At 39.0% G+C, this 144179-nt stretch overlaps 7 protein-coding genes across 8 annotated transcripts in view; 5 read left to right on the top strand and 2 right to left on the bottom strand.

Moving 5' to 3' along the window:
* The first annotated feature begins 4806 nt into the window (after window positions 1–4806).
* Window positions 4807–5799, top strand: LOC139122194 (histamine H2 receptor-like). The gene has a single exon (XM_070687614.1). It carries the CDS (start codon window positions 4807–4809, stop codon window positions 5797–5799), a length of 993 nt encoding a protein of 330 aa, XP_070543715.1.
* Window positions 5800–33084: 27285 nt separating this feature from the next.
* On the top strand, window positions 33085–39700 carry LOC139121321 (fatty acid-binding protein, brain-like). Its single transcript, XM_070686113.1, has 4 exons — window positions 33085–33500; window positions 36358–36530; window positions 37070–37186; window positions 38972–39700. The coding sequence occupies exons 1-4, from the start codon at window positions 33224–33226 to the stop codon at window positions 39020–39022; spliced, it is 618 nt and encodes a 205-aa protein (XP_070542214.1). The 5' UTR covers window positions 33085–33223; the 3' UTR covers window positions 39023–39700.
* A 20128-nt stretch (window positions 39701–59828) lies between these two features.
* Window positions 59829–61158, bottom strand: LOC139121322 (silk gland factor 1-like). Its single transcript, XM_070686115.1, has one exon. The coding sequence runs from the start codon at window positions 60983–60985 to the stop codon at window positions 60005–60007; it is 981 nt and encodes a 326-aa protein (XP_070542216.1). The 5' UTR covers window positions 60986–61158; the 3' UTR covers window positions 59829–60004.
* An 11297-nt stretch (window positions 61159–72455) lies between these two features.
* Window positions 72456–86728, bottom strand: LOC139121323 (uncharacterized). The gene is made up of 6 exons (XM_070686116.1): window positions 86617–86728; window positions 84786–84894; window positions 76596–76685; window positions 76052–76104; window positions 75147–75219; window positions 72456–74056 (listed from the first exon to the last, which is right to left on the bottom strand). The coding sequence occupies exons 1-6, from the start codon at window positions 86712–86714 to the stop codon at window positions 74030–74032; spliced, it is 450 nt and encodes a 149-aa protein (XP_070542217.1). The 5' UTR covers window positions 86715–86728; the 3' UTR covers window positions 72456–74029.
* A 6601-nt stretch (window positions 86729–93329) lies between these two features.
* Window positions 93330–125093, top strand: LOC139121324 (peptidyl-glycine alpha-amidating monooxygenase B-like). The gene is made up of 12 exons (XM_070686117.1): window positions 93330–93872; window positions 102507–102561; window positions 111852–111942; window positions 113871–114034; window positions 114823–114874; window positions 115251–115583; window positions 115874–115987; window positions 116907–117125; window positions 118750–118823; window positions 119488–119685; window positions 121935–122038; window positions 123174–125093. The coding sequence occupies exons 1-12, from the start codon at window positions 93657–93659 to the stop codon at window positions 123315–123317; spliced, it is 1764 nt and encodes a 587-aa protein (XP_070542218.1). The 5' UTR covers window positions 93330–93656; the 3' UTR covers window positions 123318–125093.
* Window positions 125094–126893: 1800 nt separating this feature from the next.
* On the top strand, window positions 126894–132977 carry LOC139121325 (uncharacterized). Its single transcript, XM_070686118.1, has 6 exons — window positions 126894–127485; window positions 129250–129344; window positions 129903–130078; window positions 130712–130786; window positions 131126–131254; window positions 131505–132977. The coding sequence occupies exons 3-6, from the start codon at window positions 129911–129913 to the stop codon at window positions 131697–131699; spliced, it is 567 nt and encodes a 188-aa protein (XP_070542219.1). The 5' UTR covers window positions 126894–127485; window positions 129250–129344; window positions 129903–129910; the 3' UTR covers window positions 131700–132977.
* Window positions 132978–143853: 10876 nt separating this feature from the next.
* The window catches only part of LOC139121326 (kelch-like protein 36), a 17116-nt gene continuing 16790 nt past the window's right edge, over window positions 143854–144179 (top strand). Inside the window, exon 1 of one of the 2 annotated variants that reach the window (XM_070686120.1) lies at window positions 143854–144093. The gene's annotated coding sequence lies outside the window, so the exon portion shown is untranslated. Of the gene's footprint in view, window positions 144094–144124 lie in introns of those variants that run through there. The other variant, XM_070686119.1, reaches the window with a different exon arrangement.

The following is a 144179-nucleotide window of genomic DNA, read 5'->3' on the forward strand; positions in this document are numbered from 1 at the left end:
AAAATACAGATAACAATATCGGTTTTACAAAACTCCACATTCTTCAAAGTTTCCTTTTATTCATGATGCTGACTTTCTTCGCACGTATAAAATTAACATCATTTTCATCGAAATGCATAAAAGCTAATCATATTTCTAAACTCGTCTTTTGCGATTATGCAATTATTGTCGTCTTCAAGTTAAAATTACTTGATTCATAGGGTCTGAGGTAATGATGCACACGTGAACATCCCAGGACGATGGTGGCGCTCTTCATGGGGGCTGTGCCACTGCCAGAGATCACGGTTACTCTGTTGGGTAGCGTAATTAACTGTGCATATAGATTGACTCAATATATCAAAGGCGCATCAATATTTCTGCCTCATGTCACAACAGACTTCAACTGTATCATGATCTACACATCAACCTCAAAAAAGCACATTCTCTGGCATTATTTTGTGATTTTTGAAATATACACTTATATTGGACGTGAAACTATCTTACCGTCTCAATCTGATTTTGTTTGAAGAAACCATGTTAACCCGCCTCATTTTGGCAATTTGTGATCTGGCAACGGTGTAAAGGCACCATCTAGAACGCCTATGCTCGGTGTGCAGTGCACTGGTCGACGAAGAGTAGTGACAATGAATCCAGAAGATCAAAGAGCAAGTAAGAATAAAAGAATAAGTCGCTTGGAAAGGTCTACTCTTAGGAGAACGACTGACGGAGCTGAAAGGCAACAGTTTGTATAGGTATTTAAGATAAACAACTGGTTGCAGCATTGTTGTTAATTGCCTTTCCTTGACGAGAAAATACTCTTTTTACACTTTTTCTTTCTCTTTGTTACTTTTGAGTGTTTTGTTTGTCCGTTCTTGGGTGTCTGTGATAACACAGTGAAACGTTTCCAATGGAATTTCCCAATGTTTACATCATAGACATAATATCTTTCACAAGTACAATGACACAAAAAGCCTACGTAACAACCAGCGCACGGCTCCGTCTGGTTGTTTTTGCAGCCCTATTACCAGTGAACCTCGATAAACCTCTCCTCCAATCCCACATTTCAAAAACACTTTCATAAGAAAGACTGAGGAGATTGTCCGAAATAAACTTCTTCCAGAACGAAGTAGTTCGCAGTTATTGTTTTCAAATCTTGACGAAGAATAAACTGATAGGCGTATACATGTAACGATATCAGAAGAGGAACATAGCGCACTTTTTTACCATAAGTCTAGAGGGCGCCCTTTAAAGTACAGAAACATTGTCAATTCAAATACTGTCGTGACTAGCACATTTCGATTCCTTTGACATTTTCAAATCGTTCGAAGAAAGCGTTCAGAAAATATTCTCCAAGTGTTCTGCAACGACGTTGCCGACTGTCTGCGAATATAATATACCGCCCTTGGGAGAAAAAGGAATATGTAGGCCTACACAGCGTCTTCTGACTTCAATCCGTGTCGGTCAGTCACTTAGTATCCCAGATGATCAACAGGTGGTTTAGCGTCGATATCACGTGTTGCTCATGGGAAAACGTATTCTGCGATTGGAATGGCGGGAGGATATTAATTCAGACATACATAGACACCTTAATGTTAGATATTTTATGCTAAAGAATAGCAATCTTCATAATGAAATTACAAAAGATATAATTATTGGTTTGAATAACCTATAAGGAGAGAGAGCTGCTCCAAATACTTATATTGTAACAAATTGGACCTTCGATAATAGTTCATTGGCCTTCCAATCAGAGTTTTGACAAATCACGATAACGAATACCAAAAGATATTATGATGATGTGACTGCTTGTGCGTGGTTTCATCCGGTCATAGAGGGCGTCGCTGCCTGGGCCATCAAACGGTCGCTATGAAAAATGGCGCGCATCAAGTTACACGACACTGCGTAGCGACGGCGTTCAGCTATTTCATTTCAAGTTGTGTAAAAAGTAAATCGAGCTTTTCAAGTATTTTTCACTATGAAAATGTCACAGAGTAAATAACAATATAATTTAGTGTCGTCAATTATTTATTTCTCACCCAGACTGCAACTTCGCTGTAACTTGTAGTCAACGCTTAATGTTTTTCCACGAAAAAGGTCGGTGTCATTACTCTCGGCCATTAATCATATTTCCGTCAATAGTGTACGGATGTTGAACAAGGTCACCGATCGTGATTCATTCCCGTATCACTTGTGACATTAATGGTACACCCGTGACGTCATACGAACGAGACGGAAGCAAGTACATCAGCAACGGATAGTAGAGTCGACGGGCGGGCATCGAGAAAAGGTGTTCGCAACCTATATGAATCTGAAAGAGGGCGCAGTCAAAAGTATATTTTATTTTAACGTGATGGAATACTGAAATCAGTCTAATTGAAATTCGATATAGAGATGGGTCGGTCTTTCACGCAGTCTATTTTGATCTTTATTTCCGAGGTCCTTCCCTGAAATGGACATGATAAAACTGATCGCCCTGGACCGTGCCCTGGCGAAATCAAGCGATGATCATGTATTACAATTATCACGCCTAAGTATATGACGAACACATACAAATTAAAAATAGCCAAGAACAAATTGCATCTAGCCGTGTTCCTAGGGTGCACAATGCAGCGACCTTGAAAGCAAGGTCTTTGGTCAAGTTCAACTGAAAGCGTATTATTCCGATAGTATTGGAAACGAAGTTAGAGCTACTAGGCTAGAGACGGAAGTAAACTCACACGGATGATTTTGGTGTTTTTTTCTGTTTTTGTTTGTTTGTTTGTTTGTTTTTTGAGGATGGGTTGCTTCGTTTTGGTTTGGCTGTTGTTTTTGTTTTTGGGATGTTTTGTTTGGTTTAGGTTGTTATTACTCCTTTTTAGTGCATCTCTCTCTCTCTCTCTCTCTCTCTCTCTCTCTCTCTCTCTCTCTCTCTCTCTCTCTCTCTCTCTCTCTCTCTTAGTATGTAATCTCCAACAGTTAGAATTTCAAATCCTTTCTTCAGACTGACGAGGTGTCTGAGATTTCAAGGAAAGACAAAGCAGGTCAGGCTCAGGGTGCATTTTTCTCCCTCAACCTACTTGTACTTCATAGTCTTAAAATCATGTCTATCACAACGGTACTGGAAATTTGTTATCGTAGAGATCAAAAGGGAATAAATTTCTTGCTTCCTTCTACACAGTCCATTTCAGTTTTTCTGTGTGTGTTTATTAGAAAAAAGGCGCCATCATCATTGCCCGCATCCTCGCATCCCCTCACCATGCCAACAAAGGTCTTCCGCGGTCCGTCTGTTCCAATTTCTTACATATTTTTGCGCTATCTGTCACCGGTATGCTCGGTGCAGATTTGTTGACTTGGCAGTTAAAAATGCCGCTGAAAAGATTCCAGAAGTTGTCTATTGTAAAAGCATTAATTATTCACTGGCATTTAATTTCGCTATTTTCTCTGAAACATAAAATCCGCCAAATTAAATCACATTGGAAATGTTAATTAGCAATAGAAACTATTGTTTTACTGGCAAAAAACAGTGAACTTGAATCCTAGTGAAATGCATCAAACATCATAATAATACAATTCCCGTGAACATTAATGTTTTACTAGTATCGTTATGAGGTTTGGTCAATCCTGAAGAATTAAAGCAAGCCATCTTTTTGTATTCGTTATAGAATGATGACGTCACAATGTGCCATGTGCTGTTCATCAGCTAGGCAAGAGAAGAACACAGACTGACGTCACCGATGGTAATCCGTTAAAGGTAATTTATAACAGATAGAACAACATTAATCAAGCAAAACCACAAACCTTCCTGCAAAGATGGCCACTTTCTATGGGCCAACGTTAATGGAATCAAAACATTGTCAGAAGTGGACAGATCACGTGATGTTGATGTATGCTCTTAAAACAAATTACATGGAAATTTTATCGACTGAAAAATTTATTAAGTCGTCCCCGAGATGCAACATTGGTTGTCACCTCCCGTTGCATGTGTCTTCTCAAAATCCATTAAATTATCGTAAGTGATTAGCCTTCGCTAACCCAGAACTACCTGGTTTTAATCAATTATTTGTGTCTACAATACACGACTGCATTATTGTGGAGGCAATATTGAGCGAGATTTAATATTTAATGTGTCCATCATTGGGTTCTGCAATTCATTTCACGTATAACATATACACCAAAATAAAAAACGGTTGCGTTTAGCAGGTTTTTTCGTTGAAAGCAAAATACAATTTGGTAGCCTCTTGAGCACGTACAGCAAAGGCGACCTTTTCACGGATGCGCGGAAAAAGTAAGACCCATATAACAAAATGATGATGAATTAACACTGCATGTAAACGTTCCTGGTTTGTTTTTGTCATATCGGTTGTTGGATATTTGTGAGCAAAACACCCCAAAATAACAAAACTGCGTGCCGCGTTCACTATCTCAGGGACCTTCGACGACATTGTGATTATATTGTCTGTCCGATTCTGTTTTTGCGGACGAACATGTCATATAAGTGGCATTTCAGCATAAGATCACGATTTTGCTACTCTAACAACTCAACGCTTTCTCCATCTCTCCGTCGTTCGACGTTGTTAAGGTAGATGGTTGCTGAGAGGGGCGCTGTCCAATCAGATCCCGTTGCTAGGCAATTACGCGCAATTTCTTTGATTCCTGCCTGGCATTTTATAGTGTTCGGCTAACAAGATTGGTAATAGCGTTCCTGTTTGGGCTATTTGCGGTACCACTCTTTTCTCCACTGAATTCACTAAACGTTCCGCCGTTTATTATATCTGCCTTTATGGCCGTGTTCAGTGGGATGGTTTGACTTGACCCTGAATGTTTTCCAACGGCAGCGAGGATTTCTCCGCGATGGAGCCTGCCCACCCGGTGCAAACGCTGTTTATCACCTGTTTGATGGTAGTCATCACCACCGGTAACTTACTGAACATCGTCGTCATCCAGAAAATGCGAAGGGTACCCACGATACCGCGATATTTCATGACGTCCCTGGCGGCGACGGACCTCGGCGTCGGTCTCCTGTGCATTCCCTTCGCCATCCATCCTTCTGTCGTCGGGATCTGGACTTACGGCGATGTGTGGTGTCAGCTTGTCGGATGCCTGTCGTGCACCTTTGCCGCCATTTCGACCTACACGCTGTTCTTCGTCGGGATAGAGCGGTACGTTGCCGTGAAGTGGCCGCTGCGTTCACCGATGATCGTCACCCAGAAACGGGCGATCGCCCTCATCAGTGCAATCTGGATCGCGGTGATCATTTTCTGCTTTGCTCTCATCGATTTTTACTCAGATATGCCAGTTTACATATACCTGGAGAGCGCTTTCATATGCGGGGCCAATCTCTACAACCCGGAGAAAAAGGGCTTCATAATGACAACGATAGCCGTGGTGGTGATCATACCATCCGTTGTAATGGTCTACATCTACCTTACGCTGGCCAAAGTGGCGTGGCAACACTCCAAGAAAATCCACCACCCGTCAAACAACGACAACCCGAACCAAGACAAGAGCAGGACCTCGGCGGACAACTGGAAAGCGGCTAGGATGTTCATTGCCGTCGCCTGCGCTTTTATGATAGCATGGTTTCCCTACTCGGTGTCCGTACTCTACCGCGTGTTCACCGGGCACGTCATCTCCCCGACCGTCGGTTTCTGCGTCTTCTGGCTCGTCCCACTGAACAGCTTCTGGAACTTCTTGGTCTACGGTGTCATGAACCGCAGCTACCGGGAGACGGCCAAAGCCATGCTGGCGAAAATGTTCGAGTGCCGGTGGCAAGAGAGATTCACCAACAAAACAAAAGTTCAAGTTTTTGAAATATCTGATACACTGGCTCAAAGAACGACCTGACAGTACTTTAGTCAACCCTGTTTGGGTATGAAGACTCAACCTACATCTAAATATACTATCTCGAACCCGTCAAAGAAGAATTCTAGAAGCAGTGCAGACAGTCGAAAGAATCATTCTAGTTTGTAATTCCGAGTTAATACCTCAGAGACAACAAGAAAAAGACAGCATTTTCAAAAAACATGGTCGTTACTTTTACTTTCCATGAACTTTTTCCTAATGCTGCTAAACTGTAAAAATAAGAGCAGCATATAATACTCCTCTGTATGACGACAATCATCTCAGTAAGTGTTTCTAAAAATGTCACTTTTAATCGGACATGGGATAGTGAAATACGGCCCCGGAAAAGGCCACTCCGCGCTTTCTCCTGTACGGTACTTAGAATGGAAAATAAATCTTGCATTTACCTAGATAATATATTGTTGTAGCAAATGACAATTTGCTTGTGCTATGTTAGCTGTGGAAAATTGTTTTGTTGCCTATAAACAAAATTGTTTGATATCTTTGAAGTCTGCTTCCTTCTTACATGGACTTGCTAGAATTTTCCACTTTCTTTCGCAGAAAACGGGGAAATTTGTGACGAAGTGCAAACGTTTCCTTGTGTGCTGAACTCATCCATTGCCATGGTGACGACGTCTAGAATGTTTTCTCGCCTCTCCAAAGATTCGTACCAGGAAATGAACATCTAGGTTTTTTTTGGAAGGATAAAGTAGCTCGTTTGGAATGTGCAACTTCAAGGCGCAATTAGACCTCAGTCGAATGTCAAAACCAGAACAGGGAACGGAGTGCCCGGAAGTTTGTTAACGTTGTTTTCAAGCTTGCAGGTAGCGTACATGATTCAGACTGATTCAAGCGAGCTCTCTCAGAACGCGCATCCCCCCCCCCCCCTTTGCACTGCAAGTGTAAAGATATCGCGCCAGCTCAACAGGTAACCCGCAAAATATCGCGGCAATACCTGAGAAATCTCCATCAATACTTTCATTAGTGCAGTAGACTCAGCTGAAGAACCTCGTCGATGACATTGTACATTTTCAAGCAGCTCTCGAATTCGCTGTTTGTCGATGTAAACATTGGTCATTCTCGGTTGAACGCCGATCCATTGCCTCGTCTGACTAAACACACCTGGAAACCCTTTGACCGGTGCCTCTTGAATTGAACAATATATTAGTACATTTTATTGTAGAAATTCCTCTTCCAAGGCGTATTTCTGTATCCATTTTTCATGTAAAGTGTATTTTACGTCAGTTAAAAGTCTGCCTATTATGTTTTTCACACCATATATCATTCTTCATTGTTTTCGAAAAATGAGCTTGATTCTCTGAAATGGTAGGTCGTACCACAGTTGCGAGTGGAGTGATACGTACCGGCCGCCGCGTACTATGCATAGAATAACTTATTCTATGCATAGTACGCGGCGGCCGGTACGTATCACTCCACTCGCAACTGTGGGTCGTACCACGGAGAAATTTTGCCTTTCGCCGAATGGTCGTGCGTGCACAATTTTAAGTTGACCTAAATTCGAGGAAATACATTTTGCTCCGTTAAGTTCCAGCTGTTTGCAAACCCACGGAACTCCTGTGACAGCTTACAAAATGATTAATTGTATATTCAAATAGCCACAACACACTATCAAACATCTGCAACTTGAACGCTGACGCGTAAAGGGACTGAAAAGCTTGCATGCGACGCAATTAAACACGGCCCGAGGCATTTTCCGCCGGGCTTGCGCAGTAAGGATCTGCGAGGCAATTTGCATTCGTTTATGACGTGTGCTTCGGTCGATTTTTAGGTGAACATAATACTTGAACTAACCCCTGCTTCGAATTCCGCGAAATGCCCTCGATACTACTTAATGTCAGAAATGTTTTCCTACGTTGCTACGGACACGGCAAAAGCCGCAAAAAACGTGCATTTATTATTGACGCGAAATATAGCGCAGTGCTTCTGGACACAGAAGAAGTTACAAAGACTGTGCCCTTTTCACAAAAGACGGATTAATAAAATCATACATGCAGGTATTCAAGCAAAGTATAATATCACGAATGCCTTCCAGGGTTTTTTTTCTTTCCCATTGATGCCGACAGTCTGCATAATAATTAGCTGATGGAACAAGTGCTATAGTAGCTGTGCAAAACCGGAGGGTTTATTTTCCTCCGTGCCACCATAAACTGATCCATTTCGGGCACTGATAACGTAGAATTGAAGTTTTTGAGTTTTGCGTGCATCAAGACCCATAACAAGATCGCCGCTCATTATCCATATACAGATGTCAGGTTGCGGTAACTGGCACTAATGCAGACCGTTCTGTTTCAACGGGCTTCGATAACTTCAAATTTTTGTCAGGTTAAAGAAGCTGGGAGTCAATAACCCTTTCAATTGAACAAATAAGAAATGCATTGTACCGAAAGATATCGCAGAAGACCGTCCCACCTTCGGGGTCAACGACATCGGAACTCTACCCGAAAGACGATATCGAGAAGGTCATGGTGATACGGAAAAGCCCTTTTCCTTATAGTTAAGGGAGAAGAGAAATTACTGTAATATTAAGAGCATATTCTTCAAAATCCAGCTACCTTTTGTGAGTATAATCAATATAAGGCTTTAGATGGATATCGTTTATTGCACGAGCTATCCTGAGGAAGTCTGTCTTGTATTATTCAAAACCTATGTATCACCTAATGTTTTAGGGCTGTTAATGAATGACGGAAGTCCGAAAACAAAAAAATGTGGGAGTTTTTATTCGAGGAGTATTTTTGTACAACGTCTACTTTTCCACCTCGAGATTTTTTCCTCGCTTGTTGCTTTGCTATTCAGCATTTTTATGAAAGCTTAAAATTTAGACACTGATCAGTTTAGTGTCGAAAAAGTTGAATGTATCTTGGATAATAGCATGATGACATAAAGTCAAAGAAATGTGCAATTTAACTTTCTTTTTACTCATTTTTATTAGATCTGGCCTTTTCTTCATTTGCTCTGAAAACGACAATTGGGCGTCCATTGCAACATTTTTTTTCCCCCGGCTAATCTCAACAAATAAGCTGTAATTTAATCGTTTTCATTTAATGGAATTTTCGCAAAATTGTTTCACTAGAATGTAGGTAAACTTTCGTTGACTAGTGGCTGACCCTTACAGCATCTGTCAATTTTCTTACAACGTCGCGTGTCGTGCGTGTTGCGTGCAATTGTTGGAAGTGGGGCGAGGAGTTTGTTTCCAGCTGTCTTTCAGCCGGCGGTGTCATTCATCGTAACACCGGTCACGTAAACGACTCCTAATCGTAGCGGCAGAGAGATCGACAACGTCACGATGCAAGGGAATGAAAGCACTCTGAAAATATTTACAGCGCTCGGGCGGAAATTCTTGTTTAATCTTCCGACGACAGTTGAATGCCGACGCACGTCACGCGTATTTAGAGGCATGACACAACCCTGCTGTCGTGAATTGGAAGGGGAAAACGCGGCTCTCGGAAGAAAGGGCCAATCAATATGCGGCGATGTCGCTGTACGCTATCAAAAGCGGTATTCTTGCAATCGTTATTCTCAAAATCATAAACATCAGTATCCCCCCGCCATTGCAATCAACCTTGCCGCTAAAGTCACAATCATCTAAAGTCATTTAATCGTGAAGGGAATCCTGAACTTCACTTCAAGTGTGTCGACTGCAAGGCCAATGTCGAGCAGATAATAAGCTACTATTACTTATTTAATATACAATATACCGCCTAAATGTATAGACACGCATAGACAGTGAGCGAGTGCCAGGGTCTATGATACGATAAGCAAAATAAGTGCATCTCAGAATGCGATTGCATACTATTATACGGAGCGATCTATTAATTTTGTCAGCCACAGAATTAAAAATTTCCATAGCTTAGTTGCATGCGATCCCGGTTCTTTATGGAATGAAATATATAAATTTTGATAAATTAGGAATAACATTATGTTCTTCGATTGATATAGAGGATAAAAATTTCAAGAGGCATATAAATTGTAAGTGTTATGTGGTGGAATTTTACTTCTTAGCACCTGGTAAAATGGACAATTCAGACAAAATCATCTTCAATAACGTTTGAAAGAAAATTCTGTTGTCTGCGCAGCTTTATTATTAGAAGGTTGAAAAAGCGACGCAAATCGTCTATAGTTCATCATTTGAACGTCATATTAATCTTTTGTTCTAATTAATCAGGTGAATTACTGATCTCACCCACTACCTTTAATTAAGGTGATGCATCGTTTATTTCATGGTTCAGTTCACAGCCGTTTTTCTATTTTTTTTTTTTTTTTAATTTTAGATAAAGACGAAAACAACATAGAGTGAGGTCAAGGTACCGTTATTGTACGGTAGATTTGTCTACGATGAAATGGGCGAAACGATGACTGTAGTCGGCAAAAAATATACGGGTCATAATACGTTCAAAATTTCTATTTAAAGATCATTAAAATTTCTTTCCTGTCATTTCGCTTCATAAATAAAATTCTCAATACGCATATTGCTTTTCAGTTTTGAAATAAAGAGGAACGATAGAAGGTTTTGTTTGTTCGTTTCTTTTCGGTCCTTGAATAAATAAACAATTTTGGTTGAACATTACAACACTTTAATGATATTGTTTTAGTTATTGTGTCAGGCATCATATCTCTGATAGAAACATCACATGAACAAAAGCAATGTTCTTCTTTGTCGACTTGCTGGAGTTACTATTTTATGAGGAACGCGTTGTTTTCGACGTTTTGTATATTTTTTTCTTTTGCTGGTTTCTTCTTTTTTGTTGTTGTTGCTATCTTAACTTTTGTGTTTTTTCTTACTTTCATCCGTTGTTTTTACCCACAAAAAATCTATTTTGGATATTTTACTTTGGATAATGCGCCAGTGAAACAGTGAACATTGTAAACTCTAAACGCCACCTTCTTCTACTTATTCGCTTGAATTTGCTTAAAGGGGCACAGTCGTCGGAACTGCGCTCAAAGGGCGTATGGGACCCACACGACCAATGTAAACACTGTATCCAAGGTACGATGGTGATTGATGAAAGTTAAAACATGTCTGTCATAATCTACATCGTATAATTCAAATATTGCGGCTATGATGATGAGGTTCATCTAGATATTGTGCACGAAATACATTTTTTGTAAACAAGAAACTCGCACAGGCGCAGTTCTGACGACTAGTTCCCTTTAATGTGTATGCGGTTTGTTTACGTATGCATATGCATCATGAAGTGCCCATACTGAAGAAAGACCTCTTGAGCGACTGTACAATATTTGTAGTCTTTCATTTTGAGGGTCTATCCGTCCATTTGAAGGATATTAATCACTCTTTTTTGTAGCTTAAAATTGTACTTAACACATTTTAAACAGTTAATAGCTCCGTTCAAGAGATTTAAATGCATCCAACGAGCAAGCCTATTCGCTGAATGTGTTTGTCATTTATTTTGAATTAACCTCGGAACAACTGAACCTAGGGTCTATATACAGAGGACCCTAGTATTCGTTGTTAAGTAAAAAGCTTTTATTTTTACGCGCGTTTAGACCTTTCGTAAATGTAGTCACAAGCATTGGAATTTTAGCGGCGGCCTCAATTTTAAAATATGCCCATTTCATACCATTCCTTATATCGACCAAACGTCCATAACATGTTCTTCTGTGAAAAGTCCCCCATAAAATAAAAAATTCTTGGTTCCGGCTCACATGTTCTAGATTTTATGGGCGCTCTTCATACGCTGCCAACAGAAAAGATTACCGGACTGCCGGGGCTACAGAAAGGAACGCTCTTGTCGTAAGTGCGCATGAAAAATTCAGTGCATGTTCTGTGATTTTCCAACTAATTCAAAACCTTAAGGTAATTTTCAGCTTAATGGAGAAATATCTCGATAATTTCATAGTCCATTGGATTATTTCACAGAGGGCAGGCTTTTGCATATCGTTTTCCTCCACAAAAAATGTAACATGTAACATGTCAGTACCTGCAACAATGGTATGTAGCTCAATTCATCAGCACACTGAAGGCAGCTCACGTCTCTAAATTGAAATACGTAAACTTTCTATCAAACTTTCTATAAAAAAGACTTTAAATCATTCCCTTTTGAAATCAAGAATAAAAGTCAGGGGTCACCGTGCAAAATTTGGTATTAGAGAAACAAATGTACCCAATATTTACCGACACTCGAAAATAAATTCAAAATGGCCGCCAGCCCTGTGTTAACTGTATGGAGAAAAAAATTAAATATTACCTTCAACAAAAATAAGCCTGTGAAAGTTTTAGTTACTCCATGAGCTTCAAAATGAATCCCCACAAGTGGAAGACCAAAACAGATGTGTGAAAGTTTGAGAGTCCGAATATCTGTCCCCGAGGCGCATTCTACCTTAAACGTTGAAGGTGAGTCTGGTGAAAAATATTTGTAATGCGAGAAATGTCACATTTTCGATATTTTTCTGAACGGGAAATCGTTTTACAGTGATTCTTTTATCAATGTTAATTACAAGTCTTGCATTACAGAGGGACGATGATGTTCTGGTGGTTTTGATTTTTTTCGCGCTGACGAATTTTCCGTATGACAATCAAACGAAATAACCCGATGGCTACTATATAAATTGAACAAACGCTGTATCATGTAAAGGCATGTAACGATCTGCACTAGTTACCGATATAATCTGTTCTCTGACATATGTTTGCCTTCAGCGAACCTACAATACACATCTGTGATGATGCTATTCAACTTTTGGTAAATTTTCCAGTATTTCGGTTAGCAAGATTGTATCTTCGTTTGCTCCATGACATGTCAAATTGCAAAGTTTTAAATTGTCAACATTGCCTTTGTGTGTGCAATGCGCAATGCTATTGTCGACAAGTGAATTTTACTAGAAACCAGAATTCATCGGTCAACAATAACACATAGCATATCAACAATAAATGCAGTGTGTGCAAGGCTGTATTTTGTATTTCAACGTAATGTAAGAATGACATAGAAAACCAGACATGAACTGTAAATGCTCACGTGTTTCATTATATATTGCACTTATGTGTAAATTTGAACCTTTGCCACATGTTTGCAACTTCATTGAAATAATTAGGATCAACATAATGAACAATATTCACCACAGATTAACTCTATAGGTCATTAAGTATTCAACTATGTAATTAGCTGAAATAAAAATAATTGATTTCTTTGACTGCTATCATTGTATCACCACTTTATATAGCAAGTGTAATTAATCGCCTTTGGTCAAGTCCTTCAAACTATATATTCCAAACTTTGAAAGCTCATTAGATATGCAAACTATAAATTAGCTGACATGAAAACTTAAGTGCGAAACGATTCCAATATTGGTATAACCAGGTGTAATCATCAATGTACATAGCATGTTATGCCAACTTTGATCAAATAAATCCAAGTATATATCCCTAATTAGGAAAGTTCATTAAATACACAAATTAGGAAATGGCTGAAGCAAAAATGCTTAATGCCTTTCAATGAAGTTAGCCTACATATTAGTATCTTTAATGTACATAGCAAGTTTCATCAATTTTGGTCATGTAAATTAAAATATATATCCCTAATTTCAAAAATTCATTAAATATGCAAATTAGGAGCTGGATAAAGTAAAAATGCTTAATGACTTTCAATAATGTCGTATCGTAGCATCTTTAATGTACATAGCAAGTTTTGTCGACTTTGGTTTAGGTCAATACAGATAAATATCCCTGATTATGAAAGTTCATTAAATATGCAAATAAGGAATTGGCTGAAGTTTAAATGCTTAGTGACTTTCAATAATGTTCTATCATAGTATCTTTAATGTGCATAGCCAGTTTCATCAACTTTGGTCTCGTCAAATCAGATAAATACCCCTAATTAGGAAAGTTCATAAAATATGCAAATTAGGAATTGGCTGATGTAAAAATGCTGAATTACATTTAATAATGTTCTATCATAGTATCTTCAATGCACATAGCAAGTTTCATCAATTTTGGTCATGTAACTTCAAATATATATCCTTAATTTCAAAAATTCATTAAATATGCAAATTGGGATTTGGATGTAGTAAAAATGCTTAATGACTTTCAATAAGGTTAAATCATAGTATCTTCAATATGCATACCAAGTTTCGTCAATTTTGATCGAGTAAATTCAGATATATACTCCTAATTAGGAAATTTCATTAAACATGCAAATTAGTAATTATCTTTCACGTCACCCCTTAATATCTTTCAAAGCTGATATATCTTGGTGTGATCAACATTTGTAGCGAATCTCATCAAATTGTGTGTGGTCGTTGTCAATATATATCAGGTTTTTTTTAAATCATTAATTATGCAAATGAGCAAAAAGTAAGCAAGCTACACCCACCAAAAACTAATCAGTTCTTGCCATTTGCAAAATAAATATATGTACCAGATTTGATTCTGATCTGACGAGCCGTTTTTGAGATATTGAGTACACAGACAGACAGACAGACAGACAGACACACAGACACACAGACAAACAGACAGACATACATCGCTGCGACATATGCCCACGTGTGTCAACACGTGAGCAAATAATATACATGTATTATAGGACAAAAATGATGGAAATACTGTCAAAATGGCCAGCTGTTTTCGCTTGTAAGATAAATTTTATCGTCTGTTCAAAGGTCAGATATAACATGCACTCCCAATACGTGAGAATGGAGCTACCATTCTTTTGCCGTAGCACGTTGTCAATGTCATGGCCACAACCTTGAGTTTAAACTCTAATCTTCTATCGTAACCTTGGTGATACTTTCGAGGAATTTGACGTCACGGCTGTATAAAGGTGTGCAGGTGGGCTATGCTCTGCATGTGACTCACCACATATCTAAGATGCCCCACTGAGCACACCGATAGAACAAGGTGCGGCGATAAGTGCGGCTAGGCCGAGTCACTCACCATGAAACGATTGGCGCTTCCGACAGCTCTCAATTTATTGTGATCCTGTTGAAAATGTTACTATTTCTTCAAGGTCCATTTCTCCAGCTTCGAAATTTTAGTGAAAACTGACCTGGTCGATAAGAAAATTTCATAAAAACAAATTCGGTCTCATATTTCATCACAATCACCACATTTATCTCTCTAGTCCTACATAATGACAGTCACCGTCTATATATGTATAATATGTTGAATTCTCGTGAGCTGATAAATTATACGCTGTTTCGTGTTATTTTTAAGCGAGGTTACTAAGATACATAGCACCTGGCCGTTTAGGTTGATACTCCTAAACCGTCCAATGTGATACCGTCCTGTGGTTGCAAGGTTTATGAGGACAATTGTTAGGTTCATCCACTCTCAGCACTCTGAAAGTAGATCGCCTTCTTTGCACCAGAAAACAAAGACTTGTGAAATATTACCTGGAAATCTACATATGGCAAGCAATAGCAGACCAATGGTAGAGGGCGCTATGCTCCGGATACACATTCTTTCTGGCATCTCCAACCAATCAAAGTCACAGACACTTCTATACCTTCCCGCCAAAACCGGCTATATCACAGCCTGAATTAATCTCTTTTCTTCAGTGTACGTATTTATCACGGAGTATGCGTATAATCAGAGCGCATCGCTCGCTACTAGAACTGGTTGTACTTCCATTCGGGACTAAGGTTTTCCAGTGATACCAAAAGAGTATTTAAATCCTGAAATAGAAGTACGCTCTATCATCGAATTTCTCAACATCTTCGGCGAAGTTGAAAGAAATGAAAGAAAATTGGGCTTATCTGGATGAAACCATGGCCAAGATATCAACTTTGGAGATAGTCAAACTTCGTCAAACAAGAACCCTGAAGTTCAAGTCTAAAGTTCGGGCAACGAGAGACAAGGTATTCGAAATGGTGAGAAAGAAGTGTAAGAAGAGAATGCAGGTGGCTCTACCAACGGTTCGTTACATTGAAAACTATCAAAACTGAAATGGTCATTGTTGGATAATGGAAAAATAGCTGACACCGGAGATAAGCTCTATCCGGATGATCTTAATGCTGACACAAAAAGGGAACGTTGAAAAACCTATACCCTGAAGTGGAAATACGCCCTATCATCGAACTTCTAAACATTTTCGGTAAAGTGGAAAGAAATGAAACCAACCCTTATGAAAACTGCGTTCACAAATAACGATTAGGGGGGGCTGGAGGAATTTCGATTGAAATCTTATTTTTTTTAAGATCCCCCCCCTAAGTACCCCAAAAAAATTTCAAATGCCCCCCCTCTATATGGTCAAAATTTTTCAAGTCCCCCCCCCCCAACTATCACAGGCCCGCATATTTGTAAAGGATGTGAGCGCAGAAAAAATAAACATATTGCGCCGTTCCGCTCACAGGTGTTCAACACTACCTGTATTAGCACTTTCTATAGTCATATTCTCAAGGCAAGTTCTTTAAATGTATCAGTGATTTTTTTTAGATTTATTGGTCTAAAAGCCAATTTGAGTTAATCCAACTCTGGCCAGGTCAATTGCTCCTGCTGAGGAGCACACAAAATGACAATCATGAGAGAGTAGGCAAATTGTGAATTCTGGCTAATGCCATATTGCACTGTGACCTACCAAACATTTTTCCAAAACTACAAGACATCTATGAATTAGATGCTACTCTAAATTGACAATACTGGAAGGTTAAAATGTTCCACCAAATAAATGTTTTAATCTCTGAAATTTGGGTGTAATAATTTCAAATTTGGTTAAAAAATAAATAATTCCATTTGGTCAAATATTTTACTTTTAGTCTTTACTGTTCAAAGTTTTACATCTGTATCATTTATAACAAGAATATGAAAATTTAGAAAACCAAGCATGGTAACCCTATCTTTTTTCTGTAATATTTGATTATTCTTATATGCTAGAATTCAAACATTACTATGTGTTCTTGCATGTGTTGCTCTCTGGCCTGATCTTGTGTACAATTATGTTTCACTGTCATGAGCATCATTTGACCCAAATTCTTCTTCAACTACCATGTACATCAGAGTCAGAGCTATCTCTGTCACTGATCAGGTATGCAGTGACAGTGAAACTGCAGGAGCAGAGCTTTAATGATAGTGACACTATCTGTAGGCAGTAGCTGTATTAACTTTGATAATTTTTGCAATATTTTTGTTCAGTTTTACAAATTTGTTCTAGTTTTACTCCCTACAGCCTGTTGAAATGTCTAGTATTCAGCTTGCTATCACAGCCTATTTATGTGTACCATGCATTTGTATCACTGACAACTGACTGTCAGTCTGGACTCCAATTAAATATCACTAAATACATATTTATATTTATATATACAGGCTTTGTCGACAAACTAAATATTGAATGTTTGAGCATGCTGTAGGGAGATAGCAAGAAACTGTAGTTGTTATATTGCATAGGAATATTGCAGAAACCATTAACAGTTGCAACTTCTGCCCTGTTACGAGGCTCAAGTTTGTTTTTTTAACACAAATCACACATTTAGATTTTTTCGAGATAAAAGTCATGAAATGTGACAAAATGGTTCTAAATTTTGTTAAATTATTTCTAACATTAAAACATTTTGATGACATTAAAAATGGTATTCATTTTTCATTGAATTATCTACAAAAGCTTGGAATTGGCAAATGTAAAACACAAAAGGGAACAAAAAATTTTCAAGTCCCCCCCTATAGGTAGAGCAAAATTTTCAAGTCCCCCCCTCTACTACCCCAAAAATTTTCGAATCCCCCCCCTGAATTCCTCCAGCCCCCCCCCCCCTAACCGTTTTTTGTGAACGCACCCTTATGAAAAATGTGTTGACGGAAAAGTTGTGATAAGGATAAAGATAAATAAAGATACCCACAAGTAAGTAAGATCTTAACAGCTTAGATGTTCAACTATAAATATCAGTTACCAAGATCGACCTGCAAAGGTGAGTTCTCCTATTATATGCTAAATATGTCACATATTCGGTCATAGTGGACAAACCTGTCAAAAGCGAAGAAATGCTTAGCATGTGGGGAGAAATGGCATATAAGTCAGGACTGTGGACAATCAATCATTACTCAACTACAACCACAATTACATCGACAGCGAAAATCACTCCGGTCAATACTACAAAACAGTTATAAACACCAGAATGTTGAGCATTATAGTGTCAACAAACGAGACGTTGTCACTGTGGACGGAAATTCAACTGACAAAACCAATCCGACGAAAGGAAATAACAAGACGGGAGAAGCAAGAGAAGCAAATCCCTGAAAACTAGAAGGAAAAACGGGGAAAATGGCGCTGAGTCAACAAACAACACGGTTGATTCGAACGCTAATCACAGTACACTGATGGAGAAATCTGATAACACGCAGGGCGATCACAAAGAAAGAGATTGCATCTATGGTAAAAAGACTTCATGAAAATACAGAAAATACAACATTTAGATCACCACGGCCAAAGGAGAAGGTGTGAGCCTCAAAAAGTAATGGAAGGAAAACCAGGTGAAGGAGGATTTAGGGTAGCGACATTTAATCTGACTATGCACTCTCAACATGCGATGAGAATGTGTGGGTGGTAGTCCTTTCCATATCACCATAGCTTTAATCTTCTTCACTACTATCATTACACAATCTAGCCGAGGACATCTTATCTTTGTCAGTATCTGAAGCACAGCTGAAATCACCATCACAAATTGATGGTCCAGTGCAAGACGGGCGTATTGCCTGTGTTAAAGCATAGGGATACGCCCCTCTTGCAGTGGGTCATCGAAATTATGGAATCTGTTGTCTTGAGGCTGACAACTACTTCTTTGGCGTGTGTTCTAAATGTTGTAATTTCTGTATTTTATGAGGTCTTTTTTACCTTCAGATGTATTCTATTTATTTGTTATTGCCTGCATATTATAACTTTCTTCATCAGCGTACTGTGATCAGCGGTAGAGTCGATAGTATTTGACTGTGTTGTTTGTAGACTCGGCCTCATTTCCCCCATATTTGCTTCTGGCTTCAGGTTTGGCTTTGTCAGTTGAATTTCCGTTCACAGTGATAACTTCTTGCTTGGTGAGACTATAAAATGCCCAAAATTCGTCTGTTAAGATTATTTTACAGCATTGACCGAAGTGGCCGTTCGCTGTTGCTGTAAATGTGGTTGTGGTCGAGTAATGACCCATTGTCCACAGTCCCTGTACGTAGAAGTCCTTTTTCCTGCATGCTGAGCATGTTTTCGCTTTTGGACAGGTTTATCCACCATGACAGAATAAGTGACATATATAGCATAAAATCGGAGACTTTACCTTTGCTGGTTGATCTTGGTAATTGATATTTATAGTTGAACATCCAAGTCGTTCGAATCTCACTTACTTCTGGATATCTCTATTTATCTTCATTCGTATCACCACTTTTCCGTTAAGACATTTTTCAGAGGGGTTGGCTTCATTTCTTTCTACTTTACCGAAAATGTTTAGAAGTTCGATGATAGGGGGCAGTATCTAAAACCTGGAATGGACTCGTGGACTTTACTGGACTGCACTGGAGCGGACATCCTCCATTTTCACATTTTAAAGCAGAGACAAGCTTCAATGAATGTTCAACAAAGAAACTTAAGATAGGTGAAGTGATGTTGATTGGAAAAAAAGCATGGATATCTGTCACTGACCAAGACATTTGACTGTAACTATTTGTATGAGCTTACCCAGGACGAACCACTAAATCATAAGGATTGTACACCATGCAAAATTTATTGCAAAATATTTCCATCCTGACTGTATGCAGTAGCAGAAATATGATGATGAGATGAGTCCATGTTACTGACATTTTATTATAATCAACGACATTTAACCTGCTTACACTGTCACATTCATACATCTCAATAGATCAACATGCTGTTTAGATAAATGTGGTTTTAAATCCTCTGGTACAATATCAAAGACAAAATGAACAATCCATTTTTTGTTCTGATGCAAGATTCATTCCAATGAAAGTACACGTTTGAAGCATTAGCCTTTTGTTTTTGGCCATGATGCATGTATTCCCTTTGCGCCTGTGTTGTAACAATTACATTACTTAGTGGCAATGGGTCTATCCCATTTTCCTTGAAAAGCCCGTTACAACCATAGCATTTTGATACTTTTGGGTGAGCAAATTTAAGGAGCGTCAAAATGTAAGACCCCACCGTGGGTCTACGTCTTGTAAGAGTTGGGGCTTCAAGTGTACCCCTCGTGTTTTCATTGCTCCTCTACTCATTTCCCAGCACATCAACAACCGTTTCTAAAACGGAGGGATTGTGCTAGATTTGCCCTTTCGTCGTTGGGTAGCTTTGTTCGCTTTCTTTCCCCTTCCCTTAGGCATCTCAACAGTACATAGTTTATCTAACCTTGACTGCCTATCTTTGCGTGTATAGTAATCGATAAAGGTTTGAAGATTTGACATGTGTTCAGCAACAGCAACTGTGTGTGGACAGAGTTTGTAAGTACTGTATCGTGTACACTGTCCATCACAGAAAAACTGATCTGTATTTGTTACACTTTGTCTAACAAGATGTGGATAAAGTACACCTCGACTACTGTAAAGTAAAATTCAAATGAGTCAATAACAAGATGATAAAAAGAGATAATAAATTGTAAATCGACAGCATAAAGAAGTTGAATTAGTCATGATTGGGAAAGCCCACGGGGAATACATTGTACTTCGTGAATACAACTCTCTCTCTCTGTCTGAATGTGATTGTTGTAATATGTCTGCATTGCAACGAAAAAGAGTAATGGTTAAATTTAACAAAGCTCCGCTAAAAGACAGTAACAGAGGGGGCAGAATCTCCATAAGAGAGCTAACTGTTAAAGCTCATCAGTGTAATGTAGCATATATACCGCAGCCCAGTTTTTTGATAAGGCGGTCACATAACATACTGTTGGACGATACAAATATTTCCAATGCTGCCGGCACATCTAAGTCACCAAATGCATGGTTCTTTAGAAGTCGAGGTGTACTTTATCCACATCTTGTTAGAGAAAGTGTAACAAATGCAGATCAGTTTTTCTGTGATGGACAGTGTACACGATACAATACTTACAGAATCTGTCCACACACAGTTGCTGCTGTTGAACACTTGTCAATGCTCCAAACCTTTATTGATTACTGTACACGCGAGGATAAGTAGTCAAGGTTAGATAAACTATGTGCTGTTTTGATGTCCAATGCAGGGGAAAGAAAGCAAACAAAGCTACCCAACGACGAAAGGGCAAATCTAACACAATCTTTCCGTTTTAGAAACGGTTGTTGATGTGCTGGGAAATGAGTAGAGGAGCGATGAAAACACGAGGGGTACACTTGAAGCCCCAACTCTTACAAGACGTAGACCCACGGTGGGGTCTTACATTTTGACGCTCCTTAAATTTGCTCATCCAAAAGTATCAAAATGCTATGGTTGTAACGGGCTTTTCAAGGAAAATTGGAAAGACCCATTGCCACCAAGTTATGTAATCGTTACAACACAGGCGCAAAGGGAATACATGCATCATGGCCAAAAACAAAAAGCTAGCGCTTCAAACGTGTACTTTCATTGGAATGAATCTTGCATCAGAACAAAAAATGGATTGTTCATTTTGTCTTTGATATTGTACCAGAGGATCTGAAACCACATTTATCTAAACAGCATGTTGATCTATTGAGATGTATGAATGTGACAGTGTGAGCAGGTTAAATGTCGTTGATTATAATAAAATGTCAGTAACATGGACTCATCTCATCATCTTATTTCTGCTACTGCATACAGTCAGGATGGAAATATTTTGCAATAAATTTTGCATGGTGTACAATCCTTATGATTTAGTGGTTCGTCCTGGGTAAGCTCATACAAATAGTTGCAGTCAATTGTCTTTGTCAATGACAGATATCCATGATTTTTTTCAAGGCAAAATCACTTCACCTATCTTAAGTTCCTTTGTTGAACATTCATTGAAACTTTTTCTCATTTATTATGAGAAAATGGAGGATGTTTGCTCTATGGTTCTTTAGTTTTAAATTTCCAACGATAAAATTGGCAACTTGTTGAGCTCTGGCGTTGTATCTCTTGAACTTTGAACTTTGAACTTTACTTTAAATTGCTATCTTTTCATTTAATATGTTATTTTTCTTCAACAATAAAACATGAAATCCTACAATTTTTTCTGTAATCAAGGGAAGACCAAACAGCCCTAATTAGAGAGAGAGTTTACAAAAACAGCAATATGAATTAACATTATTGCTAAACTGCTTGAGTCAAGTCCAGGGTCAAGTACATGAGTCAAGTCCGCGAGACCAGTCCAGGTTTGAGACACTTCCGTGATAGGGCGTATTTCCATTTCAGAATACAGGTTTTGCTGCGTGATTTCTTAGATATCAGCATTAAACAGATCATCCGGATAAACCTATCACTGTTGTCATCCATTGTTCCGTTAATCCGACAATGATTCCTTCGGTTGGACAGTTTTCAATGTAATGAATCACATTCAGGGTTCACCAATTACACCTTGATGGAGACCATCTATATTTTTTTCTGACACTTTTTTCTTCACCATTTCCAATCCTCGTCTCGCGATCGCGTTGCCCAAGCTTTAGTCTTGAATTTCGCCGTTCTTTTTGGATGAAACTTGACTACTTTCAAAGTTTATGTGTTAGCCATAATTTCACCCAGATTAGCCTGCAGGGCTACTTTGCCATCAGTTCAACTTTCATGCTCTCCAAATGCGTAGATTCGTAAATCTCTATCGAATCGGTTTGTCTATTGTTTTGGAAGGTCTCCTCATTCACATTCCCAATCAAGAGCACGTCAGTATGACTTGGCTTCTCGATGTTTCCCTAGCATACTCATAAAAGCTCTTTTTTTCCAAAGGAATTAGCAAAATTTATTCACAAATAGTTACTTTGATAGTACATGTAGATACGCCTTCCATTAACATGAAGTGCCATGTGTATATAACTGTAAATAATGAAAAATGTGCAACCAATATTTTGAATAAGAACGTGAGACTTCAATGCATCCTATAAATTCAGTTGCATCATGGTATTAATCTCCCCTTACTCCCAGGCTGATTACGCAACTTTGCTGGGGATGTCTTATCTGTTACGTAGGTGTTACAAGCTTTTGAACTGAAATAATCTGTTTCAGCTTATCCAATGACTGTACCATCCGGTTCTGTCGAGCAATCATCATCAACTTCATCTTTTGAAAACACTTGACATGAGCTGGAAAAACTCCCTCCCTTAATGACCTTCAAACAGCGCCGTCCTTGTTATTGAACATATTGCCTTTTGTTTTCTGAGACAGTACATGATGATCAACAGGTTGTCAAGTAATTGAAATGTATGATATGATATGATTGAAATGGTATGATAGTTTTCATTACTGCCGACTATTCCATTGAACAGAGAACGGCTTTGAGGTGAAATTTAATATCATTTCCAGAGGATAAATCGTCACTTGATATTATGGTTTTTCCATCTACTGACCATTGATACATTTAATGATATCTGGAAACTGGGAATCATGAACTCGGATTTTCATCAGCCTAGGCCAGTGATACAACTGTCTAGGATGGTTACATTGGTGCGAACAACTCGACGATATTAATGTTGTTCGTCTGAGCGTCTGCCTATCCCTCTGAGGTGGCAAAAGGGGCGGGGAAGACGGAGAGACAGGCAGTACAGGGACAGAGAAATAGATGCATATACGTATATAGACTTGGTTCAACGTCTGTGATTTGTGAATGTTTGAGTGGGGTGAACGCGATGATTTATGTTCTGTTTTCATGTGAAACGCGATGAGTGGAGGACACGCTATACGGGGCCGGGGGCGTTTCTCCCAGAATCAAACTAACTCAGACTGCGCAGACTCAAAGGTAACGCGTTCAATCGCTAGGAAAACCACAGGCGACCCAATAGGTTCTGAGTTTTTCACACTGTTTTCTCTATCATTTTCTCTTCTTTCTTCATGCTCTGAATGATCGGAATAAATAAAATAAATGGTTTATATAACCTAACTAGCCTCTGTGACTCTTTATTTATTTTACACTCCATTACAAGGACGTATATCTCTCATACACACATGCTGTAATTAATTAGTCAACACAACTAATTATGTTAATCCGTGGACTTATCAGGGATTTTACGGGTTGGTCAACATCGCGAAAGATAGGAATGGTTACTCCTTTTCATTAACATCACTATCTTTCCGATGTTGACCAACCCCTGATAAGTCCACGGATTAGCATAATTAGTTGTGTTGACTAATTAATTACAGCATGTGTGTATGAGAGATATACGTCCTTGTAATGGAGTGTAAAATAAATAAAGAGTCACAGAGGCTAGTTAGGTTATATAAACCATTTATTTTTTATTCCGATCATTCAGAGCATGAAGAAAGAAGAGAAAATGATAGAGAAAACAGTGTGAAAAACTCAGAACCTATTGGGTCGCCTGTGGTCAAACCAGGCCTGGGCTGCCAAATTCCAAATACAAGTAGTCTTGTATGAAATACGAGAGACAGAAGAAAAACAATTACAAATGATTTTACTTTATAAAAATTCACCGACTTGAACCTAGACTGAAAGATTCGGTTGTAAAGGGTCGTAGGCCGGTCGCAGTGCGCCGGAGCGCCTACACACGACTGAATCTTTCGGTCTAACTTGAACCGAGTTTTTTACATACAGAAAATAGACAAAAAGGTCGGTTGAACGAAAACGCTCCCTTAACCTCATCCTCCATACAGCTACATAACATACACGTGTATACGAGGCAAAATCGATGGGAAATCAAATATTTTGCAGTAAACTTTCACTGAACAAGTACCCTAATGTAGTTCTAAAGAATATGAAATGAAAGCAAATCGGAGGTGTTCTCGTGTCATATCGCCCGCAAAAGGGCTTGAAGGACGTTGTGTCACTGATTTTGGCGGTGTTTATATAAAGTTTAGACGCGCGACCCAACGCGATATTTGTCACCGAACGATCGAGTGTAGTATCTCAGGAGTATGTTTTGGCGCGATAGTTTAGTTTAATCATTGACAACATTTCAATGGCACGAGACATGATAAAGCAGTGACTAGGAAAGCCGCATTATCTGTGCGATTGTAGGGTCATCATTTTCGGCGAGGGATCACCGTCCTCCTTTTGAACACGTGGTCAGTCGATGGTTTCCAGCCATATCAATAACATTAAAGTCCAAAGAGCGTTACTCATTTCTATTGAAGAAAATCTTGTTTAAGTTGTCACTATCGCCATGTTCCGCAGTTATACTACATCACGTGCACTGAGCGATATTACCATAATGAACACCACGGTACGAGTTTTCAGCCCGAAATTCAGCTGTAGTATGCTGACGATTTGGCTTATTGTAACACTTGAAAACCATTTAAAAAAATTGTAGGACACTATCGCATAATGTGACCTAGATTATAGACTGATAATCGTTTCAGTAATGCATCACTTCTGCACTGCTAGCACGATCCGTTAGACATGCAAATTGTATTAGTAAAACATTTTAGTTTATCGTAACTTTTAAAATAGATAGTGTAAAGTTATTTTATTATTTTGTCAAAACTGTAGAAGAAAAATTCCATCTCATGGAATTTGTCTATGTTTATATTGAAGGCCTCCGTCCGCAAAAGCCGGCGTGAGTGCCATTTCAAAGTCGATGAAAATTAGGCTTTGATCATACAATGCTCAAATACCGCCTGGCCGACCCGGATTCAGCCCAAGTGCTTGGAGTGATATCGTAAATTTGGAGGACTCGCTCAGAGATGTGGCAGGGAAATTATATCCTTTTTTTCATTGAACATGAAAATTTTGTTTATTGTACAGAAACTGCAGTGTTGAGGGAGTTATACGATGTTTAGGTCGCGCCTAAAACGCTTCCCGCACGATCTCGGGGACTCGTCAGTTTTAAGAGTCGGGGAGAGGGAAAACGGAAAAGGGAAAAACAAAGCTATCTCCGATGGCAACTTTAAAGAACTGGATAACCCCCTCCCCCACCTCCCACTCCAAAACTGACTGTCAATTTGGTGTGAACGGTGTCTCGCAGCATCAGAGTCTGTAGAAATGATAAAAAGGGAGTTGAAATTGTATCCTACTGTTCACGATTAGCTCTCTTTATGACCACAATTTGTCAAAACTGTTATGTGGTATTGAAACTTCAGAAGCTGCCGGAATACCTTTATTGTGATCACGGTGTTTTGGTAATATGAAATTCATGAATGTGTGCAATGCCCCATGTTATTGTCCACAGGTGAATTTTACCCAGACCAAAAATTCATCCGTCAATTAGCATATTCACAATAAATACCACGTGTGCCAAAACTGAACCTTGTATTTCAACATAATTTAAGAAGGACATAGAAAATAACATACATGTTTACTGAACAAAAATGATGAAAAACATTATCAAAATGGCAAGCTATTGTCCCTTGTTAGATAATTTTTATCTTCTGTTCAGAAGGTCAGATGTACCATACACACCCGATACGTGAGAATGGATTTACATGTGACTCAAAACGTATCCAAGATGATAGTATGCTCCACTCAGAACACCGATGAGAACAAGATGCGGAGATAAGTGCTAGCCCGAGTCACTCACCATGAAAGGATTGGCATTTCCAACAGCTCTTAATTTATTGTCATCCTGTCGGATTTTCTTACTATTTTTTCAAGGTCCATTTCTCTAGTTCGAAATCTTAGTCAACTCTGACCTGACTAATAAAAAAATATCACAAAAATAAATTCGCGTATTTCATCACTTTCACCACATTAATCTTTTTAGTACTAAATGATTATTGTCATCTTTTATACATGTATAATATGTTGAATTCTTGCGAGCTGATAAAGTATTCGCGTTTTGAGTTATTTTTTGCGCGAGTTGTCAAGGTTGTTAATCCTAAATCGTCCAATGTGATACTGTCCTGTGATTGCAAGGTTTATGAGGACAATTGTCAGGTTCATCTTAACTGAAAGTAAATTCCCTTCTTTGCACCAGAAAACAGACTGGTGAAAAATTACCTGGAAATCTACATATGGCAAACAATAGCAAACCAATGGTAGAGGGCGCTATGCTCCGGATATACATTCTTTCTGGCATCTCCAACCAATCAAAGTCACAGACACTCCCTATACCTTCCCGCCAAATGCGGCTATATCACAACTTCAATTAATCGTTTTACTTTAGTGTATTTATCACGGCGTATGCGTATACCCAGAGTGCATCGCTCACAACTGGAATTGGTTGTACAGGTTGTACTTCCATTCCTGATCTAGGTTTCCATCGAGACCGAAAAAGTCACGCTGGAAAACTTGAATCGTGAAATAGCATTACGCCGTATCATCGAATTTCTAAACATATTCGGTGAAATGAACAGGCATGAAACCAAAGTTGGCTAACCATGATGAAACCACGACAATGAAACAGTCAAGTTTCATCCAAAAAGAACTGTGAAGTTCAAGTTTAAACCTCGGGCGACGAGGGATTCGAAATGATGAAAAAAGAAGTGTCAGAAGCGAATATAGATGGTCTCTATCAAGGATTAATTGGTGAACCAAGAATATGATTCGTTACATTGAAAAACTGTTCAACTGAAGGAATGGTTGTTGGATAAAAGAAAATGGCTGACAACGGTGATAGATTATCGATATGATCTTCACGGTTCTTTAGGGACGAACTTTGACTATTTCTATAAAGTTTATATCCTAGCCATATTTTCATCCGGACCCGCCTTCTAGGCTTCTTTGCCATCAGTTCAGTTTTCATGCTCTCCGCATAAGCAGTTTCGTCAATCTCCATCGAGTCAGTAAGCTTATTGTTTTGAAGTGTCTCCTCCTTCCCCTTGCCAGAAGAAAGCATGACTTGCCATCTTGGTCTCTAGCATACTCACAAAAGCTCTTTTTTGAAAGGAAAGTAAAACTTACTTTTTTAGTTACTTCGATAGCACAGGTCTGTTACCTGGGTGTATTAGCTTTGAACTTAAATAATCTTAAACTTATCCATTCACTGTATCATCCAACTCTGTCGGGCAATATTGCCATCCATTCATCTTCTGACAGCTCTTGATATGAGTTGAAAACAGCCATGTACTTCAGTGATCCTAAAACAGCGCCACATGTGTTCACACACGTCCTGCTTTTTGTTTTCAGAGACATTACATAATGATTAATCAAGCTAAATCTAAATGTAACATGGTATGATACTTTTCATTACTGCTGACTATTCCGTTGAACAGAGAACGGTTTTCGAGGTGAAATTTAAATTCACTTCCAGAAGAGAAATTGTCACTAGATATAGGCCTAACTCTTTTACAACTGTCTTAAATTAGGATGATAAAAATGGGTGCGAGAAACGCGACGATACAATGTTGTTCGTCAAAGTGTCTGTCTATCCCTCTGTGGTGGAGAAGGGGCGGGGCGGACGGATAGACAGGTAGTACAGAGACATAGAGATAGGTGCATATACATATAAAAATAGACAAAAAGGTCGGTTGCTCCCTTAACCTCATCCCCAACCCTACAGTCTACAGAAAACGATCAATGTGTCTAAGGATCTTAGTAGTCTTATAACATACACATTCATGACGCACTGACGTTCATGCAAAAATGCATGCAGAGATTTATATTGGAAGCGTGGCCCCAGTCACCACAAGTTCAAGTTTGGTTTCATGTATACCCATACGTTTAACATTAGTGAGTATATTGAAGTTCCGTTGGGGCTGTTACGAGATCTATCATGTAGACAGAAATCGTTTCCTGTTTTCTGGTGCTCTATGAATCAAAAGGCCTAATGAATGAGACTACTAGGTTTCTATCACCGAATTGGAAAATGACATGTATACGAGGCAAAATCGATAGGAAATCAAATATTTTGCAGTAAACTTTCACTGAACAAGTACCCTAATGTAGTTCTAAAGAATATGAAATGAAAGCAAATCGGAGGTGTTCTCGTGTCATATCGCCCGCAAAAGGGCTTGAAGGACGTTGTGTCACTGATTTTGGCGGTGTTTATATAAAGTTTAGACGCGCGACCCAACGCGATATTTGTCACCGAACGATCGAGTGTAGTATCTCAGGAGTATGTTTTGGCGCGATAGTTTAGTTTAATCATTGACAACATTTCAATGGCACGAGACATGATAAAGCAGTGACTCGGAAAGCCGCATTATCTGTGCGATTGTAGGGTCATCATTTTCGGCGAGGGATCACCGTCCTCCTTTTGAGCACGTGGTCAGTCGATGGTGTCCAGCCATATCAATGACATTAAAGTCCAAAGAGCGTCACTTGTTTTGTAACAGAAAATCATCTTTTTTCAGGTTGTCGGAATCGCCATGTACTGTTACACTACATCACGTGTACCGAGCGATATTACCATAGTGAACACCACGGTACGAGTTTTCAGCCCATAGTTCAGCTGTACTTTGATAAGTTGACTTCTTGTCACTCTTGAGAAACATTTAATTTGTGGGACACTGTCGCATAATATTTACCCCGGAGAATCAAGACTGAACCATTTCTTTATTGCATCACTTTTGTACTGCTCGCACGATTCGTTGGTATGCACAATTTGTATCCGTGTAACATGTCGTAACTTTGAGAAGAGATGGCGCAAAAGTTATTTTGCCAAGACTGTAGTAAAAGATTTGCATCTTTGACTATGTTTATAATGGAGGCCTCCGCCCGCAAAAGCGAGCATGTCTGCCCATGACAAAGACGATGAGAATTACGCTTTCGGTTGAAGTGATATAGTAGATTTAGAGCAATCACTCAGAATTGTTGCAGGTGAAACTGTATGTATCCCTTTTTCCAATGAATTCGATATGCAAACTTTTTGTATAGAAACTACAGAAGCTGCGGGAGTTACCTCTTTTAGCGTGTTTAACCCATTACCGTTATGATAGTGTTTAGGGAGCCTTCAGTAATACAGGGGGGGTGGGCCGGGGAATTGGGGGGAGGGTCACTTTTTAGAAAACAGTTCAAGGGGGAGGGTCACTTTTTATAAACCTATCTTGGGGGAGGGTCACTTTTGATAGAAGCTGATATTATGGCCAAAACTTTGATTGTCCGTGTGATATTTCCTGAATAGGAAATCACCAACAAAATACGCACACACTTATAGACCGCCGTGCATAGTGAATTGACATTTGGTGAGATTCCAAAATCAAATTTCTTACACAACCATAGACTTGTAACCACTCTAGTCTAATCAAGAACAATAATGTGAATAATCAAGCATACATAAATGCACAGATTTATCTAATTTTGTACTGAAAAAAATTATTCATAGTTTCATCATAGACCCCAATGCATAGTGAATCGACATTTTGGTGAAATTTTAAAATCAAACTTCTTGCACAACCATGGACTTGTAACCATTCTAGTCTTAGCAAGAACAATAATCTTAATAATGAAGTATACATAAATGCACAGATTTCTAATTTTGTACTGAAAAAAAATATTCATAGTTTCATCATAGACCCCAATGCATAGTGAATCGACATTTTGGTGAGATTCCAAAATCAAATTTCTTACACAACCATAGACTTGTAACCACTCTAGTCTAATCAAGAACAATAATGTGAATAATCAAGCATACATAAATGCACAGATTTATCTAATTTTGTACTGAAAAAAAATTATTCATAGTTTCATCATAGACCCCAATGCATAGTGAATCGACATTTTGGTGAAATTTTAAAATCAAACTTCTTGCACAACCATGGACTTGTAACCATTCTAGTCTTAGCAAGAACAATAATCTTAATAATGAAGTATACATAAATGCACAGATTTATCTAATTTTGTACTGAAAAAAAATTATTCATAGTTTCATCATAGACCCCAATGCATAGTGAATCGACATTTTGGTGAAATTCCAAAATCAAATTTCTTGCACAACCATGGACTTGTAACCATTCTAGTCTTATCAAGAACAATAATATGAATAATCAAGTATACATAAATGCACAGATTTATCTAATTTTGTACTGAAAAAAAATTATTCATAGTTTCATCATAGACCCCAATGCATAGTGAATCAACATTTTGGTGAAATTCCAAAATCAAATTTTTTGCACAACCATGGACTTGTAACCATTCTAGTCTTATCAAGAAAATAATCTTAATAATCAAGTATACATAAATGCACAGATTTATCTAATTTTGTACTGAAAAAAATTATTCATAGTTTCATCATAGACCCCAATGCATAGTGAATCGACATTTTGGTGAAATTCCAAAATCAAATTTCTTGCACAACCATGGACTTGTAACCACTCTAGTCTTATCAAGAACAATAATGTGAATAATCAAGCATACATAAATGCACAGATTTATCTAATTTTTTACTGAAAAAAAATTATTCATAGTTTCATCATAGACCCCAATGCATAGTGAATCGACATTTTGGTGAAATTCCAAAATCAAATTTCTTGCACAACCATGGACTTGTAACCACTCTAGTCTTATCAAGAACAATAATGTGAATAATCAAGCATACATAAATGCACAGATTTATCTAATTTTGTACTGAAAAAACATTATTCATAGTTTCATCATAGACCCCAATGCATAGTGAATCGACATTTTGGTGAAATTCCAAAATCAAATTTCTTGCACAACCATGGACTTGTAACCACTCTAGTCTTATCAAGAACAATAATATGAATAATCAAGCATAATCAAATGCACAGATTTATCTAATTTTGTACTAAAAAAATTATTCATAGTTTCATCATAGACCCCAATGCATAGTGTATTGAATGACATTTGGTGAAATTCCAAAATCAAATTTCTTACACAACCATAGACTTGTAACCACTCTAGTCTAATCAAGAAAATTAATATCAATAATCAAGAGTACACAAATGCAAAGATTTACCTATTTTTGTATTGGAAAAAACTATTCATAATTTCATCATAAACACCATGGATAGCAATTTCTTGTACACAAATGTTCATTTTACTTCCCTATTCAAGCAAAGTACATTTAAATACATTATCAAACATATATAAAATACAGATATAGCATGTTTTGTGGGGGTAAATTGTCAATAATTTGCCTGATAGATTCCATGTATTATGATTTGATATTTTTGGATGAAGCACTAAATCAGCTACATCTTGCCTTCTTATAGTTGCACAAAATATGGTGACCCTCCCTAAACTGTATGAAATACCATATCTCTTCAAAAATTCTTGCGTGATAAATTGCGACTGTCCCTCCAAAAACACCAGCCCTTCCCTCTGTAATTTGTCCCTAACATAACAATTGAACCAATTGTTATGTAAATTAGCTGATACTGTTTTAGTTATTCCCGGGGAGAATACCGCAGTGGTTGGGGGGGGAGGGTCAAGTTTTAGAATGTCGGACAAGGGGGAGGGTCACATTTTAGACAGGAGGATTGGGGGGAGGGTCACATTTTACGGTACAGGTGTTCGCGAAATTCCCCCGGCCCACCCCCCCCCCCCTGTAATTACTGAAGGCTCCCTTACATAATTGAAAGATCGCGTCCTGCATATCCGCAGCGAAGGGTCAGTTTCGAAAGCCGGGTAGAGGAGTTGATTACTTTCGATGCGCGACAAAAAAGTGGCTGACCCGTTTCATGGAGAAAGAAAAACAAAAGGCTATCGCCAATGGCAAAGTTTAAAAGACTGGATAACCCCCTCCCCATCCCCAAACCACCGTCAATTTGGTAAGAAGGATATCTCGGAGCATCACTGTCTACACGTATGCGTAATCCTGGAATGAAAAAAAGAACAGGCAGGGGATATTGAACCCTATGGTCTAAACTCTCTTTATGGCCACGAATTGTCAAAACTTTTGTATGGTATGGAAACTACAGAAGCTGCCGTAATACCCTTCTTGTGACAACAGTGTTTACGATAATCTTAAACGCACTGAGGCCGATAAGTATAAGGTAGTATGCACCTCGCGAAAGACCTGCAACATCAGACACCATGACTCAACAACCGCTGCTGAGCATGAATATAGATAGAAACTGATCATGTTGTCAAAATATGCTACAGCGACAGTAATAAACAATGAACAAGACATGCATTTTCACCAGCGTACTCATATCTAACATTACACATGTTTTGCTTAATTAAAACCTGTCTTCTCTAAACATATAAACGTGTAAACCTATTGGCAACTTTAAGAGACAGGATACCGTACCATATTTGATAAATTCATTTAAAATACGATAATGTGCTAAATTTTGCAAGACCTTCTTGACCACCAATTGAAAACAACCCTGGTTTTATTGTGAGCTTCGTACTTCGGTGATCTGTGCAGTGATGTGAACGAATGTCGTGGCTGCAAATAAACGTGTTAGGTCTATTCGAGGTTATCAAAAGGTCAAAGGTGACAACAGCCGACGCCGATTGTGTACAGATATGCTGGGCTAGTTCAACCGGCAAGAAAGTGCTACATTTTCAAAGGTTGCCAGGCCTGTGCTGCGGATTTCATGACCTCTGACACCAATATGATGTAGCCATCATGAGATTGCGCCTAATCGTAACTGGAGGCGCCCTGGTTGCCGGTGCGGTGACGGCCCAGCTCATTCGCCACTCACCCACCGACCAATCAACAACTCGTCTTCCAGAGGTCGATATCGCCAGGCCAGCAGTACTCGACACACAGTCCCGAGCTCAGACTCACATCTTTGCTGACGTTGAAAGAAACCCAGCGCAGACTAGAATCAAGATGCCACAATTCGCCGGCAAGTACAAACTCGACAAGAGCGAGAAGTTTGACGAGTACATGAAAGCACTGGGTAAGGAAGTCAGCCTAGGAGAAACTTGCTTTGGCTACAGTGCATGAGCGTCATCAAAATATTTGAGACGATGTCTTTTTAGAAATTTTTAAAAGAAAGATTTTCCTACCAACGCCTACATTTGGTTGCTTTATTTTTTAAGTTATGTAAATATTGTGCAAATCGCACCTATGCCATTAATTGTTGACACAATCAGGCGCATCTTATTTTCATTTTCACATGTATAGGCCTATTTGTACATTTTTACATTTTTACAATTTGCGAACTTGTTCAAATTTGGTAAACTCTAGACCTGCACAGATAGACGACAACGGCAGACGACCGACATACAGTGCTGTATCTTTATCGGCAATGCGCGTTAATTTTACAGTCACCAGACGAACAGCAATGCTAATCAAAGCATAGACCCTGGAACCAGGGTCTATGATGAATCACAGCTTTAAATATCCACCATTCAAATACCGCCCGGTTATCCGCGTTACTGCCCCAAGTGCCGAAAATATGATATTTCGAGAGCGACGCAAAACGTATTTGTTTGTCAAGCGAGACAAATATTTGCTCTCAGATTCGAATATTTTAAGCTTGAAGTGCGTGTCTCGTTGAAGTTTTTGTCGAGATTCTAACGGCGCCAGCGACAATCCAAGACAGCGTGATCAACTGCGGGTACGCCGGGAGCCATTTCCCGCTTACCGACATCACACTAAATCTCCTCTGTTCAATCGAAGCCACATTTGGGTAGCAACTCTAAGGGACGATCTTCAATCACCTTGATTCTATATCTAATATCCGGGTAAACAGAATCGTTGAACAAATATTCTGCTATCTCAGAGCGGATGTGTTTTGTCATTGCAGTCCGCTCAACACTGCACGGCGACCGTTATTAACATGTACCGGGGCATCGTTACCGACAGCAAGAACTCCCAAAGTACCGGTATGCATGTAATTGTCTGACGCATCCTATTATCATTTATAAATCGCAGTCACACCGGTAATCCGTGGATCTGAAAAAGGTTAAAGTATGGGCGTAAGAACCTGTCAATTTCCCACAACATGACTGATCAAACAGGCCAAATCAAGATGAAAAATAGTTTGATCAAAAATGGGGAAAAAAATGCTAAGTTTCAAACCATTCATTTTGGATACATGATTTATTTTATCTTGAAATCAAACATGATTACGCCAGTTTGTAATACATTGATCAATATGATGTCTATCTGGGTCCTGTGTGAGTTCAGGAATCTGACAAAACTATACGGAGTTACTTTCATGCATTTTTGTCGGCGGAATGGCCTGACACCGTAGCACTGATGGGTAGACGACAGCGGCAAATCTCTGTAATTCAGGCAAACACAGAAGTACTCAAAGCTTCCAACTTTACTTCATGCAGAATAAAAGTAAACTAAAGCCGCATAGCGAATCGAATCATGTGATCTAAAATGTTGAGTTACTCTTTCACTTCATTTAGTGTCTCTTCGGCTGTCCTCTCGACTTCAATGTAGAATACCCTCCGGGGACTAATCATAGGACTCTCAAACCTTTACAACATTCTTTTGGCCTACCACTTGTGGGGGTTCATTTTGATGCTGATGGAGTAAATAAAGTTTTTACCGACTTAGTTTTGAGAAAATCGGGAATTCTTGCGGAAAATTTGAGCTAAAGTTTATTATTTTCGAGGCGCGAACTACCTCAAAGATCTCTCGATCGTTTCTTGTCTCAGACTCTACATTCAAACGCTTGTTGGCAGATATTTTGAGCTTAGTAGAATAGCTCCATGACAAATGATCGTAAATTTCGTCAAGTGCCTTGGTTGCAAAACTGGGCTACTTCAAAGCACGGTTTTAGGGGCACTGTTAACGAATTCTACATTCAGAAATTACACTTTGATCCCAGCTTTCGAATTTCTGCGTCGCGTTGTATTTTATGAAAAGCCATAAACTGTCTACATTGGCGTGGTGTCTTTATGTACCCACTAGGACATTGTATGCAAAATGTCTGGGCCAAAAATAAAGTAATAAATAAACTGCGATAATTTCATGACATTTATTATATAATTTACAATTTGTGAATAAGACACGGTGCCTTTCCAATTCCCCCTTTTAATTGCTTTCAAAGATTGCATTTTTATCCACTACCGAGAGCCTGCCACACAGAGGTATTATTTTCAGGGATGTTTGATAATTTTTTCAATTTCGGGAGAGTACCTGACCAGTTTAAGCCTTAACCCTATGCAATAAACGTAATATGCTCGATTTACAACACATGCAAGACTGCCTCCTATGAAATGTAATAAGTCAGCCATCTATGAATTATCATGGCGTGTTTAACATTTATAATGGCTAATGTTTGATGTGTCACTTCTTCGTGTGAAAATATGCATATGAACAAAGTACTTATTGTACCGCTTTTATCGTCTTGGTATCAGGCAGAGTCAAACGTTCCATGCTTGAAATGTCGTGTTACACATGACTTATCGTAAAGAGAGTCGGCATTTAATGTCAGCTGTGTGTTTGCTTAAAACTCAAAGTCCTGTCACATTACACTCTATTACTTTTTAAGGGACAGTAACGGTGGATGGTCAGAAAAATGCACAGATTATTCTTCCGAAATGTCGAAATGTAGTGCATTATCCTTGTCAAGACAATGTAGTGTGTAAAAATCAGGGATGACACCATAGTTGACAAATAAATTCAAGACCAGAGATTGTAACGTGACGTCTTCCCGTAAACGAACGTTTTGCTTCAATGCGATGTGACACTGTCGCATATATCAGTCGCATTCGAAACCATAGTTTTTTTTCACATTGCGTTAATAAAATTAATGATATAGACTAGATATATGTCATTTCAATTCTCGTCAGGTGTTGGTCTTGCGACGCGAAAGATTGGCAACATGACGTCACCAACGTTGACTGTGACTCAGGATGGGGATCACTTCGTATGGAAGTCGGAGTCCACGTTCAAAAGCCAAGTTGTTGACTTTGTCGTTGGCCAGGAGTATGACTTCAAGACCATGGACGACAGGAAAGTAAAGGTACGGGAGGATAATGGTCGCTCTACTCTTTCCCTTCAAGTACAAGTGTAACAGTTATAGTCATTTCCATATTTGGCGTTTTCGGGGAGTTCGAGTTTGTGGTCACAGAATATAATTGACATTAAAGTTACATTACAAAACACCTCGGTCGCTTGGTCGAGGCCCTGCATCCGATATTTACAGCATGTCGTGCGAACTGCATGCGATTGCTTTTTGAAACAAATTCCAACGTGAATCCCCACAAAACTTGTATCAAAAGTGTTCAGAAACGAAATATTTCCAGCCGGTTTGTACACTTGTAATCCTCTGTAGAATTCTAAGTCGTCCCCCTCCACCTCCCCCTTCGCCTCCCCCAGCTATCAATAAAGAGGCCGTTCTCTCACCAGCAATTGTGTTTGCAACGTGTGGTACTGTGTCGAAATATGACTGTAACCAACATGATTGAACCATAGACAGTATAGGTGGGAAACGTGTCTGTGATTGAGCATTGTAATTGTTTGTTGACCTGATGGGAATGCATATTTACATTTCATCTTCAGTGCCTGGTCACCTGGGACGGTGAGAAGCTCAAAGAAGTACAGAAACCACTCCCTGGCCAAGAAGGCAAAGAAACCATCCTCATCAGGGAAGTTGATAAAGACAACAACGTCTTGATGGTGAGATTCTGTTTTACTTGTTTTTGACAAAGACTGACAAGAATGTTGACAGAGCTGTAAGGACCAGTGATTTTGTTCTTATATCTGACTATTCTAAACCACTGCAAATATTTATTTAAACTGAATTCGGATATAGGTTTTCTTGGTCTATTACAAGCATTGTTAGGTTGTGAAGTTGGTTCACATCAACAACCGTATTAAATTTGATTAAGTCGATGCCGTATCGGAGGTGGCCGATTAACAAGCTGAGGGTATTCTGATCACTAAGATCCACAACTGAACACATTTAAAGCCATTAACCCTTATGATCATGACGAAACATCCTTTGAAACGAGTCAAAGAAAATTTTACATTGAATATTCCATTAAATCACCATGACATTGCCATGGTTGTTGCGCTTGTTTCATAGCCACGCGATTTTATCGCGATGATCTGAGTTTTATCGCAATTAGCGAGTCACAGGGCAGCACATCGGACAGTATTGTCTCTCTTATCGGGAAAGTTTGTTGACCAGAGGTCTGATCAGACGACCACGTGGCAGATGCGTGGGGTCCCGAGAGAGACGATTAATACACACGTTAACTCGCCGAATACAAAACAAGCCTGAGAGAATCTAACGGACATCCTCTGCACCAGGGGCGGGCGGGTCAGAATCAAACTATCTGGTCGTTGGTGAATTATAAACTATTTGTTGACATCTTTTTGACAGACGACCTTGTTTCCCCGATGACGGTCGACTAAAGTACTGCTATAGATTTGGGTTTTTCAACGAGTTGTCAACTCTAAAAACGTCAAAGTCACTGTCGCTTTAGTCTCGAATCTACATTTGCATGTCTGCGAATATGTGTATATACATGCCTATCGCACCCTCACTGTCATGAACATCATCTGATACAATTGAATTGCCAAAGTACAAATTTAATCAATGTGCTGACTCAGAAAGACAAGCCACGCGCGAACTCATCAATTAGCTACATGTTGTGTCCATCATCGTATATTTAACATGCAAGAGCTGATGCAGGCAGTAGCGGGTTCAGAGAATCAGTAATCTGCTGATAGTGATAGTTAGGGTCGATGGTTTATCTGGCAATGCAAAAACCTACTGTATGGTTTGATTTATATCACTCTATTCAGATCGCGTGAATTGCAAACCGTGACGCTCATAATGTATGGTATAAGTAGTTTACCGAGCCATTTAATTTGCGCATACTTGAATGTACCTGGCGCGAAAGACTCCAGGGCAGTGCCGGGCGGTCCAACTGAAAACCGCGCGTGAAACGAGTTTATCTTCCTTGGCATCTTCGACGATATCTGTGACAACAGTTGATAATTTGACCGGTCAGAGACACCTAATTGTTGAAATCCCTCCTTCAGTTGGCTGTTTTGGAGAGAGATTTTTGGAATGGCTCAACGCCAATTCCTATCTGCTGAACTTTTCCCACACTTAAAGATAGTGCCCTATTGGTTTGAGACACCGGTCCCTACACCGCCGTTGGGGATGTAGAATGGGGGAGTTGAGGGAATGCGTTCGATAGAGTGCGTGTGCTCTCCATCATTCGCCTGCTTGCGAAAACGTGGCGTGGTTCCCAATGGTTAGCTACTGAATAACTGGGAATGCATAATTTGTGGATGTGAACGCGAATGAAATGTACAACAAGAATGAAGCATGTTTTGGTATTCATTTCTTCTATAGTGTTTATCTCTGTCGAGTGGTCGTATTCAGGCAGAAGGGTGTCGAAGTGTTTAAAATCTTTAACATGCCATTTTTTTCTCTTTTTCTCACAGACCTTATACATCGACGATGTCGTCTGTACGCGTCTCTATAAGCGTGTATAAAATACACGTACTCAGAAATCGCCATCCTGTTCGACAAAGACTGCATTACGTTATGCCACACTTGATACCAAAGTACCTTTCCTCTAAAGTAAAATAAAGTTACGCCAATAGGATACGGAGATCATTATCTGTCAAAAGAATTTACATCAAATTTATATTTTTTTCATTTCAATGATTTCAATAGCTTTGATTGTTTATTTCTTATTTCAGCGGCATTGTTTTTTGCTTTTCATCGCTATTTGTCAAATAATTCTGTAAGCTGCTTTTCTGGCACAGTGAATGCACTAGCACTGCCTAGGGACGCCTTTTGCTCAAACGAAAAGTTTGGCAGCGAATTATTCTTTAAGCTACAACGCTAAACTTGCTCCCTCTTTAGATAGATGAACCATAGACCGTAGGAGAAGAGGTATTAATGAACTGGCAGCAAGTCAAAAAAAATTGTCACCAGCCGAAAGGATTTAAACTGAAATACAGCTATTGTAAAACAGTTTTAGTAAGATACAGGACAACGATCCCGGCAGCCAGGTATCTGGTACGCTTGGATCATGAGATTATTGGTCAGGTTATCATGTTTCTCATGTTTGCTTGAACAATAGCCTTGAGTTTATTTTTCACTGTGAGATAAAACATTCTATGCACAAAGTTCGCAAGGTCCAATAAAAAGAAGCCAAGATATAATTTTTTTTTCAGTTTGCGTCTTTACTCTTCTTTGTCATTTGTCGACTTTGCTCATCGGGGCAAGCTTGTCGCGTGAGTTCGCTCATCTGTCGATAAGGTGCGGGTCGCCGATTGAACAAGGGATTCACCGATTGACGCACCAAAATGGACAGGTCATCTGATAGAAAAAGGACGGACTTGTGGGTCAAAATGTTTACATAGATGTACTCAAGGGTGCGAACTAATTTCTGTGCGTGGTGCTGCATCTGAAACGACCTGCCTCAGCGCTCGAGAGGGACGAATACACTAAGCAATCCAACCTGAGTCGACTGCCAGACGACCTCATAATTCCATAGCGTGGGGTTATGCAACTAATACAAACGCCTGTGTTTTATGATATATTTTATAAAAGTTTCATTTATATGGGAGCTTATTGGGAGTTTCTTATTTTTGAAAAAGGGCAAACAAATAAACCAAATAATTCTAATTTACAACAGTACGTCCAGTCATAAAAAGACTGATGCGAACAAGGTACGCTGTGTAATTAATTGTACACTAAAAAAAGGTTTTAATTGACGTTTGACCGATTCCCGTCTGTTTCATTTTTCAAGTCGCAAGCTAACCTGACATATTTTTATTTCAGAAGTGGCAATATTTAAGCTGTCCTTTAACGAACAAAACGTGTCACAGCTAGCATTTACTGTTAGGTATTCTGAACTAAGGCATAATGAAAAAGTTGCCACCAAATGGTAAAAGCCGAAGTTATTTGTGCATATAGTGGACGCGCGCGGGGGCAATATTTCCATACGCCAGTCCGAAAAGCATTAAATCCGGTGCACGGTACTCGCACAAAGACATTCTTCAGTAATATTCCACCTGAACTGGGCCGTCGGAGTTGCATCGTCCGGTTAGCACGCTCTTTGTAGGTGGTAGTTCCTGCCTTAGTCCCGATTGGGGTACAGGTGTACCCTGGGCAGTTCACGCTGCACAGTGCAAACTATACACACCTGTGCTATACAATTTTCCGTTAAATGGAGGTCAAAAGTCTACGGTTTTTGGTCAAATACTGGTGTAAAAAAATCTACATCTTCTACCAAATGATGGTTCAATAGTCATGCTCGATTCAAAACATAGGAGTCAAACGTCAACATTTGTCGCCACTCCATTGGTCAAAAGTCTACACGAGGCGAAAACGAGGGGGTCAAAACTGTGGTACAGATGTGTACACCCTTGATATGGTAGATCCTCCGAGATAAACACCGCTTGGCAAGCGAAGATATAGGCGCCGGGGCTATAGCCAGTATATACCTGAATAAGATACAATCTCTGAAGAGAAGTCCTAACATTTAACGAAGAGGGCGCCACTATAATTAAGAGCCGATCGTATGTTTTGTTGTGGCTGCCCCTATCATCATATTGTATGTGTCAGATTTGCTGTGTCAACGATATCCCGAATGTCAGGGGCTTTCTGGACGAGAGTCCGACTTTGGTGACCTTGCATTTGCTGTAGTTTAACATTACTGATTCAGTAACACCAATAGATTGTAATTGGTAACGTATAAAAGATGCGGCATATTTTCCAAGGTAGCTGAAATACCAGACTGAAAGATCCATCGCTCGAGGACGTTCCCTACGGCGCTTATCTGACAAAACGTGCTTATCTGACAAAAATAACTAATTACTGCTTGTAGCCTTACTCATTTGTGGAAAGTAATCCCTCACACAATACTTCGTCTGTTAAAACACACAAACGAAATTTTAATTAGAGCAGTCTAAAATGTCAGATAGGCGCCGTACAGACGTTCCCTACGCTCGCCTCCTCGATAAGTGTAGAGAGCGCCCTCGAGCGACGGATCTTCCAGTCACTGAAATACCAATGATCACTACATGACATTCATCTTGTAAGGGATCTTGAGAGCAGGGATATCACGGGTTTCGAAATTTTGATTTGATTCATCAATTTCCGTCCGCCCCGTGACGCCATAGAATGGTCAGCGACATAGTTATCTCAATGAGAATTTGATCAGCAGTACTTTGGCCACATTGCGTTTGTCCAGGGGACGGGTAAGTACTAAAAACAAACGGCGTTGAGTTGGAAGCTGAAGAGGGCGCCCGGCAAAAAATAATCAGAGTTCATGACGTGTACAATCCGTGAGCTTGTTACAGTAAACTTTTTTATCAATGGTACACGACTTCAAAAAATGAGAAAGTGTTGTAAACTACAGGGCATGGTTAAGTTTTCAATAAACTTTGATTTCACTTCATTTCATACAAAGAGATTCTTCGTATAAAGGGTTTCAAATTCTACATATTTTGATTCCGAAAGAGACGTGTTAAAGCTAACAACAAGGTCGATGATCGCTTGACTCTCACTACAAAAGTATGAAACACACCACAACAGAAAATACACTTATTTTCTAGGGAAAAATCAGAGTCTCCTTAACTTTAAACGTCATTGTTACCCAAATTGGTTTTCGTCGAAGGCGTGGACACATGTTTTGAAAGTCAGTGCATGACAGCGTGCAGAATACCACACGGCTATGTGATATTGGGTAATGTCTCATTTACCAAGGCTGTTGGTTGCCCTACCGGATCATGAAAATCGATTGCGATCCAATGATTACATGTTAGTAGCCCAAGGACAAATACGAGCTCACAAACCTGCTATTTGCGAAAAGAAATTATTGAATCAGGAGAAAAAAAGACGTGCATCGAATGTGGGAATGTGACGTCCAAGTGTAAGTGAAGATCGGATCCTTTAAAATGTTGTTGGTATGGGTAAAAATAATAAGAATTCTCTTGACCAAAGAAATTTGACGTCATTTACCCATCTCTACTACGTCATCAAAGATACAGCATGTTGTTAAAGTGTGAATTAGGGACGTGTTTCCAAATGCCATGGATAGATCATCGATTTATTTGAGTTCTGGAAATGACGAGATAATATTTTGCGGTGACTGATAATTTACCCTGCGAGAGATCTGATCGTGTTTATGGAAACTCTAAAACACTCTGTAGTTGTATTTGAGATATCAAATGCGAAGCACTTTATAGGCCCACATTATCTGTTTCAACCTCTACCACGGTGTCATCGAAATTAATACTATAAAAGCATAAACCCCAGGTCCGCGACATAAGTATATCAATTAACATAGAATTTAGTTCGCAGTACTTTGGCTACGTTGCGTTTTGTCCAGGGGACAGGTAACTACTAAAACAAACGGCTTCGAGTTGAAGGTTGAAGAGGGCGCATTGCAGAAAAAATACCAGAGTTCCTTTTCGTGTACAGTCCGGGAGCTTGTTGTAGTAAACCGTTTTACCTTTAGAACACCACTGCAAAAAAGCGAGAAAGTGTTATAAGTTACAGCGCATTGGTAAGCTTTCCACAGACTTTGATTTCATTTCATTTCGTTTCGTTTCATTTCACACACAGATTCTTCGTACAAAGGCTATCAAAATCCTAAATATTTTGATTCTTGAAAGGACGTGCTAACTGATAACAAGGTCGGTGATCGCTAGACTCTTACGACAGAAACATGAAACACAATCAACTCTAAGATTGCAAAACTGAAAAGAAGTGCGTTGAACCACAGACATGAAAATTATTCAATTCACTTCCGTTGACTTCTCTTGGCTAACTTGTTTCAATGAAATCGAAGGGGGTTTGGGGCAGTCATTAAAGTTTTACTTCACGTGATAACTTTATAATCAACAGAACACGTAGCATTAGAGCTTCGTTAGCCAATACTGTAGATGCATTTTAAGGTACCCTTGATCTGTGTGTAACTTACAGTTTCTTGCTCTACTCCCTAAACCTTGCCGATATTTATAATATTCAACTTGTCTACAACACAGCCTGCATATGTGTAATGTCCATTCTTTATTCCTGACAACTTGACTCTAGCCCGGAATAGAATTAATTTATCAACAACCAAAGTGTGTGTCGTATACAGTGCGTTGCCAAGGCTTGTACTTTGTATTTCAACATCCCCTGGAGAGAAGAATTTTTAAAATATACTTATTTTATAGGGAAAAATAGTAGACAATATCACCTGTGTCTCCTTAACTTTCAACGTCGTTGACACCCACAATGGATATCGTCGAAGGCCTGGACACGTGTTTTTAGTCGCTGCATGACAGCGTGCAGAATACCGCACGGCTATAGTAATATTGGGCCATGTCTCATTTACCAAGGCTGTTGGTTGTACTAGCGGATCATGAAAATCGATTGAGATCCAATGATAATATGTTAGTAGCCCAAGGACAAATACGAGCTCACAAACCTGCTATTTGCGAAAAGAAATTATTGAATCAGGAGAAAAAAAGACGTGCATCGAATGTGGGAATGTGACGTCCAAGTGTAAGTGAAGATCGGATCCTTTAAAATATTGTTGGTATGGGTAAAAATAATAAGAATTCTCTTGATCAAAGAAATTGACGTCATTTACCCATCTCTACTACGTCATCAAATATACAGCACGGTGTTAAAGTGTGAATTCGGGACGTGTTTTCCAAATGCCATGGATAGATCTTCGATTTATTGGAATTCTTGAAATGACAAATAATCTTTTGCTGTGACAAATAATTTCCTCTGTGAGGGGTCTGATGGTGTTCATGGAAACTTTAAGGCTGGTCGATTCCTTGTCTTTCAGATATTAAACGTAATTTAAAAGCACTTTATGGGTCCACATAATTTATCTCTTTCAATCGCTGCCATGGTGTCATCGAAATTAACACTGTTAAAGCATAAACCTCAGGGTCAGTGGTTTAAGTTGGAATAGCGATTAGTTTCAGTAAGTAAAATATAAAGGAAATAAACGGAAGTCAAGGTGAAAATCGCAATTCACTTTTAGTTAAAACGCCGATCGTTTTGATGATCTCTGTTCAACCTGGTCACTAAAGGTGTCGAAGTATACATAACGGGACAGTAGCATGTCAAATGTGCTGCCGGAGTTACATTTTTTTCTCATTCTCCCTGGCCTGTAGGATAAGATTTCGGCCAAAACCGAACAAAAACTCAAAAGGGGCATTTACTAGCGATGAAAAGACGCAGACCCATTTGTGGATTTCGCTGAACGCACAAAGACAGCGGAGGAAGCCGGGCTTGCAAGCATTCCTTACACCTCGCCTCGTGCATTCAACGATTTTTGTTGAAAGGCCATGCTTGACTAAACCAAACTGTAACATCTAGCGGTGGCTTTTCAAGTGGTTGACTTCATTGTTGACACTATATATTCCATTCGGGGCTATCCAGGTGCAATAATTCGTGTTGTCAACTTACTTGACGTGACATTCCTGGACGATATAAGCGGAAACAAGGGGTCAATAAAGACGGTTATTCATCGTGGCGGACCCGGCATTTATCGCGGACTTGAGCCATAGTTACACAAAACACGGGTTTCAGGCTCACGGTACAAAACATTTATGAAAAGGGGTAATTACATTGGCCTGGAGAAATCGACCATAAACTAGTGTTTGGGTTTGCTGATGCAAACATCAGCTCTTGCAATCTTACACAAAGAACTCTCTCGCGGCTATCGATAATTACTAGCAATGGTGCTCGAAATTTAGCATACTCCGACAAGTTAGAGGGAAAAAAAGAATGTCGTAATTGGTAATCACCGGTTGGATTCTATTCAAAGTACTTTTCAAAGCTAATCGAAAACCAAGCTGAAGATTGGTTTCAAAATTAAACAAGTGAAAGATCCCTGTTGCTGTCGCTGTGTGCGTATGTATGTATGTATGTATGTATGTATGTATGTATGTATGTATGTATGTATGTATGTATGTATGTATGTATGTATGTACGACGTACGTATCTATCTGTCTATCTATCTATCTATCTGTCTATCTATCTATCTCTCTGTCTATCTATCCATCTACGTATTTTCTACGTATGTATCTATGTATATATGTACCTCTGTTTGTGTATGTTTACTTATAAATCTAATGAATACATACATACATAGATGCTTGCTTTATGCGTGTGTCCATAAATCATCCAGCCTATACCCTTTCTTTATTATAGAAACCAATCTTATATATCAGTAAGCTCAAATCACGTCCAACAAACTTTATTGATACACATGTCAGAGTTTCAGCTATTTTGCGTTATTTCCCTTGAATAATTTTTGACCGTTTCATAAAAAAACTAAATTAATTTCCCCATCACAGTCTATCAGTCTGCAAAGTGTCCTGTAAGGGCAAGACCTTGGCATTTTTGGACACAGAGTCCGGTCCCAATACACATACTCTCAATGTCACGCCAAGGCAGATTACCCAATCCCACGATTTCCCTCCAGGGAAATATGCTGGACCAGGCCTTCGAGAATGTGGCAGTCACAACACACACTGAGAATCTGTACTGTGGTCTCTTCCCAGACATTGTGGTACGATGTTTCCCCCTGTAATGATCTTTACAGTTGATATTAGTGTAGTGTGTAATCTTCCCTTTAAAAAGAATAGCTTGTTGCGTTTATAAGCATATCTCTGACCGCGGTTGGTAACTGGTATTTCCATCGCCTGACACGTGACCATGGAGTCGCCAATTTCAAAAGGTTATTATTTAGCCAGGCCTTATCTTTTTCTGTCTATTATCCCCTTTTCATGTTCAACATGCTGCGTGCAAATGGAAGTCAATATGATTTTTGGGAGAAAAGAAAACATTCTTTACAAGACACGCGGCAGTAAGTTTGGTGTGTTAACTTGCATGCCAGCTCAGTAGATGATTTTCATTGATTAAAGAAACGGCATTGCGTAAAACCAGGCAAGCCCCGGTACAATAACAATCATTATTATGATCAAACTATCGGTTCGAGAAAAAAATAGAATCACTTGTTATAAAAAATACCATTAAATAAAACCACATTAATGCATGCAACAGTGCTGTATAAAACTGACAAACACTTCTTTCAAAACCTATTTCCTCCTTACAATCTTGAATTTGATTCGTATCCATCAATCACGCGTACTTTCGTTCATCTCTCTAGTAAGCCGTCTTTATCTATATTCCTATTACTTACTTGTATGACTGTCCATCTATCTATCTGTCTGTCTGTCAGTCTGTCTGTTTGCCAATCTATGCTGTGTGTTTATCTGGTAAATGTTTATGAAAATTGAATCGTTGGATTGGTGTGGATGTATCCCTGTCGACCTCTAGGGGTTCTAGACTTTCTGGCTCTCGACTTCTGTTTTAAAAATGTCTTTGGGTGACATCAGTTATCTGTGTGTATCTACACCATTCCTCCGTCTATGCATGGTCCATGGTTTATGTGACTCTGGTGTCATCTGAACACCCCACAATCAAACGATACAGTGCGAAGAACATGAGTGTAGTGTATTGTGATCCATACGTTGTCTACTTTTTGACATCTTCACACAGGTCCAAAGAGTGTTCGACAAAACATTCCTTAGATCTCGTCTATACAGAAAATGCATATTAAGGCAAAATAGATCGACGACAGGATTCTCGGATGTACCAGAAATACATTTAATGAGCTGACGGCCATTTTGGAAAGCTGCAAACCACGGCCTATACAGTTGACATGGAAGTTGCAATCTATATATATTGCATCTACATGACTGAATGATTTATTTTGAATCAAAAGCTGTGTTCCTTTTGTTCCTAGATAAACTGTGTCAATAACCAGCAAATGTCTCCCCCATATTTCCATATTTAATCGTATTAAACATCGCAGAAAATGTAACCTAGGCTATTATCTCAAGTGCCAGCAACTGTAACTATATTACTTGTAACCGTTTTTTTTTCTGTGAAATAAGTAAACTTTCTTTTTCTTCTCCAGAAAGTGTATTCCGATACAAACTATTAGCAGTGACAGCACAACGCATTGAGTAAATTATGCATAATGTTATTTTGCATCAATATATTCCGGTGCGGACTTAAATTATGTTGTCAACAAGAACATTGGACATAACAGCAATACTCAGTTTACAAGTATACACGCATTTCGATGTGATTTTGGCAGTAGAGGAAACTGTATTGGACAGACAGAACGGAGATACTGGAAAGTACATTTGTCAAACGTTTCAACCAATAGACCTCTAAGTGGACGCCGTCCCGTCTTTTGAAAGAAGTGCAACTGCCGCTTTGAGAAGTGATACTGACATCCTGCCACTCTCGATGAAGAGAAGCAAACCAGCCACAGACTAACAAAAGCTGATTAGGACACCTCAATGGCCTTCCAGATGAACGGCTGTAACAATCGACCGACCTTGGAGAGAAAAAAGTACCCGCATTACCAGGACCATCTTCCCATTTCACGCTTGCAATGGCGCTCATCTCCTCGATGGACACAGCCTACTTGAGTGTTTCTTCTGCGAAGTGCAGCCCTGGGGGGTTTGGGATCACTCATCGCAGTTCTGCCAGGCTTGTGTCGTTAAGTCCAAAAATCTGTGCCATTGTCTTGTCAGCTATAGCGACAGTAAGACAACAAAAGTGCATTAGATGCTCAAGTCAAGTCCGCCTTGCATTTTTTTTTCTCTCCCGCATTTCTCAGTCGCGGCAGGGCCGGCTGTAATAATATTATCACTTACATCATCATTAAAATCGTTTCCAACTGTTGCGTAGAATACCTTGATCTGATCAAAATCCGCATTTCTTGACGCAAACAGTTTCCCTTGCACCACCTTCACAATTATCGTGGCTGGAGGTCCCCTGGAAGCTTCATGCTTTCAAGAGTAGACCACGAAACCGGTTAATATGCTTACATTTTCGGTAAAGCGCCGTAATCACCGTACCTTGTTGCGTTCGCGGACAAGTTTGTAAAGGCTGGCGTTGGACACCACATCGATAATTTTTCTTTAAAAGTTGTGTACGTACAGATATGGTAAATGTTTCGGGTACCTTAGGGAAGCACACCAAAATACATGATGTAACGGTGAATGTATGCAAAGCCGAGGTGTGTCGAAACTACAAAGAGAACTTTTACATAAATAGTACACATGGGGAAAGTATGCACACTAAGGTGACGTACTTATTTCCATCGAAAGGTAATGCTAAGATTTATCTAACCAGTGTGCACTGTTTCTTTTTTTTTAAACTTTTCTTTGACTTGTACTTAGATTCTTAAATGATACTTTGACAGACATCTGTGTCACTTTACGATTCGTTGACACAGTCTGTGTCCTAGAGATAACGTATTTATTCCGACTGGTGTATGACTTGTGAGACTTTCGGGTACGTTGAATGGACGTGACAAGCTTGGTTCATCTCATAAACCATGCAACAATAAGCCCCGTGCACATTTCGCGTCCTCTGCAGAGCGCGTCAGGGCCCGGCGAAGTGAAATCGATTATATTTCATATTCATAGAGTGACAATGGCGATCCCTCCCAGCCATCGACAGAAGATAACACCGTGCGTGCTAAAACAAAAAGACAATTTTCACAGTTTTCCTGTGCGTGATTGAAAAACGTAATTAAAGCTATACCCCTTCCCCTCCATTATCAAAGACAAAAAAATATGTGAATAGACCGCTTGAATACCACACCTCAACCGGTTTAGCGATAAGAGAAAGTACTCATTTACAAACTGAATATTTAGTCTATCCATTCACTGGCGAAAAGAGAGAACAAACAAATGGTAATTTAAAATGTGTAGCAACGATAACGTAATTGTCAGAGTGCCAAAGAATAAATTGCCGTCTAATAGTGGTCTAAATGTACGCCATTTTACGTAAAGGCTTTCTAATTAGCGAAATGAATGGGACCAATTCTAAACTTAAAATCCACCGTGTCACGTGGTCGTGGTAACTCGGGCTATTATCATTTCATCTTTCGTATTGTGTTGAAAGTTTTCCTCAGCCTGAACACTGAAACAGTGACCGACGCTCGACGCAAATCGTGGTACTCTCTTCTTTCTTTTTTTTCTTTTCATGTTTTTTTCCATTCTTGCGCAATATAGAAACACTGATATACAGGTACACTGACACATTTACTGTAAGGTTTCCCAATCAGGAACTAATTTGAGTCTTGCAAAGCAAAGACGTAGAAGAAGAAAAAACCCAGGGTTTTGAGAACAATATAACGGCCGTTCTACCTGACTCCGTCTTTCCAGAGCCCCTTTGTCCCCATTGTTGTGAGATGTCGCGACATCTGATCAGTGCAAGAGCGTCGCTACTGATACTGGTAATTACCGGCGTCGACAGATAGCGGTAATTATCCCCGGTGTCATCTTTGATCATGGCGACATGCCCTAGTCAATGGAGATGAAATTGACAACGCAGTCGAAGGCACGCGGGATTCGCAGCGTCCCTTTGGGAAAGAGACGTACACCGAGGACCTATCTCATAGTGTGTGTGCTCGTGCAAGAGGGGAGAGGGAATGAGGAGAAAAAAGCGGGAACTTTGCCATGGATAAATAAGTCCTTCGCCATAAATTCGGCTTTCGGCATAAATAGCGTCTCTTCCCTCACAAATACACCGTTTAATACTTTCATCGGTCTAAAAATGCAAGCAGCGGGAACCAAACGCACCACAATATCGGCAACCGGGAACTATTGGCAGACGGTATAAAAGATACCGTACCACAGGAACACAAATATGTTTAATTTTTGATTCCGGAGTAAGATACGAGCGTGCCGAGCCACCCGTGCAATTACGATCGATTGAAGTCGATTTTCAATTTGGTGAAAGACAACCTCATTAGCGTTCACTTTCCTCGGCGGAAATATTACCTGGAGTACCGTCTGTGGTAGTCAATCGCAAATACGGAAATTCTTCGCGGGAAACAGTGTACCCCTAGCTTTGTACACGGTCCATTAAAATAGCCCTGGCTTGTGCTTGTATGGGTCGGCGAATCCTTTTGTGACATTTTCAACGAAATTTTAATTAAACGAATTTAAAATCTAATTGAATGTATACGCATGAGCTTTTTGCCACACGGAAGCTGTAGTGTGTGAAATAGTCAGAAATTCATCCGATATTTGTGAAATACACGACAAGTTTGCCATGCAGATAAAAAGTGTTGCCATACACAGGTTAGACACGTTGTTAAAAAAAGACTGAGTTTGCGGTGTGAACCGTTAGTGTCCTAGGCACGTCGGTGTCTGATAAGAAAGCAAGACCTCTAATCTCCAAAAAGAATTATCAAAATATTAATGTTAATCCTTCTGCTGAAATGTCTGCGATATTCTCAAACCTGTAGAATGTATCTTTGAGTTACAGACCGTGAAAAAGTTTTGAGAGAAACTGTTTGAAACAGGGTACAACTTTACTGCGCTTACTTTCACTTTTCACTCAAGGTGTGATGCTGCACCTTCAGTGTTCGTCATATAAATTGCAAAATTCTTGATAGACTTGTGTAGGATTGCAACATCCTGTGTCTCATTTTGTACCATAGGGCCAGGGAAGCATATTTTAAGCAGATGTGGAAAGTGTGAGAGCGTTTCAAATGCAAACACCGATCACAAAACCATCATCCTACCACAAGCTAATTAGAAATCACATGAATACCCCTGTTACTTTAGTATTTATTGTTTTGCTAAATGAATTTTATGAAAATTCTTTGCAATCAGTGTTCCCTGCAAACGGATGTGTTCATGATTCTTCGATGAAACAAAAACGCCGGAATTATCGTACACCTTGATGAGTTAATAAATTCACTTTCTCAAAGATAGAATTGACTGCCAGGTCTTTGAAACTGAAGCGGAAATCTTCTTCGATGTGTATGAAGTATTGAGTTAACAACATTGTATGCTTTCAATATTGTGGCTTGCGTTTGGAAAATATGCCTAGGGAATTGCTTAGGGAATATGTTCAGTTTTGGGCAAGTTGGTCAGAAACTTCGTAGCACAAACTCGCCGCTATCTAGTCCACTCATCATAGCGAAGATCATATTTATTACACCTTTCATGATCACAAATTGCTCAAATGTTGCTCTTTCGTTTTAAAGTTGAATACATAAATGATAAACATGAAAAGGGACGCAAGTAAATATCCTGTTTAACTTTTTTACTGTTCTTTTTCAACGGCAACGTGACATCATGAAACGTATGTCATCGCCAAGTCCAGCGTTGCAAACTGAAACGAACATCAGCACGACACAAACAAGAGCTGAAAGGAACAGGTTAATGTATTTCTGTCTGCAGGAGTGGCTGGGCATAGTCTGGCTAATGTTTTCCCTGCTCATAATCTAAACTGTATACTTTGGCGAGACAACAAGCGTTTTACACATGTGGATGGGTTCGAATGAGTGTTGTCCGCTACTGTTGTGTTTCGATGTTCATTCAGTTTATCCCAAATATTTATCTATTCAATTACAGCCCGAAAATCGTCGCGCATTCGCCGAACCGTCTGTCTGTTGACTGCCTGTTGAGTGACGCTGCGTGTCTGCTCGGTTTCCCAGGGTCTGTGAGCGTTCTTTCCGAGGAAAAAGTATAAGGTCCCTCCGCAAAGTTGTTTTTCCGTGTTCTATCGGTGGCAGATTGTTGATAGGGGTTGCCTTGCATTTTTGGGGGCCGGTATTTACACAAGTTCAACAACGTTTCGACTTCATTGATGACCGAAGAATTGCCCAATTGTGGAGCACCCGCACGCCTTAGAACGAACCAACAACAATTGCTCCCCGTTTAAGAAAATATTTGAACAGCAGAGCCACTGGGATACACGCACGCCATTATGAGCCGATGACCCTCGTAGTCAAAAACGCTTTTAACAAGGAATGTAATTTGTTTTCTTGTTGTCCAAAGACGGCAAAGACGTAGCTTTTAACAGCGACGCTTGATACCCTTAGGCACTGCCCCGAAATGCGCCTCGTTATGAAGGCGGCCATGATTTCGCCTGGAGACAGCTTCCCCTTGAATAGGCACAGTAAATGGCCGGCCCCAACTCCTAAACCGATACTGTTTCATTCGTTCCCCCCTCTTCGAAATATCAACCCGAAAAACTGACCATCGCCAACCGACGAGGGAAAAAAAGTCGAACTGACTCAATAATCCCATCGAAATTTACTCGTATACGTGACAAGGACTGGCGCGCAAATATTGTGGTTTACTTTGCCTGCCAAAAACCAATTGTCTCCAGTGTTACGGATAGAACACTTGAAATAAAACTTTGAAAAGATTAAAAAGGGCGAGAAACCGTCTTGATCAGATTATCTCTGAGCGTGTATAGTTCAGAGTGATACGCCAGCGAAAGTTGCACCCGCGAGATTCCCAGAGTGATTTTTGGCGGCCTCTGTGCGCACGTGACTGGTATTACCGACGTCAAAAGCTGATGGACGTGAATAGAAGAGACGGTGCAGATAGGATAAAGTCGCACATGGTGGTACCTGTGTATGCTATAGAAGTTAAGCCCTTGTAATCTGAGTTCTCTGTTTCATTGTTTTTTTATTCTGTGAAAGTTTGGCTCTGATTTTTTTTTACCACTGGAAGATTGAAGATGCTGATATGGTCCCATGTTCCGTGTGGCGATGCGAATGCAATCAGATTTGTTTCCCTGGTGTCTGGAGCACTTTCAATGGTAAAGCTTTCAGAAATATTTTACGCCTGGTTTTGATGTAGAACATTAATGATGGATTCATTAAAGCGTTCATGACATTAGCAAGAATGACTAAGAAAACGTTTGTGCGTTTTGGTTTTTTTTTGGCGTTTGTGACAAACTCTTATTAGTATTTTCGCAGCTACAGGTGCTTTCAGGCCTGTATCGCCGGTCGACGTGCTCGTAATGATATGCAGAGGGAGGGTGTACGATAGCAGGAATGTCGACTCGGGAGAAATGTAACTTTACCGCCTGTCAATATTGATCCCGTGGCCAATAGTTGACGATCATCCCTGCATTGTGAAGTCTGTTATGTGGACAGCGGCCCATCCGTTGAATGAAGCCCTGTCAAATGCGTCACTTATCCGACAAAACATCATCGGCCCTCATTGACAAAATAGAAAAAAAACACGGTGAACTCCGCAACTTTTCTCCACACTCGGGCAAAAATTAAGTCAACATTTGTTGACCATTTTGCTCCAGCGACTCTCTCGCTATTATAGTCGCGCTTAAAGGCGTTCCAGTGCCCGGCCGTGGCTGTGTCTCCAGAGTCCTGTCCATGCTCGAGACAGTACCTCGTTACAGAAGTCTGCCGCAATATAACTTCCCCTGCCCGCTTAATTGAAAGCATTGATCTAAAAATGCCATTTCTAATAATAAATATAAAAATCCTTGACAGCATCGTTTCTTACTTAACATCACATCACAGAACGAAACATATATACCCTCATCCACCTCTAGTTAATTAGTCTCATCTCTTGATTATGCGGCCGCTCGAAGACAAATAAGCAGACAATGAGATGTTCATTTTAATTCTGGACGAAGCGTATTTGCTAATTAGCAATACAGGTGATAGTTTGCTGAATATCTTGCCCATAGTTTCTGGACGGTAGCCTGTTAACACAGCGTTTATTTACATTGCAAAATATCTCCGGGATATTTGAACAGGCATTGATCGACGGGGACTGTAACGTCTAACATTGATGTTACCTAGAGTGGAGAGCAGTGCAGACGCACTGAGGTGGCATGGCGGCCAAGTTGTCCAAAAACTCTTTTTTTTTTCCTTCTGCACGAGGAAATAAAGAGCGCAATTTTTGTTAAAAACAGAACATTTGAAATAGTTGAAATATTAACGCGTCTGGTAATGGTGGAAAGAATGTGAGTTAGGTAATTTATTGTTGGAATGTTGTGTACTCAATTACAGCGGTCCTTTGAGGACTGGCTTGAAAAAGTTTGCAAAAGTCATGTATCTCCCATGATTGGTAAACAAGCTCATCGCCAGATGGATTCCTGGCGCAAAGATAAAAAGCACCGCTTCTCGAACACCGGATTACGGGCACGTAGTTTCAAATTTCAGCGTGCCTGTCCAAGACGTGTCAAGCCCGCGTCCCTCCACATCCAGGGATCAGTTTCTTTTTGAGTAGAAAGTTTTGAGAGAGAGGTCGGTATGTGACCTGATCCAAGAAATATCCAATGGTTATTAATAAGCTCATATCCTTAACACTCCTGCACTGGCGACAATATGCTTTTATCCGACAAACAAGAAAAAAGATAATTATAAGATATCTAATATCGCATTGTTTGGAAAAGTGCTTATAAGTTATTTTGTTTATGACACATAGTGTTGCTATCTCAGGCTGCACATATTTTTCCATTTTGCCATCTCCATGGCTGTTCCAAACTCAGCCCAGCACACGCTGTACCGTGACGTTTTTGTCGAGCATTGAAAGATTAAACGGGCGTTGCATTTTCGCTTTCTGCATGGGCTAATGAGGATGTCGATCTTCTCACAGCCTATCTGTTGACACTACCGCTAAACGCGGATTGAGAAGCTTCTCTTTGAAGACGTGTGCTAACCTGTCTTATAATCCCAACAACAGCGGCTATATAGCTGACAAGTTCTTAAGGGGGTCATATGAACCATAAACCACGTTCCCGATATGATCTCACCATGCGCCATGAACCAATGATTTCCTGTCGAGATAATTTTTCAAGGCTCAAAATCCGTGTCCATCTCCCTCGTATGTTGCATTCTTCGCACGACAGTCACCCTTAAATCAGCATTCTTCGCGGGAAGGATTCAAACCCTCAGCCCGATTTCCGCTTCCGTCGTTCTTGAAGTGAGAGTTAGCCCCTCTGCTTTATGAAAACACTTCTATAAAGATAATTAAAGGGGTATTGTGTGACCGGTCGTTGACACCGACAACATCGCATCGATGAACATCCGTTTCATTGAGTTGGCGAAGAATAAAATCAATGTGAACTGACCATAAACAAAGAAAACATTTTAACTTGTTACAAATAATTCCGTTAGGATATGTCACGCCATAGTACCGTTTCACGTGCTTTGTGAAGCCCTAGCGTCACACCAGTCCCGCTGTGTTGGTAGAGGGACAATGTCATACGCCAACTGTGAACTGAGATAGCATTAATGCGCGCTATCATGAATGTCATGTGCGAAGTCGATATACTGAATGCAAAGATGTTAGGTTAGGGGTTGACCAGAGCAGCAGAGCTGGCATGTGCTTCTGGTGGATGCAGGAAATTATGTCATCGTATTTCTTTTCTGTTCGTTGAGTACGCGGGCTGAAGATCTTTTCTGACGAGTCGTCAGTTTCTGGAGTACCTATCACTACAATAGCCGACCTCGGTCTAAAATGACACAGAATTGAAACATATAATGCCGAAAGAAGCGAATTTTTGACAATAAATGGCACAAGAGGTGTCACTCTTTAGGATTTCTCAGTGTTTTGTTTTGTTAGACCGGTACATTTTCTTCTCCTTATCACTAAAGTATGTTGAACTACAAGTATTGGTCTTGCAACAAATTGCAACGTATACTTATGTTATGTTTTTGTTGAAAAATGAATTGTCGTCCTGACAACAACAATATTGTACATTACATTTACAATGTTGACAATTTGAACACTTGGTTTGTCGATATGATTATAGAAGACTAGTACAGCAATAATTTTTTGTTCAAAAAAGACCGAACTCAAATACTGGAAGATAACTTCAAACGTCGCCGCCAATATAGCCCTAGCATTTAGGCCTACATGGTAGTTCCATTCACCAAGATTTGCGCAATTATTGATATGCATATAACAAACATATTGACTAAGACGAATTTCAAACCGATAATTATCGTCTTTTCCAGGGATTAATTTCCGTTTGACATAGACTTAGATATATACACAATAGTGTCATTATCATGATGTCCGTGATATTGGTCAGCTCTCGGTGTGTGTTACGGAACTGTCCGCAAACTGTATTCATTTCAGCTACGTTGTTCTGCCTACAGTCACGAAGACCAGAGATGGTTATTAACCGACGACTTCAATTCTGTGCAATGTGCAAGAAATAAACGTGCGTTACTTGGTGTATGTTTCAACAATTGAAATTGTGGGAAATAAACATCGCGTTACGCATGAGCTACAACCACTTTGCGAATCACTTGATTCTCCGAGTTCAAGTTGTGTCGCTATAGATGAGGCTTCCCCTGTAGTGACATCGAAGGTACCGACCGCTGTGTTCGGCTCTATACAGAAAAATTATCCATGTAGAATAAACCGAAATCCGATGATTTTCACGGAAAAAATATTCATGGTGAAGAAAGAGACAATGCTGCTGCTAACTTAGACAAAAATAGACAAAAAGCTGATTTGTTTACTGCAGACGGTCTATGCTGATTGTTTGTTTGTTCTGCTCAGCGATGATGTCGCTCGGTTTACGTCGATTTATGCCGGTCGGATTATGAGCTATCTTGTCTTCAAGTCTTTTCATTTTCGCCTGTTACAACTTTCTTGTGCGAGCAGAAGGAGAATAGGAGCTAATAAATGTTTAAAACGTTTTAGTCTTTTGTGCTAAGTATACAGTGATTGTTTTTTGTCGGACTGGTATGGTCAATGTATCGCTGATTGCAGGCGGTGACTGGTCCGCTTGGAAAGTGAAAAGTACCGCTTGTTGGTTGTGTCGTTGCTAGGGACTGTTGGCGCTGCGCAGGACTAATCTGTGGTGTCTTGGACCAAAAATCTTACTCAGTGTCAATCTTGCACAATTACAATGTTACGCTTGAAAGGACACACACATAAGATGACGAAAAACGACCGACTATTTCCCGTGGCCAGCTTTAAAAACCGGATCGAAGTTTGGGTGGCGGTTATCGCTTCCCTATTTTCGGCAAATCGGTTTCGCTTCGGCTCAATCTATATATCTGGTGTCCTTTGCGTAATTCTGAGTCGCATTTCCCCTCTTCTACAAATGAAAGTGAACCAGGAGGGTCCTATATGAATTCTGAAATAACACGATTAGAACCATTTTTGAATAATTGCTTAACGTCCGATGACACGTTAAAGACACCGACACATTTTTCTTTGCTTTGGGGGATTTTTTATCATACAGACTACGTTATATTTTCAAGAAAGTGTTGATTATAGCTTTAGCTGTGCCATAAATAATGTAAAACAAAAACTAATATTTCCACCTTATAAATTATCCATAAACAGTTCCAATCGTGTTGAATTAAAAAGTGAAGGAAATTTCAAACTTTCACTCATGATATTAGTATTATTGAATATGCACACAGTTCATCTCGCAAGATAGAATCATTGGATGAGATACTGTCAGCATTCTGAACTGCGTAAAATTGCAAGCCGTGCTGACAAATAAGGCATGTTGTCCAATTTTTGTTTCAACCACACATACATACATACATACATACATACATACATACATACATACATACATACATACATACATACATACATACATACATACATACATACATTGGAAATATATCATCATAGATAAGACAGGTACCAAATACCTGTTTGAAAGATTCTACGACTCAGATCCTACAGACAGACAGACAGACAGACAGACAGACAGACAGACAGACAAACAGACAGGCAGGCAGGCAGGGGCAAAGTCAAAATTCTCTTCATGGCCATTAAAGGTACTTTTATTCATTGCTTTCTTTAAAAAAACACTGTTATTTTACAGTCAATGTTTCTAAATAAATTTCAATTCTTTGATGAGAAAAAAGATGATTGTCCAATAGACGAATGGAGTTGTTTCAATTGCCATTAATGATAACAAATGGCAAATATCTTGAAAATTTTCTTGTAGTACAGTCGAGCCAAGAACTCTAGAACCTTTACAATATCAGATTGTCAGCAGCTAAGTGATAAAATTGTCATCTTGTACAATAGACTGATTGTCAAATACACTTTAAAATAAAATATATAGAGTTAAAACCTTTCAACAGAAAACATTAAAAGTGTACACGTCCACACGTTTTCCACACATATAATTGAAGTTTGTGTTGTCGACTGCATCGTCCCGTCTAACACTGCTCATCCCCTCCCCATGTGTCTAGGCGAGGACCTTCCCGAAGGGGTTGACCCGCCAAACCCCGGTCCCCTAACCCTAGCTTCAAATGTACCCATATCACCCATATATTGGTATATTTTCGTTCATTTTGTTTATCTCTGTCGCGCTAACAGACAAAACCCGATGGGATAGCTTTGTTATCAATACAAATAATTTAAAGTCTCTCTCTCTCTCTCTCTCTCTCTCTCTCTCTCTCTCTCTCTCTCTCTCTCTCTCTCTCTCTCTCTCTCTCTCTCTCTCTCTCTCTCTCTCTCTCTCTCTCTCTCTCTGAATTGGTCGCATTTTTCGTTATAAAAACAAACGGTGGGACACATTTTGCGACCACATAAACAAAATGAATTTGTTCCCTCAATCTATAAAGTCACGCAAAATCTCCGATATATAACTTACACAATATATCTGCGTGCGAACTGTACAAATAAAAAAATCCAAAAAGTGTAAAAACGATAAATTTACAAACATGCTACGTTTTTTATAAAAAGAAAACAAGCCTCGTTGTCATAGCTAATAATGGCGTTTAGGGGGAAAATAGTTCAGTAAGCATGGGCGTTTGGTTTAAATTATAGCAAGAAAAAAAGACAAGACGATTCTTTTTATCAAAATATTCGCATTCGGAACTTATTTAAACCTACCAAGGTTATTGGAAGATTGTTTTAGTCTTTCATTATGACTGTGTTATGGCTTATCATTCATATTTTAACGGGATTTATGAGAAATTGACAAAGCCGGTTTCCAAACACTCAATTTGAAAGAAACAAAGAGATGAGCAAGTTTGAAAACGGGTGACTCCCTGAGAACCCATGAACTCTACAGTAAAGGTTATTTTCTTCACCCACAGGCTCTTGGTTTGGAAGCCTCTCCGAGCGAAATATGTTTCAAAGAATGGCAAAAGGGTATCGACACATCGGACAGGTCGTTGTTTTTGTTTGTCGCCGAAACAACAAAACTTGTCACACACCTGCTGGTACTCCAGGTTGAAAACAAAACACGAGGCTGTTTACACAGAAAGTGTTTGTGCAATTGTGTGGAAAACTGATAAGCATTAGAATGCATCAATGTGTGAGGAATGAATTTTACATACGTTTCTCAAATTAATTATTCTTCAAGACATTCTGTCTTAATTTCAACATCTTGGAGATCTCTAGAGGGTGTCTGAAGGTTCCTTCATGCATGGTGTATACCAATGGCCTATAAAGGCAATGCGACAAAGAGCTCGGGATCTGTTTGAGAAGAAATATCGGTGGGAATTTTAGATATAATGTCACCTGAAAACGTTGGCACAAATTGTGTAAATTATTATAGGTAAACAAGACGTACTTTCTTCCTTGAAGTCCCTGAATTAAGTCTGTTGGAACACATCACAAGATTAACGAACTTACAAGTTTCGAAAACAGTCCTGGTTTCGTTTGACGTTGGAAACGCTGGCGTAGGTCTGTGGCTCAAACTTGCAGACTTGGATGTGATAGTCTGTTCCCCATCTGGTGGTATTGGCTGCTGGACATGGGGTTGTATGGTTGTTGCAGCGCCGACGAGTAACTGGAGAGGGGTGTCGGGGGAGGGGTTTGCATGCTCTGTACCTGTCCCATGAGGTAGGAGCCCGAGTTCATTTGTGACGAGTGGTAGAGCTGGGTCGGCGTGAAGCACGACCCGTTGTACGACGACACCGTCGAGTTCCAGGCGGCATCCACGTGGTTTTCGATCGGCGACCGCTGGGACAGCGTCTGCGGGTAGTGCTGCAACGACGGCACTCCGTTCAGGCTCGGGTACTTGCACGCCGGGTTGATGCCGGGTCCGAACAGGCTGAAGTGTCCGAACGAGTTGACGTGTTGTATCTGAGCCGGCTCGCACTTCCTCTTGCCGAGCTTGAACCGCTTCGCTCTTCGGAGGAAACTGCCGTTCGCGAACATGTCCCCGGCGGCGGGATGCAGCGCCCAATAGTTGCCCTTACCCGGTCTGCCCGGAGCGCGGGGAATTTTGACGAAACAGTCGTTCAAGGAGAGATTGTGACGTATAGAATTCTGCCATCGTTGCTGGTTTTCCCTGAAATAAGGAAACTTATTCATAATAAATTGATAAACTTCATTCAATGTCAGCATACCGTCTTTTGAGCTCTCCAAAGCCATGGTGATCAGAGCGATGTAAGAGTACGGCGGTTTGACGTCGGCGAATCGTCTCTTTTCTTTCGTCAGTCCGGAGGGCGACCGGTTCACCTCGTGCTCATCCTCGCTGTCAGACAGAGACTTCTCCGTGTTCGAATTTAAGTCCGGCAAAGATGACGGCGGGCCTTGGTTCGCCGATGGGTGGACTTTCATGCACTGGCCGGGTTCCATTCTACTGCTCATCATGAGCGAGGGGTGCATGCCGTTGCCGTGTTGGTGGTGATGTCCGAGCTGTTCATCTAGGGTCGACTCCATCGTCATGTCTCCGCTTTGAGGAAGCTTTACTTCAAAAATATCGTCGGGAACGGAAAGCGATCGCCAGCGAAATAGCACAGGTTGACAACCGTTCAGTCTTTCACCTTTCCCCCGTGGGCTGTCACGAAATGGCTGCAGTCGTGGAGCGAATGGGTACGTCTAATAAGATTTGCGCACAAGTGCTGACTACCTAAGCTTTCACTTGTCGTCGGTTTTCGGTTTAAAATAACGTGAATATGCATGAGCCAATGAATAGTGGATTTGAACAGAAGCCAGGGAGCGAGAAAAAAAAAGACTGCGACTGGGCCTGAAGGTTGTTTGAAGATCGCCACCCACTGAGCTCCTATTGTCATTCACAATGCCCTTCTAAGTGATGGAGTAACCGGTGGGAGGTGTGGAGCTGAGCTTCTCGGGCCATTAGCGCTGGTTGCAGTGTGACAATTCACTAATAACATGTTTCTATGCATAGCACACCAGTTTGCATTATTCGCAAAACCACACCTCACCAATTACCCTGCAATTTACCAATGTTGTCGTTTTGGAGTCGCGGCAAACGGCATGTCACTTGTCACTTACTCTCGTATAGACGCGCCGAAAACCAGACGACGGTCGCCGAATACCTCGCTCGCTTGCGGAGAGTGCGTGCCGTATAATTTAAACGATGCCACTTTTGTTGATGGGATCCATTTTTTTAACGGAAAGAGCCGGTAAATTGTTCGATTTGCGCGGACGTATGGCTAATAAACATGTCTATGTAATCTTTGATTCTTTTCGACAAGTGTATGTCCAGCTTGTGAAATATTTATTTTGTAAGCGATCTACACACTGCATGGTTTGCTTTCTAGCTCATATAGAAACCGGACCAGGAACAAACATTTTCAAACCTTCCTTCATCTGCAAAAAAAGGTTATCACTCAGACCAATTATCTAAATGAGAGTGGTTTGTTTAGTTGTCTGGGCAAATTATAGTACTCAGATTAGCAAAGCGGAAAAAACGGAAATTAACTCAGACGTGACCGTAAGGAGAGAGAGAGAGCGTCAACATGCGGGTTAATTGAAACTGACAGCATTTACAATGCGGTGTCTGAAATCGACAAGGATGGTGTTGATTTCATGATGAAGGTTGAGTTGCGCAAAACAGAGATGACGGGGCACAATAAAAGTGTGTGATGTACGACACCTTCCAAAAGAGAATGTATGAAAACACAATTACGGGAGGAACAATTCCCCGGGTTTTAAATGGATCTACCTGATCAACATCTCGTCAACTGTTTGTGTCAACAAATTAGCCAGGTCTGTAATATTGTTTTAATGGCCACTCAGGGAAAAGAATACGGGGTACATCGGTCGATGTGAAGTAGGCATTATTCAAACACTAACTTTTGTTTGTGCGGCAAAAGCACGCGGTTAATATTCGTGGATTCCCCCCGCCAAGTGTTGTTGAGAGGGTGAAAGTAAATTGTGTCGAGTTCTTCTTGAACAAAGTGTTAGGGATTAGCTTCTATGTGTTACATTACGGCCAATGAATAAAACATTAGTTTCTCATTGTGTCTGTTGCGATGCTCTTGTAAAGCGATAAAGAGATCGCCCATTAAAAACTCATTTCGGAATCAACATGATTTCCTGCTCGCGATTTCTTTTTACTGGTTGTTTTGTTTGCATTTCTAAGTTTAGTTTCATGGCTTCTATTGGAAAAGATTATTGCCCGTCTTGATCCCCGGTTGGCCGTCAGGGGGCCCTCGGAATCTTTTGACGCGTGTTTGTGTACGTTTCAACACCAAACTCGAGCAGGCCTCGCACAATATTGACTCTTTAAGAACAGCCGGGAGAGAGCGCCTCAAAGCTTACACAGGCGGACAATAATGGCGGCGAAGTTCAAACACCTGGAGAATACTTGAGAGACAACGGGGAATCCAACGGCTGATTGAAACTAAGACCAGTGGAAAATGCCAGCTATTCCACTCACAGTGTCAGGAATATAATGGATGGTTGTACCAGTGTGCATCTATACACCTCGATATAATGGACGCCACAGCGGGTAACTCAACCGTACTAGTTTTCACTCCCACTAACAAGTTAAAACAATATTGTCTAATGATGGGCTAGTGATATGTACACATGTCATCGACTTTATGTCCATTTCCACAGCGGCTTTTTCCTTACGTTTGAAATAGAGGAATTTACACTGTATCCCTTGGAAATTGTCCAGTTTTCCCTCTAGCTCGGTACTTCCTGTATCGAGCTCGAAAACCACCTGTTGATCAGAACAAATTGGAAATCTTGCGATCTGCCCATCCATGGAGGTAGTAGTCTACCTCCATGGCCCATCCGACTTGGTTTCAACATAGACCCTAAAAAATGTATGACTTTAGGAAGCCACATTCGAAACTCGATAGGTGCGTTGCAAGACACAACTGCGGATAAATGCAAGTAGATGGTAGAAAGCGAGCTTTTCTCGTCTAAGAGAAATAATAAACAGCATCAAGGTCAAAAAGGCTGAAATGTTTTGTCGCAGAAAAAAGTCCGTCAACAAAGACAAAATAGAGAAATGAATAGTGACCTGACTTGACTAAGCCGTTTGAAATCTTTGAATTATTTCGTATCCTTGAGCTTTTCAAAACAAAAAGGAATTTCAAAATGGAAAAGTCACTTGGACATTGGCAAACTTGAATGTTTTTATATATCTAAAAATCGAGAAGTCAAGTGAGTGTTAATACCTTTCCAGTCAAATGTTTGTGCAAGCAAAGAATGTGAAGGCGACTTTGATTTTCATTCTGTACTTCCTACATTGCTGATAAACCATGCTAGGTGACGCAGTATTTTACAGTAGACAAAGCGATAGTGCTATGGTGCAGTAACGAGTCCTCACATATCCAGGCCCACCTTTGATATAATCGTACGTGTCAATCGTGTTACAGAAGAGATACAGAGGTTAGGGCAGAGGGATGACAAAATTTTAGTTTTACGCCGAGAAGAAATCGGGAATACCGTGAGTGTTGCTATGAAAGATATTTGGGGACACGCATCGACAAATGTCGGTTGATGATACTTAAAAGCTCCCTGGAGATGAGTAATTACGATGCATTTCATGTAATGCCTGTTCGACATTTTGTTTTTCGATGTTTTAAGCATAAAAAGACAAAAGAGAATCGTCAAAAATGAGTAACAGCGGCAAATGAGGCTTAGGCCATATTCCGTTTTGAAACTGACATATGCATTAGAAGATCGGTATAGGCAAACGCACAAGATTTTCAAGTTTGTACACGAAGACATGAAAACAAACAAGAATGCACAGAAATACAAAGACATTATTATCTTAAATATGCTACTATGAAGACCATTTACAATTAAAACAGTAATATGGAGCGGGTTTTAGTTAAATCCCGGAAAGGAGATAAGTTAAACATTCCTCAAGAAAGGTTAGCATAGTGCCCTTTCTTTCAAACGTGAACCATTCTGGTGTTTGAATGTTCTGTAATTTTTCTCAATACTGTTGAATCTAGGATGGTCTTTCTTATACTTGCATTCCAAAAATAAATTTCGTACCCAGTATGCTAATTTGATGTTGAATATTGGTACCATTTTAACACCAAAAATCACACGTTTTAGTGCAGGATTCATTTGGCAGTTCAAAAATTTACAACACAGTTTGTATATACCACTACACAATACTAGAATACTCACTAAGACACACAAAAAAAGTTGCTTGAAAGTTTCCAATGTCTTCTGACAAAATTTTCAAGGGTAATGGCTGTGATGGCTTCCTCATGAGGGCTTTATTTATGTTGTACGTCATTGCATCAGTACAAATTTAGGATATTATTTATAGTAACTTTTTCTACTGAAACACACAAGCAGGACAGCTTATTGGAAAGGCATTGTACAAACGATTTTCCAGTAGCCGAAATCCTCAGGCCTGCAAAAATTCTTCCGAAATACTGACTTTTCACGAGTGTTTAACATAAGTTTTTACTGGAGCGAAGTGACATTGTTGCCGTCCTAGACCGATAAGAGTGATTTCGCGTTGGAAGAGGTGTGAGTGTTGCATGAAATCACGTTTGTTTGCTGTGGAGTACATGTTTGACTCGCACTTGTGACAAATTATTAGCTGACGAATATAGTTGATGGAGTTTGGTAATTACTTTCCATTGACTGTCATCCATTCATATTACATTTTCTGGACAACTTTTCTTTTACGTTAAAGGAAGAAATATCAGTGTTGTTTGCCTTTCATTCTTATGAAGATCATTTACAATTAAAACAGTAATATGGAGCGGGTTTTAGTTAAATCTCGGAAGTTAAACATTCCTTCATTCACATTGCAGTTTTTAGACTACTTTTCTTTAATTATTAAAGGATTCGAAGCAAACGTTTCTCAGCCCTTTTTACTGTCCGCTCAAGCAGCTCTCTCTCTCTCTCTCTCTCTCTCTCTCTCTCTCTCTCTCTCTCTCTCTCTCTCTCTCTCTCTCTCTCTCTCTCCTCTCTCTCTCTCTCTCTCTCTCTCTCTTCTCTCTCTCTCTCTCTCTCTCCCGCATTGCGGTCTGTTTGCCCGTGCACATAACAAATGAAGTACTCTAAACACATTTTGCTACTATTTTGACGTGTCTTAAATTCTCCCTAAAAAGACTCCGGAAGTCTGAGCGCAAACTACAGACGATATTCTTAAACAAGTTAGCAAATATTAACAAGAGAATCTTACTCTTTGTCGGCGAATCTTCCCAGCTGACAACTTAAATAGAGCAATGTATCAGACTTTGTTTGCCAAAACACATACGGAATGCTGACATTCTGGTGTTAAAACGACGAATACCCTGGATTTAGTCACTTCGTTTTCACACACTACAATTTTCTCTATACGAATATTAGTCAATGGTGGTTAAGCGTCGCTGGCATGACCTTATGGCAACAGATTGATTAAACTGAATACCTGTTTTACGCGATATGGTTGAGTATTTATTACTTAAATTGAGCTTCGAAAAGACAAAACTCGGATGTAGTCAAAATGTTTTTGATACTTTTGATTTTGACCGGGTCATTTTATTTTCATACTTTCGGGATATGCCTTATCGGTAAGAAGTAACGATTATGGGATAGTAATTTTTCACTTTCAGTGCACTTTTATCTTAATGCTTTTAAATTTCCAAAATAAAATGATGGTGAAGCCTACTTTAGGGCTTAAAGGGACAAAATCCGGTTTTTCCCCTTTTTCATCAATTTCTTTTGCATGGAAAATAGTTGGTCTTGTTTGACTTCTTGAAACATGCAGCCTGAAATACTGGTCAACTGCGCATTACGTCGACTCTACTTGCAGTCTGACGTAGACAAGATTAAGCAGTCGGTGAAACATGTTATGGTTTGTACTATTGAAATCAAGTTTCGTGCCCAACAGTCACCATGCCTGGCTAAACACAAACTGTTTTAAAAGTTTGTAACTCATGCAAACTTTTGTAACGAAATCTGTATTGGCGGTGCCTTGCATATGGGTAAGGTAGTAGCACAGCCCGTCTATGTGGTAGTAGCTTTCCTTTACATAGAGGCAACATTTATTTGTCATAGGAAAGCAAGTCGGCAAAGGAAAACTCCATTTTGTCTAGAGGTAATAAACAAAATCATCTGTTTTCATTCAGCAATGAAATAATTTTTGACACTTTCACAGTTATGTACCGTCGTCATTTTGTACACTGCGTGACTTGTATCCGAAGTTTTCCTGATAACAAAAAAGGTCGAAAAAAAGCGACTTTGTCTATTTCATATAGATATTGCAAAGTTTGGCGACTACTACAATTAGTCCACTGATAGTGTGATCGGGTAAAAAAAAACAGATGACTTAAAATTACACTCCCATCGAACCCCGAATCAAAATGCAATGATGTGTAAATGCGAGCTTACTCTGCCATTGTAACTACAGTAATGTGGCGCTTCTAAATGAAATGGTGACTGTCTCACTGTAAAGTTGTCATCCGTTTCAAATATTTGGCTCAGACTTATTGCATAAAGTTAACAACAAAAACAGCAACTCTTTACAAACATCAAAATTTGCCACTAGTGGCTCTCCATTACAATTATCTAAGATCATTCTGGCCGTTTACGACATACTTTAGATTTTAGTCACCAAGATCATTGTTCTGTATATGTATGCGGCATATTGTGGAGAAATTTGGAGACTTGGGATTGGGATAAAGACTGTCTTTCTAAAGATTCAAACCATACTGGTATCGCATGGAATTTTACAGCTCCGCCAGTTCTTTATGTATTTTTGTTCTGTTTTACTGTCAAAATCTTGTGGCGATCCCTAATCTGTAACCTGTCAACGTAGTCCGTATGTGTGTTATGACCAAAGTTATTGGTGACAAATGAACCTTTGCCCGTACTAAAGTACATCGTCAACCGTACTAATATTGCATATTGTACGCAATACACTGTCCCAACACGGATAAATATTTTGTGTTTCAGTATATCTTAGGGAGAAGAAGAGGGACATGTGTTTGTTTCACGGTAAAAATGCAGTGAAAATATTTTCGAGAGTGGCAACCACTGTCCTTATAATTTAATAGCAAACATCTTTGCTTCTAAAGAGTTGCTTTTCTTTCAGACATGAGAAGCACATACATGAATCCGTGTCTGACAAACCGCACCGCCATTTCACAAAAGCCCTCAGCCGGGCTTCCCCCGATTGCAAAACTATAGCTTGCATATGTCGTATAAACTGAATGCATGCTATCGACGAATAGTTGTCACTCAGACACGAGAGAGTAACTTCCACTTCCATAACTCTTTTCAGGCTGGGGGAAGGGGGTCATTAGTCAGTGCACGCACCACCAACTTGCTGAGTGGCAACGACGCATGCCCCGTGAATTGATGTAAAAAAATCGACAAAAAATAACAAAGAAATAAACATTTCTTCCCCTCGAAAAGGGTGGGCATTTTCGTTTCCATCCGCCTTGACCGCAGTCATTCTTCCCATTCTGTCCTCTGATACAAAGCATAATAAGAGAAATGGGGATGGTTTGGAGCGCTTCAAAAAGTAAACAAAAATTTGGACTTTCTAAACTTAGGAGGGGTGTTAGGTAAATGATGCATCGATTCAAATGCAAAGGCTCTATGACGTAACCATTAGTGCCAGCAGGGAGATTTTACTAGTAAACCTGCTCTCTTTAAGTCAGCTACCCTGCGGCAAAGCATCCGGTTTCTACCGTTAAGTCATTTTCGCACCTGCACTTTCTATCCGCTTGTGTTTGTCACTCTGATATGAAAACAGCTTTCGGAGGGGGGACTTTTTTTCAATCTCTCGTTGGGTGGCAACATATAACGCGCGTTTTTTCATCGTTGTCAAACAGACCCCGCGGGTCAGCAACGCGCAAAAAAGCGGGTAGCACTTAACTGAATCCCCTGTGATAAAAGAGAACTGCCGTGAGTTGTACGACCTTTCTTAAAAATCCTTTTCTACTCGCAAGTAAACACTGAGGAAACGACAAAAGTTTGCACCTGACGACAACCCACGTTTTAACATCTCTCCATGGCCATACCGGTGAACGGCACGTTCTTGTGTTGTGACTCAGATCTCCTTTTGTGTTACAACGGGCAAGATAAGTGAAAAGTCGAAAACAACGAAAAGTAAATGTACATATTAAGTGTGCGTGTACATTACGAAAAATAACGTGTACATTATATTATATATATATATATATATATATATATATATATATATATATATATATATATATATATATATATATATATATAATACTATGTGTATGCATGTGTTACTAGCTATTTAAAATAAGAATACTTGTAACTCGAGTTTCTTTGTATGGGTGAAATTTTACAAGCATGTATAACACTCATCAGATTGTTGAGATGATCTACGCCGATCCCAAAATTTGCACCATACTATCACTGAAATAAGTCTGCTGTATGTTTCTCTGTGTGAAGTTTAAGGTGTTTCTATCGGAAGGAGGACTATCGAAGATGTGTATGTCTTTGATTCATCCTAAGCCTTTCAAGTTAAAGACGCTCTGACACGAAATCTGTAAAGAGCGGTTATCTGTACGGTCGCGATTTGTTGCGCCTTTGCTTTCCCCCCTGTAACCGCTTTCTCGTGAGATTTACACGTACATTTCAATCAGAAAGATTTTTGGTAACCTTTTTGAATGACAATATATAATGAAACATTCGGCTAAGCTTCTTTCTCTACCAGTATCCTGCCTCGGGGTGTCTGAAACCGCCTTCTTGGTGACGTTGAACTTGAATTTCCGTTCGACGGAATCGGACGTATGCATCGAGATCTGTCCAAAGACTCACACAATTCTTTAAAATATGTATAAGTAGAAGTCTTAAATTTTAAGTCTTTTTAAAAAAAAGACATAAATTCAAAGTTACTGTAAAATTTCAAAGGAGAACCTAACAACCACTGCGCTACTACCTTTCAGTGTTTGAAGTCCTAAATGCCCGCCATTGTTTTTGTTAAATCTTTTGGAAAACTTCAATCATAGTTTCCCACGACGTCGAGGTGAACATCCTATTACCGTTCTCAATCAACTTTTTTCAGATGACTCTGCAAAAGCTCAAGATCTGTTCTCAAAACTAACGAATCGATCTGTTCGGTAGTCCCAGCATTTTCTAACTTTGGCAATTCAACCCTTGAAACTGTAAGACTTTTGCGAGGTGAAAGTTGACTTCTGTACAGTCATTTTTCAATCGCTATTCATGTTCAACTTCTAATAAATTTACAGTCTTCAACTTCTAATAAATTTACAGTCTTTTTAAACGAATAAAAATGGTTTGTGACATATCTTTTGTAACGGTAGTCAACATAAAACGAACACCTTGCTTAGTCTCTGATTTTCTTGATGACGGCCTGGCTGTCTTTGTGCAACCCTTTCGCTAAGAGAGAATACAGCGGAAAGAATGAGGCTTGTCCTGCGCCACTGTTCCGCTTAATTGCAATTTCTTCTCCTGGACTAGTGGGAACAACTATTCGGCGAAGAAAATAAGGAATTTTTGTGGCTCGGTTTGTTCATAATGATGCATGGAATGTACTTCAAATGAGGACAACACAACATCGCAGAATATAACCCGGAATATAATCGAGCGTTATTCTCTGAGTGGTATGTGAGGCATACCGCTGCGCTGGTCTGCACCCCAGTGGCTCGATACTATCACACACTGCAATGCGAGAAGGTAATGTTCATAGTAGATTTGCATCCACACATTACGGAAAGTTGACTAAATTTGATCAAAATGCGATTGAGAGTTAATGATTATTACATTTTGCTATTCATTTAGGAAACCTATAGCGCGAAATGAAGTCCCGCATAAGTTTTATCTATAGTTCCACATCCCCTCACAAAAGATACGCGGCTCCTGCCTACTTTCTGCCCTGAGATTGAGAGCATTTCACAAAATATTGTCCCCTCTATTCAAGCGATCTCTCTTCACGTTTGTCGCAACATACTCTTTGCGACCTTTACTGTGTCAGATTGATCACTTCCCAGTAGTAACCCGAGACCACACTTCGCTGTTCCACACGTCCACCATAAGTACTTCTTTTTTTCCCAAAAAAGTACTACGCTTCGCTAACCAAGGAAGACGCCCCCAGCGTCCAAACCAACAATTGCCTACCGAGAATGACACAATAGTGTACCACGCTAGCGAAACAAAACAGCGACACCAACTCTTCGATACTAATATCCAGTACATATTGTGCTCAAGCGGTAGTTGTGAATTATAATTAAAGGTCAGGTGCGGTCCCTGATATACACGCAACTGGTGCGAATCGGTAAAATTCGAAACACTACTAAATTGTGATGAGGAGTGGAAATAAGCATCCGTCTACCCCTCCGATTATTAAGATTATCATTTGATTTCACTGTCGACTAGAATCATGACTACCGTTACTAAGATAACGATTCAAAAGTTCATATTTTGAACTACCACCATAACAAGTGTACCATGTTAAGTCACGGTCCCTCTATCAGAGGGACCGTGGTTAAGTTAAGAGGCGAAAGCATATCTTACTAAAATACTAATTTCGTCTGAATGTGCAAAATAAAACACAGGCGCCCTATAAACACATTTTTTTCTGATTTTCCAGGAGGTACTAAAACTCACAGAAAACTTTTTCAGCAATTCGAAACAAAAAATTTAAAGGCTCTGAGGCTTGGACATTGCTAATATCGGAGGTAGACAAACAGGTAACGTGCACTTCTCCAATTACAAAAATGTGTTTTAAAAATATCTTTTTTGGTCAGTGATAAACGATCTATCACATTCCAAAAGCATTTTCAAATTTTATAGCAAGTTCCTAGACAGGTTGGTCAGTCAAGTTGTTTTTAAATTTGTCAATATTCAAAAAGTTTATTGTACCTGTCTAAATATTATATATTTGTATTACATATGCATGCGATAATAATGCTTTAATGTGGGAGGATTATGAGCTCATTCATTTCCTGTTTGTATGTGTGACAGTGTATGGTACACACCCGAGGCTTTTTACATCATTGTAATATTTACAGTTTACTTTGCACCAGTAAGCTGGGCAGCAATTAAACGATTGCGTAAGCTATGTACATGTAATGGCCTCAAACAGGCATGGTCTTATCGTTGAGGGCGCACCAACGTACGACAATATCAAAGCTGTGTGATCAGCCCTCTGTCTTTGCATGCAAATGTGTAAATGTGGAGCATTTTAGTTTCTTCTTTCAACGAAAACAAGATTCAAACAACAACAGAAATTGACAATGTCAAATGGAACATCATAATATTTACTGTATCATTTCTTATGTGACATATTTTTAAATATAAGAATTCAGCTCTTCTTGATGAGATTAAGGTCACCCTAAAAGCCTATGTAGTGCACCGTAAATGCTATTTTTCTTCGTGGATGAACACTTTCAACTGTATCTTAAGGATGGAGAACAAAGCTGATGATTTTGTTGTTTAATTTTCAGGCCTATTTAGGCTTGACGTTGAAGGATTCACCTTGAACTTAACAGTTCAATTATATTTTTGTCTCTTTCTCCCATAACTCCATTTTAAGATCATTCCTCTGTACATTTTTCATTCACTTTGCTCATTTACAAATGTTGACATGGAGTGTCATGATGATTATGGACAAATCTGGTATTGAAATTTTAATTTCAGGAATAAATATCAACTTTCTGAAAAAAAAAAGCTGTGAGGTGAATGAGGGTATGAATACATGGTTACATCAGCTGGTGTAGTGAACCATGTGCATTCTTGTAATTCTTCAAAAAATTACACTTTAAACACATACATTGTTCTTAAAATCGTATCACCATCAACCCTGAGTGCGTGAGTCGATTTTTCACAGCCTGAACACGATCATACTCTAGAGTCTTCCACATAGAAAAAACATGAGACAATTTGTTTCTAATGATTTTGAAAAAAGTAGTGAGTCAGAACCAATTAGTTTTGCTCACCCTCTGCCAAACACTGAACTAATTTCAAAATGAACTCAGATTTCATTTCTTTATTACTTGCATAGTGACAAGATAGATACAAGAAAATGCTTGCAACATATCTGTCCTCTTTTTAAAGAAAATATATAATTGCAAATTTGAAAATACAAAAAAATGTTATCCACATCTCTCCAAGTCCTGACATACTGTGGAATTGTTGTTCAGATGGTTGCTTCAGTCTGATTTTGTCTATATACATCCATCCTATGATTGCTGTACACAAGACTGGAAGAGGAGCAACATCATAATACTTAAATTATACCTGTTCACCTCTATTCCCGGTAAACAGATCCAAAATCACCATTGCTAACAACTAGTTTGGGCAAAACCATGGTGATGATGGGAGGGCTAACATAGATAATCTAGATGTTTCTATGGTAGCTATTGTAAATTCTTTCCATAAAACAAGCATTCTGTAAAAACCGTATTATGCTACTTCGCTCTGTAAGTAAATATGGCTGTCATACTACTATAGTTGCAACTACGCAAATTTCCATAGACAAGGCTGGCACACCTCTTTTACCATATTTGTACCTATGAAATTATGTAATTTGGGCTGATTCACCTCATTTACCACATTTGTACTTATGCAAACTTCTGTAATAATGGCTGACATACCTCATTTACCATATATGTATTTATGCAAATTTCTGTAAGTATGGCTGACACACTTTTTTACCATATTGTAGATATGCAAAATCTGTAAGTAGACATGGCTAACACACCTCTGTTACAATCATATATACATGTGATTCTCATTATATTACCATGCCCTGTCCATTGCGTTTTAATTGGTCGAGCTGAACCATGTGACTGCCCACAAATACACAGTAATGGTTTGTTTTCATGCCTATGAATATGAATAATATCGTAAACATAATAACTTTACGGCTAAAACGAAAATTGTGATTTGTACAAAGATCATAATCAACCGCAAAATAAAATGGAGCATTTGTGGGCCAAGTTTAGATGCTTTTTTCAAAACAATTTCCGGATTTGCAAAATTTTTGCAGCGCGCGCACTACTCACTGACAGGTTTTGGGGTCCTGTTGTCGTTTGCACGGGAAATTTTCGTAAATGTTGACGGTTTTTCAGGGTTCGTAGCCAAATTAATGGGCTCGGCGAGCCTCGCCCGTTAATTTTTGGCTTTCTTCTCGCCCTTGCCCATAAATAACCGTTACTGGTCAGCGCGTCGCCCATTATTTCTATAATATTTAGCAATACACAATGGATCAGCTGCTAAAATGACAATACCTATTAAAAGATACTGACTCAGGTACATATTTGTAAATATCTTCTGTAAACATAGTAAAGCCTGAAGACAGTGGGCAGTTATGTCTGAAAAAAATGCTCAAGTATGCCTTTCACTGTCAGGACTTACACTATTTGTTTAAAACTGGTGTTTATAAAATATAGAAATTGCTTGCAATCTAGACCATGGTTTTCACATAAAACTGCTATGGTCTGATCTATGGAGACTGACACTTTCAAACGTGTTTTGCAGAACCAGGAGTAGGCTGTAGAGCACTTTCAGGAATTAATCTTTCCAGGAAATGCTAGACTTCAAATATCACTTCTTGACTAGTTTTGACACGTCCTATTGAACAGATCAAATGAAAAATTATGATGAAATTATTTTCTGGCATGGCAAAAAAATCCATTTTTATAAGCTGACACAATGGACATTTCACCGAGGTCAAAATTACCAAGGTATATGATGGACTATTTTCTTGACAAAAATATCCAAACTCATCTTATGGATGACGCTCTGAACAATACAGATGACCTAGGATGCAAAGCATTGACGTAAAAGACAAGATTAATTTGAAGGGTTCTGTCGCCATGACAATGATGACATCACTGCCTCCTGGCTGTATCCATGCAGTCTTTTAAAAGACACCTTGTCTATGATCTGTCATCACTAATTCTGCTATAATATCTAACTCAAAACAGAATAACCTCAGTAAGCTAAATGTGACTCCTCTAGATGAAAGAAACGCAATTGCAAGGATACAGGAAAGTGCAAGTTCATGGTAGAATGTACCTTGGGAGCAAATATTAGGACTGTGAAATTTTTTTACAATTCTTTTCTGATCTACCACTTGTGGAGGCTCATTTTAAAACTCTTGGAGTAAGAAATTTTTCACTATCGTAGTTTTTCAAAATTTGAAAATTTCATTTTCCCCCAAAAGATTTAACACAGGGATGGCAGCCATTTTTAATTTTCCAATATCGGTGAATGTTAGGTTATTTGTTTCTCTGGTACCTAACTTTGCATGGTGACCCCGAGGCTTATTCTGGATTTGGTAAGAGAATGGTTGAAAGTTTCATTAAGGAAAGATTGAGCAAAAGTCTTTCACTTTTGATGTGTGTACTACATGTACCTTAAAGTAGTATACGCCTTGAATCTGAAAGTTTTGCTGTTTTGTTCCAACTGTCTTCATGGAAATCTAAACCACTGTCTTTCAAGGTCAAAATAAGAATCGATGGTCGCCCCTGAAATCATGGTACCAGAGAAAACAAATTGACTAAATTTACATGTATTTGAAATTTCAAATGGCCTCTATCGCAATGTTAGCTCCATAGGGAAAACTTCAATTTTCAATTTTCATATATACATGACAATAAAAACTTCATTCACTCAATAAGCTTAGGCAGAGTAGAAATGCACTTGACTTTGTACTTGCCTGCAATGTTTCATGATCCAGATTTTTAGTCAGCTTGTCAAACTTTTGAATTGTTGATATGATCTTATCGAAACTGCAACGTGATAAGAAAAGTGATAAGAAGTGTGCATTTCAGTGAAGGCATCACACACCAGTGCCATGTAAATTCTTACTGGTTTCCTTAACCCTTTTTCTTGCCAAGTTCATATTCAACCGTTAACCATCAGGTCAAGTTCATCAGAACTAGTGAAGTACAGTATGTCCCATTTGGTGCATTTTAACAGACAATTGAACATTTGAAGGCACCTGAAATCACAGATACTGTTGGAACAGACCAAGCCAAATGGATGGAAATACATATGGTTTTGGCTCAATACTGCTTTTCACTGAGTTGGCTCATGGGGAAGCGATACTGTCTAGCAGGTAAAGGATTAATATATTGCCTGCTTAGATCATGAATATTTGCTCATGTAATTTCTGTATGTACTGGTTTAAAATACACAGTGACTGAGTCTCTTTTCAAGATTTTAATATTTTGAAAGAAACTACATTAAAGAAGATTGAGACATTCTCAAAAGGTGGACCACTCATTTAAATCTAATGGAAATTAAACACTGGTTGTAAAAGATGTTAGAATTTACTCATATTTTTGTTAGACATGACAACATTCAACATAAAAATATTGGGCGAGTGCGCTATTAGGCTTTACACTGCAGAGCATGGCCAGCAACAATTCATTTATTCTGCTTGGTCTGGTCATTGTAAATATCTTCAAATACTGAAGTAAATGCCCTCAGATTTGCTTCTGGGATAGGGAATTTGCAACATATTACCGCAGCACAGAATGAATGCTGGAGATACTAGTCATAACAAGAAAGTCTGTTTTAGAGCATACAATCATCCATAAGCTTACACAACCATCTCACCATTCTAATCCTCCTTTCATTTCTTTGATCTCTTCCTGTGTCTCATCCAATTCCTGAAAGCAAAGAGGTACAAATTCAAGGGTTTTATCATCAGGTAACTTAGAGCGCCCTCAAAGTAGTGTATAGCATACGATATTTATGGCTCGCTCTTGCTGGGGACAATAATAACACAACATGGAAAAGACTCTCTCTTTATTTTATATTTAAGCAATAAAGCACACTCAGCGATGGTATACCACGAGATTTTGACCAATGCAGGACATATATGCACAAGCGATAGCGAGTGCATATATGAAGTGAATTGGTCAAAATTGAGTGGTATACCGTCGCTGGGTGTGATTTATTGCTATTATATCATAACAGTACATTGAAATTTTGGCGAGGAACTTCACAAACGGATTTTTGCTCAAGCTGTGAGCTCGCGCGTATGCCAATCATGGTATATCGCCAATATAACACGGTTCTTTTCGCGTCTCGACCAATCAGATCGCTGTATACTGGTATGATATAATTCATATTTTATATCATGTTTTTGATATCTTACCTCTTGTAGGTCATCTTCAATGTCACTGAGGTGTTGTATGGCATCATCTATAGACTTGACCTGACTGCTTCTCAGGGACAGTTCCAACGCCTACGAACACAAAATTATTTATGAATCTGAATAGTAGATTCTGTTTCCCAAGTTTGTCTATTTACTCTATCAATGCTACGAGAAATGAGAAATACATTTTCGTGACTAGTATTGACATTGTACATGTACATGACATTTAAATCCCTGCAGGCTTTACTTCAATGACGACAGACAGGGCAAAACACAATATCACCCAAATCCCTGCAATTTGAGTCTCAAGAAGGCAAAATGCTCCCTTTTTTGATGTACATCTTCTGCATGTCTTTCTGAACAAAACAAGCTTTACCCATAAGACTTAGATTTGTCCGCATGGAATCTTGTGGGATTTTGATGGAAAAAAATTGCCTGAAGGAAAAACAAATCTTCTAGACTGAAGGGACAAGAATTTGTTGAACAGGACATCCTAAAAACCGGATTTGCCATCGAGACTTTGTTACTGAACCAGTTGTTAACACAGGACGTGTTACCATAGCAACTCCTCTCATTCTGCATTCACCCTGTTAGCCTTCCAAGAAGCCCATACTCTTCATACAATACTTAAACTGTACTAGCAGTCACGACACAACAAAGCAAGTAAATGATTGAACGGTAATCTGCATCATCCGCTTGCAGGGGGAGCATCCAGATGCCCTCACAAGAGACCTTGGCAAGCGAAGATTGGTAATGTGTGACTTCAAAACATGTGAACCCCGCCCAAGTCATAGAGGGGGTTCATTGAACATTACCAGACAAGGCATGATAGAAAAGCTGTGTTCTGTCGATATGAGAATCAAGATAGCTCTGCTAGCTGGCCAGCCCTAGTCCTTCTGTCAAGTTTTGTACTCCAATCTGATAAAACATGATTTGGGTATTAGAAATTTTCTACCTTTTACAGTAAATGTAAACAAATGAAGGACCATTCAAAGTTATAACAAATGACTGAAAGTGAAATCTTTCAAGAAATACTAAATTTTCAGCTCAATATCACTTCATAACAAGAAATTTGATGTTTCCTTTCAATTTATGGACACAATCGATGGCTCTTACCATCTATTGTATTACATTCAGACATCAATCTGTTATTACCTATCCAGCCATGATATATACTCATGTGCTCGACTCAAATGATTGTTCCTAACATGGAGTAAGACAGGCAACCAATTGTTGGAGGAAGGGATTGTCATATGTTAGGGGCTTGTTGTAATTGGAAGTGTTCTGGTTTTGTTAGTCAACCAAAGACCTGATCAAGATGCACAATAGATTTATGATAGTAACTAAAAGTTCAACCTGTGAAGATCAGCTGTATTTGTCATTATTCTGCCGTTGTTAATCACAGGTGGTTTTTTTAATTCAGTTAAAGTCTTACAGCAGCGAGGGTAATCCTGCCTGATGTCGTATCTGTCTATTAAACACTGCACTCACCATCTCAATCTCAAATTATGCCGTGTGAGTTTATGATACATGTTTGTGAGAGAGTCAGACGACACTGTGCTTGAGATGATATGTGTGTGAAAAGTCATATGACTGATCACCAATGGTTTCAAAACATATTAGAGTTGAACAATGAGGAAATTCAAAATGACTTTGCATAATGGGTCACGCAGAAACAGCTGAATACTTGAAATGTCGTGTTAGTGCACGCTGGTAAGAGTTGCACTACAGTTAAATTGGAACAAATTTGTCATGGAGTCATGTTACACAGTAACAGAAACACGGATTTTAGAATCAACAATGTATTTGTAGAGTATTGCAATATCACTTATGTAAATGCTGTAGCTCCTCTCTTTCTATCTGAAAATCGCTCCACTTCAAGTGTGTCTGTCCATTATCCTGTCCATTTTTTAAATCCAATCTTAAAACAAACATTCAAAAGGCAACCTGTCTTTCTAAATTTCTTTACCATTTCTGACATTTTTTAAACTGGGATGATTGATATAATGCACGAGATATTTAGAAATGTATTTTTTCAGCAATACATGCAATAGCATGAAGAAATACCAGAGCCACACTTGGCTGTATGGTAATTCAACATCATCCTAGGGGGATGTTTCTACTTATTTACCATGAAAGCCTACCTAGCACAAGCATATTACTTCAAAAAAGTATTAGTCCCACTGTTCTTCAGTGAGATGGTAGTATTCATATTATTGGGGTGGAATTATTACCATGAAAATACCACTGACTAAAATGCAAAACACCGATTGATATCAGATTAACAACACAAAAACAAATTAAGGAATGTTGTTACAATATATGCTTTAAGCAGCCAAGCCTAAAAAATCATGGATATCCATATGATAATTGAATTGGGAATTGCCAAGAAAAGAATTCAGAATTCTTCTACAATAGTTCCATGTTTTCATATGCTTTACCACATTTAACTGTAGTGTACTTTTATCAATTTTTTAAATATTTCATGCAGTACTGAAATGTCATTCAATTTCTTAACAACTTATGGTTGATACAGATGTTATACAATAAATTTATCATTATCATTACCATCAAATTTCATAGATTTTTATTATCTTCATCACCATTGTGATAATCATTGTCATCATGATCACCATTATCATCATCAGTGTCATCATTATCACCATGATCATCATCAGTGTCATCATCATTGCAAAAAAAAACGTAACAACATTGCCTATTGAACATTTTTCAAAAATACTCTTTTGTCTTGTTTGTCTGTTTGAATGTCCTGCTACTTATACGTCATCTCCACTCACGTTCTTCCTCAATTCTCATTTAATGTGGCATCATAACAGTTCCGATACTGAGATCAAATCCATCTGGGGAAATATCGCTGAGTACATAAATTGAAGCTCTCCGGACATCAAAGACTAGAATGGTCTGTTGGATTACTTAGAGACCAAACACCGATGAGCCGTCCATGCAGATTGTGAGTAAAAATGAATTACCATACATTTGTATCACAGCGAACACTCGGGAGATAGCAACCTTTTAACAATTCTTCTTGAAAGCATACTAAGAGTAAGGCAGCTCCATTATCCCTGTCACTGATTGTACTTTTAAGTTATGGTGAGTGATGATACTTTGAGAGTGGGCACAACACATAATCAATTACTTGAACCACACTGGAGGATTCCTGAAATTCAAGAAATGCTAGCTGTGATTTCTGGATGTGCAAAACATGAGATGTTTTGTCGGATATATTCCAGACAAACAAAGATTCTTGATACAAGTGAGCTGATAACGAAGGATTCCGTGATGTTCAGATTAAGGAAACCCTAAGAACTTCAGGAAAAGTAACACTTATGTGTGAAAAAAATCATCAGAAACACTTTTTTTTTTTTAATGCCAACCAGAGTCCCCTCATCAATGCATCTTTCTAATATATGATTGGTGAACTTCTAATACAGTTCTTGCAAAGATCACACTTTTAATTTTTAAAATTCTGACCTGACAACTTGATATCATTGTGTGCCTACATGTTTTTTATCATTACTATGGCAATAAATCAGAGCTCTAATAATTTCCTGGCCAAACAAAGAAAGCCAAATAGATAAGAGACTGAACAGCTACTGCAATATTTCAAAGTAATTGGACTTCCAGAATCATAAATTTTTATGCCATGAAAATTTTATGGCTACCGGTAGCAATTTTCTTAATGGATTAATCTCTTTGAAAGTATTAAACCCTTGCTGTGTTGTAAAGCTATGAAACAATCAAACTGACAATGTAATAAAATAATAGCTCTACACAGCAACCATTATAGTCAAAGCCAGTCCCTTTGAATGAAGCCAAATTTTGTCTAGACTCATGATGATAAAAATAACCTTTTTCTATCAATGACTTGACATGGCTATCTTAAATATAGAAGTTACAAAACAGTTCACTTACATAATTTCCATCAACAACTTGACATTGCTATCATAAATATAGAAATTACAAAACAGTTTGCTCACAAAATCCCATTAGTACACGTGGGAGTTGGAATTGTCAAATTATTATTAGACTCTTAATTCTCTTTCTTTTACTTTTTTTATTTACAAATTCAGTCACCCACATTTACAGTGGCCATATTGATTTTCACTAGGGATCATACCAAAAATCAGAGCAATGTAAAAACTATGTGGTAAAACTAACATTACTCTTTGTAAACATAGCTGCTTCACACAAATGTCATACTCATACACAGAGACCTACACAAGCATTATGGGACTGATTGACTGTAGGGAATATCTTTTCATTTTACAGGACAAATACAACTTGAGATACAATTCCTACTGTACATATAATGCACAAGACTTGGTTTAAGTCAGTGATTATCTGAATTGAAGTCATTCAGCAGGTCATAACGCATTGATGATACTTTTTGTGTGAAATACTGTGAGTAAGATGATCGCAGTATAATCAGAACTATGCTGTCTTCGCATCTTATCTTGTCATACATTTGCAGGGCTCGAAATTAGCGGTAGTCCCGCGTCCATAGACTACCAACTTTTCCCTGGGGCTACCAAAACCCATGAAATGGTAGCCCACACGGACTACCAAAGTTTAGGGCATGAAATTATTTATGGTCGATATGATGTTGATCGCTGTGAGATGACGGACGCCCATACAGTCAACCCAGGTGGACACAGAAAGGATATCCTATGACTTTGTTGTGCAAATTAAAAGGCGACAGTGCAATCGAATTTGTTGGGAAAAACTTTCAATAAAATATCATTATCTGAACTTATGTACTTGGATGACAGGCTCGGGAAATGATGGCCAATGAAAATTCATTTTTATAATTATTTAATCACAATGTATCAATCACAATTAAACACAAAATTATTCAAACTGCAAAGAAAAAGCTGTTGGGCCATCCACAAATTACTCTTTCCAAAGGGTACCAAATCATCCCATGATAGTGGAGAAGTATAGCCAAAATTGCCACGAAAGTGTTAGGAACATGACGGTACCAAGTTGCAATCCTGAAATTCATAGCTAATCCGTTTTTAGCCATGTTATGTTTACACGTGCTGAGTAAAAAAGTCGTTGTCTTGCATATAAGCTCTGCGTATGTGTGAATAGGTCGTCAAACTTTGAGGCGTCACCGTTGTCCACTATGCTATACCGTTCTCCTAAGGCTATGATCTGCAGGTATTGATGTTAAATGACTAGATAATTCACTTCCTGGATAGATACCAATATTGTTTAGGGTAGCACAGTGTCCAGCAACAGTTTTACTGCAAAAATTAGCTTTCGAAGACAACAGTCTTCCCAGCAAAATCGATCATAGCTTAGAGACAACCTCCGAACCTCAAACAACGCATTGTCACCAGTTGACTCCCTACGACCATCCAATCGCATGGAACAACACACTGTAATGAAACCAAATGCAAACTGTGCCCTCTCATCAATACCACCACCACTTTAGTCGGACCCAATTGGAAGACTTTCAACATCAAAGGATCATATGACTGTGACTCCACCTATGTCATCTATGCTATCACCTGTATGTCTATCTGCTGTATACAATGGCAGAACAGGACAGCCACTGCGGAAACGGATCAACAATCACAAGTTCGACATACAGAGCAACACAATATATAAACCTGTTGCTCAACACTTTTACCTAGCTGGACATTCTATCAATGATTTCCGTGTGGCTGTACTGAGAAAGATCCATATTAAAAGCACCATCCGAAGAGAGACTGAAGAACTCAATATCATACGAAATTTCGATTGTGTCAAAGAAGGACTCAATCGAGATTACAGATTTTTAACACATTACAAATAACTATGTTGGCTGTGATTTGCCCCAGTTTTTCCTACCATTGTTCTCACTCAGCATACAGTGTTTGCACACCTTTGCTCAAACCCTTTGATTCACTTTGACACTTTCCTTTGGCATTGTCCACCCACAACGCATTTGGCCTTGTGCTTCTTTGTCGATTCTGCAAGTACATCTGATGAAGGAGACTGTTGTCTTCCAAAGCCAACACTGTGCTACCCTTGACAATATTCGTATCAGTCAAGATCAACATGGCTCTAGTGAAACTTTCCTGGATATAATGATGAAAAATAAATCTTTCATCGTCTAAATATAAATAAAAATATCCTTTAAAAAAAATTCTTCATTCATGCATGGGCTACCAGACCTTGTCACTGGGCTACCAACTTTAGAAAATGGTAGCCCAAGTGGACTACCATGGAAAAAAGTTAATTTCGAGCCCTGATTTGTGCATACATGGAGTCAACGTGAACGGCAGTAAGTTTCTCCCATGAATCCAGCGATAACTCCACAACGTCTTGGTCAGAGAAAACAATCGCAATTTCTCTCCTACATTGCATTCACCAAATTGTGTTTTATTCACAGACTTGGGCCAAGTCTAATAAAGCACTAGCATGATATGTATATGTGTGTTCATTCAATATCATTCTGGAAGCATAAACACTGCTTGGTCAATAAAAGATAGCTGACTTTACAGATGATCAAAGGGCATGCTGTAACAGTTATAAAACTACATAATAATCAATGGTTGCTGCAGTAAGAAAATCAACTGAAACAGATGTCTTGTCTGTGATTTCTGTGTACACAGAGATGTATGACACCGCATACAGTGTACACATGGGCTGACAGAGAGTATCTACCATTAGTTGCTATTCCAATCGTTGCCATGGTGGACTGATGTATAATTGAAGAGGTAGAGAGGGGCTTGGATGGCGATAACAGACAGATATGAAAGGCCTGTTAAATTATTGATCTAAATACAAAATGTACAAGGCATATAAAAACACAATCATGTCTGGGCAAATTACTTAGTCTTGAAAGCCATGCTGGGTCGCTATGGCTACCAGTAACACTTGGAAGATACTAGCAAATGCACACACAAAAAAACTACTTATGTAGTCAACAATTACAGAGAATTTGAAGTTTTGCTACCTATAACCAAGCCAGAATACATGTATCATATGAACAGTCTAAAAATCAGCCAGGAAACTTCAAACAATCTGACAAAAGAAGTAAAAATGCAACATCAGTTAGAACCCTAGTGTACATGTATATGAAGTATTGGGACTTTGTTTTTCCAGTACCGTATGAAACACAAAAATTTGTGTTCTTTGCCTGGGTCCTAGTTCCTTTCATTACATCCTGAAGCACAGGGACATACCAACAATTCACCTTGTTGACGCACATTTTTTTGTCATTTAATGAACGCAGATTGATTCTTCAAACAAGTTGTTGTGTTGAGAAAACATCAGAAGAGGAAAAAACAATTCCAGCTGCAGTGGCATGATAAACAGTACTTGCTTCAAACAAGAATCATTTGCAAGGAATTCTGGGCAATTTTCTCAATCAATGAAGAAAATAATTTTCAGATGCTCATGGTTCGACGGCAACTTTTGTCCATGTGAGAAAAATATAGATTTGTTCTGGCATTCTGCTCTTTTGTGAGTCAGACACATCCAATACACATTGGTTGTCTGCTAACATTGGGAACATTGGTAAATAATTTGGGAACCCCAGTAACAATTCTGCTGCCCCCTAATCTGATTGCATTGATATACCATGGGGAACCCTTGTAATAGTGTAAGTACATGTACTCACTACGAACTGCCATAATAATTAACCATGGTAATGCAAAGCTCCCATGAAGACATTTGTTCTCTCACTATTTTTACTTTGCATCCCCATCCTAGAAAATCTCAGTATTTCTTAACATCATATCTTGCATGTTGTTCTAATTTCATTGAGAAAAACCATCAATATGGTTCACTCTCTCTTCAGTTACACAAGCAACTATTCATGAACTTCACTGCTACATTGAAGGAAAACACCTAACTGAGCAGAGTTCTTCTCCTGAATGAAAAGGACGCACGGTGATCTACAGGACTCAGTATGTCCAAGAGATTGAGTGATGGCGGTACAACAAACAAACCCACATGTACCTACATAACTTTTCACATTCTCAGGAGGAAACAACAAATGGTACTGATTCTCTCTCACCAAGGGAATTGAGATTACTTGTTGTAATCCTTAAGTTTTCAATAACAATTAACCATGCAACTATGCTACTCAACTATCTCCAGCTATGTACTTTGCCCTTGTATAGAAGAAATTAAGAGAAATAGCTCAATAAATTGATTCTGAATGACGTAGAGTACCTGCATATTTTCACCATATCTGGTTTCAATGTGACCGGTGATGTTCTGTAAAAGTCGTCTCCTCTGTCTGTTGAATGCATGGTACAGTAGTCTGACGTCTTGATGATCTCTGAAACCAATTGAAATTTTTTGTTAAAGCTGTGATGTGCAGGCACTGTGGTACATGGGCTTTATGGACAGACTTCCATCCACAAACTCAGCAGATCAATGCCTTTGTAGCTGCTCTGGATGAACGTATGCATGTCTGACTGTAAGTCTTGTAACACTACATCTTTTGGTAAGATAAAAGACATCAGGGAATAAGCATGAGAGGACACAAAAATTTGATCAATTATCAATAAATTCCCCAAGTAAGTGACAGAGTCTATCAATAGCAAAGATTTGCCACACATTGTCCCATATGACAGTAACATAAAGAAATAAATAAACTATTGTGAAGTTATGAATACATAGAATGGAGGATCGGGCATTCATCATCGTATTTGCACCTGAGCCTGCCTTGAGTTGACAAAATCATTTCAAAACAGATCCCTTTGAATGAAGAGTGCTTACTTAATGTGTAATATCCTGACATATCTCTCCAGGATGATATGCTTCAATAACCTAAGCTGGTTACATTTTCCAACATTTGATTGTTGAAATGACACTTGGGGTACAGTCCTCTGTATGATAACAACTCCTGTACCATGCATCTTCAAAACATCAAATCTGTATTGCAAAATTTTCAAGTAAAGGGAGGGGCACTCCCTCCTGCAACCACCTTCCCTAAGACATGTCTCCAAACTTCACCAAAAGTTTCAGTCTCAGATACATTTTTATACAAATATGGGTCTAATGATTTGTTGTGAGAGTTCTTTTCACAGATAGTTATTCTTTGACCTTCGAGGAAAACTAACTGGATTAAGAGCCGGTAGCCGGCAGAAAGAACTGGCTTCTGTGTTTTCCTGTGCAGACTACTCTTTCCTCCCGCCCTTCTCCACAGTCCCTCCACAAAACGGTGGGACCGTGCCTTCTCATTCATCATGTTTGCACTGCAGTTGACTGGAATGTTGCTCACGCTTATGTTTTGGCCAGGTGTCTCTCGAACTCGGCCGAAAATCACAGGAAATGAGCATTTTGTAAGCAGATGAAGTATCAGGTATGAATTCGTGTGATTTTCGGCCGAGTTTAGAATACACCTCGCCAAAACATAAGGCATGAACAACCTTCCAGTCACCACTCATGGGTACGCGGCGCCAACGTCAGTAAAGTGGAGGTGCCAAACGTCCACTGTGACGTGACCGGAATGTTGCTCACGCTTATGTTTTAGCGATGTGTCCGTCGAATTGGGCCGAAAATCACACGAAACGAGCGTTTGTGAAGCAAATTAAGTACCAGGTATGAATTTTGAGGATGATAGGGAACGGTCGACGGTTACATGATAGATGAACTTGCTACTTTTCACGGTAAAATCGAACGTCGAAGATGACACAATCCCTATACGAAATACCCATTTCATTTCCTGACTTGGTTTTTCTCAAGCATATGTACACACGTCTATGGGGCGCATAGTCCAAGAGAAAATAGATCACAGGGGACTGTGCTCGAGGTTTTGGATGGGTATGTGCGTTGGACGGCAAATTTGCCGTCCAACCAACATACCGCACAGCCAGTACACAGCAGCGAGCTCACTACACACACTGACAGTGACTGTCAGTGTGTAGAGAGTGCACAACCACCGAACCAGTGACACTGGCAATTTAATCTCGGTTTCAAAGCTCTGTGTGACTCGACAAGGTTTTCGCACTGTGATTCAAATGCCTATATTGCTGCAATGCGCCCTGGTACTCACCTACAATTTGAAGGAAACAGATTTTGAAATTCTTCAAAAGTGAACCAGTCGTGAATGTCATCGTTGAGGAGAAAGCTGCGAACGATATCAGCCGCCATTTTTTCGAAAGTTTTTGTGTGTTTGTTCGATTTTACTTCTCTCCAATTAAAATCCTAACGTTCGCGCTCGCGTTCCCGAAATCGCTGCGGAATTCGACGTCTACCCGATTTTATGTTTTCTGACCGGTAATCACGGACAGCGTAAATGCGTGTAGGACACTGATCCAGGGAGATCTTATTAACCGAACGTGTTAAGTATTAAAGCAAAGAAAGACCTGTCTGTCGCCACTCCTCGCCAAAGCGTCTACGATTGTAGCGAAATTGCGAATTTTTATCAGCGAGTGCTCAACAAAAGGTTCAGGGTAGCCTTCTTTGGTAAAATTACATTCAATTGCATTCATAAAAGCGGATTAGGGTGGGAGTAGGGATGATTTTAACGAACTCGGACTCATATTTTGAACTCCCCAAACTGATAGATATTTAAGGTGGAGTGCGCCACGGGGACTCTCGTGATATTTGTATAGGCCTATCAAAAGTTTTGATAGTCTTCTGTTTGTGTGAACTCATTTTGAAGCCTGCAGGGTAAATGAAGTTTCCAATTTCTTTGATTTTTCCCCGAAGGATGAACATAGGGATAGCGGCCATTTTAATTTCAAAACTCAATAAAATTTAGGTAATTCATTTTCTAATCATATGTAAACCTGGCGAAAAGGACTATATATATATATATATATATATATATATATATATATATATATATATATATATATATATATATATATATATATATATATATATATATATATATATATATATATATATATATATATATATATGAGTCTTTCCACAGTAAAGCGCAACATTTGACATTCCAATTTGGAGCTCTAGCTTTTTCAATGATAACAGCATTCACACAGAATGATATTATTTTTAGTAAGTACTACATATGAACATATATAAAAAAATATTAAAGCTGTATGTCCAGCTCAACAAAAATTATAGATTTTTATCTTTGTAAATATGGCCTCTATTTGCTCACCATTTTGTGACATTTTGTACCCCTGTTACATTAGGAAGGGATATTTACAATATTTATACCATTTGAATTGATTTCAAATGCAAAGTAGTAATGTATTATAAGCAATTACGAACTAAATTTATTCTTAGAAAAAAAGCACTAGGGAAAGGGCCAAATATTATGCCCAAAAATATTGCTAACGCGTGTAACAATGTCTGTCCAACTCTATGCGAATTGATAATATGAGAACAATAAATATAGTGAAGGCTGTAAGCTGCAACAAACCACTCATACATTTGACTAACAATGAAATCTTCCACTATGTAACATTCTTTATTCTGTCTTTATTGAAGCTTGGGTTCTCTTGCAGTTAAAAATATTTCTGGAAGGCGTGTGTCCACATGTTACACGTGTTAACTCATTTCCAAAATCAAGATTAAAAAAAATTCTTTTGGTATACATTGCTGAAATTTTGTCATTTGAGGGTGCCCTAAAGTTCATGTTTTATGGCGCAATTGAATATAAACCGATGGCCACCATTACAGAGAGCACCTGAATGGCAGGATGTGTGTCCTCTTTGTTACACGCGTTACCAGTGTTACACGCGTGGAAGTAATTGTAGTTTAATTAAATACTGGATAGAATAATGTTAATTTGTTTTTTAGTGTGACAATTCTATCTGTATCAGAAAGTTACTGAAAGCTTTCTTTACAACTATTGATGCACCTTAGATGCCCATATCGTTTATGAACGAATTGGACAGAACTGATGATGTCTGTCCAATGTTACATACGTTATCCCATAGACAATACAGGGGTCTTCCCTCTGTTGTCTATATGGTTATCCACAGAGCCAATTTATAACAATTCACATCATAATTCTGAGGTATTTAACTTCGTCATGACAATATACATATATAAATCAATCAGTACATTTATTCAGAATGGAACACACACAATTTGTGTATAAAGCCAATCCAGTGTCTGTATATGTTACATACGTTGCCAGTTGCCATAACGTTGCATCAGATATCCTCCTCTTCTGATAATATTAAGATTAAAACATCTTCTGAAGTGTGTTTCTAGTTCTTGTAGACTAATGGGTTTCTTTCAAACTTGGCACAGGGATCATAATGGGATACATGTGATCAAATACAATACAATGTCATGTCTGTCCATGTTACACGCGTTACTGTTGCCGCGACAATTTGCCCTCCTTCTTAAACAAAGAAATTATTTATCTTAAAAAAAATATTTTTAGATGACACACCTGTAGTACTGTCCACCCACTCAACTTTTAGATTCAGATTAATAAATTTAATTTTTGACCTTATTGTCACAAAAGTGGTTGCACTTTACTGTGGAATGACTCATATATATAACAAACGGAAATTGTTAATTCTCAATTTCGGACAATGAGCATGTCCATATATATAAATGGTTACAGGATTGGGAGAAAAGAATGATACAAAAAAGATGACATCGAGAATATTCATTTATGGGTTAGACCATGACGACTATTTCTGTACAAAGATTAGAAGACTGAATTTATCCATCTTCTCCTCAAGTCAGAAGTGAAGTACACAACATCATACACCTTACGTGTAATTAAGTTTTCACTCATATAAATCCTTTTCATCAAACTGTTGATTTGCTTAAGCATCAAAAGTGTCAATCCTATTAGGTACCGTTCAGTTTTTACGGCCGGGGGGGGCCGGCAAAATCCAGGGGGGGGTCATCATAATTTTGGAATCCGCAAAGGGGGGGTCATCGCTTTTTCACTGGTAGGAAAGGGGGGGTCACCACATTTTCAAAAACATAATACCAACAATAAAGTTCACTTTATGCCATGGCCATGATCGACCCTCTTTACCGGCGGGCCGCCTTCGGCGGCCCACTACAATAAATATACATTATGTATTACCCATGACCCTCTTAACGGGCAGACGCCTTTGGTGGCCCACTCCAAATAGGTTTACTTCATGCAATGGCCATGATTGACCCTCTTTACCAGCGGGCCGCCTTCGGCGACCCACTACAATAAATATACATTATGTATTACCCATGACCCTCTTAACGGGCAGACGCCTTTGGCGGCCCACTCCAATTAGGTTTACTTCATGCAATGGCCATGATTGACCCTCTTTACCGGCGGGCCGCCTCCGGCGGCCCACTACAATAAATTGACTTTATGTAATACCCCACGGCAATCTTACCGTAAAATTCCCAATTGAAGCCGCGGCTTGTATTAGAAACATTTTTGAGGGACCCCTGGGATCATGCACTGAATAATGGTAATGGCCGCGCGCCTTCAGCGGCCCTGTCCAGTAAAATCTACTTTATGCAATAGCCATGATCGACCCTCTTTACCGGCGTGCCACCTTTGGTGGCCCACTAGAATAAAGTTGACTTTACGTAATGGCCCATGACCCTCTTAACCGGAGGGCTGCCTTTGGCGAACCACTCCGATAAAGTTTACTTTATACAATGTCCATGGACATGAGTTGTCTATGGAAATGAAGTTAAAAATTGCCTTACAGTCGTCCTAATTAACAGACGTTTCAATGGATGTGGCTGAGAAGTTTGTGCACTGGCATCGAATAAAGTGCGCCGCGTACCGGAGTTCAAATCCAAACCATGCGGGTAAATTTGACATATGGGTTTTGGTTATTTTTCAGGGGGGGGGGTCATCAATTTTTTTCGTCTGACAAAGGGGGGGTCATCATTTTTTCACAAAAAATGCAGGGGGGGGGTCTATATTTTTTTGAACACCGGCGACAAGATTTTGCCGCCCCCCCCCCCCAGGCCGTAAAAACTGAACGCTCCCTTATATACAAACATAGTACTAGCACTGCTGCGTCTATCATATCGTAAAAGCATGCGACCAGCGTTATTGTTAGCAACTTTCAATTGTTTCAGAGCGCTTTTATTATAACTGACCCATAAGTTACAACCATACAATTGATATATATATATATATATATATATATATATATATATATATATTATATATATATATATATATATATATTATATATATATATATATATATATATATATATATATATATATATATATAATATATATATATATATATATATATTTTTTTTTATATTTTTTTTTTTTTTTTTAGTTTGGTCATGTATCCAGTTCTGATTGATTTTTTGCAATATTCAATCTACAGAGCAGAAATGAGTATCGGTGCCCATGGAGATCTTCTGACTCAGGCTTACTATTTTGTACACCATCCCGAAGAAGTGACATCGAGAAATCACAGCCTCCAGCTTAACATATCAAACTTCAAGTTTGTGAAAGAAACAGACTTGTCTGTGATATAATGCACCGATTAATAGTGCATTATGAACTGTTTTACTAATGTTTTTGCCAATAAATGCTTATAATTAAATATAAATGATGGACATTTCCTTTTTTGAAGTCATATTCCCCTATTCAATTTAGTAGTATGATTCTTTATGTAAGACGTTATCAACGGGTATTAGTATTAATGAGCTTTCCCGTCGTGCCTGAGATTACCCTGAAAACATCCGCAATATCAGTCATCCCATCATTCCTTCTGTCAAACACGATTTAGAGGGTATACGTAGCAGACGATAAGTAGGTGATGTCTCGTGCAAAATATTGCTGAGCGAGAGTTTCATTTCATGATGAAATTTCGAACACATTGAAAAAACGTTCATCGTAGTAATGCCTGACACAATTAAGGTAGAACGCGCCTCGGGGACACAAATTTGGATTCTCAAACTTTTACAATTCTTTTCTGATATAACCTACCACTTGTGGAGGTTCATTTTAAAGCTCGTAGTGGAAGAAATCTTATCACTGGCTTAGTTTTTCGAAATTCGATTTTTTTTTTCCATAGAGTTAACACAGGGATGGCAGCCATTTTGAATTTTATATATCCGATTCGGTAAATCTTGAGTTATTTGTTTCCCTAGTACCAAAATTTTCACGGTGACCCCCGATTTTTATTCGTGATTTTGAAAGAGAATGGTTGAAAGATTCCTCAAGGAAAGTTTGAGCAAATGTGTAAGTCTTTCACTTTTGAGGCGCATACTACCTTCAGGAGTGGAGAATGCACTATGGGACTAACGTTCAATATTTCTCTCCTCAAGATTGTTTTTGATTTACAAATATGTGAAGTGCCGTGATCCCACGCATGCTGGATAAGAAAAGCTAAATTTGAAAGCAGTCACTTTACGTTTTGCCTATTAATTGCATTTGCAGAATATCAGGAATTTCCATGACATGCATCATTTAATTGTACAATTCATTGCAGAATCTATATTTTAATCTATTTACTTTTAGATATTTCACCGGCTTAGTTTTGTGAAAATCGGGACTTCATTTCCCCCTATAGCCTCGGAGATAACACAGGGATGGCGGCCATTTTGAAATTAAAATGTCGGTAAGTATTGGGTACTTTGTTTCTCTAGTACTAAAATTCCCCGCCCCGCCCCCTCCCCCGGTTTTATTCTTGATTTTGAAAGAGAATGGTCTCAAGTTTCCTTGAGTAAAGTTTGCGCATAAATTCAGGTCTTTTATTTTCGAGGCGCATACTACTTTAACATTGGCAACCGGGTTGGTACAGCCCGGAACACATTTCAATTTGCCGAACTTTCATTCAAGCTTCGGCCCCAGGCCTTATTTCAGTAGTTTGTTAATTTCAGACAGAGCACAAAAGAAACATATGGTTGCGAGGTTATCTTTCTTAGTTTGAAGCCAAAGGCACAGAGATTTAAGCTACAGTATTATATGCAATCAAGAGTATCAGCATTCTGAACCCTATTCCGTCTCGGCGTTTTAGAATACTTATTTTAGCATTACCTTTCTTGTCCAACTACAGTATTAGCATCGTTATAGAAATAACTACCACGTCGTGTTTGTGGTATTATTCCCATCAACCACGTATACCTACCTACCCGGATATAGCCAGACTGCAAATATATACTCGGCTATAAAGGTGTGTACCTTTAATCTAGGCATGTTTAAAACGTTTCGCCTGACAAAACTAGAAAGAAAATTATTTCGTCTGCTGCAGCTCTGAACAGAAATCGTCCATTGTTCTCCTACCGCAGCCAATGCTTTCTGATTTACTCAGTAACAAGTACAGCGAAATACGGAATGCTCAAGAGTTCGTTTGAGTATTGTAACATACATTTTTATTCAACTCTGAATGGCTGTAAAATGGATTGCTAATTAATTTATTTTATTTAATTTACGTTATGGCAGTTTGCTTTGGGGATTGGCTGAGGAGTCATAAAGGCCGTTTGCTTTTTGCCATGAGAAATTTATTGCGCTCAGATACATACAGTAGTAAATTATTTGCTACGATTTCGATGTGTTTGACTAAATTTAGACATCATATCATTTCTCCTAATCTCCCGACTGTTGAATATACAATATTTGCCAATCAAGAGTGCAGGAAATAGGAAACACGAAATTAACTTTTCAATGCTTGGTGCAAAGAGCGCTTGATGCTGCCCACGCCACCATATCCGTGTGACGTCACACCATAGAATACAATGGCGAGGAAAATTAAGATGAGACGTGTCTTAATATTCATGAATACTGAAACGGCTGCCAATCGCATCGGAGATCTTCAATATCGACAAGCGCATCATTAATAATAACAACCTCCTTTTTATTATAATGAAAGCGTCTGTGTATACGACTTGCTGTCATTGAGCAACGTCTCAATCCGTGGTTGGAATCCGTAGTCGAAATTTTACAATCTGGGAATCCGACAGATGGTTTTGGAACGAGTGAGTTTGCACATCGGATTTTTAAATTAAGGATTCGTGCTGTATCGTTGGGTTTTCTGTCTTGCTTCTCACGTTACAGACCGCTGTCGGCCATACGAGTGACGTAGAGCGGAGTTCAATTAAGGGAGATCTTCCTTTTTTCTCTGTGTACTATTATCTTCCTCGCTCGAGCGAGAACAGTCGACAATCCGCACCGACCAAGATGGCAGCGGCTCTGAGGCTCGCCGCGTTGATCGCGGTGGTTTGTCTCGTGTCACAGAACTGCGACTCTTTCACCTTGAAAAACTGGCCGAAGGAGGGAGAGGAGGAGGAGGAGGAAGAGGGTAACTGGGCACTAGATGAAGAAGAGAACACCATGATCGAACACTCCGGGATCGTCTCCGTCAGCGTACAAATGCCGGACGTCGAGCCGCTGGAGGTAGGTGCCGCTTTCATCTCAATGCCCGAATTACCTTCTTAGCTGTTCACGAAGCATTGTCGTATATTACACCTCTCCCCTTATATTGTAACATGTTAAGAAATGTAAGCTGTAATGTTTCAGTTCCGAAATTCCCCCTTAAGTGACCTATTTATCGTGTAGAAAACACGGGGAGAAATCCAATTTTGCATTTCAGCTGTCTTCAGCTGATGTTAGTTACATAATACATTGGTGAAGGCATAGGTCACATTTGACCAAGGGCCACTTTGACATATTTTGCTGTTTGGGTATATTCACCATGGGAAAGATTTTCTAACATTCATTTTTTTATTTTACTCTTCTACACATTATGAAATATTTTATCTCAATTGAAATGCTAACACATTACTACAAGTAGGCCACATGTCCGTACCTCACCTCACAACGTGGCGAAAGCTTGGTTGAAAGATATCATCAAAATAGTTTCATGCGACTACATGTATTTGGTTTTAAAGGTAACACACACACACACACACAAACATATATATATATATATATATATATATATATATATATATATATATATATATATATATATATATATATATATATATATATATATATATATATATATCACGTTGTGAAATGACAAGTGGGGTGAATCGCTCGCCGTAAACGCGGGCAGATGAAACGAATCTGGCAGAGCAAGTCGTCCCTTTCAACGTATAATATGAGGCGAAAAGTGAATCGATACAGTATGTAATTTACAGGATTGAAATTGACAGGCAGAGTTTCCAATTGGCGTTGTCATGTTAATGTTCCCCCGATGACGTCATTGTTTTGATGAGAAAAGAACAATTATTTTAATCTGATCAAGATTTTAAACGTGGCTCTGTCGATGAAAATCATTCCATACGGAATTACCGCTATATTATACATAACAACTCAGGAACCCTGTCCAATTGCTTGCGTGGTGCAATCTTTATTTCAGAACCGACTATATGCACGCAACTCTCTCAAAACCGTTTAAATTTTAACAATTAGTGATCAATTACAAATATGATGACGACACGAATTCGACTTGTTTATTTCGGGTCTGTAATTTGTTCAAACATTACCATTTTAATGGATTATCTTTGATTTGTTTAATGATAAACAGATACGCAAGGCAACACTGAATCGACGGTGCAATATTTTAACGGACGCTGAAAGGGAACCCGTCTACACTCTATTCTTGTGATGATAAATCCATTCTTTGCTGCTGTCACATATAAACCCAATTAACCTCAGTAAAATTGTCGTCGGGCGGTAAATCATGGCATATAAGCTTTTAATTAGGCCTACGTGTGTTGGGATGTCAATTTCCTTTTGATTTTAATTTGTATGGCTCATGCAAAATATAATTCTCCAAATGGTGGAAATTGACAATGATGTTCTTTCGTTTAACGTCAAAGCTGGGTTTTCAGTAATTGAATCCATGATAATAGTAAAGTCATCGTCAGCCGTTGTGTTTGTGATATGTTGTCACGCACGCAGGAATTTGTGAGGCCGATGAATTGGTAAACTTTACCGTGCTCACTGCCAGCTTCCCTTTGGTAAATTTATATCAACGCTGTCGAGCAGGGGACAGCAGAAATATTGCCGTATAGTTCAAAATAATTTCCCTTATCCGAAACCTTGATGCAAGGGAGATAGTAATGGCACATCAAGAGAGAAACTTAGACTAATGTGAAGCCTATAGGTGCTTGTGAGGTCAGTCCGTTTGTCTTTCAATTTGTCAGTCAGCCTGTCTGTCAGTTTGTTTGTTTGTTTCACAGACTACTCCAGCAAATGTAAATTGAAGACAAACCGGTTATCAACTATATGGCATCTGACGTTAATATAAAATAAATGAAGGCATGTTTAGTGAAATTTGAAGTCCCAAGGGCCGATTGTGTATAAGGAAATGCACCCCTATATGTCGTTTGGTTTGAGCGTGTTGATAATTTTGCACCATGGAAAGTGTATGAGGTGGATTTTTGACGCAGTTGTGTTGCTTCCATACGTTGACCGCTGTACATGCATAAATTAAGGTTGTATGTATGTATGTATGTATGTATGTATGTATGTATGTATGTATGTATGTATGTATGTATGTATGTATGTATGTATGTATGTATGTATGTATGTATGTATGTATGTATGTATTTATGTACGCACTTTGTATGTATCTATAGGCATCTATCTATCTATCTATTATCTATCTATTTATCTATCTAATCTATCTGTCTGTCTTACACCTGTAACACATGGGCGGATATTTATCTCCTGCATAGAGTTTGACAGTGCGAGGTTTTGTACAAGAGAAGAAACAACTAAAATATATCTTGAAAATCACAATTGACTAGAAAGAAGTAAAATTGTTGTAACACAACATTCATAGTAACCAAAAGCCGTGCCTAACTATTTCGGCTTGAGGGTAAAACTAAATCATCGTTTCTGAACCGGATACTGACGCATGCGCAATGAAGATTTTCGGGCGCAGCTTATTATTGCTTGGAGAGGATAATGGAGAAACAGAAGTAAAATCATTTAAAAAATCACGAAGATGATGCAATAGAGCACCTTTTATAAATGCCAGTTTCAATATATATAAAACAGGTAATAATAACACAACCTGTCTTCATCTTGTGAAAATTGGAATTCTCAAACCTAACGATCCAGTAGTATGATATTGATTTGGTGAGTGAATTCACATGGCCGCATGCTAGCCACTGTAATAAAAAAGGTGAAAAGTAAACGCGTTAACAAATGTCATTGCGCCATTTTTGTTTGCAGTATAATCGCCTGGCTTCAAACATCATTTGAGCAAATTACTCATTCTTCAGCGTCTGTGCGACATGTCAATAGCTGAAGGGGATTCTTACAAAACCATGAGTAAGAGGCGCTCATGACGGTCGTTTATGCGATCAATTTGCCACTTCTCTTTCAACTACGACGTGAAGGGAAAATGTTAGAACGGTGAATGATTATATCGTGACCATTTACACAATTTTTCAATTCTGTCTTGTGATTAAAGCTTTCACTTGTCTATTTTGGCCTTCTGGATCGAAAAGTTGGGTCGTGTCAGTGAATTTAAGTGAGTAATATTATACAATGGTAAATTTTGTCATATATTGAGGAAAATAAGTCTAATATTATTTCGGCAGACGACAGGAAGTTAGTTTAAAATTATCATGGCTGCATAATCTTACCAACTTACAGAATAGGGAGTCTGAAAATTAATTGTTGGCTCTTATCGTTCGTGCAAAATCCTCAAGTCTCCAGCTTTCTTTGAAATGTGATTGCGAGTCGTGATGGTGACGCTCCCATCTATTTTTTCCTAAGCTCCTTGGCAACCGCTTCCTTTTGCTAGAGTGAGGCTGTTACACGACTTTTCAATGTTATGCGAGGTTTGGAGAGAGAAAAAATCCAATGTTAGCTGCCGCTGGCACACCGACACTACAGGAATCAATCACTTGTATGGAATGGAAAGGAAATGAGGAAAATGAAATCCCAGCAACTTGGAAAAGTTGTAATAACACGGGCAGCAATCCCGTCTGACGTTCACTCTTTTAATATTTAAAAGTAGTGATCGATTTCGTATAGTTTGTGTTCACTGAAGCACTACGAATGGTGTGCAAACGAAACCAGACATACACGATAACCTATACAAATTTACTCCTCAGTGGAATATTTTTATATTCAAAATCATTTCCCGTGGGAAAAATACTGCGCCTCTTTTATTTTCGATTATACAGATTTCTGTGAAGTCCTGGAGATTCACTTCAAACGCCCAGCCGCTGACGATTCGTGATTCTTTGAACGAGTTAGAAATATCCGAGAAATGTGTTAAATTACTTGGATCGTTGTATGAACGAAACTTGTTGAGATATCAATTCATGAAATTCTTAGTATCTGCAGCCAGGAGTAATGTGCATTAGAAAATGTTGTTTCACGGCGTATTTCCAATTTGTTCACCAGTGCTTAAACCGCGCGATATGAACTGTCAGGCCTCGAAGCGGACGACTGCCCGATGAGAAAAACAATTTCATGTCATGCAGAATTTACTAGTTTTGCTAGAATATGACTCCATCAGGATGACCCCTGTTTTTAAACGACAAATGAACATTCGTTCTCCTGTAATGATGTAGCTATGGAAACCGGCACTCCACGGTCACATGGAAATAGACATTTTGCTTGTTTTCACGAAATAATTACTTCGCAATAAATGTCGAAAATTCTGTTCTTAAGGGTCAGTTTTCCTGAGATAGAGGTTTAATATGCAGCAGAGAATTCTTTGCGAAGCTATGCAATCTATCCAATCAACCTAGATATTAATATGTCGATATACTTCGGTAAGTAGTTCTTACAGTTTGAGGGGAAAATTTCCCCGCCACCATCTAAATATGGAAAATAGCAATGAGACGTATTGTATTTGCTCCAGGCGAGTTTCAGCAAATTGCTCGTTTGTACGATAACTTCGTTTATGAAATACATCACCGATCGCTACTTATCACCGTACAAGCTTGTCCATATACTCTTGTGAAGGGCGGGTGACACAAAGTCGCTTATATTAATCAAAACCATGGAAAATAATGTATTTACTCAACCGTGGTCTCGCGGAATATTATTACAACGTTAGCAAATATTATTTTGCGAGTATATTTACATTGTATCCATGTTATATATTACTCCCAGAAAGTCACTGCAAAGTCTCCATGTGAGTGACGTGCGCACATTACGTGGGTGTATTTGGTAAAGCAGAGTCAGTCGATATGCCGGTGTTTCTAGCTTTCCACAATATTATAAATATATCTGCCTCTTCTCCCTTCGCGAGCTTTCCGTGCAGTCTATACTGCGTTACACTACCCGTGGATTTATTCGTAGGAAATGAAACACGCGATACGCGACGCGGTCTATTTGTGAGAGTATTAGAGCTTTGTTTGAAAACGGAAGTTCTCGGAATTGCATTTAGGTGCATGTTTCTTTCTGTATCCATTTATCAAATTCGACATGTTTTTAAATATATTTTACTGTTAAGCAGGTCTGTCTGTCTGTCTGTCTGTCTGTCTGTCTGTCTGCATGTATCTATCTATCTATCTATCTATCTATCTATCTATCTATCTATCTATCTATCTATCTATCTATCTATACATGCATGTATGCATGCATGCATGCATGCATGCATGTATGTATGTATGTATGTATGTATGTATGTATGTATGTATGTATGTATGTATGTATGTATGTATGTATGTATGTATGTATGTATGTATGTATGTATGTATGTGTGTATGTATGTATGTGTGTATGTATGTATCTGTGTATGTGCATGTAGATCGTAATGTGCGCATGCTGCAGTTCGACATTGATTTGAATCTGCGTGCAAATATTCGCAAGGACAAATTCCAAAATTAAATGACAATCGACACTGTGCCATATTTAGTTAAAATAATGTAATTTTCACTATTAAACTTTATTGCAGAGCGGAATCGTTAGTGAACGCCGCCGTACTTTTAAAATCCATTAGTCGAGTCAAAAAGTTAATTAACGAGCGGGTAACCGGCTCACATTAATCTGTTCAAGCTTCGATATATCTGGCTGTGGCGCCAAATTCTCATCATCTGCATCAGAACGGAGCCGTTCGCCAGCAAGCTGTACTCGTTAGCATGGTGTGGGGGTCACTATATGCGCTTTGTGATTCCATGCTTACCTACTTACTCGTGTTGTAACCTACCTCGATATCGGCAAATAATTTGTCTGTTTGTCTCAATGTCTGTTTGTATATCGATCGCTATTAATGACAAGTGTCCGCTTTTTGTAAGTGTTGTGCGTTACCTCTCACTCAGAGGGGAAAAATGGGTCAGATGTGTTACATATGTTCACAGACTAAATGTGCATGTTGTGAGTTTTGCCATTCACAATTTTTCATATCTGCCTGTCTATTTGTCACGTCAATCTGTATGTTTGCATTCCCTCCCGGCCTGTAGCTTCCTTGTAGCATCACTACATCTCTCTCTATTGATTTTCCATCAAAAGTGGGTGTTTATCCATCCTTGTTCACCAGAACCATAAAGCGACATGTCGACGAGCTACACAAAAGTCATCTCGCGAAATGCGTACTTCTCGGCCACGCCAAAAGTAATCAAACAGGGCGTTCACGTCCACAGAAAAGAAATCTCTGCAAATCCCGCGATATCTCGCACCCTAAACGAATTTCCCGCCGTCACTACTCACGGTACCGTTGATGATCGGTGCCTTGTTAAACTGTGAAATGGTTCATGTAACCTTATGTGGCGCGAAATCAAAACCAAATTCGTCGGAAGTTGGAAATGTGACTAAGAGTCCAAAATGGGAGATCGAAAGTGCAAAATGCGACTACGAATCCAAAATGGAAGTTCAAATTTTGGCCTTGATTACGCGCCATAAACGCTCTACCTGTAACTTTGATGTATTACCCATCATTTTTTGTTATACATAGTAGAGGCTCTTGTTCTACTCTAAAAATCATGTTGAAATGCAGAGTGTTAAACTATCCAACACTGTCAATATGAGATACACGTTTTCAAGAACAAAAGAATGATAAACATATCAAAAGTTACAGCTCTTGTCCCTTCAAGGGAAGGAAGTCATATATTTTATTGAAAACAAGCACAAAGTAATATCATTTTTATATGTTGAAGGTGTACAAGTAAAATAATTTATAAGAATGCTGTCTCACTTTAGATCTAAACAGTATTATAATAGTTCAAATCAATTCAGTTCCCGCAAAACGTTTTAGTAGGTGTCATTTAAAGCGTACAGATTTCAATAACAAAATTCCAGTTATAACTGTAGTTATACCAACTAATGGTATGCTAAAGAAAATACTGATTGATACTTTTCTCTGTAAAAAGTGATGGAAACTCAATTTTTATTTTTGTAGCTATAAAGTCGCAAAACCTTGACAAGAATTTGTAACAGGTTTCAATGAGTAAATGATTTGATGGGCAATAACTTTTTGTTTGTTTGTTTGTTTGTTTGTTTGTTTGTTTGTTTGTTTTTGAGAAATTGCACAAGTTCGATCATTTGTTAAACCTCTATATCTCTGGGCTAAAAAGATCATTACAAATGTGTTGACGAAAAAAGAAAAATCCGAATTTTAAAGGCACATGAGCTGCTGCAACTTTTGACATTATTTCAATGATTTTATATTTAGATTAAAATTAGTTTACAGAAATGTTCTTACTCAGCGATGTTTACTCAAGTATAATTATCCACTGAGTGGGACTGCATGAGAAGGTTTCAGTAAGACGGAAGACGGGTGCCGCACCCAAATATGGCCGCCTCCATGCAACTGCATGATAAACAGGCGGCGTAAATGGTGCATGTACACATTTGAATCTTTACAAATACAACTCGCTGCAACCAACTGAAAGGACGGGAAAGGGATTAACTCCATTTTGAGAAAAAATTACCGTTTTTCACCTAATATGGCAAGATTTTAAAAATGGCGGGAAATTTAAAATGGACAAAAATCTGTTCAATTTCTTGCCTATTCTGCCACAAGTAAATCTTGTTGAGGCATAGTTAATGACTTTATTGTTCAATTTGTAGATTGCAATGAATATCTGAGGAAATTGGAGGTACCTTGAGATTGGATAAATTTCACAGAGTTGCAGCTCATGGGCCTTTAATTTCCATATAACAATTTAAGCAGGGATTTCAAATAAAGAGTGGTGGTGGCATGGTTGGAGAGAATAGACCAATTATATTAAACAAAGAATTGTGTGTTTTCGCATTTTCAAAAAAATAGAAAATTCTCTAAATTTTTACCATACTTTGTGGGTCTCAGCCAACAAGAAGAAAAATTAACAGAATAATTCTTATGACCTACCTACCTTTATTTTCGGAAGAATGTTACCAAAAACAAACATTTTTTTATTTGGTCTTACTGAAAAATGCTTACTTTGTGTCGTTCCTTGGATCACAATTCATTTTCTTCGATAAAGTTTGTGTGTGCGGTGTGTGATAGTGTGTGTGCGTGAGTGCTTCATGAACTCTACAGCGTGTGGAGGGGTCTCAGTCAGAAAAATGCAACAACTTAGCTCGGTTATCGAACCACTCCTTTTATGAGAGTGAGGATTTGGCCGAGCGGTTCTGTCTGTTGCTTCTCTGGATACCGTACGTTGTGAGTACAAACACGATCGAAAACACCGTATTTTTATCGTTCTGTCACTTTCCAACCTGCAATTCATTCTTTTTTGTTCTCACAATACTGACAATAAAAATACATGTAACAATTATTATCTAATCCATAGTTCCAACTTTCAAAGCAGCTAAAATGACAGACCTGCAAATCTTATACATCTCATCGAATATTGAATCCTTCGGATGACGAAGTCTTGAGCCATGTCGATAAATGGCTGTAACATTAACAATAACACCATAATCTTATTCGAAGGGGATAGGATAGCCCACGAATATGCCGCAAACCCGCCTAACATTATTTCATATCTGCAGGTGTAATGTTTGCGTGGTAGGTGAGACATGGTTGTTGCATGGCCGACGAGACCTGACAATCTTTACCATCAAATCACATATTCCATTTTAATTCCATTTTTTATCCATGTGTGTCTTCGTTGTATCTTCCAGGATGATATGTACATATGTGCCGGCGTGACTCTACCAAAAGATCCTGCATATATGGGTAAGAGTTCAGCATCACTGCTGTTTTTTACCTTTCCTAATCGAACAATTCCATGTTCAATTCACAAATATGTGACAAGTTGATTGAAATAAAGCAGGTGTGATATTCTAGCGAAATATGAAAAATGTAGTTTCATCCTAACAAATTATGTTCACCGCGCAAAGGCTGGTACAGTAAAAACTTTTTTACCCCATATTCGTCCTCAGCATTTCAGTAATTGCAGGTAATACAGAAGGGGAGTATACTTGCGTTTTGCTGTGACCTCTTCCACGGGGTCATCTTGATTTGAATTCTATGTACCTTAATGTGCCTCATCAGTGCCGTCGTTATGGCAACCGTCAAGACACCAGACACGTTGCCTTGCAACCACTGAGTACACGTCACCCTTGACTAAGGATATATAAAGTGTACACACACACTCTATACAGGTCAACATGAGTTTCTCGGAAAAATAATGTTCACTCAAGTACTGTTAGTGACATGAAAGTTAAACGTTTAAATGCATGTTCTACAAACAGGATAAAAAGTACACCCCTGAAGCAATCCGTGTGCAAGCCCTGTTAAAACAAAAATATTGTTCATGTCCTACAAAGTAAAAAGAGCAAGGCGTTGTAGCGGCGAAAGAGCTTTTAAGACAGGTCTACACATTCTGCGGCGTCCACATACCTGTGACAAGGGGACATTTTTATAGCCATCCAGGAAGGACCATTACACCCTCGGAGGGGGTCAAGGTGGCGATAATTCGTTCCACAATTTGAAAACTTATTTTTCACATTTTGTGATGCATGTATACTATTTATTTAAAATTTACACTCTTTCTAATGGCCGACCTGCGCGTGAATATCTTGTTTTGAAGTTAGAATAGCTGTATTTGAGAAGTACGTAGAAACTGTCATTATATGTAAATCAAAATGCTCACAATGCATGCATGTAAAAATGGAGAATAAATCCTTTAATCTTGCCAATTTACGACTCTCAGCACTGAATACAACCACCATGCCCGCACGCTGGTGCTGTGTTATTTCTGAATTCATAGTATTAGAGACATTGCACTGGCGCTATTATTGTACCATCAGATCTGCCACAATTACGTTACCACACCGCTGAAATCTTTCCAGATATACAGGCTCTGCCCAATAGTGGTCATTCCACATACCCTTGCCTCAGGCTCGCTCTGTAATCTTCCCATGCACTTATTGTTTTATAAAATGTTAATAAAGGGAGCTCCTACGCTGCCTTTCAGGCTTCAAATGCCTATATAGTCGGCATAAGACTGGGCTACCAAATATACATCAAACTGGAGATTAGGCAAATCTTGCGCTAACCTTATTTTTGCTCAATGACTGTTCAAACCTCCCTAAAGCAATTCTGTCACTCGGTCTTACAATTCGTACATTCGCACTGACGTTGTTTCGCAATTCCGATCCAATCGCCGATATACCCAGGGGGTCAAAACACATACGTTAGAGTTAACAGATGCAGTGGCGAATGCATCTAATCCCAATAGCGCAACATTCACTGGCATCCATTCATGTAAATTGTGTAAATGGATTAATCCAGTAAATTACTCAACAGATAGGAGACATGTCATTCACGAACGTGTTTCAATGTTCAATGTATGAACAACAGATTAAAATGGGGAATGGAATACCTGCATGACCTTTGCATTTAAAAAGCTATAATTGTCAATAGTAATATTGAGAGGTTGTAAATTTAAAGGTTAGTGTAATGAATAAGAGATAAGTGTATAATAATGATTTAACATATTCATGAATATATATTATATATTTAGCATAAAAAGTGTATATTCTTTAGATATTCTATACAATACATATATACACAAAATATGTGTGTATAAATACGTGTGCGTGTCGTATTTTTAATAGATATTTTAAAAAGATAGATCTATCCATAGACAGACAGATAGATAGATAATTAGATAGATAGATAGATAGATAGATAGACAGACAGACAGATAGATAGATAGATAGATAGATAGATAGATAGATAGATAGATAGATAGATAGATAGATAGATAGATAGATAGATAGATAGATAGATAGATAATGTTGATTATATGATAGCGGGAAAGGACGAGCGAACAAAATATCACCGTTAGCGTGACTCTGCCATTGGCTCGTCAATATGTATAGAAATGAACACCTTGCCAATCTTTGAAACAGAATGCCGATCCCGTGATAAACTCCCGGAAAGTGTATTTGATTAACAAATTAGACACAAGTCAATGGACAGCAGAAATAATGAAATGTCGGATATTGACGGCAATCTCTCCCGCAGTCAGGATCGTGTTGTGACCAATTTTCCAGCGTATACGAATTTTTGAAAAAACATCTTCTCAGTCTGTAGTGTATGAGATTTTGTTTCAAAATTGTCCCAGAAAAATTATTTAGGATGCGTCGAAATGCTATTTGATGGTACGCAACATTTTAGAAATGCGCGTACAGAGTTAATTTGCCAGTTTGAGATTGCCAGCCGATTTCCAGAAACGTTTCTCAGTTGATAATTTGAAAATAAAATTTATGACGTTAGTGCTAGAGCAGTTTGACTTTACTGTATACACGTTTATAGGTTGTTTCTTTTGGCGGCCTTGGCGAGGGCTTTATTAATAGACGGCTATCGATCGTTCGGCACGACATCCCATCTCCATGGAAACCTCCCGATGAGAGATTTCAGACTCGTGTTTGATAAATTTCAATGGTATCCTGAAATGGGAATCTGTGATAAGCTCTACAGTAATTGCCACGGGCTTTGTCGTTGACAGTGTTATGGATAGGTACGGCTAAAGATTTTCAACGGGTAATACTTTCGCCCGCACCTAGGGAATTATGATGAATTACTCGGTGTAGTGTTTGTGATGAAGCCAATGGGGTTCTTGCGATCACCGAACAGAGAAGTAAGGACGTCGATAAACCGGGTCTGCTTTTCTAACTCGATTTATTACCTCATGGGCGACAAACAGCACACATCAATTGGAACTGCGTTGCGATCTTTGTCGCTTTTGTCAGCTATGTTTGGACATGTTACAGCCCTTTTACATGTGTATCTTAAATGTGTTGAAATGCCAATTGTCAAAAGTCTAAAACTCGATTGTCTATTAATCGAGACCATCATTCTGACATTGAAAGTCCTCGACCTCTAAATCCCCTTGCTATAGCTATGTGTTGAGTGAGGTCACCGCCTGTATAAATTAGGCTTCACCAGCGAAGATAGCTCGAGCAGTCAAACATAAATATTTCGATAACGTCAATGATGGTGTGTCCCGGTAAATGCATCATGGATGGCATTCATATGTCATTTCAGAGCTAAAGGCCGGAGAGAGACAAATATTTCAGACAGCAAATGAATGCATTCGACATAATAAGTCAAATTACCTTCAAATGCAAACATGTCAAAAGATGGGTGACTTTATCCCTTCAAGTCCAATGATAATAATAAATATAAGGTTGCACACTACACACTCTGCCAGCCATTATCCTAGCTTTTATTGTACTTGGGCCTCAGCCCAAAGTACATTTGTTTTCATTCCGTGGAAAAAACTGTAAGGTATAACCATTCTGGCTGAGACCAGGGAGGGCAAAATGTATTGGCTTCATCTTTCTTGGCATAATAAATGGCGTAATGATGTTAACTGAATGGAAGTGCTGCTCTCAGCCAGTCTTGAATAAGTGAGATGTGAATATAAATGCTTCCTATCTGAGTTCTGGCCACAAAATCTTCTGAATATAATCAAAATGTGCATCGAAATGCAACAATTAATGCACCCTCCGTTCCTAGGCGATGGCACGACCCTTGCTATACCCACTGGACGAGCCAAAGTGGGAGGGTTAATTTCGGTTTGGTCGAACAGGAGGGCTCGAGACCAGAATTTAACATTTAAACTTGAAACATGTTTAATCACTGACAAGATGTGGATTAGTGTTAATCAAAGAGAAAGTTTGAAAAGGAAAGGTTTTATATCCCGGACACAATGAAAAACATTACGACTGGAAACAGTACCCCCGGTTGAGAATAGTAATGCCCACAGCGATGGAGAACACTTATCCTTGAGCTGAGAAAACCAGACCATCATTTCGAAATAGAGCTGCAGATTCGAGAAGCTCGTTGAAAATAGCTAGGTACACCCCGAAAGGGGTTGTTTCGCGTCTTGAGGGCAAATTTCGCCTCCTTCATTTAGAAATCGTACGTTTGTTTTTCCAGGGGAACACATCATTTGACACAAAATTTGCATGAAAAGGGTCGCCAGTAAGCACGTGGTCAAATCTGGCATAAGAAACAATATGAAATGTTGGGTAAAGCCAGTCCAAAATAAACTGATTTGAACTTTTGTGTTTTGTAATTTATACCACTGCAGTAACATGACTTTTTTTTGACAACATCACACAATGTAATACGTTTTGAAACTGAATACTCCGACGTATTCTGTGTCCCCTTTGCTAAAAAATACGGTATGCCGATTACCATGTAAGGAGATGATGACGTCAAGACAGATTTGTAGTGCGTTTGGTCTTGGATGGTGCACGAAGTTTTGTCGAGGTAGCTTGTGTATTTATTTCCTAAATGGGAGATATTAGGGTCGATCTAAAAGAAGGCCGAAAAATGTTATGATACTCTAAGCGAGCTGAACTCCAATGCGAATGGTTGGATAATTTGGAGGATGTCTAGACTGATCTCGTCTCATTAAGATTAACATGGCGGTCAGTATTGGATTTCAACTGCGTCACAAGTTTGCGTCGAACGGTCACGAACGATATTTTAGAAATCTGGAGACATGGCACATCGCAGTTTTATTTTAGTATTTTATATTTTACAAAAGATGTAAGAAGCAATGATTTTGTTGAAAATTCTGAAGAAAAATATAGGAAGATTTGATCGCGAACACATTTTTCACTTGGGGGTCAACTAGCCCTGCGTACGATGCTGTGTGTTCCGCTACAGCTAACCGCCCCGCTCACCACAGCTGTGCAGCCCTGCAAAGACCCGTACGTTGGGTCGGTGACTTCAAATCCATTTTGGGACTTGACGTAAAAAGCCAATTACTGCCGAAATTCAGCGTTCTTGGGCCCAAGTCGTATCCCAGCCTACCTCAGCTACTCGATCGCTTCCAAAAATGACAGTCTTTTATTCACTTCTCGTAAATAACCGTCGATGTCGGCAACTCTCTCGCTGGCCCTGCGTACGATGCTGTGTGTTAGCTGTAGCACATAGCATCGTACGCAGGGCTAGGGGTCAACATGGGGTCGCAGCCATGTTGCCTCAAAACTTATTTCTGTCTGCACTCAAAACTCAAAAATGTCGCATATGAACCTGAAAAATCGATGTAATTTTGTCAAACTTCGGCGAAATTTCAGCCTATAGACAAAATTTCATCTAGGTAAGGTAAATTTACTGAAATTTGATCGACAAATAATCCTGAGCTCGAACGTGACAGCTCGCCTTCTCCGGGAAGTCATGCATCCGGCCAGCTGCCCATATGGCGGGTGCATGAGATTGTTTTCAAGCGACGGCGGCAGACCGTACGGGGCTCTGGATATGAACCTACCGCCGGTGTAGCTGTAATAACTGTTGCGTTGTTTTTAATCACCACGGACGAAGTCAGAGGGGACTTATAGGTTTGGTCATGTCCGTGCGTCCGTTCACGCCTAGTACCCAACCCCATACAGATGCACGTCGATTTGTTTCACAATGCTTTCAAATTTGGCCGTGTTAGAGGACTTTTAGTTTACACCTCCATAGACTCCCATGTATAAGGCAGTTCTCCATAGACTCGCATGTATGATGCCAAGAAAAATAAAAATTTAGTTTCTCATCGTATTCATATTGCCTAAAGGATGCAGTGACACAGTTTTTTTGTCCCCACGGATAAAGTCCAGGGGGCTTATAGATTGGCTCATGTCCGTCCGTGAGTCCATCGGTTCACGCAGATATCTCAGACATTTTGACAAAATATCATGTGACCTTGGTGACCTTTGACCTCAAATATACATTATTGTCCATAACTCAGTAACCACAAGTGCTAAACCTTTCATATTTGGTATGATGGGACACCTTATGACGCCACATATTGTACTCCATTAATTATGTGCATATCTAATTATGAGCGAGCCAATAGAGCAAGAGGTCTGATTTCTGGTATATAGGGATAAGTTAACAATATAATTTGTTTGACAAAACTTCACATGACCTCAATGACCTTTGACCTAAAATATACATATTTGTCCACAACTCAGTAACCACAAGTGCTACACCCTTCATATTTGGTATGAAAGGACACCTTATGACACCATATATTGTACCTCATTAATTATGTGCATATCTTATTTTGAGCGAGCCAATAGAGCTAGAGGTCTGATTTTTGGTATGTAGGAATAACTTAGCAATACAATTATTTTGACAAAATGTCACGAGACCTCGATGACCTTTGACCTCAATATATATATTTGTCCACAACTCAGTAACCACAAGTGCTACACCCTTCATAAATGGTATGATGGGACACCTTATGACACCACATATTGTACTCATTAATTATGCGCATATCTAATTCTGAGCAAGCCAATAGAGCTGGATGTCCGATTTTTGGTATATAGGGATAACTATAGGGTAGAAATCTAAATATGCCCATCTAAATATTAGACATCTACCATCGAGAACAAAAGAAATTTGCTGTAATTTGAATATTTAAGGAGTTTAAGCAATTCCCGCTATAAATAAAGAACCCCTGCCTCAAACTCCACAAAAGTTGCTAGACATATTTTGCCGTTGTCATGCCATTGCTTCGTTTAATAACCAGTTAATCAAATGCCTCATTGACAGGAGGAAATTCAAGACCATATTTGAATAGTAGTACATATTGTCCTCAAAATTACTCTATCACCGCCCAAGTACTCATTGCCTTCAGCAATACTGCCTTGTTTCATTTTTAATTATCCGGATGTAAAACTTCAACATTCTACTGATTGTGATGAGAGTCCACTGGATGGCGATGTAATCGTGTTCAGACCGAAATTTTGATACTGACAAACAAGACACTGTTTTAAATTCTTTTCTCTTCATAATGAGACAGACGCTTTTCTCATCGATAATTGTAATCTCCCGCGAGGACATCTGTATACTTATATATATATATTATATATATATATATATATATATATAATATAATATATTATATATACACACACACATATATATGTGTGTGTGTGTATTTTACGTGTATATATATATATATATATATATATATATATATATATATATATATATATATATATATATATATATATATTCTTACATCTGTTTAAGACAAATAATTTTTAAAAACCATGCCAGACTTTAAGACTTTAACTTGTGTTAAAATGACCAGAACACTCTTTGATAACAGCGAAATCACGCCAAAACCGTAAAATAGCTATCCGTCTTGCTAGACTTTTAAAAAATCGGATTTGACAGGCCACCATCCAGTCCTACGCGGCTTGTTGTACGAATGCTATCAAAGAACCATTAACAACCCACATAAGTGCAAATCATATCCCACGGGAGCTGTCTCGCCAGATTGAGAGGCGTACACGAGCCACCTTGTGACCCCTCACCCCAATGAATTCGTAATAAGCAAACTATTTATAACTCCACTCGGGGATGTCACAATTTTGTAAAAACAAATATTTATCTCAGAATCAGCCGTTCCAACCTTATACTAGCGTGATGTGAATGTAGCTAGGCTTGCCTGGGTTTCATCATTTCTTCTTTTATAAATCTCTATCAAGAGGAAATGCTTTATTTGTCGCATTTTGCTCACACCTGCAATGTCGAGTCACAATGTTCATATCCATCTCAATTCAACGCACTCAACGTGCACTTCCTATCGACAGTGAACCCGACACTGTACTACAGATAATGTATGGATCGGTCGATAGTGGCGCTGAAGCTGTGTAAAGGTCGCTTTAAACATAAATTCACCAAGTTGAGTGTTTACTCAGTCTGCGCTCGAGTACCAGTTTGATATTAGATTGGTTAGGGTTTATTTTCGAGGGCTACTTGTCCTAGATAGGTACATAAAACGTTGCAGCGATGGCGATCTGTCTTTTCTCTGTCAGTTATGGCTTTTGTGAATTCGTCGCGAGTCAAAATTCACGACCTATGCCGTAGATTTTCGCTCAGAGAATTTGACTCACTATGAATTGGATTAGGTTAAAATCGTCAGCTTTGTATACAGCATTGCGCATATCGGAAGAAACATTTAATGATGGCATAACATTTGCCACTTTCCTCTGAAATTCTATCAAACAGACTTATGATGGATAGGGGACTGATCTTTTTTATTCAGCGCAATGGCCAACACACAGCTAAGAGACGTGTTGATCTGGAATCTGGGATCTATGGAGGAAACACGCAAAGCATGCTGGGTTTTGTAACAAATGAATTCTTGGAAGCCCAGCGAGGCTGAATTATTGACTGAGACGTTTAATCTTCGTGTACTTTGCATTTCTACGTACTGTAAGAAGAACCATAGGAAAAGCTACTTATTTTCTGGTGCAAACAAAATGAAAATCGTTACTTAGTGATGACGATGATAAATTTATTGAGAGTTCAGTCCAGATCAGTCAAGCTGTCTGGAAGCTTGGCTAAGAACATATACTGACATGTGTAATGTTTCAGATTGGAAAAAAACCGTACATACCAAATTTTAGTTTGTTAGCGTTTAGTGGCTTCAACAATTTACATCCAAGAATGAATTTTAACGGAACAGGAACTAGCTGTAACCAGTTGAAACACGAAGGATGGTGCACAATAATAGCACGGTGTATTGAGTTTTAAAGGGATTTCAGAGGCATTGCTGACAGATCGGGTTTTCCAAGAAGGTTCATGTAAAATTGACAAATTTGAATGCATTTATGGTGTGTTGAGATCGATCAAAGAGAAAACCAGGGCCCATAATGAGTTAAAATGTTGAAGCGGCCTTATTGCGCAGCCTTAGTCTTCGACTACGTGACACAGCACCTTCTTCCGCTTGGAAAGCCCCCTGAAAAAACCTGTTTTGCGCATCTTGTGTTTTATGTTATCATGTATTCGAAATTGTGGTTAATGGATAGGGCCACAACTTTTCTATTTGTTTGATAGTAAGCTTATATCACCATAGCGTAAGAATTTTACCCACCTAACTCGTTCACAAACGATTGGTAAATCAATATTGAAGCCAGAAATCTGGTAAAGTTTTTCAATGGCGATTCTGTAAGGTGTTCCAAAATTTGATATATTTTCCTTTGATGTTCTTGCAGTTGGTATTCTACCACAGATCAAGTCAGACTCGGTTGACCGGATCGAGCTGATCGGTTGTCTAAAGTCACAAGCCGAAACTGGAGATGCCTGGTAAGTTTTCTCTAATTCAGTTTCATCCGAAATGTTAGCATGTTGACACTTCTTTCAACTTTCTTCAATCGTCTGCGCACCCCGGCCATTCTTGGGGAAAATTGGTATCTATCGTGTTACCAAAATCACGCAATATTGAGTGGTCTTTTTTCATTATCACGGTTCGTGAAGTCAAGAAAAAATGGTACATTTTCCAGGAACCCGGCATTTGAAAGGATTAGAATACCAATCGGATAGACCAACTCACAAAAAAACAACAAATTGAGTCTCCATCTTTCAGAATTTGTTCAAACCGGGTATTTGCTCGTAAATTCGTTGAGATGAAAATATCTCTTTGCTGTATTAAGAATTGGCAAGGCTGTAAACTGCATTGTGATTTGCCTTTCCCTCCCCTAGATTTTGTAAAGTAGGAGGTGTTTCGGTCAAATTTTCTCCCTTGTTTTCCAAAGAGGAGGATGTCGTTTTGTTGAAAAGTCCCATTTTGCGGAACGAGCGTCCATTGGATACCCAGCCATTCTGGGACGTCGACTGCCACCGTCGGATCTGCGCATCGCCATATCTGTGGCGACATTTGCTATACACTTCCTCGTAAATTTCTGACGAAATTCGAAGAAAAATTGGCGAATTAATGTCCCTATATTCATCCGGCGGACTTTGCTCAAATTTGCTTTCTATTGAATATGGGATATGAACGCGGAAACAATTGTAAAACGTTGATGGAATAAAGTCGAAACAGGTATCAGAACATATCTTATCTGGCTCTATACAAACAAAAATTGCCAGCTGTTATCTAGAGGAATGATATTTCTGATCCTTCAAATCGACAAAATCTATCGAAGTTTGGTCCTTTTTAACTCCCTGAAGTATAACCTTTGATTCACGCCCTCTCCATCGCTAGATGTTATAGTTGCAATTTGTCAAAGTCATCCGATTACTCAAAACTCAGGGAACGGATTGCAATATCTTTTTGTTTCTTGCATTTAGTCGCTTTAAATAAAATTATTTGTTTGCCGTCCATGTGCTGGTAGGTTTTCGGGGAAAATTAAGAAAACAAACGCAATGTTAACACTATTACAAATAAAAATATTATTTTTCCGAAAGAAACCAAATAAGAAATTAGCTTAGGTTAATCCCTGGCTGGCTGGTAGGGTTTAAAAAATGCAAGGACGGTAAACAAAGAATTTTTTTAAATGGCCTTACCCACTAACGTTTACCGGAAGCTGATATCTGTAAGCTCCATCACATTTGTCGGGGTTTTATTTTTCCATCACATCCTCTCCGCCATTTTGCTCTAATAGAAGTTATGGCTTTAATGACTGTATATTCATTCCTCCGAGATAAGAAATGCAATGCGGGATCGGTATCGACTGTACACGAATTTCTTATCATAGGAAGATCGCTTCTGTCGAATTTCCCCAGAATCAACTTTCACTGCATTGCGTATTAAAGCAAATCGTTGCTGCCCTGTCTCTCGAACCTCTCTCAATTTCCTGTGTTCTGCTGCAAGTCAAACTAGCTTGAACTTTGGACTGCCTACAGAATGACCCTCCCTGGTGAAATACTCCATCGCTTGGAAAGAGTTCGCAAAAGTCAGAACCAGAATAAGGCGGTAAAAATGCGTCTCTTTGTAGCAAATAATCAACATCGGGGAAACCCGGAAGGGAGTAATAGCTTTTGATGCGTGCCCCGTGATTCAGCGCCTGTAGTGGTACGATCCATGGGCATGCGCTGTTGTGGCGTCATTTCATCGACTCCAGAGGTCTAGGACACACACACATACATACATACATACATACATACATACATACATACATACATACATACGGGTACACACATTTTGTAAGCTTACTTTATGTGTCATTTATATAACAGATCACAAAATATTAGAAATAAAAGTGATTGGCTATTCTATCTCTCCTTTTCACTAGGTCTTGCTCGCCGGATGCTCCACAAAGCGTGTGCGACGGCCAGCCACTGAGAATGTACAAGTGGGCGCGGAATAGCTGTCCGAATTATCTCGCAAAAGGCGAGATTCTCACTGTGGGAGGAGAGCTCATGCGGAATATGGTTCTGATGGTCCACTACAATAAAGGTATTGCACTAGCTGCGCCTAAAAGGGATATTTGCTTTTGATAATTATTTTTGTAGAAGTTCCATAAAATAAAAATCCTTTTTCCCCATAAAAATGATAAAATACAAAAGTATTGCCTTTGTCATCACACATCAGAGTGCACAGTATGTAAAGCTTTGTCAAATGATTTAAAGTCGTGACTTAAATTAATTGTCGCCATAACATCAGCTATTATACATATGAGGCTATGTGAGCCAGCTGAACACATTTGATACGATCTGGGAAACAAATAAAATATATTTTTATAATCAGTAAAATATAACCAAACGCGTCAAGATTTAAAAGACTTTTACACTTCAGTGACACTGTTACTGCGTTTTTTCCGGTTCGAGGATTTTACTATTTCGCTGATATATAGAGGCAATGGCGACAGTTTAAGGTTGAAGTCACTATATGTTGAGCTCGTGAAATTTGTTCGTCTCTAATCACTTTATTTTATACGACATTGAAAGGACGACAGGTACTCATATCAAGCCAGTGTTTTGAAGTAACGAATCTTAATATTAATCTACAAGTGTGGAATCTTTGCCTTATATGTAAAATTCTCATCAGTTCTCAATCATCTAGTAAGATACTAGACTAATTAATTCTCAAAAAGTAAAAACATTATGACCTCAGAAACATAATATGGACGGTCCACCTTCAGGGTCTATGATCGTCAAAAAAGGGGCATGATTTAATCTTACCGACTTCAATTGATAAATTTTCGCTAATATTCAACACCCTGTTCTTTATTTTCATTTCTGTAGGCAAGGTAATTGACGACTCTGGGTTGATACTGAAAATGATGCCCGATACCATGTGAGTATTTTGGCAGTTTATCTATCAAAATGGATTGGTGTGATGTGGTTTTATAGCGATGCCAAATACATTTCTGAATACATTTTCAAAACCAAAGTGACTTTGTGACAAACACTTTTCCAACAATTTGTGTAATCGCCGGTTGATATTAATGAAGATCGCAATTATGATGATGATAATGATGATGATGATGATGATGATGATGATGATGATGATGATGATGAAAATGATGATGATGATGTAGTATTAGTTGTATTAGTAGTAGTAGTAGTGGTTGTGGTGGTGGTGGTGGGGGTGGTGGTAGTTGAGATGGGGATGATGGCTGAGGTGGCTACTAGGCGACTGTTTTATTCTAAATCATTATTTTCTTCTGTAGCCCAAAGAATGACGTCATGTTAATGATGAACTATTTCGGTATCACTGTCATGACCAACTCGTGTGACGATGAGGACCAGACCGCATACCAGCTTTCCGAAGTTGACTCGGTCATGTTCGACAGCTACCCGGATGACCCGTCAGAGGAACTGGAGCAAATCGCTGAGTCGAAGGGCGAAACTTTGGAAGACTCGGACAACGATGGCCTGACTGAGGTCTCGCAATGGCCCAGGGCGGACGTGGGGGTGGAACTGGGCCAGGTTGTTGGCCTTGACACTGATAAGAAAGGGAACGTTTATGCATTTCATCGAGCGGACCGGACCTGGCAAGCAGAGTAAGATTTGCATTGACAATGACGATCATATCTTATTTGTTGTCTTCTCCACAGACACCAGTCTCACCTTAGTCTCACCAAAATTTCACCCGTTTTGGCGAAGGCTTTACAAAGCTGCTTTCCCATGATGTCAATATATCCACAACATGCGCGTGAGCGTTCTGAACGACATCCATATTACTTACTGAATATAGTGCTGAAAAATGAAAAAATGTACGTGATCTGTACCTTCACACATAGCTGGTTAGACAAAATACATTGACCATTTTTCTCTCTACTTGTTTTAACAGTTCTTTTGACAGTGAGGATGTTTTCATTGGCGACACAGATCCCATAAAAAGTGACGTGATAGTACAGTATGACCAGACCTCCGGAAAAAATATTAGTTCGTGGGGCGGCGACAGGTATGCTGAAAAAATGTTCCTACCATAACATTTACGAAAGTTACTGTTCATTATAACGGTTTCACAACTTGCTTTCTATTGTGTTTGTTTCTTCTTCAAGTTCTAGTTTTTGAGAATTATGTTTTAGTTATCATGTCATTAATGTTGTCGTCTGTATTGACCGAAGTGTTACAATCTCCAGCCTTACTAGAGTAACTCAAACGTAACTCAACTGAGCTGACATGTATTTGAACATGTCACCCTATTTCTGTATTAGGGCTGACGGTGTGAGAGTTTGCATTGACAAGAATGGCTGTAAAAGGAAAAGGGAGAATATGAATCGAGTTTGATGATTTCAAATTACTTTCATCGACTGTAAGTTTTGCATTAAAGGGTCAGGAGCTGTAACTTTCGATGATTTTTTTCACTGTTTTTTGTTCTGTATGTCAATTGCAACTCCTTGTTCTTCTCCTCGTGGCATCTTTCAACTCCAATTAGGCTGTCAACACAGTGTGTATAGGTGTATTATGCACTGTAATTGTTTACATTCGAATTTTAGTCCGGACCAGAATCAACTTGTCAACAATAATTATGCAGTCTACACATGTACAGACTGAGTTCACAAGCTTAACACAGTACCCCAAATGCTATGGACTGTAGAACAAGAAAGTTTGAATGACAAAAAAATAGTGAAATAAATCATCAACGGCTTCAGCTACTGGTCTTTCATTGTATTAAAATTCTAAACCGTTTCATCGCAAGTAACATAAGATATAACAACGTTATAACAGAGTCAGTTCTGATTCTTTGACTTCCAGCTATTGAGGGTCTTCCATTAACCAGAATGACTCCACAAAACTCAATCGCTCACGTCGACTGATTCAAGGAAAATCTATCGCCCATAATTAAGTGGCATTACCTTTCTAAAATCCGTTTTTAGGTTTTATATGCCGCATGGCTTGACTATCGACAGCGAAGACAACATGTGGTTGACGGACGTGGCCATGCACCAAGTCTTTAAGTTTCCGCCAGGTGGCGCCGACACACCGTTGCTGACTCTGGGAGAGAGCCTCGTCCCAGGCAACGACGACGAACATTTCTGCAAACCCACTGACGTTGAAGTGGAGAGTAAAACAGGCAATTTCTTCGTTTCTGACGGGTATGACGTTTCATTAGCTTACCCTGTTAATGGGAGAATGTGCTCAACTTTTGATACATGTTTCGTATTTTTTGCGCCGAGTATCATATCAAGTAAAGATTTGTTTGTTTTGTGTTTGTTTTTTCTTTCTTGCTTTTTTTCAAATGAGTCGTAAACACTGGCACGCTGCTTGTCAGCACAGCGTATATGCGTCATCATTACCTGTCTAGGAATTTATGTCGGACTTCCACCAGTCATTTTGATGGCATTTGTTCGAATTCCACCGCTGCCACCATATAGCTAAATGGTTTCTGTCGACTAGGTAGACTGGGAATAGACTCCCATGACAATGAACATACAAAAACCTTGTGTACCGATACTCTATGAGGTGTTTTCATGACACTGAACCTGCACAATATTCTCAATATTTCCTCTTTGCTTAGCAATGATGCAGATTGCTTTACGTGAAGAAGTCGTGTCGCTTACACGTCATTGTTCCGTAACCACAGAATTGCAAAGAAGATAACGCGAAAATGGGAAATTTAGTTTTTTCTCATAGATTTAACACAGGAACGGTGGCCATCTTGTATTTCTTGTATGTCAGTAAATTGAAAGTAGTTTGTTTCCGAAGTACAAAAGTTTGCAGGATCCCCCGTACCCGATGTTTATTCTTGATCTTGAAAGGTAATGGTTTACAGTTCCCTTGGAGAAAGTTTTGAGCAAAACTTTGCTATCATCTTAAGTCTTTCAATTTCATGGCACAGAAGTGCAAAACAGACAAACAATATTACAGCGACATTAGGCGCTAAATGCGTCCACAGGCATGTGGTTGTTTTCTTGATCCACACAATGTTTGTATTACCTTACTACTGGTTCAAAGCTACTGTCTAGATTCAAGGTAGAATGCGCCTCGAAAGTGAAAGACTTAAACTACTGTTCAAACTTTCATCAAGGAATCTTTCAACTTTTCTCTTTCAAAATCCAGATTAAAAACGGGAGTCACCGAGCAAATTTTGGTAGTAGGGAAACAAATTACCCAAGATTTGCCTGTACTTGGAATTCAAAATGGCCACTGTGTTAACTCTATGGAGACAAATAAAATATTCGATTCTCAAAAAACTAGGACGACAAATATTTTTCTTACTCTAAGAGCTTTGAAATGAGCTTCCACAAGTGGTAGATCAGAAAAGAATTGTGAAAGTTTGAGAGTCCAAATATCTGTCCCCGAGGCGCGTTCTCAGTACCCTGGGTAATTCGAAGCTGTTATAATGAAAAAAATTACGACCGACATTTAACACTGATAGTAACGATGACAAGTAAATATGAGATTTTATTATGTTTGAAGGAATCATAACAGAAAACTCTATATTAGGTAGTTAACTTTTAAAGGAATTGCTAAATGGGGTTGTTTGTTAATTGGTTAAAATGTCAGAGGGAGTCAATTAAGTGGATAAAACTATAACTAATTGAATATTTAATGCATCAAGACATAGACTCTGTGTAAAATTCTGATACTTCTCATTAAATGAAATTAGGCAAAAACCGGCGAGATGGGTAAATGGACAAGATGAAATGAAATTCTTGAACTAGAATACTGATATAGCATGGTTCGTGATGATTACTATATTTTATTACATTCCTGCAGATATTGTAATAATCGAGTGATGAAGTTCGCTGCCAATGGAACGCTACTCCATAAATGGAGCGGAACACCTGAAGGTTAGTATTACTACTAGGGCCCAAAACAAAGCCTTGCTATAGAAATGAACAAGGAGTGAACTCACGTAATATTAATACTGCTGAAATATTTCAGTCCATAATGGCGTCAGAGTGTTTGTTAGAAAAAATTAGTAAAATTATTATTAATTTGAAATTTATTTTTGCTATATAGTATGCTAAGAATGAAATGTGAAAATTTCACACAATTTAACCCAGCCAGAGTTGAGTTATACTCGTTTGAAATGTTCAAGATGGGTTGAAAAAATTTTGCATCAAAGTGATACTGGGCAAAAATGTCTATGTAATGTTTAACACGCCTGTTAGAGAGCCCGCCGTAGCGTGAACTCGTAGAAAGGAGCTGTAGTGAGTAGATTCTTCTCACAAGCTTTCAGTTACAGGCAATCTGGGGGAGCCTAGTTGTACAATAACATGCACATGAATCGATCTAACTTGACAATGTGAGATACCCGTCTCTATGGCACTACAAATTTGTTGCTGTAGCAACAAAAACCATTTCCTCTCATCGTAAGAGAGTTCGCCGTAGTTTAAAAGACCCATTTAGCGAAACTCGGGGGTGAGTGTTTCTGACATTAGAAAAGGGGCGGACATTGTGTGAGTGATTACTTAATTTATTTCTTTTTTCTCAATTTCACACGCTTGGTAGGGTCGGAGCCACACTCGTTCTCTATACCGCACAGCTTGGCATTAGCCGAGGAACACCAGATGATATGCGTCGCCGACAGAGAAAACGGCAGAATCCAATGCTTCGATGTCAACACGGCGGACTTCCAATTTGAAATCGATCTGCCGGAATTCAAAGGAGACAATAGAGTCTGCGCGATCAACTATGACCCAACAAAAGGTGATAACTTTCTCAAAAAAAATGATGCTTAAATAATACACTTAAAGTACACAAAATGACGATATACCCGAGGAAAATACCATCGAATAGGTTGTAGACAGACATTTTGAATTTCATCCAAGTGTATAAATGACATAAAACGCACGGTATTCTTACATACCACATATGTAGCTATAGACAATCTATATTGTATGTCACTTTGCGTTTCGTCATCGCCATGATCGGGTCCAAGTTTGTCTGTAAGTCGGAAGTCAAGTTTCTTCATGCTGCTGTCCATATTATTTCACTTTTGATGTTCAGTAGTTTATTTTCGTATTGTCCTTCGTCGGTCTAAAAACGTCTCAGTTTCCAAAGTGTTACATTTTTTAAAGGTCTGGTGAAATGGTCCCGGTCGTGTGAAGAATATCTTCCAGGAGGTCAATACTATTACACTCGCAACAAAATTGCAACCTAAAAGTACGCGCAAGTGTTAATTTTTTTGATATTTCTATGCGCGGCTTTCATGGGGTCATTTTGCGACACTCAGGTCACGCCCTCAGCGGGAGTCAAGGTCGGCCGTCTGTGACGTCACAGGTGTGTTCATTTACATCGAATAGCGGTCCAACGCCGCCTTATCTCTGCCCGGTATCCGCTAAGAAAACAGGCTTCGCGCTGCCCATTCGCCACGTTCGCCGATGCGAATCGAAATCCGAAGTGGCGAAAAAAAATCGATCCTAATTCGCCACAGTGGCGAAACTGATTTTTGTTTAAAAATATGGTAAATAAAGAAAAAACGTGGGTTTTTTAGTCTTTGTTTAATCTGCGCTTCTCTCTCGGCGATTCGCAAAAACTGTGTCTACTTCCGTATTATTGCGTTCTTTCCGTCGCGTCGTACGTATTTGCAATCGAGCCAAGTCTCGCGAGAGATTTGACGTCATCTAGTCTAGTGTACAGCATGCATAAATGGCTCTCGCGAGAATTGAAACTTCCACACACGCAATCGAGCGCTTGTGATAAATTTGTCCAGTGTACAGCGGGCATAGGAACGCTCGCTCGCGAGAATTGAAACTTTTGCTATACATAGCAGACATACGCATTTTAATCGAGGCAACAAGGTTCGGTGTTATAGTTGATTTACACTGATTGCGGTCTAGATGTTTTGTGTTGTGCATTTTAATCACGGTCTTAAACATTCCATGTTGTGGTCGAGTTGCATCGCGTTCCCTCGTGGTCCGGCATTCCCCGTCGTTCTTCAATTTAGCCTCAGTAATTGCCGTCCCAACGACGCGTTCCGTGTTGCTGTCGATTTGTATCATGGAGGACTCTACCTCCATGATTTGTATCATGATCTCTACGTTCCGTGTTGTTGTTCGTTATTAATGGTAGTCTCAACGTTCAGTGTTGCTGTTCATGCAGCTGATTTGCATCGTGGTTCCAACCTTCCGTGTCGTAGTTGTGTAGTGCATTTAATCACGGTCCCATTTACGTTTTTTACTGTCGATTTGCATTGCGGTCACGACGTTCCGTGTTGTAGACTAGTGCATTTTAATGGCAGTCACAACGTTCAGTGTTGGTGTTCATGCAGTTGACTTGCATTGCGATCCCAACCTTCTGTGTAGCGAGTAGCGAGGCAGGCTCAGCCGAGGGACCGTGGCCGATCGTACGAACCAGCCGAGACAAGCACATTATGGTTCAAACACTCCACACTTGACTGGAACTTTAGAGCCGTTCATGTTCTTGCCGCTGTCACAGCCACCAAAAGAACAACGTCTTCCCAAAGTGAAGGAGGACACTGTCCTGATCATGTAAGCGGAAACCCTAGAAGTTACCCCCCGTGGGGAGCTTATGGAGGTGTGAAATACTTCACTTCCCGTTATGAGCTACGACGTCGGGCAAACTTCGGAAAGCCGAAAAAAGTCGACTGGAGAGGCTCGGGGGACACGCCCACATTGCATTTTTCTTTTGCCATATTTCATAATCACGCGCGCTAAACGAAAAAGAAATGAATGCAACTGTTTTATAGACCATCAACTGTATTTTTGTGATTTTGCAACATGGGCATTTCACCAGACCTCACTGATCCCGACATAAATCGGCAGCCGCGTTTCTTTTCGCAGAATCCTCTCGCCAAAGTCGGCTATTGGAAGAAGAAGTAGGCGTCAATAAACGTCTGTCGACGCGTTCTTGAGAACGCTAGAGGGGCATGAACAAATCCTTAATGACATCCAACACACTCAGCGGTGTCTCCTATCTTCTTTTTCTTCCAACAGGCGTCATCTACGCTGTGAACTGCCCGACAGACAACACGCCGCCGAGTGGCTTCACAATCGATTTCAAACGAAGAAGTCTACTAGAGAAATGGGCGCCACGTGAGGTAAGGCCATTTAAAGAAATTAGTTGTTCGCCATCCTTGGATTGTTGAAAAACCTGTCTGCCAGCCAGGGAAAAAAAACAATTGCAAAACAGACAAAAACACATGTGTATTAACATATATAAGCTGTTTTTATCTGGTTTCCTTTGGAAAATGATATTTTTATTTGCAATAGTGTTAACATTGTTTGTTTTCTTAATTTTCTCTGAAAACCTACCAGCACGCGGACGGCAAACAAAGAATTTTATTTTAAGGGCCTAAGCAAAAAGACGACAAAATAGCTCCAACCGCAATAGTCTAATAAACACGTTGTTCTTGTCCCATGAATCTTGGCATCGGAACTGACATATTTCAGTGATCAGTTAAAAATTATGTCACTAATCTGAAAATAATCACTTCAACTGAAAACAAAGTGAACAAGATTGTAAATGACACTCAGCAAAATTATAGCAACATTACGTCATAATCTAAAAGATATTTACTTGAAACAAAGTAACGTGAACTTGAAGGAGATAATAATTGGAACCCTGTGGAGGAAACGACCACTTTAATTCCCCGTTTTTCTTTTAATTAGGCCAGGTACTAGGTTCGCAACAGCTGACATTTTAGCTCTTTAATTATTGAAAAGTGTCGAAAACACGATCCATAAATTGTAGTTTTCTTGGCAAGATGGACCTCTCCGATATTTACCACAAGTGATTAAAAGCTGTGTTCGTTATGATAAAATATTGTCGTAATGTTGAAACACGCTTATTACGATGTAAGAGCAAAACTTGAGGCTTCGCTTTAATGGATTTAGTGTTAAGCAAATGGAATCTAAACTTTACCCTTAACTGCGTTGACAATTGAGCCAAATGCATTTGAAATAGTCAACATACAGAAAAGGGCCGTTTGCATACAACTTAGCACCAGGGTGATTTAAACCTTTGAAGATTTTAGGCATGAAATACGATTTTATGTCTTCAACAAAACGACAGAAGCATTTGAGTTGAAACGTACTGTAATATTCTTTAACATGAATTTTGCATTTGAAATATGCGTAAAAATGGCTGAGTTGACGGTACGGATAGAAAAAAGAATTAGACTGCTTAATATTTAATCGGCTTCATTTAAAATTTCTTTTTCTTCCATACTTCAGGGTTTTGGTTTTCCGCATGATGTAGCGTCATACCCGAAATCGCTTGACGGTCCTGGGGCGGTCTATGTCGGCGACATCAGTCGAGACACGGTGTGGAAATTCGAAGAAAAGGACTCGGTACAAAAACGTAGTCTTGTGATGTAGACCAGACTCCCCTAAACGATCACAAAATATACAGCAACTTTCAAAACCTTGCCCGTAGAGCTGTATTCAGGCAAGATTCCAGAGATTGGAGTCGGTTTCTTTCGTTCTATAACATTTCTTCGTATTCGTTATCTCAATTCAAATGTTTTTTCCCGTATTTGTGTCGTGTATCATTCTTTGAACTGAAATCGGTTTCCTACTTATCAAAGTAGATATACACTGCGTAGTTTTATTCTGAAATCTCGAGAGGGATCGTGAATATTTGCAAATTTTACACCACGGAGAAGGGAAATTTGCTTCAGTATCTTTGTATATTTTTCTGCACTTAAGATAAATCTTACCTTCTTACTATTTCTTTTGCACTCGGTATAGACTTGGTTCAATTCTGTGATTTGTGAATGTTTGAGCGGGAAAAACGCGATGAGCTAGTGGGGTGTACGCGATACAGAGGAGTTTCACCCGTGAATCCGGCAGAAACTAACTCACTAGTGCGCAGACTCAAAGGTAACGCGTTCGATCGTCAGGAAAACCTGACCTGGGCTGCCAAATTTCAAATAGGTTTGTGGGAAATAGAAGAGACACAAGAGAAACTGTTGCAAATCATTTTATTTTTTAAAAATTCACCGACTTGAACCAAGTCTATTTCTGTAGCACTGAAGTACAACTGTACACAGCGGAAATTAAACGCTGTTTTTGAGTGACTTCGCCGACGCATGAATATCTGCTTGTCCGGGAACGAGGTAAAGCATAACATATCAATGATCGTATCTCACAACATGTGAAAAACAAAAAAAAATAAGGACCGATACATCTGTGCTTCATAGATTTAATACTTGTGTACGGTATGATTTATCGAGTGCGTGTTCACCAGAAACGCACAACGAGTTAGGCGTTGTGGTCGTGTTTGTCGTTGAGGGCGTACTAGTCAACCCTTTGGAAAAACCTGCCTGAACTCGGTTACAGTCGTGACGCAAATGACAAATAGGACAAGTAACTGTCGGATTTGAATTTCTTAAAAATGTAACTTATATGTAGATGTGATATTTTTAGAAAAAACGATTCACTTAATTAAGGATGACATAATGACTATAGCTTTCAAAATATGCTCTTTAAATTTTGACTTTGCTCTCTACGATTAGATGGAATTTGCGTGATCATGTAAATACACAGTTTAATGCATTTTGGAGCGGCACGACTTATATTCCGTTCCGTTGCTAATGTAATGCTAGTTGTTCATAGAGCGACTTTGAACAGTCTCGCCCACATGGCCAGAGTAGTTTTCACCATAGTTGATGTTATGAAGAAAATGAGATATGCATGAAAAACAGATGTAGCGAACGGCTAAAACACAGCGAGGAATTAAGTTTGAAGACGCAATTTCATATTTGCCTCTTACCAGGCCGAATCAAAGATGCTGAACATGCTTAAATGTGAGAAATTCATTATATTTTCCATCACAAAACCAGAAGAGATAACGATTTACTTCTCATAAACATTGGCCAAGACATATGAATTTCTACCGTTTATCGGTCAATCTGCCCCGGTCCATACAGCTACCATACATCCTTTCTCGTTCTCCCTGCTACCTTTTATACGTGAGAACCTTCATTCACAAATGCTTATGCAATGCTTTGAGTGGCCGTCGGTCTGCTTCTTCATTGGTCATTTACATAATGTACAAAAAGTTGAATGTCAAATCAAAATATTTATTTTGTAATATATGTATAAAGTTCCGCTACCAGTGAAGTTCAATAAATGTGCATTGTTTTCTCCCCACCAATCTCGTCTTCTAACTTATTTTCTTGAATAGCTGTTGAGTTGTTGTTGTTGTTGTTGTTGTTGTTGTTGTTGTTGTTGTTGTTGTCGTCGTCGTCGTCGTTTCTCGAGACAGGTATTTGAAACGTTTTTCCAGCCCATACTGAGTGAAATCAGGACTCTCACTTTTGGAGTTTTACCATCCGAAAATGTAGACTTGGTATTTGAAGGGCCACATACGACTGTCGGTACTTCCATGTGAATCCCGCACTGGACCACGAAACCTAGTGAAAATTACATGAAACAGCATATCGTAGTAGAAATTCAGTACAATTTATTTCCGGCAGTGTATGACGTAACCAGTTTGAATTTCATAAATCAAACGTTATAGAGGACACGCACTACTGTTTGTAATTAAGGGGGTCGCATGCGATGAGCCCTTTAAATGTCCCAATAATTATGATGAAAGAGGGAATGGGGGAATGAATGAAGCACATTCCGGGAGCACATTACGGTACCATATAGTACTCCACAGGCGCTCGAAGCCTGTGTGTATATACTTCACAGCACAGCGCCTCTAAGTGTTTACATTGAAGACTCCGCATGTGTTAAACTTAAACATCATATATTAACATTTATCCATAGACAGAAGAGGGAGAAGTCTTTCACCCTCTACTGTCTATGATTTATACTACCATGAGGGTCGATATGCATGAGTCAGCTTGACCAAAGATTGTCGATGGAGATCGAGCTTTCTTTGCGCATGCGCTGAAATGACTGTTGTGAGGAACACCAGTGAACTGTACTGACCGTACCTATGAAGCGTACTGGTACAGGTTAATGACTGGGTTATACTTCGACCATATCACGTGTTAACATCCGCCTTGTCGGACTCAGCATCATTTTTTACGGTAGCCTTGGCGTTTCAAGAGGATTAGTGATATCGCGTGCAATATACTCCAGGCACCTTCATTTTTGCCAAACGGCAGTTCCATTGCAAAATGGGATTTTCAGTGTCCACGGTTGTGCTGACGCTCATTGTGGCCATCGGGTTGTAGCTGTACATGAATGAAGACCCTTACCATCCCTACGAGAGCAAAGGTCCGTATCTAACGCCAATGTGGGGAGAATCTCACCGAATCGTCACCGACAGGGGCTACGAGCTTCATTTGTACGGCTTGCCCAAACCACAGGCCACCCAGACAGTATTAATGAGCTTATTATTGAGTTTTTCTCACTGTTTTCTCTATCAGTTCCTCTCCTTTTCTTCATCACAGTCCCTCTATGGATATAGGGACTGTGTCTTCATGCTCTGACTGATCGGAGTAAATAAAATAAACGGACGTTTATATCTCTCATATACACATTTGTAATTAATCAGTCAACACAACTAATTATGCTAATCCGTGGACATATCAAGAGTTGGTCAACATTGCAAAGATAGAGATGTAAATGAAATGTAATATAACTTATAAGGCACTTTATAAAACTGAACCGTGACGGGTATCGTATCCCTATTTACATCCGGGAACTGATATGGATACTTTATGTAAAGAAACAGTGGCATTTTTCACTCTCTGTTCTGTATATAGGATATTTTGTATTCCGGAAAGCGTCGTTTTATTAACACAGTTTGTAGCTTATATTCAATATATGGCGGGTTTTGCATTTTTACTAAAGGCCGTACTCAAATTTACTTATTTCGACAAACTCTGTCTCACGTTCCCTGCTTCCACCCTCTACTGTCTATGATACCATGAGGGTCTATATGCATGAGTCAGCTTGACCAAAGATTGTCGATGGAGATCGAGCTTTCTTTGCGCATGCGCGAAAATGACTGTTGTGAGGAACACCAGAGAACCGTACTGACCGTACCTATGAAGCGTACTGGTACAGGTTAATGACTGGGTTATACTTCGACCATATCACGTGTTAACATCCGCCTTGTCGGACTCAGCATCATTTTTTACAGTAGCCTTGGCGTTTCTAGAGGATTAGTGATATCGCGTGCAATACAGGCCTACTCCAGGCACCTTCATTTTTGCCAAACGGTAGTTCCATTGCAAAATGGGGTTTTCAGTGTCCACGGTTGTGCTGACGCTCATCGTGGCCATCGGGTTGTCGCTGTACATGAATGAAGACCCTTACCATCCCTACGAGAGCAAAGGTCCGTATCTAACGCCAATGTGGGGAGAATCTCACCGAATCGTCACCGACAGGGGCTACGAGCTTCACTTGTACGGCTTGCCCAAACCCGGAAACGGCTCAGCCAGGGTGAACATCTTGCTCGTTCACGGAACGAGCCATCATACGGGTTGGTACGCCAGCTTTGCACCGATTCTCGCCACGGCTGCCGAGGCTAACGTATTTGGGCTGGATCTACACGGACATGGGTTGAGTGGTGGCATCCGAGGTAAGGTCAGCCTCCAGGTGTTATCTTGAAATTGTGCCAAATCCGCGCACAATCGTCATACAAGATTAAAATTATCGAAGACTATTCGATATCTGAACCCAACAAGTATGAAATAGACTCTCGTGTTATGATTCTTGTAGGATCCAACAAAACATATTAACGAAACACCAACACTGTATCATCATGATCATACTAGGTTAGGAAATAATTGTTTTATTCCGGGCGGAGCGAAATTATATCAGAGGGGAAACTACTTTTTACTATATTCAGCGTCGAAGTTATAATGGAATTGTTTGCCGTGCAGTAGGCCCTATCAGAAACATAGATTCGATTTCCAATGTCAAACACATGGTAAAGAGATATCTACAAGGTATTTTATAATCAGACATTAGAGCAAATTAATGTTGAATATGATATTAATGTGATTTTAATTGCTAATAAGTCTACGCTGTTAAACAAATGCTTAAACTTAGATTGTTGCAAAATGTCGTCACAAAAACAAATATTATTTATCAAATTTTAATACCGCCTAAAACAAGATATGATGGTATGTCCCGATCATTCATATATATATATATATATATATATATATATATATATATATATATATATATATATATATATATATATATATAATATATTAAGGGCAAGTTGTCTAGAAAACAATTGTCACGATGAAACAAAGTCCGACATCGAATATATCAAAGTTACGAACGATACTTCGAACTTCAAGTTACGACTACAATCCGCCGTAACAGTGTACAGTGTTGCCCAAACACTGAACGTAACGGATATTGTCGTTAAAACATAGACCCTCAAGAAAAACTCGAGGGTCTATGGTTAAAACTACCAAGATATCTATAAAGTTGTGAGATTGAAATCTCAAGCTATCCAACCTTCAACACTAAACCACGAAATGTAAACAGTGTTTTGTGTCTGTCCCGGGTGTAATGCTATAAGCGGTAGTTATATACTCACATTTTGAGTTGAGCTGAAAATTTAAAGTTCCGGCAGCACGTTTCTTAGATCCGGCTATTTGCAGTCATGCGTAGACGTAGCTCAATAGATGTAATATAACTTATAAGGCACTTTATAAAACTGAACCGTGACGGGTATCGTATCCTTACTTACATCCGGGAACTGTATGGATACTTTATGTAAAGAAACAGTGGCTTTTTTCACTCTCTGTTCTGTATATAGGATTCTTTGTATTCCGGAAAGCGTCGTTTTATTAACACAGTCTGTACATGGCGGGTTTTTAAAATTTTTACTGAAGGCCGTTCTCAAATTTACTTATTTCGACAAACTCTGGCTCACGTTCCCCGCTCACAATCTTATTGCAATGGCGGCATATCGTGTTTCATGTCACAAGCTGGAAAAATTATCCATGGCAACGACAATTGGTCATAAGAGTGTGCAGAGGTGATTTCATAATATCGACCATTCCCGAGTCATGATAACCGTTCTTTGCACTTAACCCTTTGAGTGCCAAAGTCAATTTTTGTCACCTTTATAAAATATGACCCAGACAATATTTTTTCAGGCCCAAACATTTTTTTCAGATTTTTCCCAAAAGTTTGCCCCAAAACTGGAGTCTGTGTAAAGTGCTTTCCATTTGGTCCAAAATGTTCAAAAGAATTACAGAAAAATTCATAAAATTTGGTTAAAATGTTGCACTAAAATTTTGGTCGAAAAGATTACAGCACTCAAAGGGTTAATGCGGAGAACGCGGTTCCACAGAGCTTACAATTTGGATTTCCACAGGTAGCTTTCAGTTCACGGATTTTCTGCTGGACGTTGATGATGCTGGTAGAGCCATCCAAAGAACACTGATCCAAAATTGCCAATTGTTCTTCTCGGTAAGTGGTGTGACCAGAACAAATAAATATCAACTCTTCGTATTTGGCTATTACGTCATACATCCGCCACGTGATAAAAATGTGCTGGTGTTGTTGTCATCATAATTTCTGTTCATATTCGTTTTACTCACATATTTCCCAAAGTCTTATGATTGTTAGAAACAACGAATTCCGGGAGGAGTCATATTTTTTTTTCGATCTGCTTAAATGAAAGAATGAAAGAACGAATGAATAGATTGGTGAATGAATGAATAAACGAACGAACGAACAAGACACAACATTACCAAATTGAATCGTGCAATGTACATCCATACCATCCCCTGGAAAGTTTATTATTAAATGTTAGCAGCTTATAATGTTGTTGTTTGCGGTCCGACTTAGAATACTTTTTTCAATCATTCAGACAGAGAAAATGAGCTAGTTGGAGAGAGAGAGAGAGAGAGAGAGAGAGAGAGAGAGAGAGAGAGAGAGAGAGAGAGAGATTTAATACTATTATTATTAAAGCATGCAAATGTATGACGTGTTTTGCCGGATATTGTACAATTTGTTCATTTTCAGGGTTCAGTATGGGAGGGGAGATCACATTCCAAGCTCTGCAGACGAGTGATCGCTTCGCTGGCTGTGTTGCCATGAACATCCTCCTGCCATCGGAGGTCAACATGAGACCAATCATTGGATTCTTCAAGTCTCCTGTCGCCGCTGTCATTGAAATGTTAGGTCAGGATTATTTGCAGGTATGCGGCAGTTGTGTCCAACGGTGTAATACAGTTGTGTCAGAAACGACATAGTTTTCATTAGCATGGTTAATATTCTGTAGCGATAGAACGCCTCTGTGTAAATTCTGCATAAGTGTTTATATCAGTTTGCTCTTACAAACTGTAAAACACATTCAGTTCATATAAATTTGTTGAACTCAAACATGTTGCTCAGCATTTCGTGATTTGGTTGCCTATTCGTCGCTTGCCCAATAACTTTTTAACACATCCAGGGGAGACGGGCACAAGTGACGGAAATATGCGTTTTGTTTAAAATTTGATGTTCTGTTAACTACAAGGAATCGCCTTGTACGGAACTAACGCGATGATTTAATCTCAAAATATCACGCAGCCTATTTTACGAGACTATAAATGTTAAAACACTCTTGGTTAATGGTTTAGCGTTGTTCCATGAGAAAGGCAGTTTGGAGTAGCTTGAGCAGAGTGCAGACATTAGATCTCTCTGTCTCTCGCTTCAATAACATGAACGTTGATATTCTCATTGGTGTTTCTGCCAGCCATTCACTTGGCTATCTTTTTCATCAAACGATCTCGATTAAAATTACCCTCATTTCATCAGTTCTTCCGTAAATTATCACCATTTCGTTTCAGTTTCCCCTGAAGAAAGTATTGGATATGAAGGCCGTGACCAGTTACGACAAGAATCCATTACCGTACGAGCAGAGGGTATGGTCAGTTTCATAGGGGTGTTTTTCAGAAAACCGATCGCCAAGTTGGGCTACTCCGTCGCCCATAACAGTAGTGTAACAGCCGCATTTCTTCACTCGTTCGGGGGTTACTAAATCCAAAACTTAGTCCCGTCGGAGAGCTCACTGCAATGAAACAGATCTGTTTTCTTTGCCACAACACAACAGTCGTGTGGCCGATAAACAATTTGAAGGCACAAGTCGGCAATATCAAAATTCATGCTGTCGATTCCTGGCACAATTTGCGAGAATGTGAAATCAATGTATAAGGCTTCTTAAAATCCACTTTTTTTATTGTGTCTTGATTTTTATTGTCAAGATGAGAAATCCACTGATGGTATGGGGGTATGGTTTTAAAAGTTATCGCTCTGTGTGGACCTACAAACCTAAGACGCCACCATCAGCCAATCAGAAGCCGGTGTTGATCACGTGTGGCGAAAAGGATCCTGTGAGTATTGCGTCAAGATGAATAAATCTTTCTTTCCGAAGAGACGAAATTTATTATACGAATTTTTAAAAATCAGCCCCGTAGCGGGCGCTCTTCTCTTCCATAGTAGGGACCTTTCAATTTTTCAGAACCAAAAACAAAAGATTGGTTCGTTTGCGTTTTCTGCATTATCTGCTCGTCACTTTAATCTTAATTGGCCAGCGTCTGTTGATTCCCAAGGACAATGTTACCATAATTTAACTTTTGGCAGGTGGTGCCGGCGACACACTGTGAACGATGCTACGATCTGATTGGAGGACCCAAGGATCTTTACATTATCCCAGGGGGAGAGCACCAACCAATCGTCACCATCCCAAAACACTTTGCCGACACAATTGCGTCATGGGTACAGACGAGAATTCACAAGAAAGACTTGAAAAGCCAATGGAAGCCGCCAAAGTTATAGCACGATATAATATCTGCTTAATTATGCAAAAAATATGCAAACAAGTGCAATTTGAATGAAATCAACAAAAGTATCATGTAATTTGTCACAGGAATGCCTAACTTACACAGTAATTCTGATTACCAATTCACAAAGTTGCGACATACGCCAAGATACATGTATTTCATTGCTGACGATGAAGGAAAAGAGAGATTTCGAATTCCCTACTATGCGAGTCAGTACTAATAGCATGGGTGACGTTGCCACCTTTCCATGATGTGTAATCACCGTGTACTTAAAGGCCCACAGTGTTTAACAGACATAATTTTTGAGGAAGAGAAATCACCGACAAACAGATTAGATGTTAATAAACTTAATATACACACATGATAAGAGGAAGCAGGGTTGTAAAAATCAATTTCTTGAGGTCATACATTTCAACAGGGTCAACATTATCTAAATTACTAAAATAATAAATATTGTGGGGTTTTCAGTGGGCACTCTTTCCTTTATATTCGCAAAAAAAAAATAATTCCTGTAAATTGTATTTTAAATTTTCCTCCGGCATAAGTACTCTGCAGAAATGCAATTATTTTAGCTAAAGTAGCGATCCAAAAAATTCAAACCATTTTGATAACGAATGGATGTATCGATTGGCTGAAAAACATACACGGTGCTGTAATAAAGAGCATACAAGAATCCAATATGAGACGGATGGACAATCCTCGCAATATTTCACCTTCAAAAATACAACAAAATTCAGAACGAAATTTCGCAAAATTAATACTTTTGTAAATAATAACATGTTCAAGTTATCAATTCTTGTAAACAGTCCTATGGCACCATTTGACGTATAGCAGAAATAATCGATCATTTCACACACACACACACCAAACTGTGAGATCTTCAGACCATACGCTGTGATATTATCTCGAGTTACCTGACATTCCTTTGTACAATTCTTGATCAGTAGCTTTGCAATAATTTGTTTGTGGTCTTTCATGTGTCAAGTTTTTTTTATCAAAACCCGTTTACGACTCATTCAAATTCATCTATATGATTTTTCTCCATTTTTATCAAATTTTTCTCAGTGAATTGTTGATAACGTTACGCCAAATATGTACGTTTGGTTGCTTGCCTTGCCTTGGTATCTTTACTGCTATATTGTTCTTGAAGAACACATCAGAATGAGATGTACGTGCGCCTCAAATGAAACTTTTCGAGTTTTGTCTGCTGTTTTCTCAATGCAACTTTGGCATTTGAAATAAAACAAAATCAGGAGCGTTGCCTTTATGAAAATGTTTTAGTAATCATTTTGTTTGTTAGGATTGATTTAATGGAAGAGATGAGAAGTACGAGAGGTCCCTCTACGGTTCTCGTAGAAAGAAGATGTCTTGTCTATGTCTGGTTTCCTATTTTAAGGAGTGGTTCGTCCATCATCACAGCTTGGACCCATTTTTAAGGACGCGCGAGACACCGATGCAGAGATTCTAACTATTTTTTAGAACTGTTTTCTTGTGGACTATATGCTGCCCTCTAGGATTCTGTTTTGTTCGTATGCCATCGTTTGTTTTTTCTTCATAATCGGTGACTTCACTGCATTTTGACACTAAAAGTAATCAACATCGATCTGATAAATAAGGAAAAAAAACAGAAAAGGAAAGTAAACAAGTGATTTAGTTTTAAAGGGACGAAGTCCCTATTTTTTCAAATTATTTCGGTTATTTTTTTTCACGTGAGAAGTTATTTATGGTGTTCTGTTCGCTGAAACACGTTGAATTATCAATTGTCAGAGCTCTACCTACACCTTGCCTGCATAAACAACAAGTAAATATGCTGATGGCATAATTTCTGGCGTGTACCATAAATTATGTCACCCAACTATTTAATACTATTTCTACAATCAGGGAGCTGTAGCGATCTCATTACGGGAAAGCTCCATTAACTTAGGAATACCCTACTTCTCCCAGAGGATCAATTTCACAGACCTGCCTTTCCTACAATGGCACTACAATAGCACCAGCTGGATTAGATAAACATAACAATGGAACATTCACACCTTGGGGATTTAAAGTCCTCTGTTTGTCACCGAGTTGGTCAGGCAAGGACTCGGGTTTCAGGTACCATGCAAGTTAATGCAGTCTTCCCCTAATGTGATAACAGACAACTTAGCCTGTTGTTGTGATCCCATGGATCAAAAAACCGAAATAATTTGAAAAGACGGCGATCTTGTCCCGTAAGGTAGAACGCGTTTAAAATGGCAATTTTCAGAACATTAAGAGGAAAAGAAGGGGCCAAAAACAAGGTATGTAATCAAGGTACCGTACCATCTTAATTGTGTCATACCACAAGATGTGTTCGGGGAAGGCGAGGCATATCTCTTTGACGTGTTATTCATGTGTAATTCGATAAGGAATGACATGATTCATGGAGCCACTGTTTCGATGAAGACGTGATGTAGGGCAGATGTTGACGGGTGACATTAAAATCGTTTAACAAAGTTGGATATGCAAGGAAACAGTTTAGAATATACAACAAAAAAATTTAATTTGCAAACAGATTGTTCCGGATTGAAGTTACAAGAGAAGAGCTGGACATCGTCTTCTAGTTTTATGACCAGAGAAAGCCGCGCGTTAGGCTGCCCCTCGTAACTGTGAGTGGTTTACTAAAGTATTGACATAATTCCGAGGTAACTGCCCGGTGTTTGGTCTTTTGCCTCTCCATTATTGTCGGCAAACTTTACGACGCTGCTTTTCGATAACTTTTATCCCAAGGTTGTTTGAAGAAATACTTGGTCACGTAGCTTGAGTTTACATTATTTTAGCAGGTCATCTCATGCAGACCCTGGCGAGAGACCTCTTGGCTCGATGGTCATCGGTGTTGCCACCTTTGTAACGCTGCCGGGGTCGACCGGGCTTGTGAACACAATGTACGGCCGTTCATCATGTCCGAAAACTCGTGGAATCATGTCTGTATATCACCCAGGTTCCACGGATATCTTCTCCGGATTCTGTGAATGATGACTTCGTGTCTTCTTCCAGCCAACATACACATGATATTATTGTATCGTGAGAACTAAAGGTCCGTTTAGTTCTTCTTTTTATACTACGGCGCCATGCTGTATAGATTTTTTCAAAACAAATCGGCAGTTGGGGTCGCCCTGTTCATCTTCGCTTTCAAAGGCCCTTTCTTTTTTGTGCTTTTGTAGAGCAAGGGATTTAAGAGTTGGCCCTTTCTTTAATTGGTTGTACCATGGATGTCTATTTTTTACAACCATGGTTGTACCGTGCGGCAAGGGATACAGCTTTCTTCATCCTCGACCTGGTCCAAAAAGATATATACTGTGTTTACAATTTTGTTTATCGGCGCGGTTACTTATTGACCGCCCAATTGTGTTAAGGAGTGGCAAGCTTCCTGTCACGGGGTTTTTATCTTCTTTTGAATATGCAGAAACTTCAAACCAGGTCATCCATATTGTTAGCTGAAAATCAAGTATTCAAATACGATTTCGTAAGCGCTTCTCCTCACCCCGAGAGTCTCACCAACGTGATCTCGACAATGGACGAGATTTGTGCTGGCATCTTATTTTAAAAGTCGCTCACAGTGTAAATAAAATACCTTTCTCATTTGCTTTACTTCTACGATTGGCTTCTCTCTTGTTCTGAGGAAAGTGGATTATTTCAAGTGTTTTCAACCCACTTCAATTTTTTAAGATTTACGACGTACACGTGGTGTATTTACTTTAATTACTAGAGTGAGGGCGAAAATCCAGGTCACCATGTTTGTTTTGAATGAATTGTTTATTCAACCAGATAAACGGACAATTACAAGAAAAATATTACAGTCACTGTGAAAGTATGACTTTATCTGGTTTGGACCATAGAAATAGTCCATAAGGACTAGTCGAGTCCATGGCCCACTACTCAGCTAATAACTGCAAACGATGATGCCATAAAGGGCTCAAGTAAGACAAAAATACATATCGGTCATATCTAATGTATTTTATTTACATAAAAATACATATGGTCATCAGTGTTGCCACCTTTGTAACGCTGCCGGGGTCGACCGGGCTTGTGAACACAATGTACGGCCGTCCATCATGTCCGAAAACTCGTGGAATCATGTCTGTATATCACCCAGGTTCCATTTTTATGTAAATAAAATACATTAGATACATAAACAACTCAAGAAAAAAGATACATATTGTTATATGTTCATTAAGTAGTTTCTTAATTCTACTTTGAACCTTTGTCTACACGTTATTTGCTTAAATGAAGAAGGTAGAGAATTCCAATGTTTAATTGCTGCATACTTAATGTTGTGTTGTGTGACTGTAAGCCTTGTTTTAGGAATACAATAATTGCTATGCTCTACTGATCGTGTAGAGTACCCATGGCGAGGAAGTTCAAAACAATTGTTAATAGTGATTGGAAAACCGTTATTTTTGAAATCAAAAACAAAAAGGCAAGAACAGTAATTACTTAATTTAAAAATATGAAGGATGTTTAGTTGACGAAAGAGGGGATTTGAGTGGGCATGAAAATCAGAAAAAGTAATCAAACGGACAATTTTTTTTTGTAGGCGGTAAATAGGTTCAAGGAAAGTAGTGTAAGTATTTCCCCATATTTCTAAGCAGTAAGTTAAGTGTGGTAGAATGAAGGTATTGTAGAGTTGAAGTAGGATAAACTTTGGAACGAAATGTCGAAGACGTGAGATAATTCCAACTTTGGGGTTATTTTATTTATCACATTCTTAATGTGTGGTTTCCAGGAAAGGGAACTGTCAATTGTTACACCAAGATAACTAGCTGATGAAACTTCCTTAATCTGTTGATTTCCAAGGTATAAATTACCGTGTAAAGTTACACGTTTTTGACGTGTTTTAACTACCATGTAATTAGTTTTTTCTGCATTAACAGTTAATTTGTTCGCCATGCACCAGTCATTGACTTTATGAAATTCACTATTTATATGGTTGAGATGTAGTGTTTGAGAGTCTAAAGATTTAAAAACATTTGTGTCATCAGCAAAAAGTCTGAAATTAAAGTAGTTAGTAGAGTTATTGATGTCATTGATATATATCAAAAAAAGAGTTGGCCCTAGAATGGAACCCTGTGGAACTCCACATATAATTTGACGTGGTTCTGACGCTTTTCCATCTATTACAACTGAATGCTTGCGATTTTCAAAGTAATTTCTAAACCAAAGTAGTGGGTGACCTCTTATTCCATAAAGTTCGAGTTTTTGTAAAAGTATTTGGTTGATAGTGTCAAATGCCTTTTTAAGATCGACAAATATACCAACAGTTTTACAACCATTATCCATTTGATCTGTTAATTCTGCAATAATATCTGCCAGGGCAAGTTTAGTGCTATATTTCTTTCTAAAGCCATATGAGTTTGTGAGAGAATGTTATGTTTTTCGATGATAGGAGATAAGCTGCTTATTTACAAGTGTTTCAAAAATTTTGCTAAAGACAGGTAAAACTGAAATCGGTCTGTAGTTCCCAACATCAAAAGGAGACCCCTTTTTATAAAGAGCTGTAATTTTGGCAAATTTAAGTGCATCTGGAAAGTAACCATGAGCTAAAGAAAGGTTGATAATATGTGCTAGGGGACTGGAAAATATAATCAGCAGCATCCTTGACTAATAAAGGGTGAATAATATAATCATGACCGGTGGCCTTTTTTGGATCTATGGAGCGTAATTCATTGACGACGTCACTTGCAACAACAGGATGAAAGAAAAAGGACCTATTGTGGTTTCTCCTAAGATATTGCTTAAAGTTGACATTGGCTGTAATTTGTGACGCCAAATTGGGACCAACATTTGTAAAATAATTACAGAAAACCTCAGCAATTTTTGTGCTGTCAGTCACTTCTTCATTATCAACCTTTAACTTATTTGGTGTTAAACTATTTCTAACGTTACTATTTAAGATTTCGTTTATAACTTGCCATGTTTTCCCAGAGTTACCATGAGCATTGTTGAACTTATCACAAAAGTACCGTTTCTTTGCATGTTTTAATACTTTCGTCAAAATATTCTTATAATTCTTATAATATTGATTTATATGAGTGTTCATTGGCGCTTTTTTCCTCTTTGAATATAAAGAATATTTTTTCTTAATTGAAAAAAGAATGCCCCTTGTCAACCATGGTTTATGTATTGTTGATTTACGGCAATTACTCATCTTAACTGGAAGGTGCTTTGACCTTTTCTCATATTTGTTTTGAATATTATATATTACACAGTACTTGTAAATCGAGGTTTAGTGCATTAAAAACGATAAATCTTGCAGAACTCTTACACATTTCGCCCACAGACCATATTGAAAATGCCCAAAGAAACACGAGAGACGCTCAGTCACTTCAGACAGAATGTAATCGTCTGTAATCCCTGCGAGCATATATATTCTTGCTCTCAAAAAGGCGATCGACTCAATATTAGGCGTGAAATTCCGAGTGATACCACAGTAAAAGGAACGTTTTCACCTCCAGACTGTCGTTTATCAACGATTCAGGTACCCGTGTCTCATATTATAACAAATTTAGGCAATACCGCTAAACAGTGCTTGTTATCTGCTGAGGAAGTTGGCAGACTGACCAGTAAGCCATCTGCGGTCGAGCTGGCCTGTAAATTCACGGTGATCTAAGATCACGGTCCCTCCAACTACTTATAATTTTGGACCGTGTACATAGTGGAGTGCATACAGGTTCGACATGAAAGGAGGACAGTCGAACCATTTCACACATTTGGGCGTTAGAATAAACCTTTTAATCATCTGGAATGTTGTGTTACTGCCACATTAGAACCGTTTATCTCAATGGTGATCTGAGTGATACCTTTTATTGTGCACAGTCCCTCCAACTAGTATAATTTGGGACCGTGTACATGGTGGAGTGTATACAGGTTATCCAAGCCAAGGACGTGACTATATTCAGGCATGGATGTAACCGCATCGATGCATTGAGTATACTGAAATTCGATTTCCAATATCAGTCATTTGCACGCCAGGAAAAGGTTTCAGTGTAGGGGGCACTATCAGAGGCCGGGGCAGAAAATATGTCAACAACGGTCAAAGTTGTGTTGTAGAGCGCCAGTCTACCCATACACTGTCGTTTCCCCAAACTGTATTTTATTTTACTGGCTGGTTTCAACGAGCTTCGGAATGGCCTCGCACACACTTGACGATTTCCACATCACATGACACAAAATTACGCTATCTCTTTTTGTTCCAGGTGAATAGCAATTTCTCAAGTAGGCAAAATCTCCTTTACGTGCCCAAGGACTACCTCATCACTTTCAGGTAGAATGCGCCCCGGGGACAGATATTCGGACCCGCAATTTATTTTCAAGACTTTTCTGGTCTAACGATTGTTTTGGGCTCATTTTACAGCTCTCTGAGTAACAAATTTTTCACCGTCTTAGTGTTTTTCAAAAATCGAAAACGTATAGTTAACACACAAATGGTGGCCATTTTGAATTTCAAATATCGGTAAATGTTAAATAAAATATTTCTCTAGTTCCAAACTTTACACGGTGACCCCTGATGTCTGTTCTTTATTTGCTGAGAGAATTGTTGAAAGTTTCATTTAGGAAATAATGGGCGAAAGTTAAAGTATTTCACATGCCAGGCGAGTACTACTTCAACGGCACCAGCTACACATGCTGGTGAGCTAATCATAAATAGTTCACTGAGCTTGCGAATACTAGTATATCCTTACAGCAAAAAGTAATCTTGGAGAAGAAATAGCCAAACATGGAAAAATATTGTTTTGAATCGTCAATTTACAATCCCTTGAGAGACCAAATTCCCTGGTCATGATCCTTTTAGGGCTAAATCGGTGTTCTGAAGTTGTTTGACATATTAAAGTTGTAGAGAGGATGAATAGAAGACTCTTCGCCATCATGACAGAAGGTGCAACACTGGAAGTATCGTGAAAAAGATGCAATGAAGTGATTTGGTATCTGTGAACCTCCCCCAGTCCATAGTTCGGCAAATTCAACCCATGCACATTGTACTGCTTTTCACATTTTTGTTAAAATCGTTCTGTACAGTTTCTTCCCAGATTTAACCTGGTTTTTCGAGATATATCTGTATTTCTTTACAGTCATTTCATCAAAACGCTGGATTGTGATTCTCCTTTACTGAACAGTCTCATTGGATGTATATTAGACTTCAATCCCTGCCCATTGCAGCGATGTGCAGAAGGCGATATGCAGACGTATTCGAAGGCCGGTGAATGACTTCTCCCCCTGAAATATCTGCCTACTCAAAAAAACTGACTCATTCTGAAGGTGCAGACATGCATGTGACATCGCAAGAAAACCACGTGACAAAGATAACATTATTCGTACATACTTAAGAATTTTAAACTGTGAAAATTCAACTTGTCTGTACTTGATATGGAATTTGGTTGCAACAGTAGAACAAATAAACAGTTTACTGTCTCGTAACGTGCAAGGATAAAAAACAAATTTAGGCCTGTAAGCCAATCTTGGACATGCAGATATCCCGCTATCTCTATGTATTGATGGTTCCATGCCAAAAGATGGGCGGTGAACCCAACCTAGATCACACGAACACACGAACCTATTGAAACAATGGGAGGGGCAGTGTAAATAGATGATCTTGTTTTGTTTCTGAAGGCGGCCTTGTTTGCGTGTCCATGACAACAGGATCGTTATAGTTTTCAGACACAGCCTCGTCCTGAGTTCTGATGTATCTAGTTATAATCATGAAAAATGCAACGATGCTGAGTCATGAACCTGACACTATACCATGAAATTTAGCATCATCTAGGCCTATTCATATATTTTCTTCAAAAGACTGGCATTCAAATAAAATCGGGTTTTTTTACAGTTCTCCTCTGAGAGTAGTGCACAGTCAGTCAGTCTGCTTAGAGATAAAGCTAATCAAAAGAAACCTGCCCCTGAAAATCACAAGCCATATTATTCTCATTACCTCTGCAAGTGTTTTATTGCAAAGATTAAGTTGCCCTTTTGTTGTATTTTAGTATTTTAAGAATGAAATGTGAATATATCACCCATTTGACCCAACAAAAGATTATTTACATTCCTTTGACATGTTCAAAGCTGGTGAAAAAACGGAGCCCAAATATCTGATGATTTGCATATATTTGCATAAAATTACACTTCTTTTTCATCAAGCTCACACTTGAATGTCATACAAAAAAGTAACCTGCCAGCATATTTATCTTGGGTTAAAAAATACTGAAAATTGAATCGGATTTTTGCATAAGAAAAATATATCGGGCAAACATACTCGCTTTTACTGTTTATGCTATAATTTTCACTGTAATTTTGCCCGGGAACACAAACTCAAAGTATTAGGCCTACTCTTCTTGATAGAGCGCGCGTGTGTTGAAAGACATACATATTGTAGTACGCAAATTAAATAGCATTTCAACATACTTTAGAAACATGATAACAACATTCTTTTTAGGGTGGCCCATTTGATTTAGGAGGGCTGGAGGATCTTCAAAGAAACTTGTTGCTGGTCATTTATAGGAAAAATTGTCTGCCCACTGGGCTGGGGAAAATTGCTTCAAGGAAGGTTGTGAAAAAAAAAGATTTGTTGCCACGTACCCTAGGACAGCATATTGTGCCTTCAGTGGTCTCCGGAGCTGCCGCCTACGGCGGTGAATCGCGGCCCAGCTTTCATAGATCGTTTAATAATTAATCTGCTGCATAGAATATATGGTATGAATGGGTTAGTGGAAATATACAAGCAGAAACTCATGTATGCATGGATGTGTACTTGGTTATCTGCAAGTTGTTTACTGATACATCACTGCTAAGTGACAGATAGGTGCACTGTCAGTGTTTGTCAAATATCATGTTAAAGTTTAACATTTTCATGTTCTCTTGAACCGATATTTATTGCAATGCCAATGACATATATGTTGTATGTCATTTGATAAAATATTTATAAACGAAGAAAACAAAACCTTTCAGTTGCAACTCAAATCTCAGTAAATAATTTTGTTTGGTGATATTCATTGCACATGTAATTGCATTAACTCCAGTCTTCTGTCAGATGTTGACATTGATTTGGTTTTTCAACAGTGGTGGAAATTGTAAAATGTATGACCTGTAAACACTTATAAACACCCTGAAAGGTTAAAGGTAATAGCATATATTACTCAGCAGGCACCATCATTGAAACACCTCTTAATAAAGCTAACATTGTGCGTTGTAAAACACTGGTGAAAACTTTTAAGGCAATGACAGAACAATAACATGCATAAATCCTTATCAACAACCATAAAGTAGAGCTTTATATATGAAAGCAAATCTTTGCTCAACCCAAAAAACATTTTACAAAATTTTGGGAATAAATATGTGAAGAATAAAAACGCACTATCTAAAACTTTGTTGAACTCAAAACGACATCACAAACTTTCTTAAACCTTAAAAAGGTAACTGTACTCCAGGAAAAGGGTAAAAAAGGCGACTTTGTCCCTTTAAAAACTTCTGTTTGACAATTGTCAATAAGGGTTTTATAAAACAGCAAATTTCTTTGAATGCTTGTTATCTGAAAACCGAAGTTCAGACTTCAAGCAACCAGCAAAGTATTTTCTGCAGAATATTTTGTTGATATCTGAACAGCTTAGCTATCTTAAAATCAACACAGCTAATTTTGTCATAACTTAGTAATTTAAGTATCTGAATATTAACTTATGTAGAAACAAGCAAAGTAGATAATATATCAAAAAATCTATACAAGCTGTTTCTAGGAAGATTTATGACTATCAATTAAAAATAAAGACAGAAAATTACAGGAAATTGCAGATAAGTAGAGGTAACTTTATTAATGATTTTTCTACACTGAATAATCAAGAAGTGTCAAAATCTGTTTTTTGGAAGGCCCACATGATGCATCCGCATGCTAGACACACGTCATGGTCATTTCAAAATTTAGTGATGTTCCACAGTACTGGAGATATCCCATGATGCATTATGATTTTTCCCATTGGAGATTCCGCGGGAAATGGACAGTGTCTCCCAATTGTAGTTATGAAAATTCTGAAAACATACTCTTAAGAACATCATGTTTTCTGTTCTCATTTTAAATGATTTGGAAAATCACGCTTGATTGAGAGAGGACATTGCACTTTTGTAAAATTTTTCACGGATTGTGTCCTTAGCCGTATACTATGTAATGGAAAGTAGGGAGACTAGTTGCACCTGTTTTATGAAACAAAGGGGTTCTTTTTCCAATGGAAATGACAAAAGAATGTTACCTGCTGACTTTTCTCAGAGAATGATCACTTCAGTTTGCCATGGCTTGCTTGCCAGAGATACCTGCAGAATATGTGACTTTAATGGTACTTGAATGATTATTTTGGAATTTTTATTGAAATATCGAAACGCAATATTATTAAACAACTTAATACACTTTCCGTTACTCCTTATATGCAGAGCAGGAAAAGTTATAAGAAAAGCAACGGTACAAATCAAATAGAATTGTGGGAATTATTTGTGCTACGCACGTGATACCATAGTTTGCCAATCAGCGATTTTTTTTGTGGAAAAAATTGCTTCGACTCTACTGTACTGACTCTACTGGACAAATTATTTCCAGGTAACCTTTGGAAAAAATGCTGCCAGGATAAGTAAGAAAATTGCTGTAATACCCATTTCTTCCACCCCCACCCACTCCCTTATGGTCCAACCCTTACGAAACAAAAATGATAGTAGTACATACCAATAGTTAGCAACACAGTAACTTTATGGACTGATCATGGTATGATGGCACTACCTTCCTGCTGCTATTCACCAACTCAACTTCGGTCACAGTGACCATAGCATATATAATTGAAAACAATTTCAGATTCTTTGTGTTAATCCCCGACAAGTTCCATGGTATTGCTTGACATACAGGTGATACAGCTTGATCTCCGTCGAAAATGCCTTTCACTGACTTACGAATCGGCAAGGTCCGGGGTCATTTGTTTTGGCTACCCATAGGCCATTATAACTGTGTGTTCAGTAACATGCATGACTAGCAATGACTAGCATGGTGCATGGTGGTAAAAGATAATACCCTCCTTACATGTCCATGACACTGGTATGCGCACAGCCCTCATTCACCCATACCATTCATCTAAACGCTGATGACTTTACGGTAAACTTTGACCTTTACGATTGCCTCATATCGGTCACTCGGTCACGCGATACACAGTGTATAGGTCTATCACCCTGCGCAAGTTTTCTTCCGTTTTTAGCCGGGGTTTTTCGCTCCGGTTTGTATAGCTATCAGATCCGAAAGACGTACTCGTAATTTGGCGATATTTTTTGATAGCTTACATGCCGCAAACAACTGGGGAAGAACGGGTACTGCCGTGAAAATGTGATCACCTCGTCTCAGGACAGGTCGTAAACTAAGGGTAAGTTACAAGCTCGATTGCCCGCATGCGCACTGGGGTTTCTTTATAAGAAGGTGAATACAATCCACCCAAGGCCGACGTGTTTC

This window comes from Ptychodera flava, chromosome 21 (assembly GCF_041260155.1).
Source record: "Ptychodera flava strain L36383 chromosome 21, AS_Pfla_20210202, whole genome shotgun sequence".
Taxonomy (NCBI): domain Eukaryota; kingdom Metazoa; phylum Hemichordata; class Enteropneusta; family Ptychoderidae; genus Ptychodera; species Ptychodera flava.

Bases quoted from the DNA above. Each gene is read 5' to 3' on its own strand.
- LOC139121321 (XM_070686113.1), top strand. From the start codon at position 33,224: ATGAGATTGCGCCTAATCGTAACTGGAGGCGCCCTGGTTGCCGGTGCG. The intron at 33,501-36,357 runs GTAAGGAAGTCA...AATTCTCGTCAG, and splicing joins CGAGTACATGAAAGCACTGG to GTGTTGGTCTTGCGACGCGA. The intron at 36,531-37,069 runs GTACGGGAGGAT...TTTCATCTTCAG, and splicing joins TGGACGACAGGAAAGTAAAG to TGCCTGGTCACCTGGGACGG.
- LOC139121325 (XM_070686118.1), top strand. From the start codon at position 129,911: ATGGGAGGGGAGATCACATTCCAAGCTCTGCAGACGAGTGATCGCTTC. The intron at 130,787-131,125 runs GTATGGTCAGTT...TTTATTGTCAAG, and splicing joins CATTACCGTACGAGCAGAGG to ATGAGAAATCCACTGATGGT. The intron at 131,255-131,504 runs GTGAGTATTGCG...AACTTTTGGCAG, and splicing joins CGTGTGGCGAAAAGGATCCT to GTGGTGCCGGCGACACACTG.
- LOC139122194 (XM_070687614.1), top strand. From the start codon at position 4,807: ATGGAGCCTGCCCACCCGGTGCAAACGCTGTTTATCACCTGTTTGATG.
- LOC139121322 (XM_070686115.1), bottom strand. From the start codon at position 60,985: ATGACGATGGAGTCGACCCTAGATGAACAGCTCGGACATCACCACCAA.
- LOC139121324 (XM_070686117.1), top strand. From the start codon at position 93,657: ATGGCAGCGGCTCTGAGGCTCGCCGCGTTGATCGCGGTGGTTTGTCTC. The intron at 93,873-102,506 runs GTAGGTGCCGCT...TGTATCTTCCAG, and splicing joins CGGACGTCGAGCCGCTGGAG to GATGATATGTACATATGTGC. The intron at 102,562-111,851 runs GTAAGAGTTCAG...ATGTTCTTGCAG, and splicing joins AAAAGATCCTGCATATATGG to TTGGTATTCTACCACAGATC.
- LOC139121323 (XM_070686116.1), bottom strand. From the start codon at position 86,714: ATGGCGGCTGATATCGTTCGCAGCTTTCTCCTCAACGATGACATTCAC. The intron at 76,686-84,785 runs GTACTCTACGTC...TTGTGTTCGTAG, and splicing joins GATATGGTGAAAATATGCAG to GCGTTGGAACTGTCCCTGAG. The intron at 74,057-75,146 runs GCAAGTACAAAG...TCTGTTCAATAG, and splicing joins TGGATCATGAAACATTGCAG to GACGTGTCAAAACTAGTCAA.